At 45.7% G+C, this 142,913-nt stretch overlaps 23 non-coding genes across 23 annotated transcripts; all 23 read left to right on the top strand.

The window, feature by feature from the left end:
- Nucleotides 1-17,466: 17,466 nt before the first annotated feature.
- LOC140308316 (U5 spliceosomal RNA) lies at nucleotides 17,467-17,580 on the top strand. Its single transcript, XR_011916274.1, has one exon. It is a non-coding gene; the product is annotated as a U5 spliceosomal RNA (small nuclear RNA).
- Nucleotides 17,581-40,355: 22,775 nt separating this feature from the next.
- Nucleotides 40,356-40,469, top strand: LOC140308195 (U5 spliceosomal RNA). Its single transcript, XR_011916163.1, has one exon. It is a non-coding gene; the product is annotated as a U5 spliceosomal RNA (small nuclear RNA).
- A 285-nt stretch (nucleotides 40,470-40,754) lies between these two features.
- On the top strand, nucleotides 40,755-40,945 carry LOC140308153 (U2 spliceosomal RNA). Its single transcript, XR_011916126.1, has one exon. It is a non-coding gene; the product is annotated as a U2 spliceosomal RNA (small nuclear RNA).
- A 411-nt stretch (nucleotides 40,946-41,356) lies between these two features.
- On the top strand, nucleotides 41,357-41,470 carry LOC140308194 (U5 spliceosomal RNA). The gene has a single exon (XR_011916162.1). It is a non-coding gene; the product is annotated as a U5 spliceosomal RNA (small nuclear RNA).
- A 308-nt stretch (nucleotides 41,471-41,778) lies between these two features.
- On the top strand, nucleotides 41,779-41,969 carry LOC140307925 (U2 spliceosomal RNA). Its single transcript, XR_011915945.1, has one exon. It is a non-coding gene; the product is annotated as a U2 spliceosomal RNA (small nuclear RNA).
- A 411-nt stretch (nucleotides 41,970-42,380) lies between these two features.
- Nucleotides 42,381-42,494, top strand: LOC140308315 (U5 spliceosomal RNA). Its single transcript, XR_011916273.1, has one exon. It is a non-coding gene; the product is annotated as a U5 spliceosomal RNA (small nuclear RNA).
- A 25,624-nt stretch (nucleotides 42,495-68,118) lies between these two features.
- LOC140308370 (U5 spliceosomal RNA) lies at nucleotides 68,119-68,234 on the top strand. The gene has a single exon (XR_011916323.1). It is a non-coding gene; the product is annotated as a U5 spliceosomal RNA (small nuclear RNA).
- A 306-nt stretch (nucleotides 68,235-68,540) lies between these two features.
- LOC140307999 (U2 spliceosomal RNA) lies at nucleotides 68,541-68,731 on the top strand. The gene has a single exon (XR_011916014.1). It is a non-coding gene; the product is annotated as a U2 spliceosomal RNA (small nuclear RNA).
- Nucleotides 68,732-69,142: 411 nt separating this feature from the next.
- Nucleotides 69,143-69,256, top strand: LOC140308193 (U5 spliceosomal RNA). Its single transcript, XR_011916161.1, has one exon. It is a non-coding gene; the product is annotated as a U5 spliceosomal RNA (small nuclear RNA).
- A 308-nt stretch (nucleotides 69,257-69,564) lies between these two features.
- LOC140307924 (U2 spliceosomal RNA) lies at nucleotides 69,565-69,755 on the top strand. The gene has a single exon (XR_011915944.1). It is a non-coding gene; the product is annotated as a U2 spliceosomal RNA (small nuclear RNA).
- A 412-nt stretch (nucleotides 69,756-70,167) lies between these two features.
- On the top strand, nucleotides 70,168-70,283 carry LOC140307819 (U5 spliceosomal RNA). The gene has a single exon (XR_011915849.1). It is a non-coding gene; the product is annotated as a U5 spliceosomal RNA (small nuclear RNA).
- A 306-nt stretch (nucleotides 70,284-70,589) lies between these two features.
- Nucleotides 70,590-70,780, top strand: LOC140307922 (U2 spliceosomal RNA). The gene has a single exon (XR_011915943.1). It is a non-coding gene; the product is annotated as a U2 spliceosomal RNA (small nuclear RNA).
- A 411-nt stretch (nucleotides 70,781-71,191) lies between these two features.
- LOC140308192 (U5 spliceosomal RNA) lies at nucleotides 71,192-71,305 on the top strand. Its single transcript, XR_011916160.1, has one exon. It is a non-coding gene; the product is annotated as a U5 spliceosomal RNA (small nuclear RNA).
- Nucleotides 71,306-71,613: 308 nt separating this feature from the next.
- On the top strand, nucleotides 71,614-71,804 carry LOC140308006 (U2 spliceosomal RNA). Its single transcript, XR_011916020.1, has one exon. It is a non-coding gene; the product is annotated as a U2 spliceosomal RNA (small nuclear RNA).
- Nucleotides 71,805-72,215: 411 nt separating this feature from the next.
- On the top strand, nucleotides 72,216-72,329 carry LOC140308314 (U5 spliceosomal RNA). The gene has a single exon (XR_011916272.1). It is a non-coding gene; the product is annotated as a U5 spliceosomal RNA (small nuclear RNA).
- A 25,828-nt stretch (nucleotides 72,330-98,157) lies between these two features.
- On the top strand, nucleotides 98,158-98,271 carry LOC140308190 (U5 spliceosomal RNA). The gene has a single exon (XR_011916158.1). It is a non-coding gene; the product is annotated as a U5 spliceosomal RNA (small nuclear RNA).
- Nucleotides 98,272-98,556: 285 nt separating this feature from the next.
- On the top strand, nucleotides 98,557-98,747 carry LOC140307849 (U2 spliceosomal RNA). Its single transcript, XR_011915877.1, has one exon. It is a non-coding gene; the product is annotated as a U2 spliceosomal RNA (small nuclear RNA).
- Nucleotides 98,748-99,158: 411 nt separating this feature from the next.
- On the top strand, nucleotides 99,159-99,272 carry LOC140308312 (U5 spliceosomal RNA). The gene has a single exon (XR_011916270.1). It is a non-coding gene; the product is annotated as a U5 spliceosomal RNA (small nuclear RNA).
- Nucleotides 99,273-126,829: 27,557 nt separating this feature from the next.
- On the top strand, nucleotides 126,830-126,943 carry LOC140308187 (U5 spliceosomal RNA). Its single transcript, XR_011916157.1, has one exon. It is a non-coding gene; the product is annotated as a U5 spliceosomal RNA (small nuclear RNA).
- A 285-nt stretch (nucleotides 126,944-127,228) lies between these two features.
- LOC140307848 (U2 spliceosomal RNA) lies at nucleotides 127,229-127,419 on the top strand. Its single transcript, XR_011915876.1, has one exon. It is a non-coding gene; the product is annotated as a U2 spliceosomal RNA (small nuclear RNA).
- A 411-nt stretch (nucleotides 127,420-127,830) lies between these two features.
- On the top strand, nucleotides 127,831-127,944 carry LOC140308250 (U5 spliceosomal RNA). Its single transcript, XR_011916214.1, has one exon. It is a non-coding gene; the product is annotated as a U5 spliceosomal RNA (small nuclear RNA).
- Nucleotides 127,945-128,252: 308 nt separating this feature from the next.
- Nucleotides 128,253-128,443, top strand: LOC140307920 (U2 spliceosomal RNA). The gene has a single exon (XR_011915941.1). It is a non-coding gene; the product is annotated as a U2 spliceosomal RNA (small nuclear RNA).
- A 411-nt stretch (nucleotides 128,444-128,854) lies between these two features.
- Nucleotides 128,855-128,968, top strand: LOC140308311 (U5 spliceosomal RNA). The gene has a single exon (XR_011916269.1). It is a non-coding gene; the product is annotated as a U5 spliceosomal RNA (small nuclear RNA).
- Nucleotides 128,969-142,913: the final 13,945 nt, after the last annotated feature.

Here is a 142,913-nt window from a genome sequence, read left to right as displayed (position 1 = left end):
CTCAGTTGTAAATTATAAGAGTGAAGTTTCTCTTTATAGATGTCATAATGAACCTGGAGATTTGTTTTTCTCCATCGGCGCTCAGCTTTCCGACACACTCTTTTCCCATTTTTCACCAGTGTGGAATTTCGCCATGGAGACTTCTTCCTTCCAGAGATAACCTTCACCTTAATGGGAGCAATAGTATCCATAACATTTAACATTTTAGTATTAAAGCTACTGACGAGCTCACTGACTGAACCCCCGGACAGGGCAGGTGCTAAGGAGAAAACCTGGTTAAAGATCTTACTACTGTTTTCAGTTTTGAGATCACTGCTGTTGAGACATTTGTGTGCACTGAAATCGTACTCTCAAAGAAAACACAGGAATGGTCAGACAGGCCCACATCAGACACAGTAATCTTTGAAATGCTTAGACCCTTGGAGATCACTAAGTCTAGAGTGTGCCCCCTATTGTGCGTAGGCTCTGTTATATGCTGAGTCAGCCCAAAGTTGTCCAGAGTGTTACTCAGGTCTTTAGTACCTCTGTCCTGAGGATTGTCCATATGGATGTTAAAATCACCAACAATAATTATACAGTCAAAATCAACACAGATCATAGACAGCAGTTCACTGAGGTCTTCAGAAAAATCTGAACAGTATTTAGGGGGCCTGTAAATATTCAGAAACAGGACACTGGGTGAGGCCTTCACCTGTATAGCCATATATTCAAAGGACTGAAAACTTCCAGGAGATAACTGCTTACATTGAAAGGATTCATTGAATAAGACTGCGACCCCTCCTCCTCTCCTGCTCACTCTGGCCTCGCTGATAAAACTGTAACCAGGAGGGGTTGACTCAATAAGAACAGCAGCACTGTTATTTTGTTCCAACCAAGTTTCATTTAAAAACATAAAATCCAGGGTGTGCTCAGTGATAAAATCATCAATTAAGAATGTTTTCCCAGCTAAAGACCTAACATTTAATAAAGCCAACTTAAGTGTTTTAGAGGTATTATTTGCCCCCTCGTGTTTGGGTGCAGTCTGTGGCACACAAGGTATGTTTACTTTATTTAAAGATCTTTTTGAGTGCAACTCTCTGTGTTTTGACTGGGTCACATTTCTCCTTCTGTCACCTAAAAGTACAGAAATTTTAAGATCTTCTAATAAACAGGGTCCCAGCTTGTCCTGGGAAAAGTCACGACTGTCAGAATTCACACAGCCTGGACCCCTCACACATCACACATCAGACTGCGGAGACAGTACATGGTGGCAGCGTGAAGGGACAGAAGGGGGTGGGGCTGGGCTCCGTCGCTTCGGCTGCTCTAGTAGGGGCGGGGCTCGGCGGGGAACCTTTGGCCGCTTTGGTGGGGGGTTTATGGGGGATAAAAAGGGATTGGGCTGGGGGGTAGATCTAAGCCCAGCATTGACCCGTTCCATCATCTCCTCAGTGAATTTCAGGTGAGGGGAGGAGGAGGGAGAAAGGGAGGGTGAGGAGCACAATGACCTGTCAGGGGTTTGGGGGGCTGGGGAAGGTCCTGGTCCTGGTCCCTGGTCCTGGTCATTAGTGCTGTTGAGAGGGTTTGGGGCAAATAAAGACCTCTCTTCTTGCCTCTGATGTCTCTCCTTTCCAAAGTTCCTCTTGGGTGGGGGCAGATGGAGTTCCTCCTCAAGGTTTCTGCTGGGACTTGTTTGTTCCTCTCTATGAGATAACTCCTTGTTTATCTCAGCCTTGGCCCCGAGCACAGATGGATGACGTAGGAAATAAAATATGTTGGAGGTGAACAGTTTCACCCCTGACTTGTTAAAATTAAATCCATTTGCCATGTATGATCAAAAGAGGGAGCGGAGGTGTTTGGCTGCAAGGTCTGAATGTCCAGCCATAATTTCTAAAAACCGGGTAAGAAAAGGCTCGAAAGCCCGACTTTACACCATCAAAAGCAGGAGCGGAGGTGTTCAGCTGCAAGAAGGTGTGAATGTTCGACTAAAGTTTGTAAAAATCTGGTAAGACAAGGTGCGAATGCCCAACAATGTATGATCAAAAGCGGGAGCGGAGGTGTTCAGCTGCAAGAAGGTCTGAATGTCCATCAATAATTGCTAGAAAACATGAAAGTAAAAATTTCGAAAATCAAACCGCACATGATCATAAGTGGGAGAGGAGGTGTTCCGCTGCAAGAAGATGTGAATATCCACCCATAATTCCTGAAAAAAGGGGAAAAAAATGGTGCGAATGCCCAACCATACATCATCAAAAGCAGCTGTAGATGTGTTCGGCTACAAGAAGGTGTGAACGTCCAACCAAAGTTTGTAAAAAGCAGTTAAGAAAAGGTTCGAATATCCAACCAAACATAATCAAAAGCGGGAGCAGAACTGTTCGACTGCAAGTAGGTGTGGATGTCAGATCCATCCATCCATCCATCATCTGCCGCTTATCCGGGGGTCGGGTCGCGGGGGCAGCAGCTTGAGCAGAGAAACCCAGACGTCTCTGTCCCCGGCCACTTCCTCCAGCTCTTCCGGGGGGACCCCGAGGCGTTCCCAGGCCAGCCGAGAGACATAGTCTCTCCAGCGTGTCCTGGGTCTTCCCCGGGGTCTCCTCCCAGTGGGACGTGCCCGGAACACCTCCCCAGGGAGGCGCCCAGGGGGCATCCTAACCAGATGCCCGAGCCACCTCATCTGACTCCTCTCAATGCGGAGGAGCAGCGGTTCTACTCCGAGCCCCTCCCGGATGACTGAGCTTCTCACCCTATCTCTAAGGGAGAGCCCAGACACCCTGCGGAGGAAACCCATTTCGGCCGCTTGTATTCGCGATCTTGTTCTTTCGGTCACTACCCACAACTCGTGACCATAGGTGAGGATGGGAACGTAGATTGACCAGTAAGTAGAGAGCTTCGCCTTCTGGCTCAGCTCCCTCTTCACAACGACGGGTCGGTGCAGAGCCCGCAACACTGCAGACGCCGCACCGATCCGCCCGTCAATCTCCCGCTCCATTCGTCCCTCACTCGTGAACAAGACCCCGAGATACTTGAACTCCTCCACTTGGGGAAGGATCTCATTCCCGACCCGGAGAGAGCATTCCACCCTTTTCCGGCTGAGAACCAGAGTCTCGGATTTGGAGGTGCTGATTCTCATCCCAGCCGCTTCACACTCGGCTGCGAATCGCTCCAGTGAGAGCTGAAGGTCACGGCCTGACGACGCTAACAGAACCACATCATCTGCAAAAAGCAGAGACCCGATTCTGAGGTCGCCAAATCGGACACCCTCAACGCCCTGGCTGCGCCTAGAAATTCTGTCCATAAAAGTTAGGAACAGAATCGGTGACAAAGGGCAGCCCTGACGGAGTCCAACTCTCACCGGAAACGTATCCGACTTACTGCCGGCAATGCGGACCAAACTCTGGCACCGGTCATACAGAGACCGAACGGACCCTATCAAGGGGTCCGGCACTCCATATTCCCGGAGCACCCCCCACAGGACTCCACGAGGGACACGGTCGAACGCTTTCTCCAAGTCCACAAAACACATGTAGACTGGTTGGGCGAACTCCCATGCACCCTCCAGGATCCTGCCGAGGGTATAGAGCTGGTCCACTGTTCCACGGCCAGGACGAAAGCCACACTGCATCTCCTGAATCCGAGGCTCGATTATCCGACGGATCCTCCTCTCCAATACCCCCGAATAGACCTTACCAGGGAGGCTGAGGAGTGTGATACCCCTATAGTTGGAACACACCCTCCGGTCCCCCTTTTTAAAGAGGGGGACCACCACCCCAATCTGCCAGTCCAGAGGCACTGTCCCCGATGTCCACGCGATGCTGCAGAGGCGTGTCAGCCAAGACAGCCCTACAACATCCAGAGCCTTGAGAAACTCAGGACGGACCTCATCCACCCCCGGGCCCTTGCCACCGAGGAGCTTTTTGACCACCTCGGCAACCTCAGCCCCAGAAATGGGAGGCCCCGTCTCCGAGCTCTCCGACTCTGCCTCTTCCGAGCACGTGTTGGTAGGATTGAGGAGTTCCTCGAAGTACTCCCCCCATCGACTCACAACATCCCTAGTTGAGGTCAGCAAAGCCCCGTCCCCACTGTAAACAGTGTTGACTGTGAGCCGCTTCCCCCCCCTGAGACGCCGGATGGTGGACCAGAATCTCTTCGAGGCCGTCCGGAAATCGTTCTCCATGGTCTCACCGAACTCCTCCCAGGCCCGAGTTTTTTTCTCAGCAACCGCCGAAGCCGCAGCCCGTCTGGCCTGTCGGTACCTATCAGCTGCTTCCAGGGTCCCACTGGCCAAAAAGGCCCGATAGGACTCCTTCTTCAGCTTGACGGCTTCCCTCACCACTGGTGTCCACCAGCAGGTTCGAGGGTTGCCGCCACGACAGGCACCGACCACCTTACGGCCACAACTCCGATCAGCTGCCTCGGCAATGGAGTCACGGAACATGGCCCATTCGGACTCAATGTCCCCCACCTCCCCCGGGATATGGTTGAAGCTCTGCCGGAGGTGGGAGTTAAAGCTCCTTCTGACGGGGGATTCTGACAAACGCTCCCAGCAGACCCTCACAATACGTTTGGGCCTGCCAGGTCTGATCGGCATCCTCCCCCACCAGCGGAGCCAACTCACCACCAGGTGGTGATCAGTTGACAGCTCCGCCCCTCTCTTCACCCGAGTGTCCAGGACATACGGCCGCAAGTCCGATGATACAACCACAAAGTCGATCATCGAACTGCGGCCAAGGGTGTCCTGGTGCCAAGTGCACATATGGACACCCTTATGTCTGAACATGGTGTTCGTTATGGACAGTCCATGACCAGCACAGAAGTCCAACAACATAACACCACTCTGGTTCAGATCGGGGGGGCCGTTCCTCCCAATCACACCCCTCCAGGTCTCACTGTCATTGCCCACGTGAGCATTGAAGTCCCCCAGCAGAACGAGGGAGTCTCCGGTAGGAGCATTCTCCAGTGCCTCCCCCAGAGACTCCAAAAAGGGTGGGTACTCTGAACTGCTGTTTGGCGCATAGGCACAAACAACAGTCAGGACTCGTCCCCCCACCCGAAGGCGGAGGGAGGCTACCCTCTCGTTCACTGGGGTAAACCCCAATGTACTGGCACACAGCCGGGGGGCAATAAGTATGCCCACACCTGCTCTGCGCCTCTCACCACGGGCAACTCCAGAGTGGAAGAGAGTCCAACCCCTCTCAAGAGGACTGGTTCCAGAGCCCAAGCCGTGCGTCGAGGTGAGTCCGACTATATCTAGCCGGAACCGCTCAGCCTCGCGCACCAGCTCCGGCTCCTTCCCCAACAGAGAGGTGACATTCCACGTCCCAAGAGCTAGCTTCAGTAGCCGAGGATCAGACCGCCAAGGCCTCTGCCTTCGGCCGCTACCCAGCTCACATCGCACCCGACCCCCTTGGCCCCTCCCACGGGTGGTGAGCCCGTCGGAAGGGGGACCCACGTCATCATTTCGGGCTATGCCCGACCGAGCCCCATGGGCACAGACCCGGCCACCAGGTGCCCGCTGCCGGGCCCCACCCCCGGGCCTGGCTCCGGGGGGAGGCCCCGGTGTCCCATATCCGGGCAAGGGATCATGAGGTCCAAATTTTTTGTTCATCATAAGGGGTCTTTTGAGCTGTTCTTTGTCTGGTCCCTCATCTAGGATCTGCTTGCCTTGGGTGACCCTACCAGGGGCTTAAAGCCCCGAGCAACATAGCTCCCGGACTCATTGGGGCACGCAAACTCCCCCACCACGATAAGGTGACAGCTCAGGAGGGAGGGATGTCAGATCATAATTTGCAAAAAGCTGATGAGAAAGGGTGAGAATGCCCAACTATACACCATCAAATGCGGGAGCGGAGTTGTTCGTCTGTGAGTAGGTGTGAATCTCCGACCATAATTGCTGAAAAATGTGTTAGAAAAGGTAAGAATGCCGGTCCATACATCATCAAAAGCGAGAGAAGTGGTGTTCTGCTGAAAGTAGGTGTGAATGTCCAGCCATAATTACTCACAAACGGGTAAGAAAAGGTAGTATTGCCAGACCATACATGATCAAAACAGGGAGCGGAGGTGGTTCAGCTGCAAGAAGGTGTGAATGTCCGACTAAAGTTCAAATATATTAACAAAAGCGAGAGGAGAAGTCTTCGGATGAGAGTGTTTGAGAATTTCCAACCATAATCTATAAAATGCGGTGAAAAAAAGGTATTATAGAACACTAAAAGGTGGAGCGGAAGTGTTCGGCTGCAAGAAGGTGTGAATGTCCGACTATATTTGGTGAAAAGCATGTGAAGCAAGGTCTGAATGCCCAACCTTACATCATCAAAAGCGAGATCAGAGGTGTTTGGCTGCAAGAAGGCCATAGTTTGCCAAAAGCGGGTAAGGTGCGAATGACCGACTAAATATCAACAAAAGTGGGGGCGGAGGTCTTCGGATGCAAGTGGGTGTGAATATTCCACCATACAAGTATGGTGGAGAGGAAGCTATAAATTGCTGACCATTGTTTGCAAAAAGCGGGTGAGAAAAGGTGCGAATGTCCAACCATACATGATCAAAACAGGGAGCGGACGTGTTTGGCTGCGACAAGGTTTTAATGTCCACCCATAATTAATGAATAGCGGGCAACAAGTAGGTTCCAATGCCCAACCAAACATCATCAAAAGCAGGAGTGGATGTGTTCGGCTACAAGAAGGTTTGAATGTCCGAGCATAGTTTGTAAAAAGCGGGTAAGAAAAGCTTCGAATGCCCGAACATACACCATCAAAAGACAGACCGGACGTGTTCCGCTGTAAGTAGGTGTGAATGCCCAACCATAGTTGGTAAAAAGAAGGTAAGAAAAGGTTCAAATATCCGACTGTACACAATCAATAGCGGGAGCGGATGTGTTCGGCTACAAGAAGGTGTGAAAGTCTCACCATGGTTTGTAAAAAGCGGGTAAGAAAAGGTGCGAATGCCCGACAATGTATGATCAAAAGAGGGAGCGGAGGTTTTCGGCTACAAGAAGGTCTGAATGTCCGACCAAAGTTTGTAAAAAGCGGGTAAGAAAGGTTTGAATGCCCGACTATACACCATCAAAAGCGGGAGCGGAGGTGTTGCACTGTAAGACGGTGTGAATGTCTGACCATAGTTTGTAAAAAGCAGTAGGTGTGAATGTCAGATCATAATTTGCAAAAAGCTGATGAGAAAGGGTGAGAATGCCCTACTATACACCATCAAATGCGAGAGCGGAGGTGTTTGTCTGTGAGTAGGTGTGAATGTCCCACCCTAGTTGCTGAAAAATGTGTTAGAAAAGGTAAGAATGCCAGCCCATACATCATCAAAAGCGGGAGAGGTGGTGTTCGGCTGCAAGAAGGTGTGAATATCCAGCCATAATTACTCACAAACGGGTAAGAAAAGGTAAGAATACCAAACCATAAATTATCAAAAGCGGCAGCAGAGATGTTCGGCTGGTATTTATAAATGTCTAGATAGATTTGAACAAAAAAACAACGTAGTATTTTGCAGTAAAAGAAAGAAAGGTTCAGAAATCCGAGAAAAAGCTTTTCATGAGTTCTGCATGATTTTGGATTTTGCTTATAAAATGCATTCCTTCAATCAAACTATGGTAAAACGGCTTTTACCTTCATATTTATCAATGTCTAGATCGACTTCAACAAAGAACAACATTAGATTTTGCAGTAGAAGAAAGAGAGACACTGAAGGATCAGGAATCCGAGAATAAGCTTATTTTCATACGTTCTGCATGATTTGGGATTTTGCTATAAAATGAATTCCTTCACTCAAACTATGTTAAAACTGCTTTTACCTTCATATTTATCAATGTCTAGATCGACTTCAACAAAGAACAACATTGTATATTGCAGTAGAAGAAAGAGCAACACTGAAGGAACAGGAATCCGAGAATAAGCTTACTTTCATACGTTCTGCATGATTTGGGATTTTATGTATAAAATGAATTCCTTCACTCAAACCAAGTGAAAACTACTTTGTCCTTCATATTTATCAATGTCTAGATCGACTTCAACAAAGAACAACATTGTATATTGCAGTAGAAGAAAGAGAGACACTGAAGGAACAGGAATCCGAGAATAAGCTTCTTTTCATACGTTCTGCATGATTTGGGATTTTGCTATAAAATGAATTCCTTCACTCAAACTATGTTAAAACTGCTTTTAACTTCATATTTATCAATGTCTAGATCGACTTCAACAAAGAACAACATTGTATATTGCAGTAGAAGAAAGAGCAACACTGAAGGAACAGGAATCCGAGAATAAGCTTATTTTCATACGTTCTGCATGATTTCGGATTTTCCTATAAAATGAATTGCTTTGCTCAAACCAAGTTAAAATTGCTTTGTCTTCATATTTATCAATGTCAAAGCAGTTTTAACATAGTTTGAGTGAAGGAATTCATTTTAAAACAAAATCTCAAAACATGCACAACACATGAAAAGCTTATTCTCGGATTCCTGATCCTTCAGTGTTGCTATTTGTTATATTGCAAAGTACAACGTGTTTTCTTTGTTTTGTTTAAATCTATCTCGACATTGATAAATATGGAAGGACAAAGCAGGTTTAACTTGGTTTGAGCAAAGCAATTCATTTTGTAGCAAAATCCGAAATCGTGAAGAACTCATGAAAGCAAGCTTATACTCGGATTCCTGAAACTTTTAGATCTTAGATTTGCTCTTTCTTTTACTGCAAAGTACGTTGGGGTTTTTTTTTGTTTAAATCTTTCTAGACAAGGTAAATATGAAGGACAAATCAGTTTTAACATAGTTTGAGTGAAGGAATGCATTTTATAAGCAAAATCCCAAATCATGCAAAACTAACGAAAAGCTTTTTCTCGCTTTTCACTGCTTTTTACAAACTGGTCGGACGTTCACACCTTCTTGCAGCCGAACAATTCCGCTTCCACTTTTGATGGTGTATATTCGGGCATTCAAACCTTTTCTTACCCGCTTTTTACAAACCATGGTCGGACTTTCACACCTTCTTGCAGCCGAACACCACCTCTCCCGCTTTTGATGATGTATGGTCCAGCATTCTTACCTTTTCTAACACATTTTTCAGCAATTATGGTCGGACATTCACACCTACTCACAGCCAAACACTTCCGCTCCCGCATTTGATGGTGTTTAGTCAGGCATTCTCACCCTTTCTCATCAACTTTTTGCATATGATCTGATATTCACACCTACTTGCAGTCGAACACCTCTGCTTCCGCTTTTGATGGTACATATTTGGGCATTCGAACCTTTTGTTACCCGCTTTTTACATACCATGGGTGGACTTTCACACCTTCTTGTAGCCGAACAACTCTGCTCCCGCTATTGATTGTGTACAGTCGGGTATTTTAACCTTTTCTTACCCGCTTTTTACCAACTATGGTCGGACATTCACACCTTCTTACAGCGGAACACGTCCGCTCCCTCTTTTGATGGTGTATGTTCGGGCATTCGAACCTTTTCTTACCTGCTTTTTACAAACCATGGTCGGACTTTCACACCTTCTTGTAGCCGAACACCTCCGCTCCCTCTTTTGATCATACATTGTTGGGCATTCGCACCTTGTCTTACCCGCTTTTTACAAACTATAGTCAGACATTCACACGTTGCAGCTGAACCACCTCCGCTCCCTGTTTTGATCATGTATGGTCTGGCAATACTAGCTTTTCTTACCCGTTTGTGAGTAATTATGGCTGGACATTTACACCTACTTGCAGTCGAACAGCTCTGCTCCCGCTTTTGATTTTGTTTGGTTGGATATTCGACGCTTTTCTTAACTGCTTTTTACAAACTTTGGTCGGACGTTCAAACCTTCTTGCAACCGAACACCTCCGCTTCCGCTTTTGATGGTATATATTCGGGAATTTGAACCTTTTCTTACCCGCTTTTTACAAACCATGGTCGGACTTTCACACCTTCTTGTAGCCGAACAACTCCACTCACGCTATTGATTGTGTACAGTCGGGTAGTTTAACCTTTTCTTACCCGCTTTTTACCAACTATGGTTGGACATTCACACCGTCTTACAGCGGAACACCTCCGCTTCCGCTTTTGATGGTGTATAGTCGGGCATTCGAACCTTTTCTTACCCGCTTTTTACAAACTATGGTCGGACATTCAATCCTTCTTGTAGCCGAAAAGCTCCGCTCCCTCTTTTGATCATACATTGTCGGGCATTTGCAACTTTTCTTACCCGCTTTTTACAAACCATGGTCGGACTGTCACACCTTCTTGTAGCTGAACACATCCGCTCCCACTATTGATTGTGTACAGTCAGGTTTTTTAACGTTTTCTTACCCGCTTCTTACCAACTCTGGTCGGACATTCACACCTTCTTAAAGCGGAACACGTCCGCTCCCTCTTTTGATGGTGTATGTTTGGGCATTCGAACCTTTTCTTACCCGCTTTTTACAAACTATGCTCGGACATTCAAACCTTCTTGTAGCCGAACACATCCACTCCTGCTTTTGATGATGTGTGGTTGGGCATTCGAACCTACTTCTTGCCCGCTTTTCATTAATTATGGGTGGACATTCACACCTTGTCGCAGCCAAACACCTCCGCTCCCTGTTTTGATCATGTATGGTTGGACATTCGCACCTTTTCTCAACCGCTTTTTGCAAACTATGGTCAGCAATTCACAGCTTCCTCTCCACCATACTTGTATGGTGGAAGATTCACACCCACTTGCATCCGAAGACCTCCGCCCCCACTTTTGTTGATATTTAGTCGGTCATTCGCACCTTACCCGCTTTTGGCAAACTATGGCCTTCTTGCAGCCAAACACCTCTGATCTCGCTTTTGATGATGTAAGGTTGGGCATTCAGACCTTGCTTCCCCTGCTTTTCACCAAATATAGTCGGACATTCACACCTTCTTGCAGCCGAACACTTCCGCTCCACCTTTTAGTGTTCTATAACACCTTTTTTTCACCGCATTTTATAGATTATGGTTGGAAATTCTCAACCATTGTCATCCGAAGACCTCTCCTCCCGCTTTTGTTAATATATTTGAACTTTAGTCGGACATTCACACCTTCTTGCAGCTGAACCACCTCCGCTCCCTGTTTTGATCATGTATGGTCTGGCAATACTACCTTTTCTTACCCGTTTGTGAGTAATTATGGCTGGACATTCACACCTACTTTCAGCAGAACACCACCTCTCTCGCTTTTGATGATGTATGGACCGGCATTCTTACCTTTTCTAACACATTTTTCAGCAATTATGGTCGGACATTCCCACCTACTCAGAGCCGAACACCTCCGCTCCCGCATTTGATGGTGTATAGTCGGGCATTCTCACTCTTTCTCATCAGCTTTTTGCAAATTATGATCTGATATTCACAGCTGCTTTTGATAATGTATGGTTGGGCATTCGCACCTTTTTTTACCCATTTTTCAGGAATTATGGGTGGACATTCACACCGTCTTTCAGCTGAAAACATCCTCTCCCGCTTATGATCATGTGCGGTTTGATATTCGAAAATTTTCTTTCATGTTTTAAAGAAATTATTGATGGACATTCAGACCTTCTTGCAGCTGAACCCCTCTGCTCGCGCTTTTGATGGTGTATAGTAGGGCTTTCGAGCCTTTTCTTCCCGGTTTTTACAAATTATGGTTGGACATTCAGACCTTCTTGCAACCTAACACCTCCGCTCCCTCTTTTGATCATACATTGTCTGGCATTCGCACCTTGTCTTACGCGCTTTTTACAAACTTTAGTCGGACATTCAGACCTTCTTGCAGCTGAACCACCTCCGCTCCCTGTTTTGATCATGTATGGTCTGGCAATACTACCTTTTCTTACCCGTTTGTGAGTAATTTTGCCTGGACATTCACACCTACTCAAAGCCGAACAACTCCGCTACCGCATTTGATGGTGTATAGTCGGGCATTCTCACCCTTTCTCATCAGCTTTTTGCAAATTATGATCTGACATTCACACCTACTTGCAGTCGAACAGCTCTGCTCCCGCTTTTGATTATGTTTGGTTGGATATTCGAACCTTTTCTTAACTGCTTTTTACAAACTTTGTTCGGAGGTACACGTCTTCTTGAAGCCGAACACCTCCACTTCCGCTTTTGATGGTGTATACTCGGGCTTTCGAGCCTTTTCTTACCTGGTTTTTAGAAATTATGGTTGGACATTCAGACCTCGCAGCCGAACACCTCCGCTCCCTCTTTTGATCATACATTGTCGGTTATTCGCACCTTGTCTTACCCGCTTTTTACAAACTATAGTCAGACATTCACACGTTGCAGCTGAACCACCTCTGCTCCCTGTTTTGATTATGTATGGTCTGGCAATACTACCTTTTCTTACCCGGTTGTGAGTAATTATGGCTGGACATTCACACCTACTTGCAGTCGAACAGCTCTGCTCCCGCTTTTGATTTTGTTTGGTTGGATATTCGAACCTTTTCTTAACTGCTTTTTACAAACTTTGGTCGGACGTTCACACCTTCTTGCAGCCGAACAACTCCACTCCCGCTATTTATTGTGTACAGTCGGGTAGTTTAACCTTTTCTTACCCGCTTTTTACCAACTATGGTCGGACATTCACACCGTCTTACAGCGGAACACCTCCGCTTCCGCTTTTGATGGTGTATAGTCGGGCATGCGAACCTTTTCTTACCCGCTTTTTACAAACTATGGTCGGACATTCAAACCTTCTTGTAGCCGAAAGCCTCCGCTGCCTCTTTTGATCATACATTGTCGGGCATTCGCACCCTTTCTTACCCGCTTTTTATAAAACCATGGTCGGACTGTCACAACTTCTTGTAGCCGAACACATCTGCTCCCGCTATCGATTGTGTACAGTTGGGTTTTTTAACCTTTTCTTACCCGCTTTTTACCAGCTCTGGTCGGACATTCACACCTTCTTACAGCGGAACACGTCCGCTCCCTCTTTTGATGGTGTATTTTCGGGCATTCAAACCTTTTCTTACCCGCTTTTTACAAACTATGCTCGGACATTCAGACCTTCTTGCAGCTGAATCACCTCCGCTCCCTGTTTTGATTATGTATGGTCTGGCAATACTACCTTTTCTTACCCGTTTGTGAGTAATTATGGCTGGACATTCACACCTACTTTCAGCAGAACACCACCTCTCTCGCTTTTGATGATGTATGGACCGGCATTCTTACCTTTTCTAACACATTTTTCAGCAATTATGGTCGGACATTCCCACCTACTCAGAGCCGAACACCTCCGTTCCCGCATTTGATGGTGTATAGTCGGGCATTCTCACTCTTTCTCATCAGCTTTTTGCAAATTATGATCTGATATTCACAGCTGCTTTTGATAATGTATGGTTGGGCATTCGCACCTTTTTTTACCCATTTTTCAGGAATTATGGGTGGACATTCACACCGTCTTGCAGCTGAAAACATCCTCTCCCGCTTATGATCATGTGCGGTTTGATATTCGAAAATTTTCTTTCATGTTTTAAAGAAATTATTGATGGACATTCAGACCTTCTTGCAGCTGAACCCCTCTGCTCGCGCTTTTGATGGTGTATAGTAGGGCTTTCGAGCCTTTTCTTCCCGGTTTTTACAAATTATGGTTGGACATTCAGACCTTCTTGCAACCTAACACCTCCGCTGCCTCTTTTGATCATACATTGTCTGGCATTCGCACCTTGTCTTACGCGCTTTTTACAAACTTTAGTCGGACATTCAGACCTTCTTGCAGCTGAACCACCTCCGCTCCCTGTTTTGATCATGTATGGTCTGGCAATACTACCTTTTCTTACCCGTTTGTGAGTAATTTTGGCTGGACATTCACACCTACTCAAAGCCGAACAACTCCGCTACCGCATTTGATGGTGTATAGTCGGGCATTCTCACCCTTTCTCATCAGCTTTTTGCAAATTATGATCTGACATTCACACCTACTTGCAGTCGAACAGCTCTGCTCCCGCTTTTGATTATGTTTGGTTGGATATTCGAACCTTTTCTTAACTGCTTTTTACAAACTTTGTTCGGAGGTACACGTCTTCTTGAAGCCGAACACCTCCGCTTCCGCTTTTGATGGTGTATAGTCGGGCTTTCGAGCCTTTTCTTACCTGGTTTTTAGAAATTATGGTTGGACATTCAGACCTTGCAGCCGAACACCTCCGCTCCCTCTTTTGATCATACATTGTCGGTTATTCGCACCTTGTCTTACCCGCTTTTTGCAAACTATAGTCAGACATTCACACGTTGCAGCTGAACCACCTCTGCTCCCTGTTTTGATTATGTATGGTCTGGCAATACTACCTTTTCTTACCCGGTTGTGAGTAATTATGGCTGGACATTCACACCTACTTGCAGTCGAACAGCTCTGCTCCCGCTTTTGATTTTGTTTGGTTGGATATTCGAACCTTTTCTTAACTGCTTTTTACAAACTTTGGTCGGACGTTCACACCTTCTTGCAGCCGAACACCTCCGCTTCCGCTTTTGATAGTATATATTCGGGCATTCGAACCTTTTGTTACCCGCTTTTTACAAACCATGGGTGGACTTTCACACCTTCTTGTACCCGAACAACCCTGCTCCCGCTATTGGTGGTGTACAGTCGGGTATTTTAACCTTTTCTTACCCGCTTTTTACAAACTATGGTCGGACATTCACACCTTCTTACAGCGGAACACGTCTGTTCCACCTTTTAGTGTTCTATCACACCTTTTTTTCACCGCATTTTATGGATTATGGTTGGAAATTCTCAACCACTCTCATCCGAAGACCTCTCCTCCCGCTTTTGTGAATATATTTGAACTTTAGTCGGACATTCACACCTTCTTGCAGCTGAACCACCTCCGCTCCCTGTTTTGATCATGTATGATCTGGCAATACTACATTTTCTTACCTGTTTGTGAGTAATTATGGCTGGACATTCACACCTACTTTCAGCAGAACACCACCTCTCTCGCTTTTGATGATGTATGGACCGGCATTCTTACCTTTTCTAACACATTTTTCAGCAATTATGGTCGGAGATTCACACCTACTAACAGACGAACAACTCCGCTCCCGCATTTGATGGTGTATAGTTGTTGTTTTGCAAATTATGATCTGACATTCACACTTACTTGCAGTCGAACAGTTCTGCTCCCGCTTTTGATTATGTTTGGTTGGATATTCGAAACTTTTCTTAACTGCTTTTTACAAACTTTGGTTGGACGTTCAAACCCTCTTGTAGCCGAACACATCCACAGCTGCTTTTGATGATGTATGGTTGGGTATTCGCACCTTTTTTTTACCCATTTTTCAGTAATTATGGGTGGACATTCACACCTTCTTGCAGCTGAACACCTCCTCTCCCACTTATGATCATGTGCGGTTTGATTTTCAAAATTTTTACTTTAATTTTTTCTAGCAATTATTGATGGACATTCAGACCTTCTTGCAGCTGAACAACTCCGCTCCCTCTTTTGATCATAAATTGTCGGGCATTCGAACCTTTTCTTACCCGCTTTTTACAAAACTTGGTCGGACTTTCACACCTTTTAGTAGCCGAACAACTCCGCTCCCGCTATTGATTGTGTACAGTCGGGTATTTTAACCTTTTCTTACCCGCTTTTTACCAACTATGGTCGGACATTCATAACTTCTTACAACGGAACACCTCCGCTCCTTATTTTGATGATGTATGGTTGGGCATTCAAACCTACTTGTTGCCCGCTTTTCATTAATTATGGGTGGACATTCACACCTTGTCGCAGCCAAACACCTCCGCTCCCTGTTTTGATGGTGTATAATGGTGGACATTCGCACCTTTTCTCACCCGCTTTTTACTATGGTCGGCCATTCACAGCTTCCTCTCCACCATACTTGTATGGTGGGATATTCACACCCACTTGCATCCGAAGACCTCCGCCCCCACTTTTGTTGATATTTAGTCGGTCATTCGCACCTTACCTGCTTTTGGCAAACTATGGCCTTCTTGCAGCCAAACACCTGATCTCGCTTTTGATGATGTAAGGTTGGGCATTCAGACCTTGCTTCACCTACTTTTCACCAAATATAGTCGGACATTCACACCTTCTTGCAGCCGAACACTTCCGCTCCACTTTTGAGTGTTCTATGTAGCATTCACACCTTTTTCTTCACCGCATTTTATAGATTATGGTTGGAAATTCTCACCCACTCTCATCCGAAGACCTCTCCTCCCGCTTTTGTTAATGTATAGTCGGGCATGAGAACCTTTTCTTACCCGCTTTTTACAAATTATGGTTGGACATTCACACCTACTTGCAGCCGAATACTGATACTGATCCTCCCGTAATAAAATGGTCGGATCTTATCAAACACACTTTGTTTCTTGTGACAATCAAGTCAGCGAAACAGCGTATACACGTCAAGACACTGAATCAAGTTTGCCACAAGAACTCATAAGTTTGGCAGTATTGCTCTGCCGTCAGCAATCATACACCCATTTTATTTTCGTGAGACATGTGCAGGCACCTGTTCATCTACTGTTCTATCACTATGAATTAGTTTATCTATTATCAATAAGGATACTTCTACAACTACTATCAAAGTATGTCCGGACTTCTTATGTTGTCAGTTGCTATATATGAATAAGTGGGTAGCTACTGACAAGCATTAAGCATGTCACACAGCCCAAACATATAACATTTCAGGACACACCACACAGTTAACAACCACAGTGAAGCGTGTCAAAGCCCAAACATGTAACATTCAACGGGACACTTACACAACACATTCAAATCAAACAGTCAGACAACATACAAGAACATATACCCCAGCCGGCATTGCTCCCTGCCTATTTTCCTACAGCTCACTATGTGTGCGCACACCTTTATTCACAAACTCTTCAACTTATACTCTTTTACCGAAGCTGCTACAGCTCGATTGGCCGAATACCCTTAGATCCTATTTCGGTGAATTTGACATCTGCCTTACATGTAACAGATTAGCGATTTAGTTTGAGTGAAGGAATTCATTTTATAGCAAAATCCCAAATCGTGAAGAACTCATGAAAGTAAGCTTATTCTCGGATTCATGAAACTTTAGATTTGCTCTGTCTTTTACTGCAAAGTACAACGTTGTTTTTTTTGTTTAAATCTTTCTAGACATGGTAAATATGAAGGACAAAGCAGTTTTAACATAGTTTGAGTGAAGGAATTCATTTTATAGATAAAATCCCAAGAGTCTGCTGAGAAACAAGAATGAATGCGAAGTAGACTTTAACACGGCTCTAGGAGCGAGCCGAGTGTGGGCTAACCGGGAGAATTGCTTGAAAGAAACGCGACACCGAATGAGCGGTCAGAACAAAGCCTCAATACGGTTTTCCCGTGGTGTTTTTGTTGCTGCCTTGTCTTTTGCACAGAGTAAAAGACAAGGCAGCCATCGAATAGGGCCCGATTGTTCCTACTTGGTCAGCCGAGGAGCAAGGGGGGGAGCAAGCGTCTCAACCAAGCAAAGCTCACCATGGGGAAGGTGGCTATGCCAACTAGCCTGATGCCCTGCTCCCGCAGTGACAGATAATCGTACTCTGGTTTCTCTTCATAATGTACAAGTCTTTCGCCTTTTACTAAAGACTTCCGTGGAGAGCAGCACTAATGAGTTGTTGCTATTTTTGGCAGGCTTTACCTTTGCGGGTGAAGCCCTTTCTGTCTGTGCAAAAGAAATCTTGTTACTGTGCAGAGTGACTTCTCTGAGTAGAGTTGCCTTACTTGTTGCGACTGTGCCGATGTTTGAAGCTGGAGTGCAAAGTTGTTGCTTGAATGGTGCTCGCTGGAGCGTGCGGGAGTGCAAAGTTATACCATTTAAAAGGGCTGAAGAGTGCTCAGTGCAGCGGGTGGGCGGAGATGCAAAGTGACACTCTGGCCACCTCGAAAACCGAGGTTACATCCAGTACCAGGGGCAGCCCAAGCTCTGCCGCAAGTGTGGTGAGCATGGGCACCTGGTTGAGGCTTGTACCAAGGTGATATGTGGGAAGTGCAGAGAAATTGGGGACACTTTTGGAGAGTGTCCAAATGGCAGGAAATGTAATCTCTGTGGAGAATTAAATCACCTCTTCTGAGGTGGCAGTTGGTGAACAAAGTGAAGAGGTTGACCCAATAAATTCAAACTTCCCGCTAAAAGCTTGGATTGGAAGTGAGGAGCAAAAAGGAGAGGGGCCTGTAGAGGCCTCACCACTCAGTGCTGAAGTCTGTGAGAATTCACAGGCAGAGGGTGGAGCTAAGCTAAATGAGGAGGAAGAGCAGACAGGTGAGTCTAGTGAAGGTACTCACCTCCCCGAAGGTCAACAGCCGAGGAGGACGGCATCTGAGTTGTCCTCTGATTCCCTTTAGCTCTGCAATCAACCCCCAGGGACTCAAAGTTAAATGCAACATTGCATCAGAGGCCAACACGAGAGTCCGAAAAGGAGAGCTAGTTTCCCAAGAAATAACCTGAGTGTGTAATTTGTTTTGATAACTTAGAAAAACGAAAATGACATACCTACTTTCCTTTATCCTTTTAATGGTTCTCACCTTCTCAACACTAAATGTGAGAAGTGTGAAATCAAAGACAAGAGCCCAGAGTATTATATCCTTCTTAGACTCCATAAAATCAGATGTGTTTTTAATACAAGAATGTGGACTACCTTTTTTGAAAAACCATAGACAATGGGAGGAAATGTGGCCCAATTTATCGATATGGAGTGGCTCAAATCAAATTAAAAATGATGGTGTGGCCATTCTAATTAAAAATCCGCATGTTCTGGTGCGAGACGGACGGGCACTTTTAGCACACTTGAATTTTATGGGGCAAGACTTTAACCTCTTAAATATTTATGGTTTCAATGGAAAAAATGACAGGTATGACCTTTTAGAAGATTACTCACAAACGGGTAAGAAATGGTAGTATTGCCAGACTATACATGATCAAAACAGGGAGCGGAGGTGGTTCAGCTGCAAGGTGTGAATTTCTGACTAAAGTTTGTAAAAAGCGCGTAAGACAAGGTGCGAATGCCCAACAATGTATGATCAAAAGAGGGAGCGGAGGTTTTCGGCTGCAAGGTCTGAATGTCCAACCATAATTTGTAAAAACCGGGGAAGAAAAGGCTCGAAAGCCCGACTATACACCATCAAAAGCGGGAGCGGAGGTGTTCAGCTGCAAGAAGGTGTGAATGTCCGACCATAGTTGGTAAAAAGCGGGTAAGAAAAGGTTAAAATGCCCGACTGTACACCATCAAAAGCGGAAGCGGAGGTGTTCGGCTTCAAGAAGACGTGAACCTCCGAACAAAGTTTGTAAAAAGCAGTTAAGAAAAGGTTCGAATATCCAACCAAACATAATCAAAAGCGGGAGCAGAGCTTTTCGACTGCAAGTAGGTGTGGATGTCAGATCATGATTTGCAAAAAGCTGATGAGAAAGGGTGAGAATGCCCGACTATACACCATCAAATGCGGTAGCGGAGTTGTTCGTCTGTGAGTAGGTGTGAATCTCCGAACATAATTGCTGAAAAATGTGTTAGAAAAGGTAAGAATGCCGGTCCATACATCATCAAAAGCGAGAGAGGTGGTGTTCTGCTGAAAGTAGGTGTGAATGTCCAGCCATAATTACTCACAAACGGGTAAGAAAAGGTAGTATTGCCAGACCATACATGATCAAAACAGTAAGCGGAGGTGGTTCAGCTGCAAGAAGGTGTGGATGTCAGATCATAATTTGCAAAAAGCTGATGAGAAAGGGTGAGAATGCCCGACTATACACCATCAAATGCGGGAGCGGAGTTGTTCGTCTGTGAGTAGGTGTGAATCTCCGAACATAATTGCTGAAAAATGTGTTAGAAAAGGTAAGAATGCCGGTCCATACATCATCAAAAGCGAGAGAGGTGGTGTTCTGCTGAAAGTAGGTGTGAATGTCCAGCCATAATTACTCACAAACGGGTAAGAAAAGGTAGTATTGCCAGACCATACATGATCAAAACAGTAAGCGGAGGTGGTTCAGCTGCAAGAAGGTGTGGATGTCTGACTATAGTTTGTAAAAAGCGGGTAAGACAAGGTGCGAATGCCCGACAATGTAAGGCAAGGCAAGACAAGGCAAGTATATTTGTATAGCACAATTCAACAACAAGGTGATTCAAAGTGCTTCACAGAGACATTAAAACAGAAGAAATAAAAAGCATGATTTAAAATTTAAACAAAAGAAGGAAATAAGAACAATAGATAAAATCAGAAAAAATTATATATATGAAAGATAAAATCAATAGTTAAAACATGATTCCGTTTTGAAACTCAAGCTTATTCAAATGCAGCTGAAAATAGATGTGTCTTCAACCTGGACTGTTTCAGCTGATCTGAGGCTTTCTGGGACTTTGTTCCAGACATGTGGAGCATAGAAGCTGAATGCAGCTTCTCCATGTCTGGTTTTGACTCTGGGAACTGATAAAATACCGGATCCAGATGACCTGAGGGGTCTGGAAGGTTCATAGTGGGTCAGGAGGTCACTGATGTATTTTGGTCCTTGACCATTCAGAGCTTTATAGACCAGCATCAGAACTTTAAAGTCTATCCTCTGATGGACAGGCAGCCAGTGTAAAGACTTGAGAGCTGGACTGTGATGTGCTCCACTTTTTTGGTCTTAGTGAGGACTCGAGCAGCTGAGTTCTGGATGAGCTGCAGTTGTCTAACTGACTTTTTAGGCAGACCTGTAAAGATGCTATTACAATAATCAAGCCTACTAAAGATGAATGCATGGACTAGTTTTTCCAGGTCCTGCTGAGACATCAGATCTTTTAGCCTTGATATATTCTTAAGGTGATAGTAGGCTGACTTTGTTAATGCCTTAATGTGTTTGTCCAAATTTAGGTCTGAGTCCATCACTACACCCAGATTTCTGGCCTGGTTGGTCGTTTTTAGATTTATAGATTGAAGCTCTGTGGTGACTTTCAATCGTTTATCTTTGGCTCCAAAGACAATTACCTCAGTTTTGTTTATGTTTAGCTGGAGGAAGTTGTGGCACATCCAGTCATTAATCTCCTCAATGCATTTTCCAAGGGCCTGTACAGGCCCTCTGTCTCCTGGTGACATTGTTATATACATCTGTGTGTCATCTGCATAGCTATGGTAGTTTATTTGGTTGTTTTTTATAATCTGTGCCAGTGGGAGCATGTAGATGTTAAACAGAAGAGGTCCCAGGATGGAACCTTGGGGAACTTGTGATTCTTGTCTGCTCAGATGTAAAGTTACCTATTGACACAAAGTACTTCCTGTTCTCTAAGTATGTTTTGAACCAGTTTAGTACAGTTCCGGAAAGACCAGCCCAGTTCTCCAGTTGTTTGAGTAATATATTGTGGTCAACTGTATCAAAGGCAGCACTGAGATCCAGTAAAACTAAGACTGACATTTTTCCACTGTCTGTATTCAGACATATGTCATTAAACACTTTGGTCAGAGCAGTCTCAGTGCTGTGGTGCTGTCTAAAGCCTGACTGGAAGGTATCATAGCAGTTATTTTGTGTTAAAAAGTAATTAAGCTGTTGAAAAACCGCTTTTTCAATGATCTTACTTAAAAATGGGAGATTTGAGATGGGCCTGTAGTTGTTCATTTGCGTCTTATCAAGATTGTCCTTTTTCAGCAGAGGTTTAATTACAGCTGTTTTTAGTGGCTCTGGAAACACACCTGACGTTAAGGACAGGTTCACAATCAGTAACAGGTCTGACTCCAAAGTCTTTGAGACCCCTTTGAAAAAACCTGTTGGTAGGATGTCTAAACAGCAAGAGGAGGACTTCAGGTGACGTAAGATGTCCTCCAGGTCTTTACTGTTAATGGGTTGAAATAGTGTCATGGTGTTTAAACCGGTTTTCGGTGGACACAGTACATATGCTGAACCTGCTGCTGATGTACCAACTGCTTGTCTAATATTTTGGACTTTGTCTATGAAGAATTTGGCAAAGTCATTGCAGGCCATGGTGGAATGGAGTTCATTTGCCACTGACACAGGAGGGTTTGTTAGCCTGTCAACTGTAGCAAATAAGGCCCGAGCATTATGACTGTTTTTGGTGATGATGTCAGGGAAGTAGGATTTCCTTGCATTCCTCAGTTGTAAATTATAAGAGTGAAGTTTCTCTTTATAGATGTCATAATGAACCTGGAGATTTGTTTTTCTCCATCGGCGCTCAGCTTTCCGACACACTCTTTTCCCATTTTTCACCAGTGTGGAATTTCGCCATGGAGACTTCTTCCTTCCAGAGATAACCTTCACCTTAATGGGAGCAATAGTATCCATAACATTTAACATTTTAGTATTAAAGCTACTGACGAGCTCACTGACTGAACCCCCGGACAGGGCAGGTGCTAAGGAGAAAACCTGGTTAAAGATCTTACTACTGTTTTCAGTTTTGAGATCACTGCTGTTGAGACATTTGTGTGCACTGAAATCGTACTCTCAAAGAAAACACAGGAATGGTCAGACAGGCCCACATCAGACACAGTAATCTTTGAAATGCTTAGACCCTTGGAGATCACTAAGTCTAGAGTGTGCCCCCTATTGTGCGTAGGCTCTGTTATATGCTGAGTCAGCCCAAAGTTGTCCAGAGTGTTACTCAGGTCTTTAGTCCCTCTGTCCTGAGGATTGTCCATATGGATGTTAAAATCACCAACAATAATTATACAGTCAAAATCAACACAGATCATAGACAGCAGTTCACTGAGGTCTTCAGAAAAATCTGAACAGTATTTAGGGGGCCTGTAAATATTCAGAAACAGGACACTGGGTGAGGCCTTCACCTGTATAGCCATATATTCAAAGGACTGAAAACTTCCAGGAGATAACTGCTTACATTGAAAGGATTCATTGAATAAGACTGCGACCCCTCCTCCTCTCCTGCTCACTCTGGCCTCGCTGATAAAACTGTAACCAGGAGGGGTTGACTCAATAAGAACAGCAGCACTGTTATTTTGTTCCAACCAAGTTTCAGTTAAAAACATAAAATCCAGGGTGTGCTCAGTGATAAAATCATCAATTAAGAATGTTTTCCCAGCTAAAGACCTAACATTTAATAAAGCCAACTTAAGTGTTTTAGAGGTATTATTTGCCCCCTCGTGTTTGGGTGCAGTCTGTGGCACACAAGGTATGTTTACTTTATTTAAAGATCTTTTTGAGTGCAACTCTCTGTGTTTTGACTGGGTCACATTTCTCCTTCTGTCACCTAAAAGTACAGAAATTTTAAGATCTTCTAATAAACAGGGTCCCAGCTTGTCCTGGGAAAAGTCACGACTGTCAGAATTCACACAGCCTGGACCCCTCACACATCACACATCAGACTGCGGAGACAGTACATGGTGGCAGCGTGAAGGGACAGAAGGGGGTGGGGCTGGGCTCCGTCGCTTCGGCTGCTCTAGTAGGGGCGGGGCTCGGCGGGGAACCTTTGGCCGCTTTGGTGGGGGGTTTATGGGGGATAAAAAGGGATTGGGCTGGGGGGTAGATCTAAGCCCAGCATTGACCCGTTCCATCATCTCCTCAGTGAATTTCAGGTGAGGGGAGGAGGAGGGAGAAAGGGAGGGTGAGGAGCACAATGACCTGTCAGGGGTTTGGGGGGCTGGGGAAGGTCCTGGTCCTGGTCCCTGGTCCTGGTCATTAGTGCTGTTGAGAGGGTTTGGGGCAAATAAAGACCTCTCTTCTTGCCTCTGATGTCTCTCCTTTCCAAAGTTCCTCTTGGGTGGGGGCAGATGGAGTTCCTCCTCAAGGTTTCTGCTGGGATTTGTTTGTTCCTCTCTATGAGATAACTCCTTGTTTATCTCAGCCTTGGCCCCGAGCACAGATGGATGACGTAGGAAATAAAATATGTTGGAGGTGAACAGTTTCACCCCTGACTTGTTAAAATTAAATCCATTTGCCATGTATGATCAAAAGAGGGAGCGGAGGTGTTTGGCTGCAAGGTCTGAATGTCCAGCCATAATTTCTAAAAACCGGGTAAGAAAAGGCTCGAAAGCCCGACTTTACACCATCAAAAGCGGGAGCGGAGGTGTTCAGCTGCAAGAAGGTGTGAATGTTCGACTAAAGTTTGTAAAAATCTGGTAAGACAAGGTGCGAATGCCCAACAATGTATGATCAAAAGCGGGAGCGGAGGTGTTCAGCTGCAAGAAGGTCTGAATGTCCATCAATAATTGCTAGAAAACATGAAAGTAAAAATTTCGAAAATCAAACCGCACATGATCATAAGTGGGAGAGGAGGTGTTCCGCTGCAAGAAGATGTGAATATCCACCCATAATTCCTGAAAAAAGGGGAAAAAAATGGTGCGAATGCCCAACCATACATCATCAAAAGCAGCTGTAGATGTGTTCGGCTACAAGAAGGTGTGAACGTCCAACCAAAGTTTGTAAAAAGCAGTTAAGAAAAGGTTCGAATATCCAACCAAACATAATCAAAAGCGGGAGCAGAACTGTTCGACTGCAAGTAGGTGTGGATGTCAGATCCATCCATCCATCCATCATCTGCCGCTTATCCGGGGGTCGGGTCGCGGGGGCAGCAGCTTGAGCAGAGAAACCCAGACGTCTCTGTCCCCGGCCACTTCCTCCAGCTCTTCCGGGGGGACCCCGAGGCGTTCCCAGGCCAGCCGAGAGACATAGTCTCTCCAGCGTGTCCTGGGTCTTCCCCGGGGTCTCCTCCCAGTGGGACGTGCCCGGAACACCTCCCCAGGGAGGCGCCCAGGGGGCATCCTAACCAGATGCCCGAGCCACCTCATCTGACTCCTCTCAATGCGGAGGAGCAGCGGTTCTACTCCGAGCCCCTCCCGGATGACTGAGCTTCTCACCCTATCTCTAAGGGAGAGCCCAGACACCCTGCGGAGGAAACCCATTTCGGCCGCTTGTATTCGCGATCTTGTTCTTTCGGTCACTACCCACAACTCGTGACCATAGGTGAGGATGGGAACGTAGATTGACCAGTAAGTAGAGAGCTTCGCCTTCTGGCTCAGCTCCCTCTTCACAACGACGGGTCGGTGCAGAGCCCGCAACACTGCAGACGCCGCACCGATCCGCCCGTCAATCTCCCGCTCCATTCGTCCCTCACTCGTGAACAAGACCCCGAGATACTTGAACTCCTCCACTTGGGGAAGGATCTCATTCCCGACCCGGAGAGAGCATTCCACCCTTTTCCGGCTGAGAACCATAGTCTCGGATTTGGAGGTGCTGATTCTCATCCCAGCCGCTTCACACTCGGCTGCGAATCGCTCCAGTGAGAGCTGAAGGTCACGGCCTGACGACGCTAACAGAACCACATCATCTGCAAAAAGCAGAGACCCGATTCTGAGGTCGCCAAATCGGACACCCTCAACGCCCTGGCTGCGCCTAGAAATTCTATCCATAAAAGTTAGGAACAGAATCGGTGACAAAGGGCAGCCCTGACGGAGTCCAACTCTCACCGGAAACGTATCCGACTTACTGCCGGCAATGCGGACCAAACTCTGGCACCGGTCATACAGAGACCGAACGGACCCTATCAAGGGGTCCGGCACTCCATATTCCCGGAGCACCCCCCACAGGACTCCACGAGGGACACGGTCGAACGCTTTCTCCAAGTCCACAAAACACATGTAGACTGGTTGGGCGAACTCCCATGCACCCTCCAGGATCCTGCCGAGGGTATAGAGCTGGTCCACTGTTCCACGGCCAGGACGAAAGCCACACTGCATCTCCTGAATCCGAGGCTCGATTATCCGACGGATCCTCCTCTCCAATACCCCCGAATAGACCTTACCAGGGAGGCTGAGGAGTGTGATACCCCTATAGTTGGAACACACCCTCCGGTCCCCCTTTTTAAAGAGGGGGACCACCACCCCAATCTGCCAGTCCAGAGGCACTGTCCCCGATGTCCACGCGATGCTGCAGAGGCGTGTCAGCCAAGACAGCCCTACAACATCCAGAGCCTTGAGAAACTCAGGACGGACCTCATCCACCCCCGGGGCCTTGCCACCGAGGAGCTTTTTGACCACCTCGGCAACCTCAGCCCCAGAAATGGGAGGCCCCGTCTCCGAGCTCTCCGACTCTGCCTCTTCCGAGCACGTGTTGGTAGGATTGAGGAGTTCCTCGAAGTACTCCCCCCACCGACTCACAACATCCCTAGTTGAGGTCAGCAAAGCCCCGTCCCCACTGTAAACAGTGTTGACTGTGAGCCGCTTCCCCCCCCTGAGACGCCGGATGGTGGACCAGAATCTCTTCGAGGCCGTCCGGAAATCGTTCTCCATGGTCTCACCGAACTCCTCCCAGGCCCGAGTTTTTTTCTCAGCAACCGCCGAAGCCGCAGCCCGTCTGGCCTGTCGGTACCTATCAGCTGCTTCCAGGGTCCCACTGGCCAAAAAGGCCCGATAGGACTCCTTCTTCAGCTTGACGGCTTCCCTCACCACTGGTGTCCACCAGCAGGTTCGAGGGTTGCCGCCACGACAGGCACCGACCACCTTACGGCCACAACTCCGATCAGCTGCCTCGGCAATGGAGTCACGGAACATGGCCCATTCGGACTCAATGTCCCCCACCTCCCCCGGGATATGGTTGAAGCTCTGCCGGAGGTGGGAGTTAAAGCTCCTTCTGACGGGGGATTCTGACAAACGCTCCCAGCAGACCCTCACAATACGTTTGGGCCTGCCAGGTCTGATCGGCATCCTCCCCCACCAGCGGAGCCAACTCACCACCAGGTGGTGATCAGTTGACAGCTCCGCCCCTCTCTTCACCCGAGTGTCCAGGACATACGGCCGCAAGTCCGATGATACAACCACAAAGTCGATCATCGAACTGCGGCCAAGGGTGTCCTGGTGCCAAGTGCACATATGGACACCCTTATGTCTGAACATGGTGTTCGTTATGGACAGTCCATGACCAGCACAGAAGTCCAACAACATAACACCACTCTGGTTCAGATCGGGGGGGCCGTTCCTCCCAATCACACCCCTCCAGGTCTCACTGTCATTGCCCACGTGAGCATTGAAGTCCCCCAGCAGAACGAGGGAGTCTCCGGTAGGAGCATTCTCCAGTGCCTCCCCCAGAGACTCCAAAAAGGGTGGGTACTCTGAACTGCTGTTTGGCGCATAGGCACAAACAACAGTCAGGACTCGTCCCCCCACCCGAAGGCGGAGGGAGGCTACCCTCTCGTTCACTGGGGTAAACCCCAATGTACTGGCACACAGCCGGGGGGCAATAAGTATGCCCACACCTGCTCTGCGCCTCTCACCACGGGCAACTCCAGAGTGGAAGAGAGTCCAACCCCTCTCAAGAGGACTGGTTCCAGAGCCCAAGCCGTGCGTCGAGGTGAGTCCGACTATATCTAGCCGGAACCGCTCAGCCTCGCGCACCAGCTCCGGCTCCTTCCCCAACAGAGAGGTGACATTCCACGTCCCAAGAGCTAGCTTCAGTAGCCGAGGATCAGACCGCCAAGGCCTCTGCCTTCGGCCGCTACCCAGCTCACATCGCACCCGACCCCCTTGGCCCCTCCCACGGGTGGTGAGCCCGTCGGAAGGGGGACCCACGTCATCATTTCGGGCTATGCCCGACCGAGCCCCATGGGCACAGACCCGGCCACCAGGCGCCCGCTGCCGGGCCCCACCCCCGGGCCTGGCTCCGGGGGGAGGCCCCGGTGTCCCATATCCGGGCAAGGGATCACGAGGTCCAAATTTTTTGTTCATCATAAGGGGTCTTTTGAGCTGTTCTTTGTCTGGTCCCTCATCTAGGATCTGCTTGCCTTGGGTGACCCTACCAGGGGCTTAAAGCCCCGAGCAACATAGCTCCCGGACTCATTGGGGCACGCAAACTCCCCCACCACGATAAGGTGACAGCTCAGGAGGGAGGGATGTCAGATCATAATTTGCAAAAAGCTGATGAGAAAGGGTGAGAATGCCCAACTATACACCATCAAATGCGGGAGCGGAGTTGTTCGTCTGTGAGTAGGTGTGAATCTCCGACCATAATTGCTGAAAAATGTGTTAGAAAAGGTAAGAATGCCGGTCCATACATCATCAAAAGCGAGAGAAGTGGTGTTCTGCTGAAAGTAGGTGTGAATGTCCAGCCATAATTACTCACAAACGGGTAAGAAAAGGTAGTATTGCCAGACCATACATGATCAAAACAGGGAGCGGAGGTGGTTCAGCTGCAAGAAGGTGTGAATGTCCGACTAAAGTTCAAATATATTAACAAAAGCGAGAGGAGAAGTCTTCGGATGAGAGTGTTTGAGAATTTCCAACCATAATCTATAAAATGCGGTGAAAAAAAGGTGTTATAGAACACTAAAAGGTGGAGCGGAAGTGTTCGGCTGCAAGAAGGTGTGAATGTCCGACTATATTTGGTGAAAAGCATGTGAAGCAAGGTCTGAATGCCCAACCTTACATCATCAAAAGCGAGATCAGAGGTGTTTGGCTGCAAGAAGGCCATAGTTTGCCAAAAGCGGGTAAGGTGCGAATGACCGACTAAATATCAACAAAAGTGGGGGCGGAGGTCTTCGGATGCAAGTGGGTGTGAATATTCCACCATACAAGTATGGTGGAGAGGAAGCTATGAATTGCTGACCATTGTTTGCAAAAAGCGGGTGAGAAAAGGTGCGAATGTCCAACCATACATGATCAAAACAGGGAGCGGACGTGTTTGGCTGCGACAAGGTTTTAATGTCCACCCATAATTAATGAATAGCGGGCAACAAGTAGGTTCCAATGCCCAACCATACATCATCAAAAGCAGGAGTGGATGTGTTCGGCTACAAGAAGGTTTGAATGTCCGAGCATAGTTTGTAAAAAGCGGGTAAGAAAAGCTTCGAATGCCCGAACATACACCATCAAAAGACAGACCGGACGTGTTCCGCTGTAAGTAGGTGTGAATGCCCAACCATAGTTGGTAAAAAGAAGGTAAGAAAAGGTTCAAATATCCGACTGTACACAATCAATAGCGGGAGCGGATGTGTTCGGCTACAAGAAGGTGTGAAAGTCTCACCATGGTTTGTAAAAAGCGGGTAAGAAAAAGGTGCGAATGTATGATCAAAAGAGGGAGCGGAGGTTTTCGGCTACAAGAAGGTCTGAATGTCCGACTAAAGTTCAAATATATTAACAAAAGCGAGAGGAGAAGTCTTCGGATGAGAGTGTTTGAGAATTTCCAACCATAATCTATAAAATGCGGTGAAAAAAAGGTGTTATAGAACACTAAAAGGTGGAGCGGAAGTGTTCGGCTGCAAGAAGGTGTGAATGTCCGACTATATTTGGTGAAAAGCATGTGAAGCAAGGTCTGAATGCCCAACCTTACATCATCAAAAGCGAGATCAGAGGTGTTTGGCTGCAAGAAGGCCATAGTTTGCCAAAAGCGGGTAAGGTGCGAATGACCGACTAAATATCAACAAAAGTGGGGGCGGAGGTCTTCGGATGCAAGTGGGTGTGAATATTCCACCATACAAGTATGGTGGAGAGGAAGCTATGAATTGCTGACCATTGTTTGCAAAAAGCGGGTGAGAAAAGGTGCGAATGTCCAACCATACATGATCAAAACAGGGAGCGGACGTGTTTGGCTGCGACAAGGTTTTAATGTCCACCCATAATTAATGAATAGCGGGCAACAAGTAGGTTCCAATGCCCAACCATACATCATCAAAAGCAGGAGTGGATGTGTTCGGCTACAAGAAGGTTTGAATGTCCGAGCATAGTTTGTAAAAAGCGGGTAAGAAAAGCTTCGAATGCCCGAACATACACCATCAAAAGACAGACCGGACGTGTTCCGCTGTAAGTAGGTGTGAATGCCCAACCATAGTTGGTAAAAAGAAGGTAAGAAAAGGTTCAAATATCCGACTGTACACAATCAATAGCGGGAGCGGATGTGTTCGGCTACAAGAAGGTGTGAAAGTCTCACCATGGTTTGTAAAAAGCGGGTAAGAAAAGGTGCGAATGTATGATCAAAAGAGGGAGCGGAGGTTTTCGGCTACAAGAAGGTCTGAATGTCCGACCAAAGTTTGTAAAAAGCGGGTAAGAAAGGTTTGAATGCCCGACTATACACCATCAAAAGCGGGATTGGAGGTGTTGCACTGTAAGACGGTGTGAATGTCTGACCATAGTTTGTAAAAAGCAGTAGGTGTGAATGTCAGATCATAATTTGCAAAAAGCTGATGAGAAAGGGTGAGAATGCCCTACTATACACCATCAAATGCGAGAGCGGAGGTGTTTGTCTGTGAGTAGGTGTGAATGTCCCACCCTAGTTGCTGAAAAATGTGTTAGAAAAGGTAAGAATGCCAGCCCATACATCATCAAAAGCGGGAGAGGTGGTGTTCGGCTGCAAGAAGGTGTGAATATCCAGCCATAATTACTCACAAACGGGTAAGAAAAGGTAAGAATACCAAACCATAAATTATCAAAAGCGGCAGCAGAGATGTTCGGCTGGTATTTATAAATGTCTAGATAGATTTGAACAAAAAACAACGTAGTATTTTGCAGTAAAAGAAAGAAAGGTTCAGAAATCCGAGAAAAAGCTTTTCATGAGTTCTGCATGATTTGGGATTTTGCTTATAAAATGCATTCCTTCAATCAAACTATGGTAAAACGGCTTTTACCTTCATATTTATCAATGTCTAGATCGACTTCAACAAAGAACAACATTAGATTTTGCAGTAGAAGAAAGAGAGACACTGAAGGATCAGGAATCCGAGAATAAGCTTATTTTCATACGTTCTGCATGATTTGGGATTTTGCTATAAAATGAATTCCTTCACTCAAACTATGTTAAAACTGCTTTTACCTTCATATTTATCAATGTCTAGATCGACTTCAACAAAGAACAACATTGTATATTGCAGTAGAAGAAAGAGCAACACTGAAGGAACAGGAATCCGAGAATAAGCTTACTTTCATACGTTCTGCATGATTTGGGATTTTATGTATAAAATGAATTCCTTCACTCAAACCAAGTGAAAACTTCTTTGTCCTTCATATTTATCAATGTCTAGATTGACTTCAACAAAGAACAACATTGTATATTGCAGTAGAAGAAAGAGAGACACTGAAGGAACAGGAATCCGAGAATAAGCTTCTTTTCATACGTTCTGCATGATTTGGGATTTTGCTATAAAATGAATTCCTTCACTCAAACTATGTTAAAACTGCTTTTAACTTCATATTTATCAATGTCTAGATCGACTTCAACAAAGAACAACATTGCATATTGCAGTAGAAGAAAGAGCAACACTGAAGGAACAGGAATCCGAGAATAAGCTTATTTTCATACGTTCTGCATGATTTCGGATTTTCCTATAAAATGAATTGCTTTGCTCAAACCAAGTTAAAATTGCTTTGTCTTCATATTTATCAATGTCAAAGCAGTTTTAACATAGTTTGAGTGAAGGAATTCATTTTAAAACAAAATCTCAAAACATGCACAACACATGAAAAGCTTATTCTCGGATTCCTGATCCTTCAGTGTTGCTATTTGTTATATTGCAAAGTACAACGTGTTTTCTTTGTTTTGTTTAAATCTATCTCGACATTGATAAATATGGAAGGACAAAGCAGGTTTAACTTGGTTTGAGCAAAGCAATTAATTTTGTAGCAAAATCCGAAATCGTGAAGAACTCATGAAAGCAAGCTTATACTCGGATTCCTGAAACTTTTAGATCTTAGATTTGCTCTTTCTTTTACTGCAAAGTACGTTGGGGTTTTTTTTGTTTAAATCTTTCTAGACAAGGTAAATATGAAGGACAAATCAGTTTTAACATAGTTTGAGTGAAGGAATGCATTTTATAAGCAAAATCCCAAATCATGCAAAACTAACGAAAAGCTTTTTCTCGCTTTTCACTGCTTTTTACAAACTGGTCGGACGTTCACACCTTCTTGCAGCCGAACAATTCCGCTTCCACTTTTGATGGTGTATATTCGGGCATTCAAACCTTTTCTTACCCGCTTTTTACAAACCATGGTCGGACTTTCACACCTTCTTGCAGCCGAACACCACCTCTCCCGCTTTTGATGATGTATGGTCCAGCATTCTTACCTTTTCTAACACATTTTTCAGCAATTATGGTCGGACATTCACACCTACTCACAGCCAAACACTTCCGCTCCCGCATTTGATGGTGTTTAGTCAGGCATTCTCACCCTTTCTCATCAACTTTTTGCATATGATCTGATATTCACACCTACTTGCAGTCGAACACCTCTGCTTCTGCTTTTGATGGTACATATTTGGGCATTCGAACCTTTTGTTACCCGCTTTTTACATACCATGGGTGGACTTTCACACCTTCTTGTAGCCGAACAACTCTGCTCCCGCTATTGATTGTGTACAGTCGGGTATTTTAACCTTTTCTTACCCGCTTTTTACCAACTATGGTCGGACATTCACACCTTCTTACAGCGGAACACGTCCGCTCCCTCTTTTGATGGTGTATGTTCGGGCATTCGAACCTTTTCTTACCTGCTTTTTACAAACCATGGTCGGACTTTCACACCTTCTTGTAGCCGAACACCTCCGCTCCCTCTTTTGATCATACATTGTTGGGCATTCGCACCTTGTCTTACCCGCTTTTTACAAACTATAGTCAGACATTCACACGTTGCAGCTGAACCACCTCCGCTCCCTGTTTTGATCATGTATGGTCTGGCAATACTAGCTTTTCTTACCCGTTTGTGAGTAATTATGGCTGGACATTCACACCTACTTGCAGTCGAACAGCTCTGCTCCCGCTTTTGATTTTGTTTGGTTGGATATTCGACGCTTTTCTTAACTGCTTTTTACAAACTTTGGTCGGACGTTCAAACCTTCTTGCAACCGAACACCTCCGCTTCCGCTTTTGATGGTATATATTCGGGAATTCGAACCTTTTCTTACCCGCTTTTTACAAACCATGGTCGGACTTTCACACCTTCTTGTAGCCGAACAACTCCACTCACGCTATTGATTGTGTACAGTCAGGTAGTTTAACCTTTTCTTAACCGCTTTTTACCAACTATGGTTGGACATTCACACCGTCTTACAGCGAAACACCTCCGCTTCCGCTTTTGATGGTGTATAGTCGGGCATTCGAACCTTTTCTTACCCGCTTTTTACAAACTATGGTCGGACATTCAATCCTTCTTGTAGCCGAAAAGCTCCGCTCCCTCTTTTGATCATACATTGTCGGGCATTTGCAACTTTTCTTACCCGCTTTTTACAAACCATGGTCGGACTGTCACACCTTCTTGTAGCTGAACACATCCGCTCCCACTATTGATTGTGTACAGTCAGGTTTTTTAACGTTTTCTTACCCGCTTCTTACCAACTCTGGTCGGACATTCACACCTTCTTAAAGCGGAACACGTCCGCTCCCTCTTTTGATGGTGTATGTTTGGGCATTCGAACCTTTTCTTACCCGCTTTTTACAAACTATGCTCGGACATTCAAACCTTCTTGTAGCCGAACACATCCACTCCTGCTTTTGATGATGTGTGGTTGGGCATTCGAACCTACTTCTTGCCCGCTTTTCATTAATTATGGGTGGACATTCACACCTTGTCGCAGCCAAACACCTCCGCTCCCTGTTTTGATCATGTATGGTTGGACATTCGCACCTTTTCTCAACCGCTTTTTGCAAACTATGGTCAGCAATTCACAGCTTCCTCTCCACCATACTTGTATGGTGGAAGATTCACACCCACTTGCATCCGAAGACCTCCGCCCCCACTTTTGTTGATATTTAGTCGGTCATTCGCACCTTACCCGCTTTTGGCAAACTATGGCCTTCTTGCAGCCAAACACCACTGATCTCGTTTTTGATGATGTAAGGTTGGACAATCAGACCTTGCTTCACCTGCTTTTCACCAAATATAGTCGGACATTCACACCTTCTTGCAGCCGAACACTTCCGCTCCACCTTTTAGTGTTCTATCACACCTTTTTTTCACCGCATTTTATAGATTATGGTTGGAAATTCTCAACCATTGTCATCCGAAGACCTCTCCTCCCGCTTTTGTTAATATATTTGAACTTTAGTCTGACATTCACACCTTCTTGCAGCTGAACCACCTCCGCTCCCTGTTTTGATCATGTATGGTCTGGCAATACTACCTTTTCTTACCCGTTTGTGAGTAATTATGGCTGGACATTCACACCTACTTTCAGCAGAACACCACCTCTCTCGCTTTTGATGATGTATGGACCGGCATTCTTACCTTTTCTAACACATTTTTCAGCAATTATGGTCGGACATTCCCACCTACTCAGAGCTGAACACCTCCGCTCCCGCATTTGATGGTGTATAGTCGGGCATTCTCACTCTTTCTCATCAGCTTTTTGCAAATTATGATCTGATATTCACAGCTGCTTTTGATAATGTATGGTTGGGCATTCGCACCTTTTTTTACCCATTTTTCAGGAATTATGGGTGGACATTCACACCGTCTTGCAGCTGAAAACATCCTCTCCCGCTTATGATCATGTGCGGTTTGATATTCGAAAATTTTCTTTCATGTTTTAAAGAAATTATTGATGGACATTCAGACCTTCTTGCAGCTGAACCCTTCTGCTCGCGCTTTTGATGGTGTATAGTAGGGCTTTCGAGCCTTTTCTTCCCGGTTTTTACAAATTATGGTTGGACATTCAGACCTTCTTGCAACCTAACACCTCCGCTCCCTCTTTTGATCATACATTGTCTGGCATTCGCACCTTGTCTTACGCGCTTTTTACAAACTTTAGTCGGACATTCAGACCTTCTTGCAGCTGAACCACCTCCGCTCCCTGTTTTGATCATGTATGGTCTGGCAATACTACCTTTTCTTACCCGTTTGTGAGTAATTTTGGCTGGACATTCACACCTACTCAAAGCCGAACAACTCCGCTACCGCATTTGATGGTGTATAGTCGGGCATTCTCACCCTTTCTCATCAGCTTTTTGCAAATTATGATCTGACATTCACACCTACTTGCAGTCGAACAGCTCTGCTCCCGCTTTTGATTATGTTTGGTTGGATATTCGAACCTTTTCTTCACTGCTTTTTACAAACTTTGTTCGGAGGTACACGTCTTCTTGAAGCCGAACACCTCCGCTTCCGCTTTTGATGGTGTATAGTCGGGCTTTCGAGCCTTTTCTTACCTGGTTTTTAGAAATTATGGTTGGACATTCAGACCTCGCAGCCGAACACCTCCGCTCCCTCTTTTGATCATACATTGTCGGTTATTCGCACCTTGTCTTACCCGCTTTTTACAAACTATAGTCAGACATTCACACGTTGCAGCTGAACCACCTCTGCTCCCTGTTTTGATTATGTATGTTCTGGCAATACTACCTTTTCTTACCCGGTTGTGAGTAATTATGGCTGGACATTCACACCTACTTGCAGTCGAACAGCTCTGCTCCCGCTTTTGATTTTGTTTGGTTGGATATTCGAACCTTTTCTTAACTGCTTTTTACAAACTTTGGTCGGACGTTCACACCTTCTTGCAGCCGAACAACTCCACTCCCGCTATTTATTGTGTACAGTCGGGTAGTTTAACCTTTTCTTACCCGCTTTTTACCAACTATGGTCGGACATTCACACCGTCTTACAGTGGAACACCTCCGCTTCCGCTTTTGATGGTGTATAGTCGGGCATGCGAACCTTTTCTTACCCGCTTTTTACAAACTATGGTCGGACATTCAAACCTTCTTGTAGCCGAAAGCCTCCGCTGCCTCTTTTGATCATACATTGTCGGGCATTCGCACCCTTTCTTACCCGCTTTTTATAAAACCATGGTCGGACTGTCACAACTTCTTGTAGCCGAACACATCTGCTCCCGCTATCGATTGTGTACAGTTGGGTTTTTTAACCTTTTCTTACCCGCTTTTTACCAGCTCTGGTCGGACATTCACACCTTCTTACAGCGGAACACGTCCGCTCCCTCTTTTGATGGTGTATTTTCGGGCATTCAAACCTTTTCTTACCCGCTTTTTACAAACTATGCTCGGACATTCACACCTTCTTGCAGCTGAATCACCTCCGCTCCCTGTTTTGATCATGTATGGTCTGGCAATACTACCTTTTCTTACCCGTTTGTGAGTAATTATGGCTGGACATTCACACCTACTTTCAGCAGAACACCACCTCTCTCGCTTTTGATGATGTATGGACCGGCATTCTTACCTTTTCTAACACATTTTTCAGCAATTATGGTCGGACATTCCCATCTACTCAGAGCCGAACACCTCCGTTCCCGCATTTGATGGTGTATAGTCGGGCATTCTCACTCTTTCTCATCAGCTTTTTGCAAATTATGATCTGATATTCACAGCTGCTTTTGATAATGTATGGTTGGGCATTCGCACCTTTTTTTACCCATTTTTCAGGAATTATGGGTGGACATTCACACCGTCTTGCAGCTGAAAACATCCTCTCCCGCTTATGATCATGTGCGGTTTGATATTCGAAAATTTTCTTTCATGTTTTAAAGAAATTATTGATGGACATTCAGACCTTCTTGCAGCTGAACCCCTCTGCTCGCGCTTTTGATGGTGTATAGTAGGGCTTTCGAGCCTTTTCTTCCCGGTTTTTACAAATTATGGTTGGACATTCAGACCTTCTTGCAACCTAACACCTCCGCTCCCTCTTTTGATCATACATTGTCTGGCATTCGCACCTTGTCTTACGCGCTTTTTACAAACTTTAGTCGGACATTCAGACCTTCTTGCAGCTGAACCACCTCCGCTCCCTGTTTTGATCATGTATGGTCTGGCAATACTACCTTTTCTTACCCGTTTGTGAGTAATTTTGGCTGGACATTCACACCTACTCAAAGCCGAACAACTCCGCTACCGCATTTGATGGTGTATAGTCGGGCATTCTCACCCTTTCTCATCAGCTTTTTGCAAATTATGATCTGACATTCACACCTACTTGCAGTCGAACAGCTCTGCTCCCGCTTTTGATTATGTTTGGTTGGATATTCGAACCTTTTCTTAACTGCTTTTTACAAACTTTGTTCGGAGGTACACGTCTTCTTGAAGCCGAACACCTCCGCTTCCGCTTTTGATGGTGTATAGTCGGGCTTTCGAGCCTTTTCTTACCTGGTTTTTAGAAATTATGGTTGGACATTCAGACCTTGCAGCCGAACACCTCCGCTCCCTCTTTTGATCATACATTGTCGGTTATTCGCACCTTGTCTTACCCGCTTCTTGCAAACTATAGTCAGACATTCACACGTTGCAGCTGAACCACCTCTGCTCCCTGTTTTGATTATGTATGGTCTGGCAATACTACCTTTTCTTACCCGGTTGTGAGTAATTATGGCTGGACATTCACACCTACTTGCAGTCGAACAGCTCTGCTCCCGCTTTTGATTTTGTTTGGTTGGATATTCGAACCTTTTCTTAACTGCTTTTTACAAACTTTGGTCGGACGTTCACACCTTCTTGCAGCCAAACACCTCCGCTTCCGCTTTTGATAGTATATATTCGGGCATTCGAACCTTTTGTTACCCGCTTTTTACAAACCATGGGTGGACTTTCACACCTTCTTGTACCCGAACAACCCTGCTCCCGCTATTGGTGGTGTACAGTCGGGTATTTTAACCTTTTCTTACCCGCTTTTTACAAACTATGGTCGGACATTCACACCTTCTTACAGCGGAACACGTCTGCTCCACCTTTTAGTGTTCTATCACACCTTTTTTTCACCGCATTTTATGGATTATGGTTGGAAATTCTCAACCACTCTCATCCGAAGACCTCTCCTCCCGCTTTTGTGAATATATTTGAACTTTAGTCGGACATTCACACCTTCTTGCAGCTGAACCACCTCCGCTCCCTGTTTTGATCATGTATGATCTGGCAATACTACATTTTCTTACCTGTTTGTGAGTAATTATGGCTGGACATTCACACCTACTTTCAGCAGAACACCACCTCTCTCGCTTTTGATGATGTATGGACCGGCATTCTTACCTTTTCTAACACATTTTTCAGCAATTATGGTCGGAGATTCACACCTACTAACAGACGAACAACTCCGCTCCCGCATTTGATGGTGTATAGTTGTTGTTTTGCAAATTATGATCTGACATTCACACTTACTTGCAGTCGAACAGTTCTGCTCCCGCTTTTGATTATGTTTGGTTGGATATTCGAAACTTTTCTTAACTGCTTTTTACAAACTTTGGTTGGACGTTCAAACCCTCTTGTAGCCTAACACATCCACAGCTGCTTTTGATGATGTATGGTTGGGCATTCGCACCTTTTTTTTACCCATTTTTCAGGAATTATGGGTGGACATTCACACCTTCTTGCAGCTGAACACCTCCTCTCCCACTTATGATCATGTGCGGTTTGATTTTCAAAATTTTTACTTTAATTTTTTCTAGCAATTATTGATGGACATTCAGACCTTCTTGCAGCTGAACAACTCCGCTCCCTCTTTTGATCATAAATTGTCGGGCATTCGAACCTTTTCTTACCCGCTTTTTACAAAACTTGGTCGGACTTTCACACCTTTTAGTAGCCGAACAACTCCGCTCCCGCTATTGATTGTGTACAGTCGGGTATTTTAACCTTTTCTTACCCGCTTTTTACCAACTATGGTCGGACATTCATAACTTCTTACAACGGAACACCTCCGCTCCTTATTTTGATGATGTATGGTTGGGCATTCAAACCTACTTGTTGCCCGCTTTTCATTAATTATGGGTGGACATTCACACCTTGTCGCAGCCAAACACCTCCGCTCCCTGTTTTGATGGTGTATAATGGTGGACATTCGCACCTTTTCTCACCCGCTTTTTACTATGGTCGGCCATTCACAGCTTCCTCTCCACCATACTTGTATGGTGGGATATTCACACCCACTTGCATCCGAAGACCTCCGCCCCCACTTTTGTTGATATTTAGTCGGTCATTCGCACCTTACCCGCTTTTGGCAAACTATGGCCTTCTTGCAGCCAAACACCTGATCTCGCTTTTGATGATGTAAGGTTGGGCATTCAGACCTTGCTTCACCTACTTTTCACCAAATATAGTCGGACATTCACACCTTCTTGCAGCCGAACACTTCCGCTCCACTTTTGAGTGTTCTATGTAGCATTCACACCTTTTTCTTCACCGCATTTTATAGATTATGGTTGGAAATTCTCACCCACTCTCATCCGAAGACCTCTCCTCCCGCTTTTGTTAATGTATAGTCGGGCATGAGAACCTTTTCTTACCCGCTTTTTACAAATTATGGTTGGACATTCACACCTACTTGCAGCCGAATACTGATACTGATCCTCCCGTAATAAAATGGTCGGATCTTATCAAACACACTTTGTTTCTTGTGACAATCAAGTCAGCGAAACAGCGTATACACGTCAAGACACTGAATCAAGTTTGCCACAAGAACTCATAAGTTTGGCAGTATTGCTCTGCCGTCAGCAATCATACACCCATTTTATTTTCGTGAGACATGTGCAGGCACCTGTTCATCTACTGTTCTATCACTATGAATTAGTTTATCTATTATCAATAAGGATACTTCTACAACTACTATCAAAGTATGTCCGGACTTCTTATGTTGTCAGTTGCTATATATGAATAAGTGGGTAGCTACTGACAAGCATTAAGCATGTCACACAGCCCAAACATATAACATTTCAGGACACACCACACAGTTAACAACCACAGTGAAGCGTGTCAAAGCCCAAACATGTAACATTCAACGGGACACTTACACAACACATTCAAATCAAACAGTCAGACAACATACAAGAACATATACCCCAGCCGGCATTGCTCCCTGCCTATTTTCCTACAGCTCACTATGTGTGCGCACACCTTTATTCACAAACTCTTCAACTTATACTCTTTTACCGAAGCTGCTACAGCTCGATTGGCCGAATACCCTTAGATCCTATTTCGGTGAATTTGACATCTGCCTTACATGTAACAGATTAGCGATTTAGTTTGAGTGAAGGAATTCATTTTATAGCAAAATCCCAAATCGTGAAGAACTCATGAAAGTAAGCTTATTCTCGGATTCATGAAACTTTAGATTTGCTCTGTCTTTTACTGCAAAGTACAACGTTGTTTTTTTTGTTTAAATCTTTCTAGACATGGTAAATATGAAGGACAAAGCAGTTTTAACATAGTTTGAGTGAAGGAATTCATTTTATAGATAAAATCCCAAGAGTCTGCTGAGAAACAAGAATGAATGCGAAGTAGACTTTAACACGGCTCTAGGAGCGAGCCGAGTGTGGGCTAACCGGGAGAATTGCTTGAAAGAAACGCGACACCGAATGAGCGGTCAGAACAAAGCCTCAATACGGTTTTCCCGTGGTGTTTTTGTTGCTGCCTTGTCTTTTGCACAGAGTAAAAGACAAGGCAGCCATCGAATAGGGCCCGATTGTTCCTACTTGGTCAGCCGAGGAGCAAGGGGGGGAGCAAGCGTCTCAACCAAGCAAAGCTCACCATGGGGAAGGTGGCTATGCCAACTAGCCTGATGCCCTGCTCCCGCAGTGATGGATAATCGTACTCTGGTTTCTCTTCATAACGTACAAGTCTTTCGCCTTTTACTAAAGACTTCCGTGGAAAGCAGCACTAATGAGTTGTTTCTATTTTTGGCAGGCTTTACCTTTGCGGGTGAAGCCCTTTCCGTCTGTGCAAAAGAAATCTTGTTACTGTGCAGAGTGACTTCTCTGAGTAGAGTCGCCTTACTTGTTGCAACTGTGCCGATGTTGCTTGGATGGTGCTTGCTGGAGCGTGCGGGAGTGCAAAGTTATACCATTTAAAAGGGCTGAAGAGTGCTCAGTGCAGCGGGTGGGCGGAGGTGCAAAGTGACACTCTGGCCACCTATGGCCATAAAAAGAACACCGCTACAAGTGCGCATTGTGCCAGGAAGGGCCCTTGGACGTGAACCAGTGGACAGATATCACTTCTCGGCCTTTTGGCTAAGATCAAGTGTAGTAACTGTTCTTATCAGTTTAATATCTGATATGGCCTTTGTACGAGGACTACATATTAAATTGATTTTTAGCAATAGGAGTTGAAAAAGGAGCTTGCTCCGTTCACTCCAAGCATCGACCCGGTACTGCAGTGCCGCTGGGAACGGTGCGCTCTTCTCTGCTCTTGTGAAAAAGCAAACAGTGGTGCAGGATGGAAGTTTCAGGGAGCCCAAGATGAAACTTTCTTTTAGTCTGCTGAGAAAAGAGAGTGAATGCGAAGTAGACTTTAACACAGCTCTGGGGGCAAGCCGAGTGCGGGCTAACCGGGAGAATTACTTGAAAGAAACGCGACACTGAATGAGCGGTCAGAACAAAGCCTCAATACAGTGTTCCCGTGGTGTTTGTGGCTGCCTTGTCTTTTGCACAGAGTAAAAGACAAGGCAGCCATCGAATAGGGCCCGATTTTTCCTACTTGGTCAGCCGAGGATCATGGAGGGGGAGCAAGCGTCTCAACCAAGCAAAGCTCACCATGGGGAAGGTGGCTATGCCAACTAGCCTGATGCCCTGCTCCCGCAGTGACGGATAATCGTACTCTGGTTTCTCTTCATAACGTACAAGTCTTTCGCCTTTTACTAAAGACTTCCGTGGAAAGCAGCACTAATGAGTTGTTTCTATTTTTGGCAGGCTTTACCTTTGCGGGTGAAGCCCTTTCCGTCTGTGCAAAAGAAATCTTGTTACTGTGCAGAGTGACTTCTCTGAGTAGAGTCGCCTTACTTGTTGCGACTGTGCCGATGTTTGAAGCTGGAGTGCAACGTTGTTGCTTGGATGGTGCTTGCTGGAGCGTGCGGGAGTGCAAAGTTATACCATTTAAAAGGGCTGAAGAGTGCTCAGTGCAGCGGGTGGGCGGAGGTGCAAAGTGACACTCTGGCCACCTATGGCCATAAAAAGAACACCGCTACAAGTGTGCATTGTGCCAGGAAGGGCCCTCGGACGTGAACCAGTGGACAGTTATCGCTTCTCGGCCTTTTGGCTAAGATCAAGTGTAGTACCTGTTCTTATCAGTTTAATATCTGATATGGCCTTTGTACGAGGACTACATATTAAATGGATTTTTAGCAATAGGAGTTGAAAAAGGAGCTTGCTCCGTTCACTCCAAGCATCGACCCGGTACTGCAGTGCCGCTGGGAACGGTGCGCTCTTCTCTGCTCTTGTGAAAAAGCAAACAGTGGTGCAGGATGGAAGTTTCAGGGAGCCCAAGATGAAACTTTCTTTTAGTCTGCTGAGAAAAGAGAGTGAATGCGAAGTAGACTTTAACACAGCTCTGGGGGCGAGCCGAGTGCGGGCTAACCGGGAGAATTGCTTGAAAGAAACGCGACACTGAATGAGCGGTCAGAACAAAGCCTCAATACGGTGTTCCCGTGGTGTTTGTGGCTGCCTTGTCTTTTGCACAGAGTAAAAGACAAGGCAGCCATCGAATAGGGCCCGATTTTTCCTACTTGGTCAGCCGAGGAGCAAGGAGGGGGAGCAAGCGTCTCAACCAAGCAAAGCTCACCATGGGGAAGGTGGCTATGCCAACTAGCCTGATGCCCTGCTCCCGCAGTGACAGATAATCGTACTCTGGTTTCTCTTCATAATGTACAAGTCTTTCGCCTTTTACTAAAGACTTCCGTGGAGAGCAGCACTAATGAGTTGTTGCTATTTTTGGCAGGCTTTACCTTTGCGGGTGAAGCCCTTTCTGTCTGTGCAAAAGAAATCTTGTTACTGTGCAGAGTGACTTCTCTGAGTAGAGTTGCCTTACTTGTTGCGACTGTGCCGATGTTTGAAGCTGGAGTGCAAAGTTGTTGCTTGAATGGTGCTCGCTGGAGCGTGCGGGAGTGCAAAGTTATACCATTTAAAAGGGCTGAAGAGTGCTCAGTGCAGCGGGTGGGCGGAGATGCAAAGTGACACTCTGGCCACCTCGAAAACCGAGGTTACATCCAGTACCAGGGGCAGCCCAAGCTCTGCCGCAAGTGTGGTGAGCATGGGCACCTGGTTGAGGCTTGTACCAAGGTGATATGTGGGAAGTGCAGAGAAATTGGGGACACTTTTGGAGAGTGTCCAAATGGCAGGAAATGTAATCTCTGTGGAGAATTAAATCACCTCTTCTGAGATTGCCCTAAATCTTTTGCCAACAAATTAAAGACGGTAAAGCCACAGTCAAGCCAACAAAGAGAAGGACCAGAGGTGGCAGTTGGTGAACAAAGTGAAGAGGTTGACCCAATAAATTCAAACTTCCCGCTAAAAGCTTGGATTGGAAGTGAGGAGCAAAAAGGAGAGGGGCCTGTAGAGGCCTCACCACTCAGTGCTGAAGTCTGTGAGAATTCACAGGCAGAGGGTGGAGCTAAGCTAAATGAGGAGGAAGAGCAGACAGGTGAGTCTAGTGAAGGTACTCACCTCCCCGAAGGTCAACAGCCGAGGAGGACGGCATCTGAGTTGTCCTCTGATTCCCTTTAGCTCTGCAATCAACCCCCAGGGACTCAAAGTTAAATGCAACATTGCATCAGAGGCCAACACGAGAGTCCGAAAAGGAGAGCTAGTTTCCCAAGAAATAACCTGAGTGTGTAATTTGTTTTGATAACTTAGAAAAACGAAAATGACATACCTACTTTCCTTTATCCTTTTAATGGTTCTCACCTTCTCAACACTAAATGTGAGAAGTGTGAAATCAAAGACAAGAGCCCAGAGTATTATATCCTTCTTAGACTCCATAAAATCAGATGTGTTTTTAATACAAGAATGTGGACTACCTTTTTTGAAAAACCATAGACAATGGGAGTAAATGTGGCCCAATTTATCGATATGGAGTGGCTCAAATCAAATTAAAAATGATGGTGTGGCCATTCTAATTAAAAATCCGCATGTTCTGGTGCGAGACGGACGGGCACTTTTAGCACACTTGAATTTTATGGGGCAAGACTTTAACCTCTTAAATATTTATGGTTTCAATGGAAAAAATGACAGGTATGACCTTTTAGAAGATTACTCACAAACGGGTAAGAAATGGTAGTATTGCCAGACAATACATGATCAAAACAGGGAGCGGAGGTGGTTCAGCTGCAAGGTGTGAATTTCTGACTAAAGTTTGTAAAAAGCGCGTAAGACAAGGTGCGAATGCCCAACAATGTATGATCAAAAGAGGGAGCGGAGGTTTTCGGCTGCAAGGTCTGAATGTCCAACCATAATTTGTAAAAACCGGGGAAGAAAAGGCTCGAAAGCCCGACTATACACCATCAAAAGCGGGAGCGGAGGTGTTCAGCTGCAAGAAGGTGTGAATGTCCGACCATAGTTGGTAAAAAGCGGGTAAGAAAAGGTTAAAATGCCCGACTGTACACCATCAAAAGCGGAAGCGGAGGTGTTCGGCTTCAAGAAGACGTGAACCTCCGAACAAAGTTTGTAAAAAGCAGTTAAGAAAAGGTTTGAATATCCAACCAAACATAATCAAAAGCGGGAGCAGAGCTTTTCGACTGCAAGTAGGTGTGAATGTCAGATCATGATTTGCAAAAAGCTGATGAGAAAGGGTGAGAATGCCCGACTATACACCATCAAATGCGGTAGCGGAGTTGTTTGTCTGTGAGTAGGTGTGAATCTGCGACCATAATTGCTGAAAAATGTGTTAGAAAAGGTAAGAATGCCGGTCCATACATCATCAAAAGCGAGAGAGGTGGTGTTCTGCTGAAAGTAGGTGTGAATGTCCAGCCATAATTACTCACAAACGGGTAAGAAAAGGTAGTATTGCCAGACCATACATGATCAAAACAGGGAGCGGAGGTGGTTCAGCTGCAACGTGTGAATGTCTGACTATAGTTTGTAAAAAGCGGGTAAGACAAGGTGCGAATGCCCGACAATGTATAATCAAAAGAGGGAGCGGAGGTGTTCGGCTGCAAGGTCTGAATGTCCAACCATAATTTCTAAAAACCGGGTAAGAAAAGGCTCAAAAGCCCGACTTTACACCATCAAAAGCGGGAGCGGAGGTGTTCAGCTGCAACGTGTGAATGTCTGACTATAGTTTGTAAAAAGCGGGTAAGACAAGGTGCGAATGCCCGACAATGTATAATCAAAAGAGGGAGCGGAGGTGTTCGGCTGCAAGGTCTGAATGTCCAACCATAATTTCTAAAAACCGGGTAAGAAAAGGCTCAAAAGCCCGACTTTACACCATCAAAAGCGGGAGCGGAGGTGTTCAGCTGCAAGAAGGTGTGAATGTTCGACTAAAGTTTGTAAAAATCTGGTAAGACAAGGTATGAATGTCCGACAATGTATGATCAAAAGCGGGAGCGGAGATGTTCAGCTGCAAGAAGGTCTGAATGTCCATCAATAATTGCTAGAAAAAATTAAAGTAAAAATTTCGAAAATCAAACCGCACATGATCATAAGTGGGAGAGGAGGTGTTCAGCTGCAAGAAGGTGTGAATGTCCACCCATAATTCCTTAAAAATGGGTAAAAAAAAAGGTGCGAATACCCAACCATACATCATCAAAAGCAGGTGTTAATGTCAGATCATAATTTGCAAAAAGCTGATGAGAAAGGGTGAGAATGCCCGACTATACACCATCAAATGCGGGAGCGGAGTTGTTTGTCTGTGAGTAGGTGTGAATCTCCGACCATAATTGCTGAAAAATGTGTTAGAAAAGGTAAGAATGCCGGTCCATACATCATCAAAAGCGAGAGAGGTGGTGTTCTGCTGAAAGTAGGTGTGAATGTCCAGCCATAATTACTCACAAACGGGTAAAAAAAAGTAGTATTGCCAGACCATACATCATCAAAACAGGGAGCGGAGGTGGTTCAGCTGCAAGAAGGTGTGAATGTCTGACTAAAGTTCAAATATATTAACAAAAGCGGGAGGAGAGGTCTTCGGATAGATTGGTTGAGAATTTCCAACCATAATCTATAAAATGCGGTGAAAAAAAGGTGTGATAGAACACTAAAAGGTGGAGCGGAAGTGTTCGGCTGCAAGAAGGTGTGAATGTCCGACTATATTTGGTGAAAAGCAGGTGAAGCAAGGTCTGAATGCCCAACCTTACATCATCAAAAGTGAGATCAGAGGTGTTTGGCTGCAAGAAGGCCATAGTTTGCCAAAAGCGGGTAAGGTGCGAATGACCGACTAAATATCAACAAAAGTGGGGGCGGAGGTCTTCGGATGCAAGTGGGTGTGAATATCCCACCATACAAGTATGGTGGAGAGGAAGCTGTGAATTGCTGACCATAGTTTGCAAAAAGCGGGTGAGAAAAGGTGCGAATGTCCAACCATACACCATCAAAACAGGGAGCGGAGGTGTTTGGCTGCGACAAGGTGTGAATGTCCACCCATAATTAATGAAAAGCGGGCAAGAAGTAGGTTCGAATGCCCAACCACTCATCATCAAAAGCAGGAGTGGATGTGTTCGGCTATAAAAAGGTTTGAATGTCCGAGCATAATTTGTAAAAAGCGGGTAAGAAAAGGTTCGAATGCCCGAACATACACCATCAAAAGAGGGAGCGGAGGTGTTCCGCTGTAAGAAGGTGTGAATGTCCGACCAGAGTTGGTAAAAAGCGAGTAAGAAAAGGTTAAAAAACCCGACTGTACACAATCAATAGCGGGAGCAGATGTGTTCGGCTACAAGAAGGTGTGACAGTCCGACCATGGTTTGTAAAAAGCGGGTAAGAAAAGGTGCAAATGCCCGACAATTTATGATCAAAAGAGGGAGCAGAGCTTTTCGGCTACAAGAAGGTTTGAATGTCCGACCATAGTTTGTAAAAAGCGGGTAAGAAAAGGTTCGAATGCCCGACTATACACCATCAAAAGCGGAAGCGGAGGTGTTCCGCTGTAGACGGTGTGAATGTCCGACCATAGTTGTTAAAAAGCGGGTAAGAAAAGGTTAAACTACACGACTGTACACAATCAATAGCGGGAGTGGAGTTGTTCGGCTACAAGAAGGTGTGAAAGTCCGACCATGGTTTGTAAAAAACGGGTAAGAAAAGGTTCGAATTCCCGAATATATACCATCAAAAGCGGAAGCGGAGGTGTTCGGTTGCAAGAAGGTGTGAACGTCCGACCAAAGTTTGTAAAAAGCAGTTAAGAAAAGGTTCGAATATCCAACCAAACAAAATCAAAAGCAGGAGCAGAGCTGTTCGACTGCAAGTAGGTGTGAATGTCCAGCCATAATTACTCACAAACGGGTAAGAAAAGGTAGTATTGCCACTCCATACATGATCAAAACAGGGAGCGGAGGTGGTTCAGCTGCAACGTGTGAATGTCTGACTATAGTTTGTAAAAAGCGGGTAAGACAAGGTGCGAATGCCCGACAATGTATGATCAAAAGTGGGAGCGGAGGTGTTCGGCTGCAAGGTCTGAATATCCAACCATAATTTCTAAAAACCGGGTAAGAAGAGGCTCGAAAGCCCGACTTTACACCATCAAAAGCGGGAGCGGAGGTGTTCAGCTGCAAGAAGGTGTGAATGTTCGACTAAAGTTTGTAAAAATCTGGTAAGACAAGGTATGAATGTCCGACAATGTATGATCAAAAGCGGGAGCGGAGGTGTTCATCTGCAAGCAGGTCTGAATGTCCATCAATAATTGCTAGAAAACATGAAAGTAAAAATTTCTAAAATCAAACCACACATGATCATAAGTGGGAGAGGAGGCGTTCAGCTGCAAGAAGGTGTGAATATCCACCCATAATTCCTGAAAAATGGGTAAAAAAAAGGTGTGAATGCCCAACCATACATCATCAAAAGCAGCTGTGGATGTGTTCGGCTACAAGAAGGTGTGAACGTCCAACCAAAGTTTGTAAAAAGCAGTTAAGAAAAGGTTCGAATATCCAACCAAACATAATCAAAAGCGGGAGCAGAACTCTTCGACTGCAAGTAGGTGTGGATGTCAGATCATAATTTGCAAAAAGCTGATGAGAAAGGGTGAGAATGCCCGACTATACACCATCAAATGCGGGAGCGGAGTTGTTTGTCTGTGAGTAGGTGTGAATCTGCGACCATAATTGCTGAAAAATGTGTTAGAAAAGGTAAGAATGCCGGTCCATACATCATCAAAAGCGAGAGAGGTGGTGTTCTGCTGAAAGTAGGTGTGAATGTCCAGCCATAATTACTCACAAACGGGTAAGAAAAGGTAGTATTGCCAGACCATACATGATCAAAACAGGAAGCGGAGGTGGTTCAGCTGCAACGTGTGAATGTCTGACTATAGTTTGTAAAAAGCGGGTAAGACAAGGTGCGAATGCCCGACAATGTATAATCAAAAGAGGGAGCGGAGGTGTTCAGCTGCAAGAAGGTGTGAATGTTCGACTAAAGTTTGTAAAAATCTGGTAAGACAAGGTGCGAATGCCCGACAATGTATGATCAAAAGCGGGAGCGGAGGTGTTCAGCTGCAAGAAGGTCTGAATGTCCATCAATAATTGCTAGAAAAAAATAAAGTAAAAATTTCGAAAATCAAACCGCACATGATCATAAGTGGGAGAGGAGGTGTTCAGCTGCAAGAAGGTGTGAACGTCCACCCATAATTGCTGAAAAATGGGTAAAAAAAAGGTGCGAATACCCAACCATACATCATCAAAAGCAGGTGTTAATGTCAGATCATAATTTGCAAAAAGCTGATGAGAAAGGGTGAGAATGCCCGACTATACACCATCAAATGCGGGAGCGGAGTTGTTTGTCTGTGAGTAGGTGTGAATCTCCGACCATAATTGCTGAAAAATGTGTTAGAAAAGGTAAGAATGCCGGTCCATACATCATCAAAAGCGAGAGAGGTGGTGTTCTGCTGAAAGTAGGTGTGAATGTCCAGCCATAATTACTCACAAACGGGTAAGAAAAAGTAGTATTGCCAGACCATACATGATCAAAACAGGGAGCGGAGGTGGTTCAGCTGCAAGAAGGTGTGAATGTCCGACTAAAGTTCAAATATATTAACAAAAGCGGGAGGAGAGGTCTTCGGATGAGAGTGGTTTAGAATTTCCAACCATAATCTATAAAATGCGGTGAAAAAAAGGTGTGATAGAACACTAAAAGGTGGAGCGGAAGTGTTCGGCTGCAAGAAGGTGTGAATGTCCGACTATATTTGGTGAAAAGCAGGGGAAGCAAGGTCTGAATGCCCAACCTTACATCATCAAAAGCGAGATCAGAGGTGTTTGGCTGCAAGAAGGCCATAGTTTGCCAAAAGCGGGTAAGGTGCGAATGACCGACTAAATATCAACAAAAGTGGGGGCGGAGGTCTTCGGATGCAAGTGGGTGTGAATATCCCACCATACAAGTATGGTGGAGAGGAAGCTGTGAATTGCTGACCATAGTTTGCAAAAAGCGGGTGAGAAAAGGTGCGAATGTCCAACCATACACCATCAAAACAGGGAGCGGAGGTGTTTGACTGCGACAAGGTGTGAATGTCCACCCATAATTAATGAAAAGCGGGCAAGAAGTGGGTTCGAATGCCCAACCACACATCATCAAAAGCAGGAGTGGATGTGTTCGGCTATAAGAAGGTTTGAATGTCCGAGCATAGTTTGTAAAAAGCGGGTAAGATAATGTTCGAATTCCCGAATATATACCATCAAAAGCGGAAGCGGAGGTGTTCGGTTGCAAGAAGGTGTGAACGTCCGACCAAAGTTTGTAAAAAGCAGTTAAGAAAAGGTTCGAATATCCAACCAAACAAAATCAAAAGCAGGAGCAGAGCTGTTCGACTGCAAGTAGGTGTGAATGTCCAGCCATAATTACTCACAAATGGGTAAGAAAAGGTAGTATTGCCACTCCATACATGATCAAAACAGGGAGCGGAGGTGGTTCAGCTGCAACGTGTGAATGTCTGACTATAGTTTGTAAAAAGCGGGTAAGACAAGGTGCGAATGCCCGACAATGTATGATCAAAAGAGGGAGCGGAGGTGTTCGGCTGCAAGGTCTGAATATCCAACCATAATTTCTAAAAACCGGGTAAGAAAAGGCTCGAAAGCCCGACTTTACACCATCAAAAGCGGGAGCGGAGGTGTTCAGCTGCAAGAAGGTGTGAATGTTCGACTAAAGTTTGTAAAAATCTGGTAAGACAAGTTATGAATGCCCGACAATGTATGATCAAAAGCGGGAGCGGAGGTGTTCAGCTGCAAAGAAGGTCTGAATGTCCATCAATAATTGCTAGAAAACATGAAAGTAAAAATTTCTAATATCAAACCGCACATGATCATAAGTGGGAGAGGAGGTGTTCAGCTGCAAGAAGGTGTGAATATCCACCCATAATTCCTGAAAAATGGGTAAAAAAAAGGTGCGAATGCCCAACCATACATCATCAAAAGCAGCTGTGGATGTGTTCGGCTACAAGAAGGTGTGAACGTCCAACCAAAGTTTGTAAAAAGCAGTTAAGAAAAGGTTCGAATATCCAACCAAACATAATCAAAAGCGGGAGCAGAACTGTTCGACTGCAAGTAGGTGTGGATGTCAGATCATAATTTGCAAAAAGCTGATGAGAAAGGGTGAGAATGCCCGACTATACACCATCAAATGCGGGAGCGGAGTTGTTCGTCTGTGAGTAGGTGTGAATCTCCGAACATAATTGCTGAAAAATGTGTTAGAAAAGGTAAGAATGCCGGTCCATACATCATCAAAAGCGAGAGAGGTGGTGTTCTGCTGAAAGTAGGTGTGAATGTCCAGCCATAATTACTCACAAACGGGTAAGAAAAGGTAGTATTGCCAGACCATACATGATCAAAACAGTAAGCGGAGGTGGTTCAGCTGCAAGAAGGTGTGGATGTCTGACTATAGTTTGTAAAAAGCGGGTAAGACAAGGTGCGAATGCCCGACAATGTAAGGCAAGGCAAGACAAGGCAAGTATATTTGTATAGCACAATTCAACAACAAGGTGATTCAAAGTGCTTCACAGAGACATTAAAACAGAAGAAATAAAAAGCATGATTTAAAATTTAAACAAAAGAAGGAAATAAGAACAATAGATAAAATCAGAAAAAATTATATATATGAAAGATAAAATCAATAGTTAAAACATGATTCCGTTTTGAAACTCAAGCTTATTCAAATGCAGCTTAAAATAGATGTGTCTTCAACCTGGACTTAAATACACTGAGTGTTTCAGCTGATCTGAGGCTTTCTGGGACTTTGTTCCAGACATGTGGAGCATAGAAGCTGAATGCAGCTTCTCCATGTCTGGTTTTGACTCTGGGAACTGATAAAATACCGGATCCAGATGACCTGAGGGGTCTGGAAGGTTCATAGTGGGTCAGGAGGTCACTGATGTATTTTGGTCCTTGACCATTCAGAGCTTTATAGACCAGCATCAGAACTTTAAAGTCTATCCTCTGATGGACAGGCAGCCAGTGTAAAGACTTGAGAGCTGGACTGTGATGTGCTCCACTTTTTTGGTCTTAGTGAGGACTCGAGCAGCTGAGTTCTGGATGAGCTGCAGTTGTCTAACTGACTTTTTAGGCAGACCTGTAAAGATGCTATTACAATAATCAAGCCTACTAAAGATGAATGCATGGACTAGTTTTTCCAGGTCCTGCTGAGACATCAGATCTTTTAGCCTTGATATATTCTTAAGGTGATAGTAGGCTGACTTTGTTAATGCCTTAATGTGTTTGTCCAAATTTAGGTCTGAGTCCATCACTACACCCAGATTTCTGGCCTGGTTGGTCGTTTTTAGATTTATAGATTGAAGCTCTGTGGTGACTTTCAATCGTTTATCTTTGGCTCCAAAGACAATTACCTCAGTTTTGTTTTTGTTTAGCTGGAGGAAGTTGTGGCACATCCAGTCATTAATCTCCTCAATGCATTTTCCAAGGGCCTGTACAGGCCCTCTGTCTCCTGGTGACATTGTTATATACATCTGTGTGTCATCTGCATAGCTATGGTAGTTTATTTGGTTGTTTTTTATAATCTGTACCAGTGGGAGCATGTAGATGTTAAAAAGAAGAGGTCCCAGGATGGAACCTTGGGGAACTTGTGATTCTTGTCTGCTCAGATGTAAAGTTACCTATTGACACAAAGTACTTCCTGTTCTCTAAGTATGTTTTGAACCAGTTTAGTACAGTTCCGGAAAGACCAGCCCAGTTCTCCAGTTGTTTGAGTAATATATTGTGGTCAACTGTATCAAAGGCAGCACTGAGATCCAGTAAAACTAAGACTGACATTTTTCCACTGTCTGTATTCAGACATATGTCATTAAACACTTTGGTCAGAGCAGTCTCAGTGCTGTGGTGCTGTCTAAAGCCTGACTGGAAGGTATCATAGCAGTTATTTTGTGTTAAAAAGTAATTAAGCTGTTGAAAAACCGCTTTTTCAATGATCTTACTTAAAAATGGGAGATTTGAGATGGGCCTGTAGTTGTTCATTTGCGTCTTATCAAGATTGTCCTTTTTCAGCAGAGGTTTAATTACAGCTGTTTTTAGTGGCTCTGGAAACACACCTGACGTTAAGGACAGGTTCACAATCAGTAACAGGTCTGACTCCAAAGTCTTTGAGACCCCTTTGAAAAAACCTGTTGGTAGGATGTCTAAACAGCAAGAGGAGGACTTCAGGTGACGTAAGATGTCCTCCAGGTCTTTACTGTTAATGGGTTGAAATAGTGTCATGGTGTTTAAACCGGTTTTCGGTGGACACAGTACATATGCTGAACCTGCTGCTGATGTACCAACTGCTTGTCTAATATTTTGGACTTTGTCTATGAAGAATTTGGCAAAGTCATTGCAGGCCATGGTGGAATGGAGTTCATTTGCCACTGACACAGGAGGGTTTGTTAGCCTGTCAACTGTAGCAAATAAGGCCCGAGCATTATGACTGTTTTTGGTGATGATGTCAGGGAAGTAGGATTTCCTTGCATTCCTCAGTTGTAAATTATAAGAGTGAAGTTTCTCTTTATAGATGTCATAATGAACCTGGAGATTTGTTTTTCTCCATCGGCGCTCAGCTTTCCGACACACTCTTTTCCCATTTTTCACCAGTGTGGAATTTCGCCATGGAGACTTCTTCCTTCCAGAGATAACCTTCACCTTAATGGGAGCAATAGTATCCATAACATTTAACATTTTAGTATTAAAGCTACTGACGAGCTCACTGACTGAACCCCCGGACAGGGCAGGTGCTAAGGAGAAAACCTGGTTAAAGATCTTACTACTGTTTTCAGTTTTGAGATCACTGCTGTTGAGACATTTGTGTGCACTGAAATCGTACTCTCAAAGAAAACACAGGAATGGTCAGACAGGCCCACATCAGACACAGTAATCTTTGAAATACTTAGACCCTTGGAGATCACTAAGTCTAGAGTGTGCCCCCTATTGTGCGTAGGCTCTGTTATATGCTGAGTCAGCCCAAAGTTGTCCAGAGTGTTACTCAGGTCTTTAGTCCCTCTGTCCTGAGGATTGTCCATATGGATGTTAAAATCACCAACAATAATTATACAGTCAAAATCAACACAGATCATAGACAGCAGTTCACTGAGGTCTTCAGAAAAATCTGAACAGTATTTAGGGGGCCTGTAAATATTCAGAAACAGGACACTGGGTGAGGCCTTCACCTGTATAGCCATATATTCAAAGGACTGAAAACTTCCAGGAGATAACTGCTTACATTGAAAGGATTCATTGAATAAGACTGCGACCCCTCCTCCTCTCCTGCTCACTCTGGCCTCGCTGATAAAACTGTAACCAGGAGGGGTTGACTCAATAAGAACAGCAGCACTGTTATTTTGTTCCAACCAAGTTTCAGTTAAAAACATAAAATCCAGGGTGTGCTCAGTGATAAAATCATCAATTAAGAATGTTTTCCCAGCTAAAGACCTAACATTTAATAAAGCCAACTTAAGTGTTTTAGAGGTATTATTTGCCCCCTCGTGTTTGGGTGCAGTCTGTGGCACACAAGGTATGTTTACTTTATTTAAAGATCTTTTTGAGTGCAACTCTCTGTGTTTTGACTGGGTCACATTTCTCCTTCTGTCACCTAAAAGTACAGAAATTTTAAGATCTTCTAATAAACAGGGTCCCAGCTTGTCCTGGGAAAAGTCACGACTGTCAGAATTCACACAGCCTGGACCCCTCACACATCACACATCAGACTGCGGAGACAGTACATGGTGGCAGCGTGAAGGGACAGAAGGGGGTGGGGCTGGGCTCCGTCGCTTCGGCTGCTCTAGTAGGGGCGGGGCTCGGCGGGGAACCTTTGGCCGCTTTGGTGGGGGGTTTATGGGGGATAAAAAGGGATTGGGCTGGGGGGTAGATCTAAGCCCAGCATTGACCCGTTCCATCATCTCCTCAGTGAATTTCAGGTGAGGGGAGGAGGAGGGAGAAAGGGAGGGTGAGGAGCACAATGACCTGTCAGGGGTTTGGGGGGCTGGGGAAGGTCCTGGTCCTGGTCCCTGGTCCTGGTCATTAGTGCTGTTGAGAGGGTTTGGGGCAAATAAAGACCTCTCTTCTTGCCTCTGATGTCTCTCCTTTCCAAAGTTCCTCTTGGGTGGGGGCAGATGGAGTTCCTTCTCAAGGTTTCTGCTGGGATTTGTTTGTTCCTCTCTATGAGATAACTCCTTGTTTATCTCAGCCTTGGCCCCGAGCACAGATGGATGACGTAGGAAATAAAATATGTTGGAGGTGAACAGTTTCAACCCTGACTTGTTAAAATTAAATCCATTTGCCATGTATGATCAAAAGAGGGAGCGGAGGTGTTTGGCTGCAAGGTCTGAATGTCCAGCCATAATTTCTAAAAACCGGGTAAGAAAAGGCTCGAAAGCCCGACTTTACACCATCAAAAGCGGGAGCGGAGGTGTTCAGCTGCAAGAAGGTGTGAATGTTCGACTAAAGTTTGTAAAAATCTGGTAAGACAAGGTGCGAATGCCCAACAATGTATGATCAAAAGCGGGAGCGGAGGTGTTCAGCTGCAAGAAGGTCTGAATGTCCATCAATAATTGCTAGAAAACATGAAAGTAAAAATTTCGAAAATCAAACCGCACATGATCATAAGTGGGAGAGGAGGTGTTCCGCTGCAAGAAGATGTGAATATCCACCCATAATTCCTGAAAAAAGGGGAAAAAAATGGTGCGAATGCCCAACCATACATCATCAAAAGCAGCTGTAGATGTGTTCGGCTACAAGAAGGTGTGAACGTCCAACCAAAGTTTGTAAAAAGCAGTTAAGAAAAGGTTCGAATATCCAACCAAACATAATCAAAAGCGGGAGCAGAACTGTTCGACTGCAAGTAGGTGTGGATGTCAGATCCATCCATCCATCCATCATCTGCCGCTTATCCGGGGGTCGGGTCGCGGGGGCAGCAGCTTGAGCAGAGAAACCCAGACGTCTCTGTCCCCGGCCACTTCCTCCAGCTCTTCCGGGGGGACCCCGAGGCGTTCCCAGGCCAGCCGAGAGACATAGTCTCTCCAGCGTGTCCTGGGTCTTCCCCGGGGTCTCCTCCCAGTGGGACGTGCCCGGAACACCTCCCCAGGGAGGCGCCCAGGGGGCATCCTAACCAGATGCCCGAGCCACCTCATCTGACTCCTCTCAATGCGGAGGAGCAGCGGTTCTACTCCGAGCCCCTCCCGGATGACTGAGCTTTTCACCCTATCTCTAAGGGAGAGCCCAGACACCCTGCGGAGGAAACCCATTTCGCCCGCTTGTATTCGCGATCTTGTTCTTTCGGTCACTACCCACAACTCGTGACCATAGGTGAGGATGGGAACGTAGATTGACCAGTAAGTAGAGAGCTTCGCCTTCTGGCTCAGCTCCCTCTTCACAACGACGGGTCGGTGCAGAGCCCGCAACACTGCAGACGCCGCACCGATCCGCCCGTCAATCTCCCGCTCCATTCGTCCCTCACTCGTGAACAAGACCCCGAGATACTTGAACTCCTCCACTTGGGGAAGGATCTCATTCCCGACCCGGAGAGAGCATTCCACCCTTTTCCGGCTGAGAACCATAGTCTCGGATTTGGAGGTGCTGATTCTCATCCCAGCCGCTTCACACTCGGCTGCGAATCGCTCCAGTGAGAGCTGAAGGTCACGGCCTGACGACGCTAACAGAACCACATCATCTGCAAAAAGCAGAGACCCGATTCTGAGGTCGCCAAATCGGACACCCTCAACTCCCTGGCTGCGCCTAGAAATTCTGTCCATAAAAGTTAGGAACAGAATCGGTGACAAAGGGCAGCCCTGACGGAGTCCAACTCTCACGTATCCGACGTATCCGACTTACTGCCGGCAATGCGGACCAAACTCTGGCACCGGTCATACAGAGACCGAACGGACCCTATCAAGGGGTCCGGCACTCCATATTCCCGGAGCACCCCCCACAGGACTCCACGAGGGACACGGTCGAACGCTTTCTCCAAGTCCACAAAACACATGTAGACTGGTTGGGCGAACTCCCATGCACCCTCCAGGATCCTGCCGAGGGTATAGAGCTGGTCCACTGTTCCACGGCCAGGACGAAAGCCACACTGCATCTCCTGAATCCGAGGCTCGATTATCCGACGGATCCTCCTCTCCAATACCCCCGAATAGACCTTACCAGGGAGGCTGAGGAGTGTGATACCCCTATAGTTGGAACACACCCTCCGGTCCCCCTTTTTAAAGAGGGGGACCACCACCCCAATCTGCCAGTCCAGAGGCACTGTCCCCGATGTCCACGCGATGCTGCAGAGGCGTGTCAGCCAAGACAGCCCTACAACATCCAGAGCCTTGAGAAACTCAGGACGGACCTCATCCACCCCCGGGGCCTTGCCACCGAGGAGCTTTTTGACCACCTCGGCAACCTCAGCCCCAGAAATGGGAGGCCCCGTCTCCGAGCTCTCCGACTCTGCCTCTTCCGAGCACGTGTTGGTAGGATTGAGGAGTTCCTCGAAGTACTCCCCCCACCGACTCACAACATCCCTAGTTGAGGTCAGCAAAGCCCCGTCCCCACTGTAAACAGTGTTGACTGTGAGCCGCTTCCCCCCCCTGAGACGCCGGATGGTGGACCAGAATCTCTTCGAGGCCGTCCGGAAATCGTTCTCCATGGTCTCACCGAACTCCTCCCAGGCCCGAGTTTTTTTCTCAGCAACCGCCGAAGCCGCAGCCCGTCTGGCCTGTCGGTACCTATCAGCTGCTTCCAGGGTCCCACTGGCCAAAAAGGCCCGATAGGACTCCTTCTTCAGCTTGACGGCTTCCCTCACCACTGGTGTCCACCAGCAGGTTCGAGGGTTGCCGCCACGACAGGCACCGACCACCTTACGGCCACAACTCCGATCAGCTGCCTCGGCAATGGAGTCACGGAACATGGCCCATTCGGACTCAATGTCCCCCACCTCCCCCGGGATATGGTTGAAGCTCTGCCGGAGGTGGGAGTTAAAGCTCCTTCTGATGGGGGATTCTGACAAACGCTCCCAGCAGACCCTCACAATACGTTTGGGCCTGCCAGGTCTGATCGGCATCCTCCCCCACCAGCGGAGCCAACTCACCACCAGGTGGTGATCAGTTGACAGCTCCGCCCCTCTCTTCACCCGAGTGTCCAGGACATACGGCCGCAAGTCCGATGATACAACCACAAAGTCGATCATCGAACTGCGGCCAAGGATGTCCTGGTGCCAAGTGCACATATGGACACCCTTATGTCTGAACATGGTGTTCGTTATGGACAGTCCATGACCAGCACAGAAGTCCAACAACATAACACCACTCTGGTTCAGATCGGGGGGGCCGTTCCTCCCAATCACACCCCTCCAGGTCTCACTGTCATTGCCCACGTGAGCATTGAAGTCCCCCAGCAGAACGAGGGAGTCTCCGGTAGGAGCATTCTCCAGTGCCTCCCCCAGAGACTCCAAAAAGGGTGGGTACTCTGAACTGCTGTTTGGCGCATAGGCACAAACAACAGTCAGGACTCGTCCCCCCACCCGAAGGCGGAGGGAGGCTACCCTCTCGTTCACTGGGGTAAACCCCAATGTACTGGCACACAGCCGGGGGGCAATAAGTATGCCCACACCTGCTCTGCGCCTCTCACCACGGGCAACTCCAGAGTGGAAGAGAGTCCAACCCCTCTCAAGAGGACTGGTTCCAGAGCCCAAGCCGTGCGTCGAGGTGAGTCCGACTATATCTAGCCGGAACCGCTCAGCCTCGCGCACCAGCTCCGGCTCCTTCCCCAACAGAGAGGTGACATTCCACGTCCCAAGAGCTAGCTTCAGTAGCCGAGGATCAGACCGCCAAGGCCTCTGCCTTCGGCCGCTACCCAGCTCACATCGCACCCGACCCCCTTGGCCCCTCCCACGGGTGGTGAGCCCGTCGGAAGGGGGACCCACGTCATCATTTCGGGCTATGCCCGACCGAGCCCCATGGGCACAGACCCGGCCACCAGGCGCCCGCTGCGAGGCCCCACCCCCGGGCCTGGCTCCGGGGGGAGGCCCCGGTGTCCCATATCCGGGCAAGGGATCACGAGGTCCAAATTTTTTGTTCATCATAAGGGGTCTTTTGAGCTGTTCTTTGTCTGGTCCCTCATCTAGGATCTGCTTGCCTTGGGTGACCCTACCAGGGGCTTAAAGCCCCGAGCAACATAGCTCCCGGACTCATTGGGGCACGCAAACTCCCCCACCACGATAAGGTGACAGCTCAGGAGGGAGGGATGTCAGATCATAATTTGCAAAAAGCTGATGAGAAAGGGTGAGAATGCCCAACTATACACCATCAAGTGCGGGAGCGGAGTTGTTCGTCTGTGAGTAGGTGTGAATCTCCGACCATAATTGCTGAAAAATGTGTTAGAAAAGGTAAGAATGCCGGTCCATACATCATCAAAAGCGAGAGAAGTGGTGTTCTGCTGAAAGTAGGTGTGAATGTCCAGCCATAATTACTCACAAACGGGTAAGAAAAGGTAGTATTGCCAGACCATACATGATCAAAACAGGGAGCGGAGGTGGTTCAGCTGCAAGAAGGTGTGAATGTCTGACTAAAGTTCAAATATATTAACAAAAGCGAGAGGAGAAGTCTTCGGATGAGAGTGTTTGAGAATTTCCAACCATAATCTATAAAATGCGGTGAAAAAAAGGTGTTATAGAACACTAAAAGGTGGAGCGGAAGTGTTCGGCTGCAAGAAGGTGTGAATGTCCGACTATATTTGGTGAAAAGCATGTGAAGCAAGGTCTGAATGCCCAACCTTACATCATCAAAAGCGAGATCAGAGGTGTTTGGCTGCAAGAAGGCCATAGTTTGCCAAAAGCGGGTAAGGTGCGAATGACCGACTAAATATCAACAAAAGTGGGGGCGGAGGTCTTCGGATGCAAGTGGGTGTGAATATTCCACCATACAAGTATGGTGGAGAGGAAGCTATGAATTGCTGACCATTGTTTGCAAAAAGCGGGTGAGAAAAGGTGCGAATGTCCAACCATACATGATCAAAACAGGGAGCGGACGTGTTTGGCTGCGACAAGGTTTTAATGTCCACCCATAATTAATGAATAGCGGGCAACAAGTAGGTTCCAATGCCCAACCATACATCATCAAAAGCAGGAGTGGATGTGTTCGGCTACAAGAAGGTTTGAATGTCCGAGCATAGTTTGTAAAAAGCGGGTAAGAAAAGCTTCGAATGCCCGAACATACACCATCAAAAGACAGACCGGACGTGTTCCGCTGTAAGTAGGTGTGAATGCCCAACCATAGTTGGTAAAAAGAAGGTAAGAAAAGGTTCAAATATCCGACTGTACACAATCAATAGCGGGAGCGGATGTGTTCGGCTACAAGAAGGTGTGAAAGTCTCACCATGGTTTGTAAAAAGCGGGTAAGAAAAGGTGCGAATGCCCGACAATGTATGATCAAAAGAGGGAGCGGAGGTTTTCGGCTACAAGAAGGTCTGAATGTCCGACCAAAGTTTGTAAAAAGCGGGTAAGAAAGGTTTGAATGCCCGACTATACACCATCAAAAGCGGGAGCGGAGGTGTTGCACTGTAAGACGGTGTGAATGTCTGACCATAGTTTGTAAAAAGCAGTAGGTGTGAATGTCAGATCATAATTTGCAAAAAGCTGATGAGAAAGGGTGAGAATGCCCTACTATACACCATCAAATGCGAGAGCGGAGGTGTTTGTCTGTGAGTAGGTGTGAATGTCCCACCCTAGTTGCTGAAAAATGTGTTAGAAAAGGTAAGAATGCCAGCCCATACATCATCAAAAGCGGGAGTAGTGGTGTTCGGCTGCAAGAAGGTGTGAATATCCAGCCATAATTACTCACAAACGGGTAAGAAAAGGTAAGAATACCAAACCATAAATTATCAAAAGCGGCAGCAGAGATGTTCGGCTGGTATTTATAAATGTCTAGATAGATTTGAACAAAAAACAACGTAGTATTTTGCAGTAAAAGAAAGAAAGGTTCAGAAATCCGAGAAAAAGCTTTTCATGAGTTCTGCATGATTTGGGATTTTGCTTATAAAATGCATTCCTTCAATCAAACTATGGTAAAACGGCTTTTACCTTCATATTTATCAATGTCTAGATCGACTTCAACAAAGAACAACATTAGATTTTGCAGTAGAAGAAAGAGAGACACTGAAGGATCAGGAATCCGAGAATAAGCTTATTTTCATACGTTCTGCATGATTTGGGATTTTGCTATAAAATGAATTCCTTCACTCAAACTATGTTAAAACTGCTTTTACCTTCATATTTATCAATGTCTAGATCGACTTCAACAAAGAACAAAATTGTATATTGCAGTAGAAGAAAGAGCAACACTGAAGGAACAGGAATCCGAGAATAAGCTTACTTTCATACGTTCTGCATGATTTGGGATTTTATGTATAAAATGAATTCCTTCACTCAAACCAAGTGAAAACTTCTTTGTCCTTCATATTTATCAAGGTCTAGATCGACTTCAACAAAGAACAACATTGTATATTGCAGTAGAAGAAAGAGAGACACTGAAGGAACAGGAATCCGAGAATAAGCTTCTTTTCATACGTTCTGCATGATTTGGGATTTTGCTATAAAATGAATTCCTTCACTCAAACTATGTTAAAACTGCTTTTAACTTCATATTTATCAATGTCTAGATCGACTTCAACAAAGAACAACATTGTATATTGCAGTAGAAGAAAGAGCAACACTGAAGGAACAGGAATCCAAGAATAAGCTTATTTTCATACGTTCTGCATGATTTCGGATTTTCCTATAAAATGAATTGCTTTGCTCAAACCAAGTTAAAATTGCTTTGTCTTCATATTTATCAATGTCAAAGCAGTTTTAACATAGTTTGAGTGAAGGAATTCATTTTAAAACAAAATCTCAAAACATGCACAACACATGAAAAGCTTATTCTCGGATTCCTGATCCTTCAGTGTTGCTATTTGTTATATTGCAAAGTACAACGTGTTTTCTTTGTTTTGTTTAAATCTATCTCGACATTGATAAATATGGAAGGACAAAGCAGGTTTAACTTGGTTTGAGCAAAGCAATTCATTTTGTAGCAAAATCCGAAATCGTGAAGAACTCATGAAAGCAAGCTTATACTCGGATTCCTGAAACTTTTAGATCTTAGATTTGCTCTTTCTTTTACTGCAAAGTACGTTGGGGTTTTTTTTTGTTTAAATCTTTCTAGACAAGGTAAATATGAAGGACAAATCAGTTTTAACATAGTTTGAGTGAAGGAATGCATTTTATAAGCAAAATCCCAAATCATGCAAAACTAACGAAAAGCTTTTTCTCGCTTTTCACTGCTTTTTACAAACTGGTCGGACGTTCACACCTTCTTGCAGCCGAACAATTCCGCTTCCACTTTTGATGGTGTATATTCGGGCATTCAAACCTTTTCTTACCCGCTTTTTACAAACCATGGTCGGACTTTCACACCTTCTTGCAGCCGAACACCACCTCTCCCGCTTTTGATGATGTATGGTCCAGCATTCTTACCTTTTCTAACACATTTTTCAGCAATTATGGTCGGACATTCACACCTACTCACAGCCAAACACTTCCGCTCCCGCATTTGATGGTGTTTAGTCAGGCATTCTCACCCTTTCTCATCAACTTTTTGCATATGATCTGATATTCACACCTACTTGCAGTCGAACACCTCTGCTTCCGCTTTTGATGGTACATATTTGGGCATTCGAACCTTTTGTTACCCGCTTTTTACATACCATGGGTGGACTTTCACACCTTCTTGTAGCCGAACAACTCTGCTCCCGCTATTGATTGTGTACAGTCGCGCTTTTTACCAACTATGGTCGGACATTCACACCTTCTTACAGCGGAACACGTCCGCTCCCTCTTTTGATGGTGTATGTTCGGGCATTCGAACCTTTTCTTACCTGCTTTTTACAAACCATGGTCGGACTTTCACACCTTCTTGTAGCCGAACACCTCCGCTCCCTCTTTTGATCATACATTGTTGGGCATTCGCACCTTGTCTTACCCGCTTTTTACAAACTATAGTCAGACATTCACACGTTGCAGCTGAACCACCTCCGCTCCCTGTTTTGATCATGTATGGTCTGGCAATACTAGCTTTTCTTACCCGTTTGTGAGTAATTATAGCTGGACATTCACACCTACTTGCAGTCGAACAGCTCTGCTCCCGCTTTTGATTTTGTTTGGTTGGATATTCGACGCTTTTCTTAACTGCTTTTTACAAACTTTGGTCGGACGTTCAAACCTTCTTGCAACCGAACACCTCCGCTTCCGCTTTTGATGGTATATATTCGGGAATTCGAACCTTTTCTTACCCGCTTTTTACAAACCATGGTCGGACTTTCACACCTTCTTGTAGCCGAACAACTCCACTCACGCTATTGATTGTGTACAGTCGGGTAGTTTAACCTTTTCTTACCCGCTTTTTACCAACTATGGTTGGACATTCACACCGTCTTACAGCGGAACACCTCCGCTTCCGCTTTTGATGGTGTATAGTCGGGCATTCGAACCTTTTCTTACCCGCTTTTTACAAACTATGGTCGGACATTCAATCCTTCTTGTAGCCGAAAAGCTCCGCTCCCTCTTTTGATCATACATTGTCGGGCATTTGCAACTTTTCTTACCCGCTTTTTACAAACCATGGTCGGACTGTCACACCTTCTTGTAGCTGAACACATCCGCTCCCACTATTGATTGTGTACAGTCAGGTTTTTTAACGTTTTCTTACCCGCTTCTTACCAACTCTGGTCGGACATTCACACCTTCTTAAAGCGGAACACGTCCGCTCCCTCTTTTGATGGTGTATGTTTGGGCATTCGAACCTTTTCTTACCCGCTTTTTACAAACTATGCTCGGACATTCAAACCTTCTTGTAGCCGAACACATCCACTCCTGCTTTTGATGATGTGTGGTTGGGCATTCGAACCTACTTCTTGCCCGCTTTTCATTAATTATGGGTGGACATTCACACCTTGTCGCAGCCAAACACCTCCGCTCCCTGTTTTGATCATGTATGGTTGGACATTCGCACCTTTTCTCAACCGCTTTTTGCAAACTATGGTCAGCAATTCACAGCTTCCTCTCCACCATACTTGTATGGTGGAAGATTCACACCCACTTGCATCCGAAGACCTCCGCCCCCACTTTTGTTGATATTTAGTCGGTCATTCGCACCTTACCCGCTTTTGGCAAACTATGGCCTTCTTGCAGCCAAACACCTCTGATCTCGCTTTTGATGATGTAAGGTTGGGCATTCAGACCTTGCTTCCCCTGCTTTTCACCAAATATAGTCGGACATTCACACCTTCTTGCAGCCGAACACTTCCGCTCCACCTTTAAGTGTTCTATAACACCTTTTTTTCACCGCATTTTATAGATTATGGTTGGAAATTCTCAACCATTGTCATCCGAAGACCTCTCCTCCCGCTTTTGTTAATATATTTGAACTTTAGTCGGACATTCACACCTTCTTGCAGCTGAACCACCTCCGCTCCCTGTTTTGATCATGTATGGTCTGGCAATACTACCTTTTCTTACCCGTTTGTGAGTAATTATGGCTGGACATTCACACCTACTTTCAGCAGAACACCACCTCTCTCGCTTTTGATGATGTATGGACCGGCATTCTTACCTTTTCTAACACATTTTTCAGCAATTATGGTCGGACATTCCCACCTACTCAGAGCCGAACACCTCCGCTCCCGCATTTGATGGTGTATAGTCGGGCATTCTCACTCTTTCTCATCAGCTTTTTGCAAATTATGATCTGATATTCACAGCTGCTTTTGATAATGTATGGTTGGGCATTCGCACCTTTTTTTACCCATTTTTCAGGAATTATGGGTGGACATTCACACCGTCTTTCAGCTGAAAACATCCTCTCCCGCTTATGATCATGTGCGGTTTGATATTCGAAAATTTTCTTTCATGTTTTAAAGAAATTATTGATGGACATTCAGACCTTCTTGCAGCTGAACCCCTCTGCTCGCGCTTTTGATGGTGTATAGTAGGGCTTTCGAGCCTTTTCTTCCCGTTTTTTACAAATTATGGTTGGACATTCAGACCTTCTTGCAACCTAACACCTCCGCTCCCTGTTTTGATCATACATTGTCTGGCATTCGCACCTTGTCTTACGCGCTTTTTACAAACTTTAGTCGGACATTCAGACCTTCTTGCAGCTGAACCACCTCCGCTCCCTGTTTTGATCATGTATGGTCTGGCAATACTACCTTTTCTTACCCGTTTGTGAGTAATTTTGGCTGGACATTCACACCTACTCAAAGCCGAACAACTCCGCTACCGCATTTGATGGTGTATAGTCGGGCATTCTCACCCTTTCTCATCAGCTTTTTGCAAATTATGATCTGACATTCACACCTACTTGCAGTCGAACAGCTCTGCTCCCGCTTTTGATTATGTTTAGTTGGATATTCGAACCTTTTCTTAACTGCTTTTTACAAACTTTGTTCGGAGGTACACGTCTTCTTGAAGCCGAACACCTCCGCTTCCGCTTTTGATGGTGTATAGTCGGGCTTTCGAGCCTTTTCTTACCTGGTTTTTAGAAATTATGGTTGGACATTCAGACCTTGCAGCCGAACACCTCCGCTCCCTCTTTTGATCATACATTGTCGGTTATTCGCACCTTGTCTTACCCGCTTTTTGCAAACTATAGTCAGACATTCACACGTTGCAGCTGAACCACCTCTGCTCCCTGTTTTGATTATGTATGGTCTGGCAATACTACCTTTTCTTACCCGGTTGTGAGTAATTATGGCTGGACATTCACACCTACTTGCAGTCGAACAGCTCTGCTCCCGCTTTTGATTATGTTTGGTTGGATATTCGAACCTTTTCTTAACTGCTTTTTACAAACTTTGGTCGGACGTTCACACCTTCTTGCAGCCGAACACCTCCGCTTCCGCTTTTGATAGTATATATTCGGGCATTCGAACCTTTTGTTACCCGCTTTTTACAAACCATGGGTGGACTTTCACACCTTCTTGTACCCGAACAACCCTGCTCCCGCTATTGGTGGTGTACAGTCGGGTATTTTAACCTTTTCTTACCCGCTTTTTACAAACTATGGTCGGACATTCACACCTTCTTACAGCGGAACACGTCTGCTCCACCTTTTAGTGTTCTATCACACCTTTTTTTCACCGCATTTTATGGATTATGGTTGGAAATTCTCAACCACTCTCATCCGAAGACCTCTCCTCCCGCTTTTGTGAATATATTTGAACTTTAGTCGGACATTCACACCTTCTTGCAGCTGAACCACCTCCGCTCCCTGTTTTGATCATGTATGATCTGGCAATACTACATTTTCTTACCTGTTTGTGAGTAATTATGGCTGGACATTCACACCTACTTTCAGCAGAACACCACCTCTCTCGCTTTTGATGATGTATGGACCGGCATTCTTACCTTTTCTAACACATTTTTCAGCAATTATGGTCGGAGATTCACACCTACTAACAGACGAACAACTCCGCTCCCGCATTTGATGGTGTATAGTTGTTGTTTTGCAAATTATGATCTGACATTCACACTTACTTGCAGTCGAACAGTTCTGCTCCCGCTTTTGATTATGTTTGGTTGGATATTCGAAACTTTTCTTAACTGCTTTTTACAAACTTTGGTTGGACGTTCAAACCCTCTTGTAGCCGAACACATCCACAGCTGCTTTTGATGATGTATGGTTGGGTATTCGCACCTTTTTTTTACCCATTTTTCAGTAATTATGGGTGGACATTCACACCTTCTTGCAGCTGAACACCTCCTCTCCCACTTATGATCATGTGCGGTTTGATTTTCAAAATTTTTACTTTAATTTTTTCTAGCAATTATTGATGGACATTCAGACCTTCTTGCAGCTGAACAAGTCCGCTCCCTCTTTTGATCATAAATTGTCGGGCATTCGAACCTTTTCTTACCCGCTTTTTACAAAACTTGGTCGGACTTTCACACTTTTTAGTAGCCGAACAACTCCGCTCCCGCTATTGATTGTGTACAGTCGGGTATTTTAACCTTTTCTTACCCGCTTTTTACCAACTATGGTCGGACATTCATAACTTCTTACAACGGAACACCTCCGCTCCTTATTTTGATGATGTATGGTTGGGCATTCAAACCTACTTGTTGCCCGCTTTTCATTAATTATGGGTGGACATTCACACCTTGTCGCAGCCAAACACCTCCGCTCCCTGTTTTGATGGTGTATAATGGTGGACATTCGCACCTTTTCTCACCCGCTTTTTACTATGGTCGGCCATTCACAGCTTCCTCTCCACCATACTTGTATGGTGGGATATTCACACCCACTTGCATCCGAAGACCTCCGCCCCCACTTTTGTTGATATTTAGTCGGTCATTCGCACCTTACCCGCTTTTGGCAAACTATGGCCTTCTTGCAGCCAAACACCTGATCTCGCTTTTGATGATGTAAGGTTGGGCATTCAGACCTTGCTTCACCTACTTTTCACCAAATATAGTCGGACATTCACACCTTCTTGCAGCCGAACACTTCCGCTCCACTTTTAAGTGTTCTATGTAGCATTCACACCTTTTTCTTCACCGCATTTTATAGATTATGGTTGGAAATTCTCACCCACTCTCATCCGAAGACCTCTCCTCCCGCTTTTGTTAATGTATAGTCGGGCATGAGAACCTTTTCTTACCCGCTTTTTACAAATTATGGTTGGACATTCACACCTACTTGCAGCCGAATACTGATACTGATCCTCCCGTAATAAAATGGTCGGATCTTATCAAACACACTTTGTTTCTTGTGACAATCAAGTCAGCGAAACAGCGTATACACGTCAAGACACTGAATCAAGTTTGCCACAAGAACTCATAAGTTTGGCAGTATTGCTCTGCCGTCAGCAATCATACACCCATTTTATTTTCGTGAGACATGTGCAGGCACCTGTTCATCTACTGTTCTATCACTATGAATTAGTTTATCTATTATCAATAAGGATACTTCTACAACTACTATCAAAGTATGTCCGGACTTCTTATGTTGTCAGTTGCTATATATGAATAAGTGGGTAGCTACTGACAAGCATTAAGCATGTCACACAGCCCAAACATATAACATTTCAGGACACACCACACAGTTAACAACCACAGTGAAGCGTGTCAAAGCCCAAACATGTAACATTCAACGGGACACTTACACAACACATTCAAATCAAACAGTCAGACAACATACAAGAACATATACCCCAGCCGGCATTGCTCCCTGCCTATTTTCCTACAGCTCACTATGTGTGCGCACACCTTTATTCACAAACTCTTCAACTTATACTCTTTTACCGAAGCTGCTACAGCTCGATTGGCCGAATACCCTTAGATCCTATTTCGGTGAATTTGACATCTGCCTTACATGTAACAGATTAGCGGTTTAGCAGTTTTAATTTAGTTTGAGTGAAGGAATTCATTTTATAGCAAAATCCCAAATCGTGAAGAACTCATGAAAGTAAGCTTATTCTCGGATTCATGAAACTTTAGATTTGCTCTGTCTTTTACTGCAAAGTACAACGTTGTTTTTTTTGTTTAAATCTTTCTAGACATGGTAAATATGAAGGACAAAGCAGTTTTAACATAGTTTGAGTGAAGGAATTCATTTTATAGATAAAATCCCAAGAGTCTGCTGAGAAACAAGAATGAATGCGAAGTAGACTTTAACACGGCTCTAGGAGCGAGCCGAGTGTGGGCTAACCGGGAGAATTGCTTGAAAGAAACGCGACACCGAATGAGCGGTCAGAACAAAGCCTCAATATGGTTTTCCCGTGGTGTTTTTGTTGCTGCCTTGTCTTTTGCACAGAGTAAAAGACAAGGCAGCCATCGAATAGGGCCCGATTGTTCCTACTTGGTCAGCCGAGGAGCAAGGGGGGGAGCAAGCGTCTCAACCAAGCAAAGCTCACCATGGGGAAGGTGGCTATGCCAACTAGCCTGATGCCCTGCTCCCGCAGTGACGGATAATCGTACTCTGGTTTCTCTTCATAACGTACAAGTCTTTCGCCTTTTACTAAAGACTTCCGTGGAAAGCAGCACTAATGAGTTGTTTCTATTTTTGGCAGGCATTACCTTTGCGGGTGAAGCCCTTTCCGTCTGTGCAAAAGAAATCTTGTTACTGTGCAGAGTGACTTCTCTGAGTAGAGTCGCCTTACTTGTTGCAACTGTGCCGATGTTTGAAGCTGGAGTGCAACGTTGTTGCTTGGATGGTGCTTGCTGGAGCATGCGGGAGTGCAAAGTTATACCATTTAAAAGGGCTGAAGAGTGCTCAGTGCAGCGGGTGGGCGGAGGTGCAAAGTGACACTCTGGCCACCTATGGCCATAAAAAGAACACCGCTACAAGTGCGCATTGTGCCAGGAAGGGCCCTCGGACGTGAACCAGTGGACAGTTATCGCTTCTCGGCCTTTTGGCTAAGATCAAGTGTAGTACCTGTTCTTATCAGTTTAATATCTGATATGGCCTTTGTACGAGGACTACATATTAAATGGATTTTTAGCAATAGGAGTTGAAAAAGGAGCTTTCTCCGTTCACTCCAAGCATCGACCCGGTACTGCAGTGCCGCTGGGAACGGTGCGCTCTTCTCTGCTCTTGTGAAAAAGCAAACAGTGGTGCAGGATGGAAGTTTCAGGGAGCCCAAGATGAAACTTTCTTTTAGTCTGCTGAGAAAAGAGAGTGAATGCGAAGTAGACTTTAACACACCTCTGGGGGCGAGCCGAGTGCGGGCTAACCGGGAGAATTACTTGAAAGAAACGCGACACTGAATGAGCGGTCAGAACAAAGCCTCAATACGGTGTTCCCGTGGTGTTTGTGGCTGCCTTGTCTTTTGCACAGAGTAAAAGACAAGGCAGCCATCGAATAGGGCCCGATTTTTCCTACTTGGTCAGCCGAGGAGCAAGGAGGGGGAGCAAGCGTCTCAACCAAGCAAAGCTCACCATGGGGAAGGTGGCTATGCCAACTAGCCTGATGCCCTGCTCCCGCAGTGACGGATAATCGTACTCTGGTTTCTCTTCATAACGTACAAGTCTTTCGCCTTTTACTAAAGACTTCCGTGGAAAGCAGCACTAATGAGTTGTTTCTATTTTTGGCAGGCTTTACCTTTGCGGGTGAAGCCCTTTCCGTCTGTGCAAAAGAAATCTTGTTACTGTGCAGAGTGACTTCTCTGAGTAGAGTCGCCTTACTTGTTGCGACTGTGCCGATGTTTGAAGCTGGAGTGCAACGTTGTTGCTTGAATGGTGCTTGCTGGAGCGTGCGGGAGTGCAAAGTTATACCATTTAAAAGGGCTGAAGAGTGCTCAGTGCAGCGGGTGGGCGGAGGTGCAAAGTGACACTCTGGCCACCTCTGGCCATAAAAAGAACACCGCTACAAGTGCGCATTGTGCCAGGAAGGGCCCTCGGACGTGAACCAGTGGACAGTTATCGCTTCTCGGCCTTTTGGCTAAGATCAAGTGTAGTACCTGTTCTTATCAGTTTAATATCTGATATGGCCTTTGTACGAGGACTACATATTAAATGGATTTTTAGCAATAGGAGTTGAAAAAGGAGCTTGCTCCGTTCACTCCAAGCATCGACCCGGTACTGCAGTGCCGCTGGGAACGGTGCGCTCTTCTCTGCTCTTGTGAAAAAGCAAACAGTGGTGCAGGATGGAAGTTTCAGGGAGCCCAAGATGAAACTTTCTTTTAGTCTGCTGAGAAAAGAGAGTGAATGCGAAGTAGACTTTAACACAGCTCTGGGGGTGAGCCGAGTGCGGGCTAACCGGGAGAATTGCTTGAAAGAAACGCGACACTGAATGAGCGGTCAGAACAAAGCCTCAATACGGTTTTCCCGTGGTGTTTTTGTTGCTGCCTTGTCTTTTGCACAGAGTAAAAGACAAGGCAGCCATCGAATAGGGCCCGATTGTTCCTACTTGGTCAGCCGAGGAGCAAGGGGGGGAGCAAGCGTCTCAACCAAGCAAAGCTCACCATGGGGAAGGTGGCTATGCCAACTAGCCTGATGCCCTGCTCCCGCAGTGACGGATAATCGTACTCTGGTTTCTCTTCATATCGTACAAGTCTTTCGCCTTTTACTAAAGACTTCCGTTGAAAGCAGCACTAATGAGTTGTTTCTATTTTTGGCAGGCATTACCTTTGCGGGTGAAGCCCTTTCCGTCTGTGCAAAAGAAATCTTGTTACTGTGCAGAGTGACTTCTCTGAGTAGAGTCGCCTTACTTGTTGCAACTGTGCCGATGTTTGAAGCTGGAGTGCAACGTTGTTGCTTGGATGGTGCTTGCTGGAGCGTGCGGGAGTGCAAAGTTATACCATTTAAAAGGGCTGAAGAGTGCTCAGTGCAGCGGGTGGGCGGAGGTGCAAAGTGACACTCTGGCCACCTATGGCCATAAAAAGAACACCGCTACAAGTGCGCATTGTGCCAGGAAGGGCCCTCGGACGTGAACCAGTGGACAGTTATCGCTTCTCGGCCTTTTGGCTAAGATCAAGTGTAGTACCTGTTCTTATCAGTTTAATATCTGATATGGCCTTTGTACGAGGACTACATATTAAATGGATTTTTAGCAATAGGAGTTGAAAAAGGAGCTTGCTCCGTTCACTCCAAGCATCGACCCGGTACTGCAGTGCCGCTGGGAACGGTGCGCTCTTCTCTGCTCTTGTGAAAAAGCAAACAGTGGTGCAGGATGGAAGTTTCAGGGAGCCCAAGATGAAACTTTCTTTTAGTCTGCTGAGAAAAGAGAGTGAATGCGAAGTAGACTTTAACACAGCTCTGGGGGCGAGCCGAGTGCGGGCTAACCGGGAGAATTACTTGAAAGAAACGCGACACTGAATGAGCGGTCAGAACAAAGCCTCAATACGGTGTTCCCGTGGTGTTTGTGGCTGCCTTGTCTTTTGCACAGAGTAAAAGACAAGGCAGCCATCGAATAGGGCCCGATTTTTCCTACTTGGTCAGCCGAGGAGCAAGGAGGGGGAGCAAGCGTCTCAACCAAGCAAAGCTCACCATGGGGAAGGTGGCTATGCCAACTAGCCTGATGCCCTGCTCCCGCAGTGACGGATAATCGTACTCTGGTTTCTCTTCATAACGTACAAGTCTTTCGCCTTTTACTAAAGACTTCCGTGGAAAGCAGCACTAATGAGTTGTTTCTATTTTTGGCAGGCTTTACCTTTGCGGGTGAAGCCCTTTCCGTCTGTGCAAAAGAAATCTTGTTACTGTGCAGAGTGACTTCTCTGAGTAGAGTCGCCTTACTTGTTGCGACTGTGCCGATGTTTGAAGCTGGAGTGCAACGTTGTTGCTTGGATGGTGCTTGCTGGAGCGTGCGGGAGTGCAAAGTTATACCATTTAAAAGGGCTGAAGAGTGCTCAGTGCAGCGGGTGGGCGGAGGTGCAAAGTGACACTCTGGCCACCTCTGGCCATAAAAAGAACACCGCTACAAGTGCGCATTGTGCCAGGAAGGGCCCTCGGACGTGAACCAGTGGACAGTTATCGCTTCTCGGCCTTTTGGCTAAGATCAAGTGTAGTACCTGTTCTTATCAGTTTAATATCTGATATGGCCTTTGTACGAGGACTACATATTAAATGGATTTTTAGCAATAGGAGTTGAAAAAGGAGCTTGCTCCGTTCACTCCAAGCATCGACCCAGTACTGCAGTGCCGCTGGGAACGGTGCGCTCTTCTCTGCTCTTGTGAAAAAGCAAACAGTGGTGCAGGATGGAAGTTTCAGGGAGCCCAAGATGAAACTTTCTTTTAGTCTGCTGAGAAAAGAGAGTGAATGCGAAGTAGACTTTAACACAGCTCTGGGGGCGAGCCGAGTGCGGGCTAACCGGGAGAATTGCTTGAAAGAAACGCGACACTGAATGAGCGGTCAGAACAAAGCCTCAATACGGTGTTCCCGTGGTGTTTGTGGCTGCCTTGTCTTTTGCACAGAGTAAAAGACAAGGCAGCCATCGAATAGGGCCCGATTTTTCCTACTTGGTCAGCCGAGGAGCAAGGAGGGGGAGCAAGCGTCTCAACCAAGCAAAGCTCACCATGGGGAAGGTGGCTATGCCAACTAGCCTGATGCCCTGCTCCCGCAGTGACAGATAATCGTACTCTGGTTTCTCTTCATAATGTACAAGTCTTTCGCCTTTTACTAAAGACTTCCGTGGAGAGCAGCACTAATGAGTTGTTGCTATTTTTGGCAGGCTTTACCTTTGCGGGTGAAGCCCTTTCTGTCTGTGCAAAAGAAATCTTGTTACTGTGCAGAGTGACTTCTCTGAGTAGAGTTGCCTTACTTGTTGCGACTGTGCCGATGTTTGAAGCTGGAGTGCAAAGTTGTTGCTTGAATGGTGCTCGCTGGAGCGTGCGGGAGTGCAAAGTTATACCATTTAAAAGGGCTGAAGAGTGCTCAGTGCAGCGGGTGGGCGGAGATGCAAAGTGACACTCTGGCCACCTCGAAAACCGAGGTTACATCCAGTACCAGGGGCAGCCCAAGCTCTGCCGCAAGTGTGGTGAGCATGGGCACCTGGTTGAGGCTTGTACCAAGGTGATATGTGGGAAGTGCAGAGAAATTGGGGACACTTTTGGAGAGTGTCCAAATGGCAGGAAATGTAATCTCTGTGGAGAATTAAATCACCTCTTCTGAGATTGCCCTAAATCTTTTGCCAACAAATTAAAGACGGTAAAGCCACAGTCAAGCCAACAAAGAGAAGGACCAGAGGTGGCAGTTGGTGAACAAAGTGAAGAGGTTGACCCAATAAATTCAAACTTCCCGCTAAAAGCTTGGATTGGAAGTGAGGAGCAAAAAGGAGAGGGGCCTGTAGAGGCCTCACCACTCAGTGCTGAAGTCTGTGAGAATTCACAGGCAGAGGGTGGAGCTACGCTAAATGAGGAGGAAGAGCAGACAGGTGAGTCTAGTGAAGGTACTCACCTCCCCGAAGGTCAACAGCCGAGGAGGACCTTTTAGAAGATTACTCACAAACGGGTAAGAAATGGTAGTATTGCCAGACAATACATGATCAAAACAGGGAGCGGAGGTGGTTCAGCTGCAAGGTGTGAATTTCTGACTAAAGTTTGTAAAAAGCGCGTAAGACTAGGTGCGAATGCCCAACAATGTATGATCAAAAGAGGGAGCGGAGGTTTTCGGCTGCAAGGTCTGAATGTCCAACCATAATTTCTAAAAACCGGGGAAGAAAAGGCTCGAAAGCCCGACTATACACCATCAAAAGCGGGAGCGGAGGTGTTCAGCTGCAAGAAGGTCTGAATGTCCACCAATAATTACTGAAAAATGGTTAAGAAAAGGTGCGAATGCCCAACCATACATCATCAAAAGCAGGAGTGGATGTGTTCGGCTACAAGAAGGTTTGAATGTCCGACCATAGTTTTTAAAAGGCGGGTAAGAAAAGGTTCGAATGCCCGAACATACACCATCAAAAGAGGGAGCGGAGGTGTTCCGCTGTAAGAAGGTGTGAATGTCCGACCATAGTTGGTAAAAAGCGGGTAAGAAAAGGTTAAAATGCCCGACTGTACACCATCAAAAGCGGAAGCGGAGGTGTTCGGCTTCAAGAAGACGTGAACCTCCGAACAAAGTTTGTAAAAAGCAGTTAAGAAAAGGTTCGAATATCCAACCAAACATAATCAAAAGCGGGAGCAGAGCTTTTCGACTGCAAGTAGGTGTGAATGTCAGATCATAATTTGCAAAAAGCTGATGAGAAAGGGTGAGAATGCCCGACTATACACCATCAAATGCGGTAGCGGATATGTTCGGTTGTGAGTAGGTGTGAATGTCCAGCCAAAATTACTCACAAACGGGTAAGAAAAGGTAGTATTGCCAGACCATACATGATCAAAACAGGGAGCGGAGGTGGTTCAGCTGCAAGAAGGTCTGAATGTCCGACTAAAGTTTGTAAAAAGCGGGTAAGACAAGGTGCGAATGCCCGACTATACACCATCAAAAGCGCGAGCAGAGGGGTTCAGCTGCAAGAAGGTCTGAATGTCCATCAATAATTTCTTTAAAACATGAAAGAAAATTTTCGAATATCAAACCGCACATGATCATAAGCGGGAGAGGAGGTGTTCAGCTGCAAGACGGTGTGAATGTCCACCCATAATTCCTGAAAAATGGGTAAAAAAAGGTGCCAATGCCCAACCATACATTATCAAAAGCAGGTCTGAATGTCAGATCATAATTTGCAAAAAGCTGATGAGAAAGGGTGACAATGCCCGACTCTACACCATCAAATGCGGGAGCGGAGGTGTTCGGCTCTGAGTAGGTGTGAATGTCCGACCATAAGTGCTGAAAAATGTATTAGAAAAGGTAAGAATGCCGGACCATACATCATCAAAAGCGAAAAGGTAAGAATGCCCGACAATGTATGATCAAAAGAGGGAGCGGAGGTGTTCGGCTGCAAGGTCTGAATGTCCAACCATAATTTCTAAAAACCGGGTAAGAAAAGGCTCGAAAGCCCGACTATACACCATCAAAAGCGGGAGCGGAGGTGTTCAGCTGCAAGAAGGTGTGAATGTTCGACTAAAGTTTGTAAAAAGCTGGTAAGACAAGGTGCGAATGCCCGACAATGTATGATCAAAAGCGGGAGCGGAGGTGTTCAGCTGCAAGAAGGTCTGAATGTCCATCAATAATTGCTAGAAAAAATTAAAGTAAAAATTTCGAAAATCATTCCGCACATGATCATAAGTGGGAGAGGAGGTGTTCAGCTGCAAGAAGGTGTGAATGTCCACCCATAATTCCTGAAAAATGGATAAAAAAAAGATGCGAATGCCCAACCATACATCATCAAAAGCAGCTCTGGATGTGTTCGGCTACAAGAAGGTGTGAACGTCCAACCAAAGTTTGTAAAAAGCAGTTAAGAAAAGGTTCGAATATCCAACCAAACATAATCAAAAGCGGGAGCAGAACTCTTCGACTGCAAGTAGGTGTGGATGTCAGATCATAATTTGCAAAAAGCTGATGAGAAAGGGTGAGAATGCCCGACTATACACCATCAAATGCGGGAGCGGAGTTGTTTGTCTGTGAGTAGGTGTGAATCTGCGACCATAATTGCTGAAAAATGTGTTAGAAAAGGTAAGAATGCCGGTCCATACATCATCAAAAGCGAGAGAGGTGGTGTTCTGCTGAAATTGGTGTGAATGTCCAGCCATAATTACTCACAAACGGGTAAGAAAAGGTAGTATTGCCAGACCATACATGATCAAAACAGGGAGCGGAGGTGGTTCAGCTGCAACGTGTGAATGTCTGACTATAGTTTGTAAAAAGCGGGTAAGACAAGGTGCGAATGCCCGACAATGTATAATCAAAAGAGGGAGCGGAGGTGTTCGGCTGCAAGGTCTGAATGTCCAACCATAATTTCTAAAAAACGGGTAAGAAAAGGCTCGAAAGCCCGACTTTACACCATCAATAGCGGGAGCGGAGGTGTTCAGCTGCAAGAAGGTGTGAATGTTCGACTAAAGTTTGTAAAAATCTGGTAAGACAAGGTGCGAATGCCCGACAATGTATGATCAAAAGCGGGAGCGGAGGTGTTCAGCTGCAAGAAGGTCTGAATGTCCATCAATAATTGCTAGAAAAAATTAAAGTAAAAATTTCGAAAATCAAACCGCACATGATCATAAGTGGGAGAGGAGGTGTTCAGCTGCAAGAAGGTGTGAATGTCCACCCATAATTCCTGAAAAATGGGTAAAAAAAAGGTGCGAATACCCAACCATACATCATCAAAAGCAGGTGTTAATGTCAGATCATAATTTGCAAAAAGCTGATGAGAAAGGGTGAGAATGCCCGACTATACACCATCAAATGCGGGAGCGGAGTTGTTTGTCTGTGAGTAGGTGTGAATCTCCGACCATAATTGCTGAAAAATGTGTTAGAAAAGGTAAGAATGCCGGTCCATACATCATCAAAAGCGAGAGAGGTGGTGTTCTGCTGAAAGTAGGTGTGAATGTCCAGCCATAATTACTCACAAACGGGTAAGAAAAAGTAGTATTGCCAGACCATACATGATCAAAACAGGGAGCGGAGGTGGTTCAGCTGCAAGAAGGTGTGAATGTCTGACTAAAGTTCAAATATATTAACAAAAGCGGGAGGAGAGGTCTTCGGATAGAGTGGTTGAGAATTTCCAACCATAATCTATAAAATGCGGTGAAAAAAAGGTGTGATAGAACACTAAAAGGTGGAGCGGAAGTGTTCGGCTGCAAGAAGGTGTGAATGTCCGACTATATTTGGTGAAAAGCAGGTGAAGCAAGGTCTGAATGCCCAACCTTACATCATCAAAAGCGAGATCAGAGGTGTTTGGCTGCAAGAAGGCCATAGTTTGCCAAAAGCGGGTAAGGTGCGAATGACCGACTAAATATCAACAAAAGTGGGGGCGGAGGTCTTCGGATGCAAGTGGGTGTGAATATCCCACCATACAAGTATGGTGGAGAGGAAGCTGTGAATTGCTGACCATAGTTTGCAAAAAGCGGGTGAGAAAAGGTGCGAATGTCCAACCATACACCATCAAAACAGGGAGCGGAGGTGTTTGGCTGCGACAAGGTGTGAATGTCCACCCATAATTAATGAAAAGCGGGCAAGAAGTAGGTTCGAATGCCCAACCACTCATCATCAAAAGCAGGAGTGGATGTGTTCGGCTATAAGAAGGTTTGAATGTCCGAGCATAATTTGTAAAAAGCGGGTAAGAAAAGGTTCGAATGCCTGAACATACACCATCAAAAGAGGGAGCGGAGGTGTTCCGCTGTAAGAAGGTGTGAATGTCCGACCAGAGTTGGTAAAAAGCGGGTAAGAAAAGGTTAAAAAACCCGACTGTACACAATCAATAGCGGGAGCAGATGTGTTTGGCTACAAGAAGGTGTGACAGTCCGACCATGGTTTGTAAAAAGCGGGTAAGAAAAGGTGCAAATGCCCGACAATGTATGATCAAAAGAGGGAGCGGAGCTTTTCGGCTACAAGAAGGTTTGAATGTCCGACCATAGTTTGTAAAAAGCGGGTAAGAAAAGGTTCGAATGCCCGACTATACACCATCAAAAGCGGAAGCGGAGGTGTTCCGCTGTAGACGGTGTGAATGTCCGACCATAGTTGTTAAAAAGCGGGTAAGAAAAGGTTAAACTACCCTACTGTACACAATCAATAGCGGGAGTGGAGTTGTTTGGCTACAAGAAGGTGTGAAAGTCCGACCATGGTTTGTAAAAAACGGGTAAGAAAAGGTTCGAATTCCCGAATATATACCATCAAAAGCGGAAGCGGAGGTGTTCGGTTGCAAGAAGGTGTGAACGTCCGACCAAAGTTTGTAAAAAGCAGTTAAGAAAAGGTTCGAATATCCAACCAAACAAAATCAAAAGCAGGAGCAGAGCTGTTCGACTGCAAGTAGGTGTGAATGTCCAGCCATAATTACTCACAAACGGGTAAGAAAAGGTAGTATTGCCACTCCATACATAATCAAAACAGGGAGCGGAGGTGGTTCTGCTGCAACGTGTGAATGTCTGACTATAGTTTGTAAAAAGCGGGTAAGACAAGGTGCGAATGCCCGACAATGTATGATCAAAAGAGGGAGCGGAGGTGTTCGGCTGCAAGGTCTGAATATCCAACCATAATTTCTAAAAACCGGGTAAGAAAAGGCTCGAAAGCCCGACTTTACACCATCAAAAGCGGGAGCGGAGGTGTTCAGCTGCAAGAAGGTGTGAATGTTCGACTAAAGTTTGTAAAAATCTGGTAAGACAAGGTATGAATGTCCGACAATGTATGATCAAAAGCGGGAGCGGAGGTGTTCAGCTGCAAGCAGGTCTGAATGTCCATCAATAATTGCTAGAAAACATGAAAGTAAAAATTTCTAAAATCAAACCACACATGATCATAAGTGGGAGAGGAGGTGTTCAGCTGCAAGAAGGTGTGAATGTCCACCCATAATTGCTGAAAAATGGGTAAAAAAAAAGGTGCGAATACCCAACCATACATCATCAAAAGCAGGTGTTAATGTCAGATCATAATTTGCAAAAAGCTGATGAGAAAGGGTGAGAATGCCCGACTATACACCATCAAATGCGGGAGCGGAGTTATTTGTCTGTGAGTAGGTGTGAATCTCCGACCATAATTGCTGAAAAATGTGTTAGAAAAGGTAAGAATGCCGGTCCATACATCATCAAAAGCGAGAGAGGTGGTGTTCTGCTGAAAGTAGGTGTGAATGTCCAGCCATAATTACTCACAAACGGGTAAGAAAAAGTAGTATTGCCAGACCATACATGATCAAAACAGGGAGCGGAGGTGGTTCAGCTGCAAGAAGGTGTGAATGTCCGACTAAAGTTCAAATATATTAACAAAAGCGGGAGGAGAGGTCTTCGGATGAGAGTGGTTGAGAATTTCCAACCATAATCTATAAAATGCGGTGAAAAAAAGGTGTGATAGAACACTAAAAGGTGGAGCGGAAGTGTTCGGCTGCAAGAAGGTGTGAATGTCCGACTATATTTGGTGAAAAGCAGGTGAAGCAAGGTCTGAATGCCCAACCTTACATCATCAAAAGCGAGATCAGAGGTGTTTGGCTGCAAGAAGGCCATAGTTTGCCAAAAGCGGGTAAGGTGCGAATGACCGACTAAATATCAACAAAAGTGGGGGCGGAGGTCTTCGGATGCAAGTGGGTGTGAATATCCCACCATACAAGTATGGTGGAGAGGAAGCTGTGAATTGCTGACCATAGTTTGCAAAAAGCGGGTGAGAAAAGGTGCGAATGTCCAACCATACACCATCAAAACAGGGAGCGGAGGTGTTTGGCTGCGACAAGGTGTGAATGTCCACCCATAATTAATGAAAAGCGGGCAAGAAGTGGGTTCGAATGCCCAACCACACATCATCAAAAGCAGGAGTGGATGTGTTCGGCTATAAGAAGGTTTGAATGTCCGAGCATAGTTTGTAAAAAGCGGGTAAGAAAAGGTTCGAATGCCCGAACATACACCATCAAAAGAGGGAGCGGAGGTGTTCCGCTGTAAGAAGGTGTGAATGTCCGACCAGAGTTGGTAAAAAGCGGGTAAGAAAAGGTTAAAAAACCCGACTGTACACAATCAATAGCGGGAGCAGATGTGTTCGGCTACAAGAAGGTGTGACAGTCCGACCATGGTTTGTAAAAAGCGGGTAAGAAAAGGTGCAAATGCCCGACAATGTATGATCAAAAGAGGGAGCGGAGCTTTTCGGCTACAAGAAGGTTTGAATGTCCGACCATAGTTTGAAAAAAGCGGGTAAGAAAAGGTTCGAATGCCCGACTATACACCATCAAAAGCGGAAGCGGAGGTGTTCCGCTGTAGACGGTGTGAATGTCCGACCATAGTTGGTAAAAAGCGGGTAAGAAAAGGTTAAACTACACGACTGTACACAATCAATAGCGGGAGTGGAGTTGTTCGGCTACAAGAAGGTGTGAAAGTCCGACCATGGTTTGTAAAAAACGGGTAAGATAATGTTCGAATTCCCGAATATATACCATCAAAAGCGGAAGCGGAGGTGTTTGGTTGCAAGAAGGTGTGAACGTCCGACCAAAGTTTGTAAAAAGCAGTTAAGAAAAGGTTCGAATATCCAACCAAACAAAATCAAAAGCAGGAGCAGAGCTGTTCGACTGCAAGTAGGTGTGAATGTCCAGCCATAATTACTCACAAATGGGTAAGAAAAGGTAGTATTGCCACTCCATACATGATCAAAACAGGGAGCGGAGGTGGTTCAGCTGCAACGTGTGAATGTCTGACTATAGTTTGTAAAAAGCGGGTAAGACAAGGTGCGAATGCCCGACAATGTATGATCAAAAGAGGGAGCGGAGGTGTTCGGCTGCAAGGTCTGAATATCCAACCATAATTTCTAAAAACCGGGTAAGAAAAGGCTCGAAAGCCCGACTTTACACCATCAAAAGCGGGAGCGGAGGTGTTCAGCTGCAAGAAGGTGTGAATGTTCGACTAAAGTTTGTAAAAATCTGGTAAGACAAGGTATGAATGCCCGACAATGTATGATCAAAAGCGGGAGCGGAGGTGTTCAGCTGCAAAGAAGGTCTGAATGTCCATCAATAATTGCTAGAAAACATGAAAGTAAAAATTTCTAAAATCAAACCGCACATGATCATAAGTGGGAGAGGAGGTGTTCAGCTGCAAGAAGGTGTGAATATCCACCCATAATTCCTGAAAAATGGGTAAAAAAAAGGTGCGAATGCCCAACCATACATCATCAAAAGCAGCTGTGGATGTGTTCGGCTACAAGAAGGTGTGAACGTCCAACCAAAGTTTGTAAAAAGCAGTTAAGAAAAGGTTCGAATATCCAACCAAACATAATCAAAAGCGGGAGCAGAACTGTTCGACTGCAAGTAGGTGTGGATGTCAGATCATAATTTGCAAAAAGCTGATGAGAAAGGGTGAGAATGCCCGACTATACACCATCAAATGCGGGAGCGGAGTTGTTCGTCTGTGAGTAGGTGTGAATCTCCGAACATAATTGCTGAAAAATGTGTTAGAAAAGGTAAGAATGCCGGTCCATACATCATCAAAAGCGAGAGAGGTGGTGTTCTGCTGAAAGTAGGTGTGAATGTCCAGCCATAATTACTCACAAACGGGTAAGAAAAGGTAGTATTGCCAGACCATACATGATCAAAACAGTAAGCGGAGGTGGTTCAGCTGCAAGAAGGTGTGGATGTCTGACTATAGTTTGTAAAAAGCGGGTAAGACAAGGTGCGAATGCCCGACAATGTAAGGCAAGGCAAGACAAGGCAAGTATATTTGTATAGCACAATTCAACAACAAGGTGATTCAAAGTGCTTCACAGAGACATTAAAACAGAAGAAATAAAAAGCATGATTTAAAATTTAAACAAAAGAAGGAAATAAGAACAATAGATAAAATCAGAAAAAATTATATATATGAAAGATAAAATCAATAGTTAAAACATGATTCCGTTTTGAAACTCAAGCTTATTCAAATGCAGCTGAAAATAGATGTGTCTTCAACCTGGACTTAAATACACTGAGTGTTTCAGCTGATCTGAGGCTTTCTGGGACTTTGTTCCAGACATGTGGAGCATAGAAGCTGAATGCAGCTTCTCCATGTCTGGTTTTGACTCTGGGAACTGATAAAATACCGGATCCAGATGACCTGAGGGGTCTGGAAGGTTCATAGTGGGTCAGGAGGTCACTGATGTATTTTGGTCCTTGACCATTCAGAGCTTTATAGACCAGCATCAGAACTTTAAAGTCTATCCTCTGATGGACAGGCAGCCAGTGTAAAGACTTGAGAGCTGGACTGTGATGTGCTCCACTTTTTTGGTCTTAGTGAGGACTCGAGCAGCTGAGTTCTGGATGAGCTGCAGTTGTCTAACTGACTTTTTAGGCAGACCTGTAAAGATGCTATTACAATAATCAAGCCTACTAAAGATGAATGCATGGACTAGTTTTTCCAGGTCCTGCTGAGACATCAGATCTTTTAGCCTTGATATATTCTTAAGGTGATAGTAGGCTGACTTTGTTAATGCCTTAATGTGTTTGTCCAAATTTAGGTCTGAGTCCATCACTACACCCAGATTTCTGGCCTGGTTGGTCGTTTTTAGATTTATAGATTGAAGCTCTGTGGTGACTTTCAATCGTTTATCTTTGGCTCCAAAGACAATTACCTCAGTTTTGTTTTTGTTTAGCTGGAGGAAGTTGTGGCACATCCAGTCATTAATCTCCTCAATGCATTTTCCAAGGGCCTGTACAGGCCCTCTGTCTCCTGGTGACATTGTTATATACATCTGTGTGTCATCTGCATAGCTATGGTAGTTTATTTGGTTGTTTTTTATAATCTGTGCCAGTGGGAGCATGTAGATGTTAAACAGAAGAGGTCCCAGGATGGAACCTTGGGGAACTTGTGATTCTTGTCTGCTCAGATGTAAAGTTACCTATTGACACAAAGTACTTCCTGTTCTCTAAGTATGTTTTGAACCAGTTTAGTACAGTTCCGGAAAGACCAGCCCAGTTCTCCAGTTGTTTGAGTAATATATTGTGGTCAACTGTATCAAAGGCAGCACTGAGATCCAGTAAAACTAAGACTGACATTTTTCCACTGTCTGTATTCAGACATATGTCATTAAACACTTTGGTCAGAGCAGTCTCAGTGCTGTGGTGCTGTCTAAAGCCTGACTGGAAGGTATCATAGCAGTTATTTTGTGTTAAAAAGTAATTAAGCTGTTGAAAAACCGCTTTTTCAATGATCTTACTTAAAAATGGGAGATTTGAGATGGGCCTGTAGTTGTTCATTTGCGTCTTATCAAGATTGTCCTTTTTCAGCAGAGGTTTAATTACAGCTGTTTTTAGTGGCTCTGGAAACACACCTGACGTTAAGGACAGGTTCACAATCAGTAACAGGTCTGACTCCAAAGTCTTTGAGACCCCTTTGAAAAAACCTGTTGGTAGGATGTCTAAACAGCAAGAGGAGGACTTCAGGTGACGTAAGATGTCCTCCAGGTCTTTACTGTTAATGGGTTGAAATAGTGTCATGGTGTTTAAACCGGTTTTCGGTGGACACAGTACATATGCTGAACCTGCTGCTGATGTACCAACTGCTTGTCTAATATTTTGGACTTTGTCTATGAAGAATTTGGCAAAGTCATTGCAGGCCATGGTGGAATGGAGTTCATTTGCCACTGACACAGGAGGGTTTGTTAGCCTGTCAACTGTAGCAAATAAGGCCCGAGCATTATGACTGTTTTTGGTGATGATGTCAGGGAAGTAGGATTTCCTTGCATTCCTCAGTTGTAAATTATAAGAGTGAAGTTTCTCTTTATAGATGTCATAATGAACCTGGAGATTTGTTTTTCTCCATCGGCGCTCAGCTTTCCGACACACTCTTTTCCCATTTTTCACCAGTGTGGAATTTCGCCATGGAGACTTCTTCCTTCCAGAGATAACCTTCACCTTAATGGGAGCAATAGTATCCATAACATTTAACATTTTAGTATTAAAGCTACTGACGAGCTCACTGACTGAACCCCCGGACAGGGCAGGTGCTAAGGAGAAAACCTGGTTAAAGATCTTACTACTGTTTTCAGTTTTGAGATCACTGCTGTTGAGACATTTGTGTGCACTGAAATCGTACTCTCAAAGAAAACACAGGAATGGTCAGACAGGCCCACATCAGACACAGTAATCTTTGAAATGCTTAGACCCTTGGAGATCACTAAGTCTAGAGTGTGCCCCCTATTGTGCGTAGGCTCTGTTATATGCTGAGTCAGCCCAAAGTTGTCCAGAGTGTTACTCAGGTCTTTAGTCCCTCTGTCCTGAGGATTGTCCATATGGATGTTAAAATCACCAACAATAATTATACAGTCAAAATCAACACAGATCATAGACAGCAGTTCACTGAGGTCTTCAGAAAAATCTGAACAGTATTTAGGGGGCCTGTAAATATTCAGAAACAGGACACTGGGTGAGGCCTTCACCTGTATAGCCATATATTCAAAGGACTGAAAACTTCCAGGAGATAACTGCTTACATTGAAAGGATTCATTGAATAAGACTGCGACCCCTCCTCCTCTCCTGCTCACTCTGGCCTCGCTGATAAAACTGTAACCAGGAGGGGTTGACTCAATAAGAACAGCAGCACTGTTATTTTGTTCCAACCAAGTTTCATTTAAAAACATAAAATCCAGGGTGTGCTCAGTGATAAAATCATCAATTAAGAATGTTTTCCCAGCTAAAGACCTAACATTTAATAAAGCCAACTTAAGTGTTTTAGAGGTATTATTTGCCCCCTCGTGTTTGGGTGCAGTCTGTGGCACACAAGGTATGTTTACTTTATTTAAAGATCTTTTTGAGTGCAACTCTCTGTGTTTTGACTGGGTCACATTTCTCCTTCTGTCACCTAAAAGTACAGAAATTTTAAGATCTTCTAATAAACAGGGTCCCAGCTTGTCCTGGGAAAAGTCACGACTGTCAGAATTCACACAGCCTGGACCCCTCACACATCACACATCAGACTGCGGAGACAGTACATGGTGGCAGCGTGAAGGGACAGAAGGGGGTGGGGCTGGGCTCCGTCGCTTCGGCTGCTCTAGTAGGGGCGGGGCTCGGCGGGGAACCTTTGGCCGCTTTGGTGGGGGGTTTATGGGGGATAAAAAGGGATTGGGCTGGGGGGTAGATCTAAGCCCAGCATTGACCCGTTCCATCATCTCCTCAGTGAATTTCAGGTGAGGGGAGGAGGAGGGAGAAAGGGAGGGTGAGGAGCACAATGACCTGTCAGGGGTTTGGGGGGCTGGGGAAGGTCCTGGTCCTGGTCCCTGGTCCTGGTCATTAGTGCTGTTGAGAGGGTTTGGGGCAAATAAAGACCTCTCTTCTTGCCTCTGATGTCTCTCCTTTCCAAAGTTCCTCTTGGGTGGGGGCAGATGGAGTTCCTCCTCAAGGTTTCTGCTGGGATTTGTTTGTTCCTCTCTATGAGATAACTCCTTGTTTATCTCAGCCTTGGCCCCGAGCACAGATGGATGACGTAGGAAATAAAATATGTTGGAGGTGAACAGTTTCACCCCTGACATGTTAAAATTAAATCCATTTGCCATGTATGATCAAAAGAGGGAGCGGAGGTGTTTGGCTGCAAGGTCTGAATGTCCAGCCATAATTTCTAAAAACCGGGTAAGAAAAGGCTCGAAAGCCCGACTTACACCATCAAAAGCGGGAGCGGAGGTGTTCAGCTGCAAGAAGGTGTGAATTTTCGACTAAAGTTTGTAAAAATCTGGTAAGACAAGGTGCGAATGCCCAACAATGTATGATCAAAAGCGGGAGCGGAGGTGTTCAGCTGCAAGAAGGTCTGAATGTCCATCAATAATTGCTAGAAAACATGAAAGTAAAAATTTCGAAAATCAAACCGCACATGATCATAAGTGGGAGAGGAGGTGTTCCGCTGCAAGAAGATGTGAATATCCACCCATAATTCCTGAAAAAAGGGGAAAAAAATGGTGCGAATGCCCAACCATACATCATCAAAAGCAGCTGTAGATGTGTTCGGCTACAAGAAGGTGTGAACGTCCAACCAAAGTTTGTAAAAAGCAGTTAAGAAAAGGTTCGAATATCCAACCAAACATAATCAAAAGCGGGAGCAGAACTGTTCGACTGCAAGTAGGTGTGGATGTCAGATCCATCCATCCATCCATCATCTGCCGCTTATCCGGGGGTCGGGTCGCGGGGGCAGCAGCTTGAGCAGAGAAACCCAGACGTCTCTGTCCCCGGCCACTTCCTCCAGCTCTTCCGGGGGGACCCCGAGGCGTTCCCAGGCCAGCCGAGAGACATAGTCTCTCCAGCGTGTCCTGGGTCTTCCCCGGGGTCTCCTCCCAGTGGGACGTGCCCGGAACACCTCCCCAGGGAGGCGCCCAGGGGGCATCCTAACCAGATGCCCGAGCCACCTCATCTGACTCCTCTCAATGCGGAGGAGCAGCGGTTCTACTCCGAGCCCCTCCCGGATGACTGAGCTTCTCACCCTATCTCTAAGGGAGAGCCCAGACACCCTGCGGAGGAAACCCATTTCAGCCGCTTGTATTCGCGATCTTGTTCTTTCGGTCACTACCCACAACTCGTGACCATAGGTGAGGATGGGAACGTAGATTGACCAGTAAGTAGAGAGCTTCGCCTTCTGGCTCAGCTCCCTCTTCACAACGACGGGTCGGTGCAGAGCCCACAACACTGCAGACGCCGCACCGATCCGCCCGTCAATCTCCCGCTCCATTCGTCCCTCACTCGTGAACAAGACCCCGAGATACTTGAACTCCTCCACTTGGGGAAGGATCTCATTCCCGACCCGGAGAGAGCATTCCACCCTTTTCCGGCTGAGAACCATAGTCTCGGATTTGGAGGTGCTGATTCTCATCCCAGCCGCTTCACACTCGGCTGCGAATCGCTCCAGTGAGAGCTGAAGGTCACGGCCTGACGACGCTAACAGAACCACATCATCTGCAAAAAGCAGAGACCCGATTCTGAGGTCGCCAAATCGGACACCCTCAACGCCCTGGCTGCGCCTAGAAATTCTGTCCATAAAAGTTAGGAACAGAATCGGTGACAAAGGGCAGCCCTGACGGAGTCCAACTCTCACCGGAAACGTATCCGACTTACTGCCGGCAATGCGGACCAAACTCTGGCACCGGTCATACAGAGACCGAACGGACCCTATCAAGGGGTCCGGCACTCCATATTCCCGGAGCACCCCCCACAGGACTCCACGAGGGACACGGTCGAACGCTTTCTCCAAGTCCACAAAACACATGTAGACTGGTTGGGCGAACTCCCATGCACCCTCCAGGATCCTGCCGAGGGTATAGAGCTGGTCCACTGTTCCACGGCCAGGACGAAAGCCACACTGCATCTCCTGAATCCGAGGCTCGATTATCCGACGGATCCTCCTCTCCAATACCCCCGAATAGACCTTACCAGGGAGGCTGAGGAGTGTGATACCCCTATAGTTGGAACACACCCTCCGGTCCCCCTTTTTAAAGAGGGGGACCACCACCCCAATCTGCCAGTCCAGAGGCACTGTCCCCGATGTCCACGCGATGCTGCAGAGGCGTGTCAGCCAAGACAGCCCTACAACATCCAGAGCCTTGAGAAACTCAGGACGGACCTCATCCACCCCCGGGGCCTTGCCACCGAGGAGCTTTTTGACCACCTCGGCAACCTCAGCCCCAGAAATGGGAGGCCCCGTCTCCGAGCTCTCCGACTCTGCCTCTTCCGAGCACGTGTTGGTAGGATTGAGGAGTTCCTCGAAGTACTCCCCCCACCGACTCACAACATCCCTAGTTGAGGTCAGCAAAGCCCCGTCCCCACTGTAAACAGTGTTGACTGTGAGCCGCTTCCCCCCCCTGAGACGCCGGATGGTGGACCAGAATCTCTTCGAGGCCGTCCGGAAATCGTTCTCCATGGTCTCACCGAACTCCTCCCAGGCCCGAGTTTTTTTCTCAGCAACCGCCGAAGCCGCAGCCCGTCTGGCCTGTCGGTACCTATCAGCTGCTTCCAGGGTCCCACTGGCCAAAAAGGCCCGATAGGACTCCTTCTTCAGCTTGACGGCTTCCCTCACCACTGGTGTCCACCAGCAGGTTCGAGTGTTGCCGCCACGACAGGCACCGACCACCTTACGGCCACAACTCTGATCAGCTGCCTCGGCAATGGAGTCACGGAACATGGCCCATTCGGACTCAATGTCCCCCACCTCCCCCGGGATATGGTTGAAGCTCTGCCGGAGGTGGGAGTTAAAGCTCCTTCTGACGGGGGATTCTGACAAACGCTCCCAGCAGACCCTCACAATACGTTTGGGCCTGCCAGGTCTGATCGGCATCCTCCCCCACCAGCGGAGCCAACTCACCACCAGGTGGTGATCAGTTGACAGCTCCGCCCCTCTCTTCACCCGAGTGTCCAGGACATACGGCCGCAAGTCCGATGATACAACCACAAAGTCGATCATCGAACTGCGGCCAAGGGTGTCCTGGTGCCAAGTGCACATATGGACACCCTTATGTCTGAACATGGTGTTCGTTATGGACAGTCCATGACCAGCACAGAAGTCCAACAACATAACACCACTCTGGTTCAGATCGGGGGGGCCATTCCTCCCAATCACACCCCTCCAGGTCTCACTGTCATTGCCCACGTGAGCATTGAAGTCCCCCAGCAGAAAGAGGGAGTCTCCGGTAGGAGCATTCTCCAGTGCCTCCCCCAGAGACTCCAAAAAGGGTGGGTACTCTGAACTGCTGTTTGGCGCATAGGCACAAACAACAGTCAGGACTCGTCCCCCCACCCGAAGGCGGAGGGAGGCTACCCTCTCGTTCACTGGGGTAAACCCCAATGTACTGGCACACAGCCGGGGGGCAATAAGTATGCCCACACCTGCTCTGCGCCTCTCACCACGGGCAACTCCAGAGTGGAAGAGAGTCCAACCCCTCTCAAGAGGACTGGTTCCAGAGCCCAAGCCGTGCGTCGAGGTGAGTCCGACTATATCTAGCCGGAACCGCTCAGCCTCGCGCACCAGCTCCGGCTCCTTCCCCAACAGAGAGGTGACATTCCACGTCCCAAGAGCTAGCTTCAGTAGCCGAGGATCAGACCGCCAAGGCCTCTGCCTTCGGCCGCTACCCAGCTCACATCGCACCCGACCCCCTTGGCCCCTCCCACGGGTGGTGAGCCCGTCGGAAGGGGGACCCACGTCATCATTTCGGGCTATGCCCGACCGAGCCCCATGGGCACAGACCCGGCCACCAGGCGCCCGCTGCCGGGCCCCACCCCCGGGCCTGGCTCCGGGGGGAGGCCCCGGTGTCCCATATCCGGGCAAGGGATCACGAGGTCCAAATTTTTTGTTCATCATAAGGGGTCTTTTGAGCTGTTCTTTGTCTGGTCCCTCATCTAGGATCTGCTTGCCTTGGGTGACCCTACCAGGGGCTTAAAGCCCCGAGCAACATAGCTCCCGGACTCATTGGGGCACGCAAACTCCCCCACCACGATAAGGTGACAGCTCAGGAGGGAGGGATGTCAGATCATAATTTGCAAAAAGCTGATGAGAAAGGGTGAGAATGCCCAACTATACACCATCAAATGCGGGAGCGGAGTTGTTCGTCTGTGAGTAGGTGTGAATCTCCGACCATAATTGCTGAAAAATGTGTTAGAAAAGGTAAGAATGCCGGTCCATACATCATCAAAAGCGAGAGAAGTGGTGTTCTGCTGAAAGTAGGTGTGAATGTCCAGCCATAATTACTCACAAACGGGTAAGAAAAGGTAGTATTGCCAGACCATACATGATCAAAACAGGGAGCGGAGGTGGTTCAGCTGCAAGAAGGTGTGAATGTCCGACTAAAGTTCAAATATATTAACAAAAGCGAGAGGAGAAGTCTTCGGATGAGAGTGTTTGAGAATTTCCAACCATAATCTATAAAATGCGGTGAAAAAAAGGTGTTATAGAACACTAAAAGGTGGAGCGGAAGTGTTCGGCTGCAAGAAGGTGTGAATGTCCGACTATATTTGGTGAAAAGCATGTGAAGCAAGGTCTGAATGCCCAACCTTACATCATCAAAAGCGAGATCAGAGGTGTTTGGCTGCAAGATGGCCATAGTTTGCCAAAAGCGGGTAAGGTGCGAATGACCGACTAAATATCAACAAAAGTGGGGGCGGAGGTCTTCGGATGAAAGTGGGTGTGAATATTCCACCATACAAGTATGGTGGAGAGGAAGCTATGAATTGCTGACCATTGTTTGCAAAAAGCGGGTGAGAAAAGGTGCAAATGTCCAACCATACATGATCAAAACAGGGAGCGGACGTGTTTGGCTGCGACAAGGTTTTAATGTCCACCCATAATTAATGAATAGCGGGCAACAAGTAGGTTCCAATGCCCAACCATACATCATCAAAAGCAGGAGTGGATGTGTTCGGCTACAAGAAGGTTTGAATGTCCGAGCATAGTTTGTAAAAAGCGGGTAAGAAAAGCTTCGAATGCCCGAACATACACCATCAAAAGACAGACCGGACGTGTTCCGCTGTAAGTAGGTGTGAATGCCCAACCATAGTTGGTAAAAAGAAGGTAAGAAAAGGTTCAAATATCCGACTGTACACAATCAATAGCGGGAGCGGATGTGTTCGGCTACAAGAAGGTGTGAAAGTCTCACCATGGTTTGTAAAAAGCGGGTAAGAAAAGGTGCGAATGCCCGACAATGTATGATCAAACGAGGGAGCGGAGGTTTTCGGCTACAAGAAGGTCTGAATGTCCGACCAAAGTTTGTAAAAAGCGGGTAAGAAAGGTTTGAATGCCCGACTATACACCATCAAAAGCGGGAGCGGAGGTGTTGCACTGTAAGACGGTGTGAATGTCTGACCATAGTTTGTAAAAAGCAGTAGGTGTGAATGTCAGATCATAATTTGCAAAAAGCTGATGAGAAAGGGTGAGAATGCCCTACTATACACCATCAAATGCGAGAGCGGAGGTGTTTGTCTGTGAGTAGGTGTGAATGTCCCACCCTAGTTGCTGAAAAATGTGTTAGAAAAGGTAAGAATGCCAGCCCATACATCATCAAAAGCGGGAGAGGTGGTGTTCGGCTGCAAGAAGGTGTGAATATCCAGCCATAATTACTCACAAACGGGTAAGAAAAGGTAAGAATACCAAACCATAAATTATCAAAAGCGGCAGCAGAGATGTTCGGCTGGTATTTATAAATGTCTAGATAGATTTGAACAAAAAACAACGTAGTATTTTGCAGTAAAAGAAAGAAAGGTTCAGAAATCCGAGAAAAAGCTTTTCATGAGTTCTGCATGATTTGGGATTTTGCTTATAAAATGCATTCCTTCAATCAAACTATGGTAAAACGGCTTTTACCTTCATATTTATCAATGTCTAGATCGACTTCAACAAAGAACAACATTAGATTTTGCAGTAGAAGAAAGAGAGACACTGAAGGATCAGGAATCCGAGAATAAGCTTATTTTCATACGTTCTGCATGATTTGGGATTTTGCTATAAAATGAATTCCTTCACTCAAACTATGTTAAAACTGCTTTTACCTTCATATTTATCAATGTCTAGATCGACTTCAACAAAGAACAACATTGTATATTGCAGTAGAAGAAAGAGCAACACTGAAGGAACAGGAATCCGAGAATAAGCTTACTTTCATACGTTCTGCATGATTTGGGATTTTATGTATAAAATGAATTCCTTCACTCAAACCAAGTGAAAACTTCTTTGTCCTTCATATTTATCAATGTCTAGATCGACTTCAACAAAGAACAACATTGTATATTGCAGTAGAAGAAAGAGAGACACTGAAGGAACAGGAATCCGAGAATAAGCTTCTTTTCATACGTTCTGCATGATTTGGGATTTTGCTATAAAATGAATTCCTTCACTCAAACTATGTTAAAACTGCTTTTAACTTCATATTTATCAATGTCTAGATCGACTTCAACAAAGAACAACATTGTATATTGCAGTAGAAGAAAGAGCAACACTGAAGGAACAGGAATCCGAGAATAAGCTTATTTTCATACGTTCTGCATGATTTCGGATTTTCCTATAAAATGAATTGCTTTGCTCAAACCAAGTTAAAATTGCTTTGTCTTCATATTTATCAATGTCAAAGCAGTTTTAACATAGTTTGAGTGAAGGAATTCATTTTAAAACAAAATCTCAAAACATGCACAACACATGAAAAGCTTATTCTCGGATTCCTGATCCTTCAGTGTTGCTATTTGTTATATTGCAAAGTACAACGTGTTTTCTTTGTTTTGTTTAAATCTATCTCGACATTGATAAATATGGAAGGACAAAGCAGGTTTAACTTGGTTTGAGCAAAGCAATTCATTTTGTAGCAAAATCCGAAATCGTGAAGAACTCATGAAAGCAAGCTTATACTCGGATTCCTGAAACTTTTAGATCTTAGATTTGCTCTTTCTTTTACTGCAAAGTACGTTGGGGTTTTTTTTTTGTTTAAATCTTTCTAGACAAGGTAAATATGAAGGACAAATCAGTTTTAACATAGTTTGAGTGAAGGAATGCATTTTATAAGCAAAATCCCAAATCATGCAAAACTAACGAAAAGCTTTTTCTCGCTTTTCACTGCTTTTTACAAACTGGTCGGACGTTCACACCTTCTTGCAGCCGAACAATTCCGCTTCCACTTTTGATGGTGTATATTCGGGCATTCAAACCTTTTCTTACCCGCTTTTTACAAACCATGGTCGGACTTTCACACCTTCTTGCAGCCGAACACCACCTCTCCCGCTTTTGATGATGTATGGTCCAGCATTCTTACCTTTTCTAACACATTTTTCAGCAATTATGGTCGGACATTCACACCTACTCACAGCCAAACACTTCCGCTCCCGCATTTGATGGTGTTTAGTCAGGCATTCTCACCCTTTCTCATCAACTTTTTGCATATGATCTGATATTCACACCTACTTGCAGTCGAACACCTCTGCTTCCGCTTTTGATGGTACATATTTGGGCATTCGAACCTTTTGTTACCCGCTTTTTACATACCATGGGTGGACTTTCACACCTTCTTGTAGCCGAACAACTCTGCTCCCGCTATTGATTGTGTACAGTCGGGTATTTTAACCTTTTCTTACCCGCTTTTTACCAACTATGGTCGGACATTCACACCTTCTTACAGCGGAACACGTCCGCTCCCTCTTTTGATGGTGTATGTTCGGGCATTCGAACCTTTTCTTACCTGCTTTTTACAAACCATGGTCGGACTTTCACACCTTCTTGTAGCCGAACACCTCCGCTCCCTCTTTTGATCATACATTGTTGGGCATTTGCACCTTGTCTTACCCGCTTTTTACAAACTATAGTCAGACATTCACACGTTGCAGCTGAACCACCTCCGCTCCCTGTTTTGATCATGTATTGTCTGGCAATACTAGCTTTTCTTACCCGTTTGTGAGTAATTATGGCTGGACATTCACACCTACTTGCAGTCGAACAGCTCTGCTCCCGCTTTTGATTTTGTTTGGTTGGATATTCGACGCTTTTCTTAACTGCTTTTTACAAACTTTGGTCGGACGTTCAAACCTTCTTGCAACCGAACACCTCCGCTTCCGCTTTTGATGGTATATATTCGGGAATTCGAACCTTTTCTTACCCGCTTTTTACAAACCATGGTCGGACTTTCACACCTTCTTGTAGCCGAACAACTCCACTCACGCTATTGATTGTGTACAGTCGGGTAGTTTAACCTTTTCTTACCCGCTTTTTACCAACTATGGTTGGACATTCACACCGTCTTACAGCGGAACACCTCCGCTTCCGCTTTTGATGGTGTATAGTCGGGCATTCGAACCTTTTCTTACCCGCTTTTTACAAACTATGGTCGGACATTCAATCCTTCTTGTAGCCGAAAAGCTCCGCTCCCTCTTTTGATCATACATTGTCGGGCATTTGCAACTTTTCTTACCCGCTTTTTACAAACCATGGTCGGACTGTCACACCTTCTTGTAGCTGAACACATCCGCTCCCACTATTGATTGTGTACAGTCAGGTTTTTTAACGTTTTCTTACCCGCTTCTTACTAACTCTGGTCGGACATTCACACCTTCTTAAAGCGGAACACGTCCGCTCCCTCTTTTGATGGTGTATGTTTGGGCATTCGAACCTTTTCTCAACCGCTTTTTGCAAACTATGGTCAGCAATTCACAGCTTCCTCTCCACCATACTTGTATGGTGGAAGATTCACACCCACTTGCATCCGAAGACCTCCGCCCCCACTTTTGTTGATATTTAGTCGGTCATTCGCACCTTACCCGCTTTTGGCAAACTATGGCCTTCTTGCAGCCAAACACCTCTGATCTCGCTTTTGATGATGTAAGGTTGGGCATTCAGACCTTGCTTCCCCTGCTTTTCACCAAATATAGTCGGACATTCACACCTTCTTGCAGCCGAACACTTCCGCTCCACCTTTTAGTGTTCTATAACACCTTTTTTTCACCGCATTTTATAGATTATGGTTGGAAATTCTCAACCATTGTCATCCGAAGACCTCTCCTCCCGCTTTTGTTAATATATTTGAACTTTAGTCGGACATTCACACCTTCTTGCAGCTGAACCACCTCCGCTCCCTGTTTTGATCATGTATGGTCTGGCAATACTACCTTTTCTTACCCGTTTGTGAGTAATTATGGCTGGACATTCACACCTACTTTCAGCAGAACACCACCTCTCTCGCTTTTGATGATGTATGGACCGGCATTCTTACCTTTTCTAACACATTTTTCAGCAATTATGGTCGGACATTCCCACCTACTCAGAGCCGAACACCTCAGTTCCCGCATTTGATGGTGTATAGTCGGGCATTCTCACTCTTTCTCATCAGCTTTTTGCAAATTATGATCTGATATTCACAGCTGCTTTTGATAATGTATGGTTGGGCATTCGCACCTTTTTTTACCCATTTTTCAGGAATTATGGGTGGACATTCACACCGTCTTGCAGCTGAAAACATCCTCTCCCGCTTATGATCATGTGCGGTTTGATATTCGAAAATTTTCTTTCATGTTTTAAAGAAATTATTGATGGACATTCAGACCTTCTTGCAGCTGAACCCCTCTGCTCGCGCTTTTGATGGTGTATAGTAGGGCTTTCGAGCCTTTTCTTCCCGGTTTTTACAAATTATGGTTGGACATTCAGACCTTCTTGCAACCTAACACCTCCGCTCCCTCTTTTGATCATACATTGTCTGGCATTCGCACCTTGTCTTACGCGCTTTTTACAAACTTTAGTCGGACATTCAGACCTTCTTGCAGCTGAACCACCTCCGCTCCCTGTTTTGATCATGTATGGTCTGGCAATACTACCTTTTCTTACCCGTTTGTGAGTAATTTTGGCTGGACATTCACACCTACTCAAAGCCGAACAACTCCGCTACCGCATTTGATGGTGTATAGTCGGGCATTCTCACCCTTTCTCATCAGCTTTTTGCAAATTATGATCTGACATTCACACCTACTTGCAGTCGAACAGCTCTGCTCCCGCTTTTGATTATGTTTGGTTGGATATTCGAACCTTTTCTTAACTGCTTTTTACAAACTTTGTTCGGAGGTACACGTCTTCTTGAAGCCGAACACCTCCGCTTCCGCTTTTGATGGTGTATAGTCGGGCTTTCGAGCCTTTTCTTACCTGGTTTTTAGAAATTATGGTTGGACATTCAGACCTTGCAGCCGAACACCTCCGCTCCCTCTTTTGATCATACATTGTCGGTTATTCGCACCTTGTCTTACCCGCTTTTTGCAAACTATAGTCAGACATTCACACGTTGCAGCTGAACCACCTCTGCTCCCTGTTTTGATTATGTATGGTCTGGCAATACTACCTTTTCTTACCCGGTTGTGAGTAATTATGGCTGGACATTCACACCTACTTGCAGTCGAACAGCTCTGCTCCCGCTTTTGATTTTGTTTGGTTGGATATTCGAACCTTTTCTTAACTGCTTTTTACAAACTTTGGTCGGACGTTCACACCTTCTTGCAGCCGAACACCTCCGCTTCCGCTTTTGATAGTATATATTCGGGCATTCGAACCTTTTGTTACCCGCTTTTTACAAACCATGGGTGGACTTTCACACCTTCTTGTACCCGAACAACCCTGCTCCCGCTATTGGTGGTGTACAGTCGGGTATTTTAACCTTTTCTTACCCGCTTTTTACAAACTATGGTCGGACATTCACACCTTCTTACAGCGGAACACGTCTGCTCCACCTTTTAGTGTTCTATCACACCTTTTTTTCACCGCATTTTATGGATTATGGTTGGAAATTCTCAACCACTCTCATCCGAAGACCTCTCCTCCCGCTTTTGTGAATATATTTGAACTTTAGTCGGACATTCACACCTTCTTGCAGCTGAACCACCTCCGCTCCCTGTTTTGATCATGTATGATCTGGCAATACTACATTTTCTTACCTGTTTGTGAGTAATTATGGCTGGACATTCACACCTACTTTCAGCAGAACACCACCTCTCTCGCTTTTGATGATGTATGGACCGGCATTCTTACCTTTTCTAACACATTTTTCAGCAATTATGGTCGGAGATTCACACCTACTAACAGACGAACAACTCCGCTCCCGCATTTGATGGTGTATAGTTGTTGTTTTGCAAATTATGATCTGACATTCACACTTACTTGCAGTCGAACAGTTCTGCTCCCGCTTTTGATTATGTTTGGTTGGATATTCGAAACTTTTCTTAACTGCTTTTTACAAACTTTGGTTGGACGTTCAAACCCTCTTGTAGCCGAACACATCCACAGCTGCTTTTGATGATGTATGGTTGGGTATTCGCACCTTTTTTTTACCCATTTTTCAGTAATTATGGGTGGACATTCACACCTTCTTGCAGCTGAACACCTCCTCTCCCACTTATGATCATGTGCGGTTTGATTTTCAAAATTTTTACTTTAATTTTTTCTAGCAATTATTGATGGACATTCAGACCTTCTTGCAGCTGAACAACTCCGCTCCCTCTTTTGATCATAAATTGTCGGGCATTCGAACCTTTTCTTACCCGCTTTTTACAAAACTTGGTCGGACTTTCACACCTTTTAGTAGCCGAACAACTCCGCTCCCGCTATTGATTGTGTACAGTCGGGTATTTTAACCTTTTCTTACCCGCTTTTTACCAACTATGGTCGGACATTCATAACTTCTTACAACGGAACACCTCCGCTCCTTATTTTGATGATGTATGGTTGGGCATTCAAACCTACTTGTTGCCCGCTTTTCATTAATTATGGGTGGACATTCACACCTTGTCGCAGCCAAACACCTCCGCTCCCTGTTTTGATGGTGTATAATGGTGGACATTCGCACCTTTTCTCACCCGCTTTTTACTATGGTCGGCCATTCACAGCTTCCTCTCCACCATACTTGTATGGTGGGATATTCACACCCACTTGCATCCGAAGACCTCCGCCCCCACTTTTGTTGATATTTAGTCGGTCATTCGCACCTTACCCGCTTTTGGCAAACTATGGCCTTCTTGCAGCCAAACACCTGATCTCGCTTTTGATGATGTAAGGTTGGGCATTCAGACCTTGCTTCACCTACTTTTCACCAAATATAGTTGGACATTCACACCTTCTTGCAGCCGAACACTTCCGCTCCACTTTTGAGTGTTCTATGTAGCATTCACACCTTTTTCTTCACCGCATTTTATAGATTATGGTTGGAAATTCTCACCCACTCTCATCCGAAGACCTCTCCTCCCGCTTTTGTTAATGTATAGTCGGGCATGAGAACCTTTTCTTACCCGCTTTTTACAAATTATGGTTGGACATTCACACCTACTTGCAGCCGAATACTGATACTGATCCTCCCGTAATAAAATGGTCGGATCTTATCAAACACACTTTGTTTCTTGTGACAATCAAGTCAGCGAAACAGCGTATACACGTCAAGACACTGAATCAAGTTTGCCACAAGAACTCATAAGTTTGGCAGTATTGCTCTGCCGTCAGCAATCATACACCCATTTTATTTTCGTGAGACATGTGCAGGCACCTGTTCATCTACTGTTCTATCACTATGAATTAGTTTATCTATTATCAATAAGGATACTTCTACAACTACTATCAAAGTATGTCCGGACTTCTTATGTTGTCAGTTGCTATATATGAATAAGTGGGTAGCTACTGACAAGCATTAAGCATGTCACACAGCCCAAACATATAACATTTCAGGACACACCACACAGTTAACAACCACAGTGAAGCGTGTCAAAGCCCAAACATGTAACATTCAACGGGACACTTACACAACACATTCAAATCAAACAGTCAGACAACATACAAGAACATATACCCCAGCCGGCATTGCTCCCTGCCTATTTTCCTACAGCTCACTATGGGTGCGCACACCTTTATTCACAAACTCTTCAACTTATACTCTTTTACCGAAGCTGCTACAGCTCGATTGGCCGAATACCCTTAGATCCTATTTCGGTGAATTTGACATCTGCCTTACATGTAACAGATTAGCGATTTAGTTTGAGTGAAGGAATTCATTTTATAGCAAAATCCCAAATCGTGAAGAACTCATGAAAGTAAGCTTATTCTCGGATTCATGAAACTTTAGATTTGCTCTGTCTTTTACTGCAAAGTACAACGTTGTTTTTTTTGTTTAAATCTTTCTAGACATGGTAAATATGAAGGACAAAGCAGTTTTAACATAGTTTGAGTGAAGGAATTCATTTTATAGATAAAATCCCAAGAGTCTGCTGAGAAACAAGAATGAATGCGAAGTAGACTTTAACACGGCTCTAGGAGCGAGCCGAGTGTGGGCTAACCGGGAGAATTGCTTGAAAGAAACGCGACACCGAATGAGCGGTCAGAACAAAGCCTCAATACGGTTTTCCCGTGGTGTTTTTGTTGCTGCCTTGTCTTTTGCACAGAGTAAAAGACAAGGCAGCCATCGAATAGGGCCCGATTGTTCCTACTTGGTCAGCCGAGGAGCAAGGGGGGGAGCAAGCGTCTCAACCAAGCAAAGCTCACCATGGGGAAGGTGGCTATGCCAACTAGCCTGATGCCCTGCTCCCGCAGTGATGGATAATCGTACTCTGGTTTCTCTTCATAACGTACAAGTCTTTCGCCTTTTACTAAAGACTTCCGTGGAAAGCAGCACTAATGAGTTGTTTCTATTTTTGGCAGGCTTTACCTTTGCGGGTGAAGCCCTTTCCGTCTGTGCAAAAGAAATCTTGTTACTGTGCAGAGTGACTTCTCTGAGTAGAGTCGCCTTACTTGTTGCAACTGTGCCGATGTTGCTTGGATGGTGCTTGCTGGAGCGTGCGGGAGTGCAAAGTTATACCATTTAAAAGGGCTGAAGAGTGCTCAGTGCAGCGGGTGGGCGGAGGTGCAAAGTGACACTCTGGCCACCTATGGCCATAAAAAGAACACCGTTACAAGTGCGCATTGTGCCAGGAAGGGCCCTTGGACGTGAACCAGTGGACAGATATCACTTCTCGGCCTTTTGGCTAAGATCAAGTGTAGTACCTGTTCTTATCAGTTTAATATCTGATATGGCCTTTGTACGAGGACTACATATTAAATTGATTTTTAGCAATAGGAGTTGAAAAAGGAGCTTGCTCCGTTCACTCCAAGCATCGACCCGGTACTGCAGTGCCGCTGGGAACGGTGCGCTCTTCTCTGCTCTTGTGAAAAAGCAAACAGTGGTGCAGGATGGAAGTTTCAGGGAGCCCAAGATGAAACTTTCTTTTAGTCTGCTGAGAAAAGAGAGTGAATGCGAAGTAGACTTTAACACAGCTCTGGGGGCGAGCCGAGTGCGGGCTAACCGGGAGAATTGCTTGAAAGAAACGCGACACTGAATGAGCGGTCAGAACAAAGCCTCAATACGGTGTTCCCGTGGTGTTTGTGGCTGCCTTGTCTTTTGCACAGAGTAAAAGACAAGGCAGCCATCGAATAGGGCCCGATTTTTCCTACTTGGTCAGCCGAGGAGCAAGGAGGGGGAGCAAGCGTCTCAACCAAGCAAAGCTCACCATGGGGAAGGTGGCTATGCCAACTAGCCTGATGCCCTGCTCCCGCAGTGACAGATAATCGTACTCTGGTTTCTCTTCATAATGTACAAGTCTTTCGCCTTTTACTAAAGACTTCCGTGGAGAGCAGCACTAATGAGTTGTTGCTATTTTTGGCAGGCTTTACCTTTGCGGGTGAAGCCCTTTCTGTCTGTGCAAAAGAAATCTTGTTACTGTGCAGAGTGACTTCTCTGAGTAGAGTTGCCTTACTTGTTGCGACTGTGCCGATGTTTGAAGCTGGAGTGCAAAGTTGTTGCTTGAATGGTGCTCGCTGGAGCGTGCGGGAGTGCAAAGTTATACCATTTAAAAGGGCTGAAGAGTGCTCAGTGCAGCGGGTGGGCGGAGATGCAAAGTGACACTCTGGCCACCTCGAAAACCGAGGTTACATCCAGTACCAGGGGCAGCCCAAGCTCTGCCGCAAGTGTGGTGAGCATGGGCACCTGGTTGAGGCTTGTACCAAGGTGATATGTGGGAAGTGCAGAGAAATTGGGGACACTTTTGGAGAGTGTCCAAATGGCAGGAAATGTAATCTCTGTGGAGAATTAAATCACCTCTTCTGAGGTGGCAGTTGGTGAACAAAGTGAAGAGGTTGACCCAATAAATTCAAACTTCCCGCTAAAAGCTTGGATTGGAAGTGAGGAGCAAAAAGGAGAGGGGCCTGTAGAGGCCTCACCACTCAGTGCTGAAGTCTGTGAGAATTCACAGGCAGAGGGTGGAGCTAAGCTAAATGAGGAGGAAGAGCAGACAGGTGAGTCTAGTGAAGGTACTCACCTCCCCGAAGGTCAACAGCCGAGGAGGACGGCATCTGAGTTGTCCTCTGATTCCCTTTAGCTCTGCAATCAACCCCCAGGGACTCAAAGTTAAATGCAACATTGCATCAGAGGCCAACACGAGAGTCCGAAAAGGAGAGCTAGTTTCCCAAGAAATAACCTGAGTGTGTAATTTGTTTTGATAACTTAGAAAAACGAAAATGACATACCTACTTTCCTTTATCCTTTTAATGGTTCTCACCTTCTCAACACTAAATGTGAGAAGTGTGAAATCAAAGACAAGAGCCCAGAGTATTATATCCTTCTTAGACTCCATAAAATCAGATGTGTTTTTAATACAAGAATGTGGACTACCTTTTTTGAAAAACCATAGACAATGGGAGGAAATGTGGCCCAATTTATCGATATGGAGTGGCTCAAATCAAATTAAAAATGATGGTGTGGCCATTCTAATTAAAAATCCGCATGTTCTGGTGCGAGACGGACGGGCACTTTTAGCACACTTGAATTTTATGGGGCAAGACTTTAACCTCTTAAATATTTATGGTTTCAATGGAAAAAATGACAGGTATGACCTTTTAGAAGATTACTCACAAACGGGTAAGAAATGGTAGTATTGCCAGACTATACATGATCAAAACAGGGAGCGGAGGTGGTTCAGCTGCAAGGTGTGAATTTCTGACTAAAGTTTGTAAAAAGCGCGTAAGACAAGGTGCGAATGCCCAACAATGTATGATCAAAAGAGGGAGCGGAGGTTTTCAGCTGCAAGGTCTGAATGTCCAACCATAATTTGTAAAAACCGGGGAAGAAAAGGCTCGAAAGCCCGACTATACACCATCAAAAGCGGGAGCGGAGGTGTTCAGCTGCAAGAAGGTGTGAATGTCCGACCATAGTTGGTAAAAAGCGGGTAAGAAATGGTTAAAATGCCCGACTGTACACCATCAAAAGCGGAAGCGGAGGTGTTCGGCTTCAAGAAGACGTGAACCTCCGAACAAAGTTTGTAAAAAGCAGTTAAGAAAAGGTTCGAATATCCAACCAAACATAATCAAAAGCGGGAGCAGAGCTTTTCGACTGCAAGTAGGTGTGAATGTCAGATCATGATTTGCAAAAAGCTGATGAGAAAGGGTGAGAATGCCCGACTATACACCATCAAATGCGGGAGCGGAGTTGTTTGTCTGTGAGTAGGTGTGAATCTGCGACCATAATTGCTGAAAAATGTGTTAGAAAAGGTAAGAATGCCGGTCCATACATCATCAAAAGCGAGAGAGGTGGTGTTCTGCTGAAAGTAGGTGTGAATGTCCAGCCATAATTACTCACAAACGGGTAAGAAAAGGTAGTATTGCCAGACCATACATGATCAAAACAGGGAGCGGAGGTGGTTCAGCTGCAACGTGTGAATGTCTGACTATAGTTTGTAAAAAGCGGGTAAGACAAGGTGCGAATGCCCGACAATGTATAATCAAAAGAGGGAGCGGAGGTGTTCGGCTGCAAGGTCTGAATGTCCAACCATAATTTCTAAAAACCGGGTAAGAAAAGGCTCAAAAGCCCGACTTTACACCATCAAAAGCGGGAGCGGAGGTGTTCAGCTGCAAGAAGGTGTGAATGTTCGACTAAAGTTTGTAAAAATCTGGTAAGACAAGGTATGAATGTCCGACAATGTATGATCAAAAGCGGGAGCGGAGATGTTCAGCTGCAAGAAGGTCTGAATGTCCATCAATAATTGCTAGAAAAAATTAAAGTAAAAATTTCGAAAATCAAACCGCACATGATCATAAGTGGGAGAGGAGGTGTTCAGCTGCAAGAAGGTGTGAATGTCCACCCATAATTCCTTAAAAATGGGTAAAAAAAAAGGTGCGAATACCCAACCATACATCATCAAAAGCAGGTGTTAATGTCAGATCATAATTTGCAAAAAGCTGATGAGAAAGGGTGAGAATGCCCGACTATACACCATCAAATGCGGGAGCGGAGTTGTTTGTCTGTGAGTAGGTGTGAATCTCCGACCATAATTGCTGAAAAATGTGTTAGAAAAGGTAAGAATGCCGGTCCATACATCATCAAAAGCGAGAGAGGTGGTGTTCTGCTGAAAGTAGGTGTGAATGTCCAGCCATAATTACTCACAAACGGGTAAGAAAAAGTAGTATTGCCAGACCATACATGATCAAAACAGGGAGCGGAGGTGGTTCAGCTGCAAGAAGGTGTGAATGTCCGACTAAAGTTCAAATATATTAACAAAAGCGGGAGGAGAGGTCTTCGGATGAGAGTGGTTGAGAATTTCCAACCATAATCTATAAAATGCGGTGAAAAAAAGGTGTGATAGAACACTAAAAGGTGGAGCGGAAGTGTTCGGCTGCAAGAAGGTGTGAATGTCCGACTATATTTGGTGAAAAGCAGGGGAAGCAAGGTCTGAATGCCCAACCTTACATCATCAAAAGCGAGATCAGAGGTGTTTGGCTGCAAGAAGGCCATAGTTTGCCAAAAGCGGGTAAGGTGCGAATGACCGACTAAATATCAACAAAGGTGGGGGCGGAGGTCTTCGGATGCAAGTGGGTGTGAATATCCCACCATACAAGTATGGTGGAGAGGAAGCTGTGAATTGCTGACCATAGTTTGCAAAAAGCGGGTGAGAAAAGGTGCGAATGTCCAACCATACACCATCAAAACAGGGAGCGGAGGTGTTTGGCTGCGACAAGGTGTGAATGTCCACCCATAATTAATGAAAAGCGGGCAAGAAGTGGGTTCGAATGCCCAACCACACATCATCAAAAGCAGGAGTGGATGTGTTCGGCTATAAGAAGGTTTGAATGTCCGAGCATAGTTTGTAAAAAGCGGGTAAGAAAAGGTTCGAATGCCCGAACATACACCATCAAAAGAGGGAGCGGAGGTGTTCCGCTGTAAGAAGGTGTGAATGTCCGACCAGAGTTGGTAAAAAGCGGGTAAGAAAAGGTTAAAAAAACCCGACTGTACACAATCAATAGCGGGAGCAGATGTGTTCGGCTACAAGAAGGTGTGACAGTCCGACCATGGTTTGTAAAAAGCGGGTAAGAAAAGGTGCAAATGCCCGACAATGTATGATCAAAAGAGGGAGCGGAGCTTTTCGGCTACAAGAAGGTTTGAATGTCCGACCATAGTTTGTAAAAAGCGGGTAAGAAAAGGTTCGAATGCCCGACTATACACCATCAAAAGCGGAAGCGGAGGTGTTCCGCTGTAGACGGTGTGAATGTCCGACCATAGTTGGTAAAAAGCGGGTAAGAAAAGGTTAAACTACACGACTGTACACAATCAATAGCGGGAGTGGAGTTGTTCGGCTACAAGAAGGTGTGAAAGTCCGACCATGGTTTGTAAAAAACGGGTAAGATAATGTTCGAATTCCCGAATATATACCATCAAAAGCGGAAGCGGAGGTGTTCGGTTGCAAGAAGGTGTGAACGTCCGACCAAAGTTTGTAAAAAGCAGTTAAGAAAAGGTTCGAATATCCAACCAAACAAAATCAAAAGCAGGAGCAGAGCTGTTCGACTGCAAGTAGGTGTGAATGTCCAGCCATAATTACTCACAAACGGGTAAGAAAAGGTAGTATTGCCACTCCATACATGATCAAAACAGGGAGCGGAGGTGGTTCAGCTGCAACGTGTGAATGTCTGACTATAGTTTGTAAAAAGCGGGTAAGACAAGGTGCGAATGCCCGACAATGTATGATCAAAAGTGGGAGCGGAGGTGTTCGGCTGCAAGGTCTGAATATCCAACCATAATTTCTAAAAACCGGGTAAGAAAAGGCTCGAAAGCCCGACTTTACACCATCAAAAGCGGGAGCGGAGGTGTTCAGCTGCAAGAAGGTGTGAATGTTCGACTAAAGTTTGTAAAAATCTGGTAAGACAAGGTATGAATGTCCGACAATGTATGATCAAAAGCGGGAGCGGAGGTGTTCATCTGCAAGCAGGTCTGAATGTCCATCAATAATTGCTAGAAAACATGAAAGTAAAAATTTCTAAAATCAAACCACACATGATCATAAGTGGGAGAGGAGGTGTTCAGCTGCAAGAAGGTGTGAATATCCACCCATAATTCCTGAAAAATGGGTAAAAAAAAGGTGCGAATGCCCAACCATACATCATCAAAAGCAGCTGTGGATGTGTTCGGCTACAAGAAGGTGTGAACGTCCAACCAAAGTTTGTAAAAAGCAGTTAAGAAAAGGTTCGAATATCCAACCAAACATAATCAAAAGCGGGAGCAGAACTCTTCGACTGCAAGTAGGTGTGGATGTCAGATCATGATTTGCAAAAAGCTGATGAGAAAGGGTGAGAATGCCCGACTATACACCATCAAATGCGGGAGCGGAGTTGTTTGTCTGTGAGTAGGTGTGAATCTGCGACCATAATTGCTGAAAAATGTGTTAGAAAAGGTAAGAATGCCGGTCCATACATCATCAAAAGCGAGAGAGGTGGTGTTCTGCTGAAAGTAGGTGTGAATGTCCAGCCATAATTACTCACAATCGGGTAAGAAAAGGTAGTATTGCCAGACCATACATGATCAAAACAGGGAGCGGAGGTGGTTCAGCTGCAACGTGTGAATGTCTGACTATAGTTTGTAAAAAGCGGGTAAGACAAGGTGCGAATGCCCGACAATGTATAATCAAAAGAGGGAGCGGAGGTGTTCAGCTGCAAGAAGGTGTGAATGTTCGACTAAAGTTTGTAAAAATCTGGTAAGACAAGGTGCGAATGCCCGACAATGTATGATCAAAAGCGGGAGCGGAGGTGTTCAGCTGCAAGAAGGTCTGAATGTCCATCAATAATTGCTAGAAAAAAATAAAGTAAAAATTTCGAAAATCAAACCGCACATGATCATAAGTGGGAGAGGAGGTGTTCAGCTGCAAGAAGGTGTGAATGTCCACCCATAATTGCTGAAAAATGGGTAAAAAAAAGGTGCGAATACCCAACCATACATCATCAAAAGCAGGTGTTAATGTCAGATCATAATTTGCAAAAAGCTGATGAGAAAGGGTGAGAATGCCCGACTATACACCATCAAATGCGGGAGCGGAGTTGTTTGTCTGTGAGTAGGTGTGAATCTCCGACCATAATTGCTGAAAAATGTGTTAGAAAAGGTAAGAATGCCGGTCCATACATCATCAAAAGCGAGAGAAGTGGTGTTCTGCTGAAAGTAGGTGTGAATGTCCAGCCATAATTACTCACAAACGGGTAAGAAAAGGTAGTATTGCCAGACCATACATGATCAAAACAGGGAGCGGAGGTGGTTCAGCTGCAAGAAGGTGTGAATGTCCGACTAAAGTTCAAATATATTAACAAAAGCGGGAGGAGAGGTCTTCGGATGAGAGTGGTTGAGAATTTCCAACCATAATCTATAAAATGCGGTGAAAAAAAGGTGTGATAGAACACTAAAAGGTGGAGCGGAAGTGTTCGGCTGCAAGAAGGTGTGAATGTCCGACTATATTTGGTGAAAAGCAGGGGAAGCAAGGTCTGAATGCCCAACCTTACATCATCAAAAGCGAGATCAGAGGTGTTTGGCTGCAAGAAGGCCATAGTTTGCCAAAAGCGGGTAAGGTGCGAATGACCGACTAAATATCAACAAAAGTGGGGGCGGAGGTCTTCGGATGCAAGTGGGTGTGAATATCCCACCATACAAGTATGGTGGAGAGGAAGCTGTGAATTGCTGACCATAGTTTGCAAAAAGCGGGTGAGAAAAGGTGCGAATGTCCAACCATACACCATCAAAACAGGGAGCGGAGGTGTTTGGCTGCGACAAGGTGTGAATGTCCACCCATAATTAATGAAAAGCGGGCAAGAGGTGGGTTCGAATGCCCAACCACACATCATCAAAAGCAGGAGTGGATGTGTTCGGCTATAAGAAGGTTTGAATGTCCGAGCATAGTTTGTAAAAAGCGGGTAAGAAAAGGTTCGAATGCCCGAACATACACCATCAAAAGAGGGAGCGGAGGTGTTCCGCTGTAAGAAGGTGTGAATGTCCGACCAGAGTTGGTAAAAAGCGGGTAAGAAAAGGTTAAAAAAACCCGACTGTACACAATCAATAGCGGGAGCAGATGTGTTCGGCTACAAGAAGGTGTGACAGTCCGACCATGGTTTGTAAAAAGCGGGTAAGAAAAGGTGCAAATGCCCGACAATGTATGATCAAAAGAGGGAGCGGAGCTTTTCGGCTACAAGAAGGTTTGAATGTCCAACCATAGTTTGTAAAAAGCGGGTAAGAAAAGGTTCGAATGCCCGACTATACACCATCAAAAGCGGAAGCGGAGGTGTTCCGCTGTAGACGGTGTGAATGTCCGACCATAGTTGGTAAAAAGCGGGTAAGAAAAGGTTAAACTACACGACTGTACACAATCAATAGCGGGAGTGGAGTTGTTCGGCTACAAGAAGGTGTGAAAGTCCGACCATGGTTTGTAAAAAACGGGTAAGATAATGTTCGAATTCCCGAATATATACCATCAAAAGCGGAAGCGGAGGTGTTCGGTTGCAAGAAGGTGTGAACGTCCGACCAAAGTTTGTAAAAAGCAGTTAAGAAAAGGTTCGAATATCCAACCAAACAAAATCAAAAGCAGGAGCAGAGCTGTTCGACTGCAAGTAGGTGTGAATGTCCAGCCATAATTACTCACAAATGGGTAAGAAAAGGTAGTATTGCCACTCCATACATGATCAAAACAGGGAGCGGAGGTGGTTCAGCTGCAACGTGTGAATGTCTGACTATAGTTTGTAAAAAGCGGGTAAGACAAGGTGCGAATGCCCGACAATGTATGATCAAAAGAGGGAGCGGAGGTGTTCGGCTGCAAGGTCTGAATATCCAACCATAATTTCTAAAAACCGGGTAAGAAAAGGCTCGAAAGCCCGACTTTACACCATCAAAAGCGGGAGCGGAGGTGTTCAGCTGCAAGAAGGTGTGAATGTTCGACTAAAGTTTGTAAAAATCTGGTAAGACAAGTTATGAATGCCCGACAATGTATGATCAAAAGCGGGAGCGGAGGTGTTCAGCTGCAAAGAAGGTCTGAATGTCCATCAATAATTGCTAGAAAACATGAAAGTAAAAATTTCTAATATCAAACCGCGCATGATCATAAGTGGGAGAGGAGGTGTTCAGCTGCAAGAAGGTGTGAATGTCCATCAATAATTGCTAGAAAACATGAAAGTAAAAATTTCTAAAATCAAACCGCACATGATCATAAGTGGGAGAGGAGGTGTTCAGCTGCAAGAAGGTGTGAATATCCACCCATAATTCCTGAAAAATGGGTAAAAAAAAGGTGCGAATGCCCAACCATACATCATCAAAAGCAGCTGTGGATGTGTTCGGCTACAAGAAGGTGTGAACGTCCAACCAAAGTTTGTAAAAAGCAGTTAAGAAAAGGTTCGAATATCCAACCAAACATAATCAAAAGCTTGAGCAGAACTGTTCGACTGCAAGTAGGTGTGGATGTCAGATCATAATTTGCAAAAAGCTGATGAGAAAGGGTGAGAATGCCCGACTATACACCATCAAATGCGGGAGCGGAGTTGTTCGTCTGTGAGTAGGTGTGAATCTCCGAACATAATTGCTGAAAAATGTGTTAGAAAAGGTAAGAATGCCGGTCCATACATCATCAAAAGCGAGAGAGGTGGTGTTCTGCTGAAAGTAGGTGTGAATGTCCAGCCATAATTACTCACAAACGGGTAAGAAAAGGTAGTATTGCCAGACCATACATGATCAAAACAGTAAGCGGAGGTGGTTCAGCTGCAAGAAGGTGTGGATGTCTGACTATAGTTTGTAAAAAGCGGGTAAGACAAGGTGCGAATGCCCGACAATGTAAGGCAAGGCAAGACAAGGCAAGTATATTTGTATAGCACAATTCAACAACAAGGTGATTCAAAGTGCTTCACAGAGACATTAAAACAGAAGAAATAAAAAGCATGATTTAAAATTTAAACAAAAGAAGGAAATAAGAACAATAGATAAAATCAGAAAAAATTATATATATGAAAGATAAAATCAATAGTTAAAACATGATTCCGTTTTGAAACTCAAGCTTATTCAAATGCAGCTGAAAATAGATGTGTCTTCAACCTGGACTTAAATACACTGAGTGTTTCAGCTGATCTGAGGCTTTCTGGGACTTTGTTCCAGACATGTGGAGCATAGAAGCTGAATGCAGCTTCTCCATGTCTGGTTTTGACTCTGGGAACTGATAAAATACCGGATCCAGATGACCTGAGGGGTCTGGAAGGTTCATAGTGGGTCAGGAGGTCACTGATGTATTTTGGTCCTTGACCATTCAGAGCTTTATAGACCAGCATCAGAACTTTAAAGTCTATCCTCTGATGGACAGGCAGCCAGTGTAAAGACTTGAGAGCTGGACTGTGATGTGCTCCACTTTTTTGGTCTTAGTGAGGACTCGAGCAGCTGAGTTCTGGATGAGCTGCAGTTGTCTAACTGACTTTTTAGGCAGACCTGTAAAGATGCTATTACAATAATCAAGCCTACTAAAGATGAATGCATGGACTAGTTTTTCCAGGTCCTGCTGAGACATCAGATCTTTTAGCCTTGATATATTCTTAAGGTGATAGTAGGCTGACTTTGTTAATGCCTTAATGTGTTTGTCCAAATTTAGGTCTGAGTCCATCACTACACCCAGATTTCTGGCCTGGTTGGTCGTTTTTAGATTTATAGATTGAAGCTCTGTGGTGACTTTCAATCGTTTATCTTTGGCTCCAAAGACAATTACCTCAGTTTTGTTTTTGTTTAGCTGGAGGAAGTTGTGGCACATCCAGTCATTAATCTCCTCAATGCATTTTCCAAGGGCCTGTACAGGCCCTCTGTCTCCTGGTGACATTGTTATATACATCTGTGTGTCATCTGCATAGCTATGGTAGTTTATTTGGTTGTTTTTTATAATCTGTGCCAGTGGGAGCATGTAGATGTTAAACAGAAGAGGTCCCAGGATGGAACCTTGGGGAACTTGTGATTCTTGTCTGCTCAGATGTAAAGTTACCTATTGACACAAAGTACTTCCTGTTCTCTAAGTATGTTTTGAACCAGTTTAGTACAGTTCCGGAAAGACCAGCCCAGTTCTCCAGTTGTTTGAGTAATATATTGTGGTCAACTGTATCAAAGGCAGCACTGAGATCCAGTAAAACTAAGACTGACATTTTTCCACTGTCTGTATTCAGACATATGTCATTAAACACTTTGGTCAGAGCAGTCTCAGTGCTGTGGTGCTGTCTAAAGCCTGACTGGAAGGTATCATAGCAGTTATTTTGTGTTAAAAAGTAATTAAGCTGTTGAAAAACCGCTTTTTCAATGATCTTACTTAAAAATGGGAGATTTGAGATGGGCCTGTAGTTGTTCATTTGCGTCTTATCAAGATTGTCCTTTTTCAGCAGAGGTTTAATTACAGCTGTTTTTAGTGGCTCTGGAAACACACCTGACGTTAAGGACAGGTTCACAATCAGTAACAGGTCTGACTCCAAAGTCTTTGAGACCCCTTTGAAAAAACCTGTTGGTAGGATGTCTAAACAGCAAGAGGAGGACTTCAGGTGACGTAAGATGTCCTCCAGGTCTTTACTGTTAATGGGTTGAAATAGTGTCATGGTGTTTAAACCGGTTTTCGGTGGACACAGTACATATGCTGAACCTGCTGCTGATGTACCAGCTGCTTGTCTAATATTTTGGACTTTGTCTATGAAGAATTTGGCAAAGTCATTGCAGGCCATGGTGGAATGGAGTTCATTTGCCACTGACACAGGAGGGTTTGTTAGCCTGTCAACTGTAGCAAATAAGGCCCGAGCATTATGACTGTTTTTGGTGATGATGTCAGGGAAGTAGGATTTCCTTGCATTCCTCAGTTGTAAATTATAAGAGTGAAGTTTCTCTTTATAGATGTCATAATGAACCTGGAGATTTGTTTTTCTCCATCGGCGCTCAGCTTTCCGACACACTCTTTTCCCATTTTTCACCAGTGTGGAATTTCGCCATGGAGACTTCTTCCTTCCAGAGATAACCTTCACCTTAATGGGAGCAATAGTATCCATAACATTTAACATTTTAGTATTAAAGCTACTGACGAGCTCACTGACTGAACCCCCGGACAGGGCAGGTGCTAAGGAGAAAACCTGGTTAAAGATCTTACTACTGTTTTCAGTTTTGAGATCACTGCTGTTGAGACATTTGTGTGCACTGAAATCGTACTCTCAAAGAAAACACAGGAATGGTCAGACAGGCCCACATCAGACACAGTAATCTTTGAAATGCTTAGACCCTTGGAGATCACTAAGTCTAGAGTGTGCCCCCTATTGTGCGTAGGCTCTGTTATATGCTGAGTCAGCCCAAAGTTGTCCAGAGTGTTACTCAGGTCTTTAGTCCCTCTGTCCTGAGGATTGTCCATATGGATGTTAAAATCACCAACAATAATTATACAGTCAAAATCAACACAGATCATAGACAGCAGTTCACTGAGGTCTTCAGAAAAATCTGAACAGTATTTAGGGGGCCTGTAAATATTCAGAAACAGGACACTGGGTGAGGCCTTCACCTGTATAGCCATATATTCAAAGGACTGAAAACTTCCAGGAGATAACTGCTTACATTGAAAGGATTCATTGAATAAGACTGCGACCCCTCCTCCTCTCCTGCTCACTCTGGCCTCGCTGATAAAACTGTAACCAGGAGGGGTTGACTCAATAAGAACAGCAGCACTGTTATTTTGTTCCAACCAAGTTTCATTTAAAAACATAAAATCCAGGGTGTGCTCAGTGATAAAATCATCAATTAAGAATGTTTTCCCAGCTAAAGACCTAACATTTAATAAAGCCAACTTAAGTGTTTTAGAGGTATTATTTGCCCCCTCGTGTTTGGGTGCAGTCTGTGGCACACAAGGTATGTTTACTTTATTTAAAGATCTTTTTGAGTGCAACTCTCTGTGTTTTGACTGGGTCACATTTCTCCTTCTGTCACCTAAAAGTACAGAAATTTTAAGATCTTCTAATAAACAGGGTCCCAGCTTGTCCTGGGAAAAGTCACGACTGTCAGAATTCACACAGCCTGGACCCCTCACACATCACACATCAGACTGCGGAGACAGTACATGGTGGCAGCGTGAAGGGACAGAAGGGGGTGGGGCTGGGCTCCGTCGCTTCGGCTGCTCTAGTAGGGGCGGGGCTCGGCGGGGAACCTTTGGCCGCTTTGGTGGGGGGTTTATGGGGGATAAAAAGGGATTGGGCTGGGGGGTAGATCTAAGCCCAGCATTGACCCGTTCCATCATCTCCTCAGTGAATTTCAGGTGAGGGGAGGAGGAGGGAGAAAGGGAGGGTGAGGAGCACAATGACCTGTCAGGGGTTTGGGGGGCTGGGGAAGGTCCTGGTCCTGGTCCCTGGTCCTGGTCATTAGTGCTGTTGAGAGGGTTTGGGGCAAATAAAGACCTCTCTTCTTGCCTCTGATGTCTCTCCTTTCCAAAGTTCCTCTTGGGTGGGGGCAGATGGAGTTCCTCCTCAAGGTTTCTGCTGGGATTTGTTTGTTCCTCTCTATGAGATAACTCCTTGTTTATCTCAGCCTTGGCCCCGAGCACAGATGGATGACGTAGGAAATAAAATATGTTGGAGGTGAACAGTTTCACCCCTGACATGTTAAAATTAAATCCATTTGCCATGTATGATCAAAAGAGGGAGCGGAGGTGTTTGGCTGCAAGGTCTGAATGTCCAGCCATAATTTCTAAAAACCGGGTAAGAAAAGGCTCGAAAGCCCGACTTACACCATCAAAAGCGGGAGCGGAGGTGTTCAGCTGCAAGAAGGTGTGAATTTTCGACTAAAGTTTGTAAAAATCTGGTAAGACAAGGTGCGAATGCCCAACAATGTATGATCAAAAGCGGGAGCGGAGGTGTTCAGCTGCAAGAAGGTCTGAATGTCCATCAATAATTGCTAGAAAACATGAAAGTAAAAATTTCGAAAATCAAACCGCACATGATCATAAGTGGGAGAGGAGGTGTTCCGCTGCAAGAAGATGTGAATATCCACCCATAATTCCTGAAAAAAGGGGAAAAAAATGGTGCGAATGCCCAACCATACATCATCAAAAGCAGCTGTAGATGTGTTCGGCTACAAGAAGGTGTGAACGTCCAACCAAAGTTTGTAAAAAGCAGTTAAGAAAAGGTTCGAATATCCAACCAAACATAATCAAAAGCGGGAGCAGAACTGTTCGACTGCAAGTAGGTGTGGATGTCAGATCCATCCATCCATCCATCATCTGCCGCTTATCCGGGGGTCGGGTCGCGGGGGCAGCAGCTTGAGCAGAGAAACCCAGACGTCTCTGTCCCCGGCCACTTCCTCCAGCTCTTCCGGGGGGACCCCGAGGCGTTCCCAGGCCAGCCGAGAGACATAGTCTCTCCAGCGTGTCCTGGGTCTTCCCCGGGGTCTCCTCCCAGTGGGACGTGCCCGGAACACCTCCCCAGGGAGGCGCCCAGGGGGCATCCTAACCAGATGCCCGAGCCACCTCATCTGACTCCTCTCAATGCGGAGGAGCAGCGGTTCTACTCCGAGCCCCTCCCGGATGACTGAGCTTCTCACCCTATCTCTAAGGGAGAGCCCAGACACCCTGCGGAGGACACCCATTTCAGCCGCTTGTATTCGCGATCTTGTTCTTTCGGTCACTACCCACAACTCGTGACCATAGGTGAGGATGGGAACGTAGATTGACCAGTAAGTAGAGAGCTTCGCCTTCTGGCTCAGCTCCCTCTTCACAACGACGGGTCGGTGCAGAGCCCACAACACTGCAGACGCCGCACCGATCCGCCCGTCAATCTCCCGCTCCATTCGTCCCTCACTCGTGAACAAGACCCCGAGATACTTGAACTCCTCCACTTGGGGAAGGATCTCATTCCCGACCCGGAGAGAGCATTCCACCCTTTTCCGGCTGAGAACCATAGTCTCGGATTTGGAGGTGCTGATTCTCATCCCAGCCGCTTCACACTCGGCTGCGAATCGCTCCAGTGAGAGCTGAAGGTCACGGCCTGACGACGCTAACAGAACCACATCATCTGCAAAAAGCAGAGACCCGATTCTGAGGTCGCCAAATCGGACACCCTCAACGCCCTGGCTGCGCCTAGAAATTCTGTCCATAAAAGTTAGGAACAGAATCGGTGACAAAGGGCAGCCCTGACGGAGTCCAACTCTCACCGGAAACGTATCCGACTTACTGCCGGCAATGCGGACCAAACTCTGGCACCGGTCATACAGAGACCGAACGGACCCTATCAAGGGGTCCGGCACTCCATATTCCCGGAGCACCCCCCACAGGACTCCACGAGGGACACGGTCGAACGCTTTCTCCAAGTCCACAAAACACATGTAGACTGGTTGGGCGAACTCCCATGCACCCTCCAGGATCCTGCCGAGGGTATAGAGCTGGTCCACTGTTCCACGGCCAGGACGAAAGCCACACTGCATCTCCTGAATCCGAGGCTCGATTATCCGACGGATCCTCCTCTCCAATACCCCCGAATAGACCTTACCAGGGAGGCTGAGGAGTGTGATACCCCTATAGTTGGAACACACCCTCCGGTCCCCCTTTTTAAAGAGGGGGACCACCACCCCAATCTGCCAGTCCAGAGGCACTGTCCCCGATGTCCACGCGATGCTGCAGAGGCGTGTCAGCCAAGACAGCCCTACAACATCCAGAGCCTTGAGAAACTCAGGACGGACCTCATCCACCCCCGGGGCCTTGCCACCGAGGAGCTTTTTGACCACCTCGGCAACCTCAGCCCCAGAAATGGGAGGCCCCGTCTCCGAGCTCTCCGACTCTGCCTCTTCCGAGCACGTGTTGGTAGGATTGAGGAGTTCCTCGAAGTACTCCCCCCACCGACTCACAACATCCCTAGTTGAGGTCAGCAAAGCCCCGTCCCCACTGTAAACAGTGTTGACTGTGAGCCGCTTCCCCCCCCTGAGACGCCGGATGGTGGACCAGAATCTCTTCGAGGCCGTCCGGAAATCGTTCTCCATGGTCTCACCGAACTCCTCCCAGGCCCGAGTTTTTTTCTCAGCAACCGCCGAAGCCGCAGCCCGTCTGGCCTGTCGGTACCTATCAGCTGCTTCCAGGGTCCCACTGGCCAAAAAGGCCCGATAGGACTCCTTCTTCAGCTTGACGGCTTCCCTCACCACTGGTGTCCACCAGCAGGTTCGAGTGTTGCCGCCACGACAGGCACCGACCACCTTACGGCCACAACTCTGATCAGCTGCCTCGGCAATGGAGTCACGGAACATGGCCCATTCGGACTCAATGTCCCCCACCTCCCCCGGGATATGGTTGAAGCTCTGCCGGAGGTGGGAGTTAAAGCTCCTTCTGACGGGGGATTCTGACAAACGCTCCCAGCAGACCCTCACAATACGTTTGGGCCTGCCAGGTCTGATCGGCATCCTCCCCCACCAGCGGAGCCAACTCACCACCAGGTGGTGATCAGTTGACAGCTCCGCCCCTCTCTTCACCCGAGTGTCCAGGACATACGGCCGCAAGTCCGATGATACAACCACAAAGTCGATCATCGAACTGCGGCCAAGGGTGTCCTGGTGCCAAGTGCACATATGGACACCCTTATGTCTGAACATGGTGTTCGTTATGGACAGTCCATGACCAGCACAGAAGTCCAACAACATAACACCACTCTGGTTCAGATCGGGGGGGCCATTCCTCCCAATCACACCCCTCCAGGTCTCACTGTCATTGCCCACGTGAGCATTGAAGTCCCCCAGCAGAAAGAGGGAGTCTCCGGTAGGAGCATTCTCCAGTGCCTCCCCCAGAGACTCCAAAAAGGGTGGGTACTCTGAACTGCTGTTTGGCGCATAGGCACAAACAACAGTCAGGACTCGTCCCCCCACCCGAAGGCGGAGGGAGGCTACCCTCTCGTTCACTGGGGTAAACCCCAATGTACTGGCACACAGCCGGGGGGCAATAAGTATGCCCACACCTGCTCTGCGCCTCTCACCACGGGCAACTCCAGAGTGGAAGAGAGTCCAACCCCTCTCAAGAGGACTGGTTCCAGAGCCCAAGCCGTGCGTCGAGGTGAGTCCGACTATATCTAGCCGGAACCGCTCAGCCTCGCGCACCAGCTCCGGCTCCTTCCCCAACAGAGAGGTGACATTCCACGTCCCAAGAGCTAGCTTCAGTAGCCGAGGATCAGACCGCCAAGGCCTCTGCCTTCGGCCGCTACCCAGCTCACATCGCACCCGACCCCCTTGGCCCCTCCCACGGGTGGTGAGCCCGTCGGAAGGGGGACCCACGTCATCATTTCGGGCTATGCCCGACCGAGCCCCATGGGCACAGACCCGGCCACCAGGCGCCCGCTGCCGGGCCCCACCCCCGGGCCTGGCTCCGGGGGGAGGCCCCGGTGTCCCATATCCGGGCAAGGGATCACGAGGTCCAAATTTTTTGTTCATCATAAGGGGTCTTTTGAGCTGTTCTTTGTCTGGTCCCTCATCTAGGATCTGCTTGCCTTGGGTGACCCTACCAGGGGCTTAAAGCCCCGAGCAACATAGCTCCCGGACTCATTGGGGCACGCAAACTCCCCCACCACGATAAGGTGACAGCTCAGGAGGGAGGGATGTCAGATCATAATTTGCAAAAAGCTGATGAGAAAGGGTGAGAATGCCCAACTATACACCATCAAATGCGGGAGCGGAGTTGTTCGTCTGTGAGTAGGTGTGAATCTCCGACCATAATTGCTGAAAAATGTGTTAGAAAAGGTAAGAATGCCGGTCCATACATCATCAAAAGCGAGAGAAGTGGTGTTCTGCTGAAAGTAGGTGTGAATGTCCAGCCATAATTACTCACAAACGGGTAAGAAAAGGTAGTATTGCCAGACCATACATGATCAAAACAGGGAGCGGAGGTGGTTCAGCTGCAAGAAGGTGTGAATGTCCGACTAAAGTTCAAATATATTAACAAAAGCGAGAGGAGAAGTCTTCGGATGAGAGTGTTTGAGAATTTCCAACCATAATCTATAAAATGCGGTGAAAAAAAGGTGTTATAGAACACTAAAAGGTGGAGCGGAAGTGTTCGGCTGCAAGAAGGTGTGAATGTCCGACTATATTTGGTGAAAAGCATGTGAAGCAAGGTCTGAATGCCCAACCTTACATCATCAAAAGCGAGATCAGAGGTGTTTGGCTGCAAGATGGCCATAGTTTGCCAAAAGCGGGTAAGGTGCGAATGACCGACTAAATATCAACAAAAGTGGGGGCGGAGGTCTTCGGATGAAAGTGGGTGTGAAAATTCCACTATACAAGTATGGTGGAGAGGAAGCTATGAATTGCTGACCATTGTTTGCAAAAAGCGGGTGAGAAAAGGTGCGAATGTCCAACCATACATGATCAAAACAGGGAGCGGACGTGTTTGGCTGCGACAAGGTTTTAATGTCCACCCATAATTAATGAATAGCGGGCAACAAGTAGGTTCCAATGCCCAACCATACATCATCAAAAGCAGGAGTGGATGTGTTCGGCTACAAGAAGGTTTGAATGTCCGAGCATAGTTTGTAAAAAGCGGGTAAGAAAAGCTTCGAATGCCCGAACATACACCATCAAAAGACAGACCGGACGTGTTCCGCTGTAAGTAGGTGTGAATGCCCAACCATAGTTGGTAAAAAGAAGGTAAGAAAAGGTTCAAATATCCGACTGTACACAATCAATAGCGGGAGCGGATGTGTTCGGCTACAAGAAGGTGTGAAAGTCTCACCATGGTTTGTAAAAAGCGGGTAAGAAAAGGTGCGAATGCCCGACAATGTATGATCAAAAGAGGGAGCGGAGGTTTTCGGCTACAAGAAGGTCTGAATGTCCGACCAAAGTTTGTAAAAAGCGGGTAAGAAAGGTTTGAATGCCCGACTATACACCATCAAAAGCGGGAGCGGAGGTGTTGCACTGTAAGACGGTGTGAATGTCTGACCATAGTTTGTAAAAAGCAGTAGGTGTGAATGTCAGATCATAATTTGCAAAAAGCTGATGAGAAAGGGTGAGAATGCCCTACTATACACCATCAAATGCGAGAGCGGAGGTGTTTGTCTGTGAGTAGGTGTGAATGTCCCACCCTAGTTGCTGAAAAATGTGTTAGAAAAGGTAAGAATGCCAGCCCATACATCATCAAAAGCGGGAGAGGTGGTGTTCGGCTGCAAGAAGGTGTGAATATCCAGCCATAATTACTCACAAACGGGTAAGAAAAGGTAAGAATACCAAACCATAAATTATCAAAAGCGGCAGCAGAGATGTTCGGCTGGTATTTATAAATGTCTAGATAGATTTGAACAAAAAACAACGTAGTATTTTGCAGTAAAAGAAAGAAAGGTTCAGAAATCCGAGAAAAAGCTTTTCATGAGTTCTGCATGATTTGGGATTTTGCTTATAAAATGCATTCCTTCAATCAAACTATGGTAAAACGGCTTTTACCTTCATATTTATCAATGTCTAGATCGACTTCAACAAAGAACAACATTAGATTTTGCAGTAGAAGAAAGAGAGACACTGAAGGATCAGGAATCCGAGAATAAGCTTATTTTCATACGTTCTGCATGATTTGGGATTTTGCTATAAAATGAATTCCTTCACTCAAACTATGTTAAAACTGCTTTTACCTTCATATTTATCAATGTCTAGATCGACTTCAACAAAGAACAACATTGTATATTGCAGTAGAAGAAAGAGCAACGCTGAAGGAACAGGAATCCGAGAATAAGCTTATTTTCATACGTTCTGCATGATTTCGGATTTTCCTATAAAATGAATTGCTTTGCTCAAACCAAGTTAAAATTGCTTTGTCTTCATATTTATCAATGTCAAAGCAGTTTTAACATAGTTTGAGTGAAGGAATTCATTTTAAAACAAAATCTCAAAACATGCACAACACATGAAAAGCTTATTCTCGGATTCCTGATCCTTCAGTGTTGCTATTTGTTATATTGCAAAGTACAACGTGTTTTCTTTGTTTTGTTTAAATCTATCTCGACATTGATAAATATGGAAGGACAAAGCAGGTTTAACTTGGTTTGAGCAAAGCAATTCATTTTGTAGCAAAATCCGAAATCGTGAAGAACTCATGAAAGCAAGCTTATACTCGGATTCCTGAAACTTTTAGATCTTAGATTTGCTCTTTCTTTTACTGCAAAGTACGTTGGGGTTTTTTTTTTGTTTAAATCTTTCTAGACAAGGTAAATATGAAGGACAAATCAGTTTTAACATAGTTTGAGTGAAGGAATGCATTTTATAAGCAAAATCCCAAATCATGCAAAACTAACGAAAAGCTTTTTCTCGCTTTTCACTGCTTTTTACAAACTGGTCGGACGTTCACACCTTCTTGCAGCCGAACAATTCCGCTTCCACTTTTGATGGTGTATATTCGGGCATTCAAACCTTTTCTTACCCGCTTTTTACAAACCATGGTCGGACTTTCACACCTTCTTGCAGCCGAACACCACCTCTCCCGCTTTTGATGATGTATGGTCCAGCATTCTTGCCTTTTCTAACACATTTTTCAGCAATTATGGTCGGACATTCACACCTACTCACAGCCAAACACTTCCGCTCCCGCATTTGATGGTGTTTAGTCAGGCATTCTCACCCTTTCTCATCAACTTTTTGCATATGATCTGATATTCACACCTACTTGCAGTCGAACACCTCTGCTTCCGCTTTTGATGGTACATATTTGGGCATTCGAACCTTTTGTTACCCGCTTTTTACATACCATGGGTGGACTTTCACACCTTCTTGTAGCCGAACAACTCTGCTCCCGCTATTGATTGTGTACAGTCGGGTATTTTAACCTTTTCTTACCCGCTTTTTACCAACTATGGTCGGACATTCACACCTTCTTACAGCGGAACACGTCCGCTCCCTCTTTTGATGATGTATGTTCGGGCATTCGAACCTTTTCTTACCTGCTTTTTACAAACCATGGTCGGACTTTCACACCTTCTTGTAGCCGAACACCTCCGCTCCCTCTTTTGATCATACATTGTTGGGCATTTGCACCTTGTCTTACCCGCTTTTTACAAACTATAGTCAGACATTCACACGTTGCAGCTGAACCACCTCCGCTCCCTGTTTTGATCATGTATGGTCTGGCAATACTAGCTTTTCTTACCCGTTTGTGAGTAATTATGGCTGGACATTCACACCTACTTGCAGTCGAACAGCTCTGCTCCCGCTTTTGATTTTGTTTGGTTGGATATTCGACGCTTTTCTTAACTGCTTTTTACAAACTTTGGTCGGACGTTCAAACCTTCTTGCAACCGAACACCTCCGCTTCCGCTTTTGATGGTATATATTCGGGAATTCGAACCTTTTCTTACCCGCTTTTTACAAACCATGGTCGGACTTTCACACCTTCTTGTAGCCGAACAACTCCACTCACGCTATTGATTGTGTACAGTCGGGTAGTTTAACCTTTTCTTACCCGCTTTTTACCAATTATGGTTGGACATTCACACCGTCTTACAGCGGAACACCTCCGCTTCCGCTTTTGATGGTGTATAGTCGGGCATTCGAACCTTTTCTTACCCGCTTTTTACAAACTATGGTCGGACATTCAATCCTTCTTGTAGCCGAAAAGCTCCGCTCCCTCTTTTGATCATACATTGTCGGGCATTTGCAACTTTTCTTACCCGCTTTTTACAAACCATGGTCGGACTGTCACACCTTCTTGTAGCTGAACACATCCGCTCCCACTATTGATTGTGTACAGTCAGGTTTTTTAACGTTTTCTTACCCGCTTCTTACCAACTCTGGTCGGACATTCACACCTTCTTAAAGCGGAACACGTCCGCTCCCTCTTTTGATGGTGTATGTTTGGGCATTCGAACCTTTTCTTACCCGCTTTTTACAAACTATGCTCGGACATTCAAACCTTCTTGTAGCCGAACACATCCACTCCTGCTTTTGATGATGTGTGGTTGGGCATTCGAACCTACTTCTTGCCCGCTTTTCATTAATTATGGGTGGACATTCACACCTTGTCGCAGCCAAACACCTCCGCTCCCTGTTTTGATCATGTATGGTTGGACATTCGCACCTTTTCTCAACCGCTTTTTGCAAACTATGGTCAGCAATTCACAGCTTCCTCTCCACCATACTTGTATGGTGGAAGATTCACACCCACTTGCATCCGAAGACCTCCGCCCCCACTTTTGTTGATATTTAGTCGGTCATTCGCACCTTACCCGCTTTTGGCAAACTATGGCCTTCTTGCAGCCAAACACCTCTGATCTCGCTTTTGATGATGTAAGGTTGGGCATTCAGACCTTGCTTCCCCTGCTTTTCACCAAATATAGTCGGACATTCACACCTTCTTGCAGCCGAACACTTCCGCTCCACCTTTTAGTGTTCTATAACACCTTTTTTTCACCGCATTTTATAGATTATGGTTGGAAATTCTCAACCATTGTCATCCGAAGACCTCTCCTCCCGCTTTTGTTAATATATTTGAACTTTAGTCGGACATTCACACCTTCTTGCAGCTGAACCACCTCCGCTCCCTGTTTTGATCATGTATGGTCTGGCAATACTACCTTTTCTTACCCGTTTGTGAGTAATTATGGCTGGACATTCACACCTACTTTCAGCAGAACACCACCTCTCTCGCTTTTGATGATGTATGGACCGGCATTCTTACCTTTTCTAACACATTTTTCAGCAATTATGGTCGGACATTCCCACCTACTCAGAGCCGAACACCTCCGCTCGCGCATTTGATGGTGTATAGTCGGGCATTCTCACTCTTTCTCATCAGCTTTTTGCAAATTATGATCTGATATTCACAGCTGCTTTTGATAATGTATGGTTGGGCATTCGCACCTTTTTTTACCCATTTTTCAGGAATTATGGGTGGACATTCACACCGTCTTTCAGCTGAAAACATCCTCTCCCGCTTATGATCATGTGCGGTTTGATATTCGAAAATTTTCTTTCATGTTTTAAAGAAATTATTGATGGACATTCAGACCTTCTTGCAGCTGAACCCCTCTGCTCGCGCTTTTGATGGTGTATAGTAGGGCTTTCGAGCCTTTTCTTCCCGGTTTTTACAAATTATGGTTGGACATTCAGACCTTCTTGCAACCTAACACCTCCGCTCCCTCTTTTGATCATACATTGTCTGGCATTCGCACCTTGTCTTACGCGCTTTTTACAAACTTTAGTCGGACATTCAGACCTTCTTGCAGCTGAACCACCTCCGCTCCCTGTTTTGATCATGTATGGTCTGGCAATACTACCTTTTCTTACCCGTTTGTGAGTAATTTTGGCTGGACATTCACACCTACTCAAAGCCGAACAACTCCGCTACCGCATTTGATGGTGTATAGTCGGGCATTCTCACCCTTTCTCATCAGCTTTTTGCAAATTATGATCTGACATTCACACCTACTTGCAGTCGAACAACTCTGCTCCCGCTTTTGATTATGTTTGGTTGGATATTCGAACCTTTTCTTCACTGCTTTTTACAAACTTTGTTCGGAGGTACACGTCTTCTTGAAGCCGAACACCTCCGCTTCCGCTTTTGATGGTGTATAGTCGGGCTTTCGAGCCTTTTCTTACCTGGTTTTTAGAAATTATGGTTGGACATTCAGACCTCGCAGCCGAACACCTCCGCTCCCTCTTTTGATCATACATTGTCGGTTATTCGCACCTTGTCTTACCCGCTTTTTACAAACTATAGTCAGACATTCACACGTTGCAGCTGAACCACCTCTGCTCCCTGTTTTGATTATGTATGGTCTGGCAATACTACCTTTTCTTACCCGGTTGTGAGTAATTATGGCTGGACATTCACACCTACTTGCAGTCGAACAGCTCTGCTCCCGCTTTTGATTTTGTTTGGTTGGATATTCGAACCTTTTCTTAACTGCTTTTTACAAACTTTGGTCGGACGTTCACACCTTCTTGCAGCCGAACAACTCCACTCCCGCTATTTATTGTGTACAGTCGGGTAGTTTAACCTTTTCTTACCCGCTTTTTACCAACTATGGTCGGACATTCACACCGTCTTACAGCGGAACACCTCCGCTTCCGCTTTTGATGGTGTATAGTCGGGCATGCGAACCTTTTCTTACCCGCTTTTTACAAACTATGGTCGGACATTCAAACCTTCTTGTAGCCGAAAGCCTCCGCTGCCTCTTTTGATCATACATTGTCGGGCATTCGCACCCTTTCTTACCCGCTTTTTATAAAACCATGGTCGGACTGTCACAACTTCTTGTAGCCGAACACATCTGCTCCCGCTATCGATTGTGTACAGTTGGGTTTTTTAACCTTTTCTTACCCGCTTTTTACCAGCTCTGGTCGGACATTCACACCTTCTTACAGCGGAACACGTCCGCTCCCTCTTTTGATGGTGTATTTTCGGGCATTCAAACCTTTTCTTACCCGCTTTTTACAAACTATGCTCGGACATTCAGACCTTCTTGCAGCTGAATCACCTCCGCTCCCTGTTTTGATTATGTATGGTCTGGCAATACTACCTTTTCTTACCCGTTTGTGAGTAATTATGGCTGGACATTCACACCTACTTTCAGCAGAACACCACCTCTCTCGCTTTTGATGATGTATGGACCGGCATTCTTACCTTTTCTAACACATTTTTCAGCAATTATGGTCGGACATTCCCACCTACTCAGAGCCGAACACCTCAGTTCCCGCATTTGATGGTGTATAGTCGGGCATTCTCACTCTTTCTCATCAGCTTTTTGCAAATTATGATCTGATATTCACAGCTGCTTTTGATAATGTATGGTTGGGCATTCGCACCTTTTTTTACCCATTTTTCAGGAATTATGGGTGGACATTCACACCGTCTTGCAGCTGAAAACATCCTCTCCCGCTTATGATCATGTGCGGTTTGATATTCGAAAATTTTCTTTCATGTTTTAAAGAAATTATTGATGGACATTCAGACCTTCTTGCAGCTGAACCCCTCTGCTCGCGCTTTTGATGGTGTATAGTAGGGCTTTCGAGCCTTTTCTTCCCGGTTTTTACAAATTATGGTTGGACATTCAGACCTTCTTGCAACCTAACCACTCCGCTCCCTCTTTTGATCATACATTGTCTGGCATTCGCACCTTGTCTTACGCGCTTTTTACAAACTTTAGTCGGACATTCAGACCTTCTTGCAGCTGAACCACCTCCGCTCCCTGTTTTGATCATGTATGGTCTGGCAATACTACCTTTTCTTACCCGTTTGTGAGTAATTTTGGCTGGACATTCACACCTACTCAAAGCCGAACAACTCCGCTACCGCATTTGATGGTGTATAGTCGGGCATTCTCACCCTTTCTCATCAGCTTTTTGCAAATTATGATCTGACATTCACACCTACTTGCAGTCGAACAGCTCTGCTCCCGCTTTTGATTATGTTTGGTTGGATATTCGAACCTTTTCTTAACTGCTTTTTACAAACTTTGTTCGGAGGTACACGTCTTCTTGAAGCCGAACACCTCCGCTTCCGCTTTTGATGGTGTATAGTCGGGCTTTCGAGCCTTTTCTTACCTGGTTTTTAGAAATTATGGTTGGACATTCAGACCTTGCAGCCGAACACCTCCGCTCCCTCTTTTGATCATACATTGTCGGTTATTCGCACCTTGTCTTACCCGCTTTTTACAAACTATAGTCAGACATTCACACGTTGCAGCTGAACCACCTCTGCTCCCTGTTTTGATTATGTATGGTCTGGCAATACTACCTTTTCTTACCCGGTTGTGAGTAATTATGGCTGGACATTCACACCTACTTGCAGTCGAACAGCTCTGCTCCCGCTTTTGATTTTGTTTGGTTGGATATTCGAACCTTTTCTTAACTGCTTTTTACAAACTTTGGTCGGACGTTCACACCTTCTTGCAGCCGAACACCTCCGCTTCCGCTTTTGATAGTATATATTCGGGCATTCGAACCTTTTGTTACCCGCTTTTTACAAACCATGGGTGGACTTTCACACCTTCTTGTACCCGAACAACCCTGCTCCCGCTATTGGTGGTGTACAGTCGGGTATTTTAACCTTTTCTTACCCGCTTTTTACAAACTATGGTCGGACATTCACACCTTCTTACAGCGGAACACGTCTGCTCCACCTTTTAGTGTTCTATCACACCTTTTTTTCACCGCATTTTATGGATTATGGTTGGAAATTCTCAACCACTCTCATCCGAAGACCTCTCCTCCCGCTTTTGTGAATATATTTGAACTTTAGTCGGACATTCACACCTTCTTGCAGCTGAACCACCTCCGCTCCCTGTTTTGATCATGTATGATCTGGCAATACTACATTTTCTTACCTGTTTGTGAGTAATTATGGCTGGACATTCACACCTACTTTCAGCAGAACACCACCTCTCTCGCTTTTGATGATGTATGGACCGGCATTCTTACCTTTTCTAACACATTTTTCAGCAATTATGGTCGGAGATTCACACCTACTAACAGACGAACAACTCCGCTCCCGCATTTGATGGTGTATAGTTGTTGTTTTGCAAATTATGATCTGACATTCACACTTACTTGCAGTCGAACAGTTCTGCTCCCGCTTTTGATTATGTTTGGTTGGATATTCGAAACTTTTCTTAACTGCTTTTTACAAACTTTGGTTGGACGTTCAAACCCTCTTGTAGCCGAACACATCCACAGCTGCTTTTGATGATGTATGGTTGGGTATTCACACCTTTTTTTTACCCATTTTTCAGTAATTATGGGTGGACATTCACACCTTCTTGCAGCTGAACACCTCCTCTCCCACTTATGATCATGTGCGGTTTGATTTTCAAAATTTTTACTTTAATTTTTTCTAGCAATTATTGATGGACATTCAGACCTTCTTGCAGCTGAACAACTCCGCTCCCTCTTTTGATCATAAATTGTCGGGCATTCGAACCTTTTCTTACCCGCTTTTTACAAAACTTGGTCGGACTTTCACACCTTTTAGTAGCCGAACAACTCCGCTCCCGCTATTGATTGTGTACAGTCGGGTATTTTAACCTTTTCTTACCCGCTTTTTACCAACTATGGTCGGACATTCATAACTTCTTACAACGGAACACCTCCGCTCCTTATTTTGATGATGTATGGTTGGGCATTCAAACCTACTTGTTGCCCGCTTTTCATTAATTATGGGTGGACATTCACACCTTGTCGCAGCCAAACACCTCCGCTCCCTGTTTTGATGGTGTATAATGGTGGACATTCGCACCTTTTCTCACCCGCTTTTTACTATGGTCGGCCATTCACAGCTTCCTCTCCACCATACTTGTATGGTGGGATATTCACACCCACTTGCATCCGAAGACCTCCGCCCCCACTTTTGTTGATATTTAGTCGGTCATTCGCACCTTACCCGCTTTTGGCAAACTATGGCCTTCTTGCAGCCAAACACCTGATCTCGCTTTTGATGATGTAAGGTTGGGCATTCAGACCTTGCTTCACCTACTTTTCACCAAATATAGTTGGACATTCACACCTTCTTGCAGCCGAACACTTCCGCTCCACTTTTGAGTGTTCTATGTAGCATTCACACCTTTTTCTTCACCGCATTTTATAGATTATGGTTGGAAATTCTCACCCACTCTCATCCGAAGACCTCTCCTCCCGCTTTTGTTAATGTATAGTCGGGCATGAGAACCTTTTCTTACCCGCTTTTTACAAATTATGGTTGGACATTCACACCTACTTGCAGCCGAATACTGATACTGATCCTCCCGTAATAAAATGGTCGGATCTTATCAAACACACTTTGTTTCTTGTGACAATCAAGTCAGCGAAACAGCGTATACACGTCAAGACACTGAATCAAGTTTGCCACAAGAACTCATAAGTTTGGCAGTATTGCTCTGCCGTCAGCAATCATACACCCATTTTATTTTCGTGAGACATGTGCAGGCACCTGTTCATCTACTGTTCTATCACTATGAATTAGTTTATCTATTATCAATAAGGATACTTCTACAACTACTATCAAAGTATGTCCGGACTTCTTATGTTGTCAGTTGCTATATATGAATAAGTGGGTAGCTACTGACAAGCATTAAGCATGTCACACAGCCCAAACATATAACATTTCAGGACACACCACACAGTTAACAACCACAGTGAAGCGTGTCAAAGCCCAAACATGTAACATTCAACGGGACACTTACACAACACATTCAAATCAAACAGTCAGACAACATACAAGAACATATACCCCAGCCGGCATTGCTCCCTGCCTATTTTCCTACAGCTCACTATGTGTGCGCACACCTTTATTCACAAACTCTTCAACTTATACTCTTTTACCGAAGCTGCTACAGCTCGATTGGCCGAATACCCTTAGATCCTATTTCGGTGAATTTGACATCTGCCTTACATGTAACAGATTAGCGATTTAGTTTGAGTGAAGGAATTCATTTTATAGCAAAATCCCAAATCGTGAAGAACTCATGAAAGTAAGCTTATTCTCGGATTCATGAAACTTTAGATTTGCTCTGTCTTTTACTGCAAAGTACAACGTTGTTTTTTTTGTTTAAATCTTTCTAGACATGGTAAATATGAAGGACAAAGCAGTTTTAACATAGTTTGAGTGAAGGAATTCATTTTATAGATAAAATCCCAAGAGTCTGCTGAGAAACAAGAATGAATGCGAAGTAGACTTTAACACGGCTCTAGGAGCGAGCCGAGTGTGGGCTAACCGGGAGAATTGCTTGAAAGAAACGCGACACCGAATGAGCGGTCAGAACAAAGCCTCAATACGGTTTTCCCGTGGTGTTTTTGTTGCTGCCTTGTCTTTTGCACAGAGTAAAAGACAAGGCAGCCATCGAATAGGGCCCGATTGTTCCTACTTGGTCAGCCGAGGAGCAAGGGGGGGAGCAAGCGTCTCAACCAAGCAAAGCTCACCATGGGGAAGGTGGCTATGCCAACTAGCCTGATGCCCTGCTCCCGCAGTGATGGATAATCGTACTCTGGTTTCTCTTCATAACGTACAAGTCTTTCGCCTTTTACTAAAGACTTCCGTGGAAAGCAGCACTAATGAGTTGTTTCTATTTTTGGCAGGCTTTACCTTTGCGGGTGAAGCCCTTTCCGTCTGTGCAAAAGAAATCTTGTTACTGTGCAGAGTGACTTCTCTGAGTAGAGTCGCCTTACTTGTTGCAACTGTGCCGATGTTGCTTGGATGGTGCTTGCTGGAGCGTGCGGGAGTGCAAAGTTATACCATTTAAAAGGGCTGAAGAGTGCTCAGTGCAGCGGGTGGGCGGAGGTGCAAAGTGACACTCTGGCCACCTATGGCCATAAAAAGAACACCGCTACAAGTGCGCATTGTGCCAGGAAGGGCCCTTGGACGTGAACCAGTGGACAGATATCACTTCTCGGCCTTTTGGCTAAGATCAAGTGTAGTACCTGTTCTTATCAGTTTAATATCTGATATGGCCTTTGTACGAGGACTACATATTAAATTGATTTTTAGCAATAGGAGTTGAAAAAGGAGCTTGCTCCGTTCACTCCAAGCATCGACCCGGTACTGCAGTGCCGCTGGGAACGGTGCGCTCTTCTCTGCTCTTGTGAAAAAGCAAACAGTGGTGCAGGATGGAAGTTTCAGGGAGCCCAAGATGAAACTTTCTTTTAGTCTGCTGAGAAAAGAGAGTGAATGCGAAGTAGACTTTAACACAGCTCTGGGGGCAAGCCGAGTGCGGGCTAACCGGGAGAATTACTTGAAAGAAACGCGACACTGAATGAGCGGTCAGAACAAAGCCTCAATACAGTGTTCCCGTGGTGTTTGTGGCTGCCTTGTCTTTTGCACAGAGTAAAAGACAAGGCAGCCATCGAATAGGGCCCGATTTTTCCTACTTGGTCAGCCGAGGATCATGGAGGGGGAGCAAGCGTCTCAACCAAGCAAAGCTCACCATGGGGAAGGTGGCTATGCCAACTAGCCTGATGCCCTGCTCCCGCAGTGACGGATAATCGTACTCTGGTTTCTCTTCATAACGTACAAGTCTTTCGCCTTTTACTAAAGACTTCCGTGGAAAGCAGCACTAATGAGTTGTTCCTATTTTTGGCAGGCTTTACCTTTGCGGGTGAAGCCCTTTCCGTCTGTGCAAAAGAAATCTTGTTACTGTGCAGAGTGACTTCTCTGAGTAGAGTCGCCTTACTTGTTGCGACTGTGCCGATGTTTGAAGCTGGAGTGCAACGTTGTTGCTTGGATGGTGCTTGCTGGAGCGTGCGGGAGTGCAAAGTTATACCATTTAAAAGGGCTGAAGAGTGCTCAGTGCAGCGGGTGGGCGGAGGTGCAAAGTGACACTCTGGCCACCTATGGCCATAAAAAGAACACCGCTACAAGTGTGCATTGTGCCAGGAAGGGCCCTCGGACGTGAACCAGTGGACAGTTATCGCTTCTCGGCCTTTTGGCTAAGATCAAGTGTAGTACCTGTTCTTATCAGTTTAATATCTGATATGGCCTTTGTAAGAGGACTACATATTAAATGGATTTTTAGCAATAGGAGTTGAAAAAGGAGCTTGCTCCGTTCACTCCAAGCATCGACCCGGTACTGCAGTGCCGCTGGGAACGGTGCGCTCTTCTCTGCTCTTGTGAAAAAGCAAACAGTGGTGCAGGATGGAAGTTTCAGGGAGCCCAAGATGAAACTTTCTTTTAGTCTGCTGAGAAAAGAGAGTGAATGCGAAGTAGACTTTAACACAGCTCTGGGGGCGAGCCGAGTGCGGGCTAACCGGGAGAATTGCTTGAAAGAAACGCGACACTGAATGAGCGGTCAGAACAAAGCCTCAATACGGTGTTCCCGTGGTGTTTGTGGCTGCCTTGTCTTTTGCACAGAGTAAAAGACAAGGCAGCCATCGAATAGGGCCCGATTTTTCCTACTTGGTCAGCCGAGGAGCAAGGAGGGGGAGCAAGCGTCTCAACCAAGCAAAGCTCACCATGGGGAAGGTGGCTATGCCAACTAGCCTGATGCCCTGCTCCCGCAGTGACAGATAATCGTACTCTGGTTTCTCTTCATAATGTACAAGTCTTTCGCCTTTTACTAAAGACTTCCGTGGAGAGCAGCACTAATGAGTTGTTGCTATTTTTGGCAGGCTTTACCTTTGCGGGTGAAGCCCTTTCTGTCTGTGCAAAAGAAATCTTGTTACTGTGCAGAGTGACTTCTCTGAGTAGAGTTGCCTTACTTGTTGCGACTGTGCCGATGTTTGAAGCTGGAGTGCAAAGTTGTTGCTTGAATGGTGCTCGCTGGAGCGTGCGGGAGTGCAAAGTTATACCATTTAAAAGGGCTGAAGAGTGCTCAGTGCAGCGGGTGGGCGGAGATGCAAAGTGACACTCTGGCCACCTCGAAAACCGAGGTTACATCCAGTACCAGGGGCAGCCCAAGCTCTGCCGCAAGTGTGGTGAGCATGGGCACCTGGTTGAGGCTTGTACCAAGGTGATATGTGGGAAGTGCAGAGAAATTGGGGACACTTTTGGAGAGTGTCCAAATGGCAGGAAATGTAATCTCTGTGGAGAATTAAATCACCTCTTCTGAGGTGGCAGTTGGTGAACAAAGTGAAGAGGTTGACCCAATAAATTCAAACTTCCCGCTAAAAGCTTGGATTGGAAGTGAGGAGCAAAAAGGAGAGGGGCCTGTAGAGGCCTCACCACTCAGTGCTGAAGTCTGTGAGAATTCACAGGCAGAGGGTGGAGCTAAGCTAAATGAGGAGGAAGAGCAGACAGGTGAGTCTAGTGAAGGTACTCACCTCCCCGAAGGTCAACAGCCGAGGAGGACGGCATCTGAGTTGTCCTCTGATTCCCTTTAGCTCTGCAATCAACCCCCAGGGACTCAAAGTTAAATGCAACATTGCATCAGAGGCCAACACGAGAGTCCGAAAAGGAGAGCTAGTTTCCCAAGAAATAACCTGAGTGTGTAATTTGTTTTGATAACTTAGAAAAACGAAAATGACATACCTACTTTCCTTTATCCTTTTAATGGTTCTCACCTTCTCAACACTAAATGTGAGAAGTGTGAAATCAAAGACAAGAGCCCAGAGTATTATATCCTTCTTAGACTCCATAAAATCAGATGTGTTTTTAATACAAGAATGTGGACTACCTTTTTTGAAAAACCATAGACAATGGGAGGAAATGTGGCCCAATTTATCGATATGGAGTGGCTCAAATCAAATTAAAAATGATGGTGTGGCCATTCTAATTAAAAATCCGCATGTTCTGGTGCGAGACGGACGGGCACTTTTAGCACACTTGAATTTTATGGGGCAAGACTTTAACCTCTTAAATATTTATGGTTTCAATGGAAAAAATTACAGGTATGACCTTTTAGAAGATTACTCACAAACGGGTAAGAAATGGTAGTATTGCCAGACTATACATGATCAAAACAGGGAGCGGAGGTGGTTCAGCTGCAAGGTGTGAATTTCTGACTAAAGTTTGTAAAAAGCGCGTAAGACAAGGTGCGAATGCCCAACAATGTATGATCAAAAGAGGGAGCGGAGGTTTTCGGCTGCAAGGTCTGAATGTCCAACCATAATTTGTAAAAACCGGGGAAGAAAAGGCTCGAAAGCCCGACTATACACCATCAAAAGCGGGAGCGGAGGTGTTCAGCTGCAAGAAGGTGTGAATGTCCGACCATAGTTGGTAAAAAGCGGGTAAGAAATGGTTAAAATGCCCGACTGTACACCATCAAAAGCGGAAGCGGAGGTGTTCGGCTTCAAGAAGACGTGAACCTCCGAACAAAGTTTGTAAAAAGCAGTTAAGAAAAGGTTCGAATATCCAACCAAACATAATCAAAAGCGGGAGCAGAGCTTTTCGACTGCAAGTAGGTGTGAATGTCAGATCATGATTTGCAAAAAGCTGATGAGAAAGGGTGAGAATGCCCGACTATACACCATCAAATGCGGGAGCGGAGTTGTTTGTCTGTGAGTAGGTGTGAATCTGCGACCATAATTGCTGAAAAATGTGTTAGAAAAGGTAAGAATGCCGGTCCATACATCATCAAAAGCGAGAGAGGTGGTGTTCTGCTGAAAGTAGGTGTGAATGTCCAGCCATAATTACTCACAAACGGGTAAGAAAAGGTAGTATTGCCAGACCATACATGATCAAAACAGGGAGCGGAGGTGGTTCAGCTGCAACGTGTGAATGTCTGACTATAGTTTGTAAAAAGCGGGTAAGACAAGGTGCGAATGCCCGACAATGTATAATCAAAAGAGGGAGCGGAGGTGTTCGGCTGCAAGGTCTGAATGTCCAACCATAATTTCTAAAAACCGGGTAAGAAAAGGCTCAAAAGCCCGACTTTACACCATCAAAAGTGGGAACGGAGGTGTTCAGCTGCAAGAAGGTGTGAATGTTCGACTAAAGTTTGTAAAAATCTGGTAAGACAAGGTATGAATGTCCGACAATGTATGATCAAAAGCGGGAGCGGAGATGTTCAGCTGCAAGAAGGTCTGAATGTCCATCAATAATTGCTAGAAAAAATTAAAGTAAAAATTTCGAAAATCAAACCGCACATGATCATAAGTGGGAGAGGAGGTGTTCAGCTGCAAGAAGGTGTGAATGTCCACCCATAATTCCTTAAAAATGGGTAAAAAAAAGGTGCGAATACCCAACCATACATCATCAAAAGCAGGTGTTAATGTCAGATCATAATTTGCAAAAAGCTGATGAGAAAGGGTGAGAATGCCCGACTATACACCATCAAATGCGGGAGCGGAGTTGTTTGTCTGTGAGTAGGTGTGAATCTCCGACCATAATTGCTGAAAAATGTGTTAGAAAAGGTAAGAATGCCGGTCCATACATCATCAAAAGCGAGAGAGGTGGTGTTCTGCTGAAAGTAGGTGTGAATGTCCAGCCATAATTACTCACAAACGGGTAAGAAAAAGTAGTATTGCCAGACCATACATGATCAAAACAGGGAGCGGAGGTGGTTCAGCTGCAAGAAGGTGTGAATGTCCGACTAAAGTTCAAATATATTAACAAAAGCGGGAGGAGAGGTCTTCGGATGAGAGTGGTTGAGAATTTCCAACCATAATCTATAAAATGCGGTGAAAAAAAGGTGTGATAGAACACTAAAAGGTGGAGCGGAAGTGTTCGGCTGCAAGAAGGTGTGAATGTCCGACTATATTTGGTGAAAAGCAGGGGAAGCAAGGTCTGAATGCCCAACCTTACATCATCAAAAGCGAGATCAGAGGTGTTTGGCTGCAAGAAGGCCATAGTTTGCCAAAAGCGGGTAAGGTGCGAATGACCGACTAAATATCAACAAAGGTGGGGGCGGAGGTCTTCGGATGCAAGTGGGTGTGAATATCCCACCATACAAGTATGGTGGAGAGGAAGCTGTGAATTGCTGACCATAGTTTGCAAAAAGCGGGTGAGAAAAGGTGCGAATGTCCAACCATACACCATCAAAACAGGGAGCGGAGGTGTTTGGCTGCGACAAGGTGTGAATGTCCACCCATAATTAATGAAAAGCGGGCAAGAAGTGGGTTCGAATGCCCAACCACACATCATCAAAAGCAGGAGTGGATGTGTTCGGCTATAAGAAGGTTTGAATGTCCGAGCATAGTTTGTAAAAAGCGGGTAAGAAAAGGTTCGAATGCCCGAACATACACCATCAAAAGAGGGAGCGGAGGTGTTCCGCTGTAAGAAGGTGTGAATGTCCGACCAGAGTTGGTAAAAAGCGGGTAAGAAAAGGTTAAAAAAACCCGACTGTACACAATCAATAGCGGGAGCAGATGTGTTCGGCTACAAGAAGGTGTGACAGTCCGACCATGGTTTGTAAAAAGCGGGTAAGAAAAGGTGCAAATGCCCGACAATGTATGATCAAAAGAGGGAGCGGAGCTTTTCGGCTACAAGAAGGTTTGAATGTCCGACCATAGTTTGTAAAAAGCGGGTAAGAAAAGGTTCGAATGCCCGACTATACACCATCAAAAGCGGAAGCGGAGGTGTTCCGCTGTAGACGGTGTGAATGTCCGACCATAGTTGGTAAAAAGCGGGTAAGAAAAGGTTAAACTACACGACTGTACACAATCAATAGCGGGAGTGGAGTTGTTCGGCTACAAGAAGGTGTGAAAGTCCGACCATGGTTTGTAAAAAACGGGTAAGATAATGTTCGAATTCCCGAATATATACCATCAAAAGCGGAAGCGGAGGTGTTCGGTTGCAAGAAGGTGTGAACGTCCGACCAAAGTTTGTAAAAAGCAGTTAAGAAAAGGTTCGAATATCCAACCAAACAAAATCAAAAGCAGGAGCAGAGCTGTTCGACTGCAAGTAGGTGTGAATGTCCAGCCATAATTACTCACAAATGGGTAAGAAAAGGTAGTATTGCCACTCCATACATGATCAAAACAGGGAGCGGAGGTGGTTCAGCTGCAACGTGTGAATGTCTGACTATAGTTTGTAAAAAGCGGGTAAGACAAGGTGCGAATGCCCGACAATGTATGATCAAAAGAGGGAGCGGAGGTGTTCGGCTGCAAGGTCTGAATATCCAACCATAATTTCTAAAAACCGGGTAAGAAAAGGCTCGAAAGCCCGACTTTACACCATCAAAAGCGGGAGCGGAGGTGTTCAGCTGCAAGAAGGTGTGAATGTTCGACTAAAGTTTGTAAAAATCTGGTAAGACAAGTTATGAATGCCCGACAATGTATGATCAAAAGCGGGAGCGGAGGTGTTCAGCTGCAAAGAAGGTCTGAATGTCCATCAATAATTGCTAGAAAACATGAAAGTAAAAATTTCTAATATCAAACCGCGCATGATCATAAGTGGGAGAGGAGGTGTTCAGCTGCAAGAAGGTGTGAATGTCCATCAATAATTGCTAGAAAACATGAAAGTAAAAATTTCTAAAATCAAACCGCACATGATCATAAGTGGGAGAGGAGGTGTTCAGCTGCAAGAAGGTGTGAATATCCACCCATAATTCCTGAAAAATGGGTAAAAAAAAGGTGCGAATGCCCAACCATACATCATCAAAAGCAGCTGTGGATGTGTTCGGCTACAAGAAGGTGTGAACGTCCAACCAAAGTTTGTAAAAAGCAGTTAAGAAAAGGTTCGAATATCCAACCAAACATAATCAAAAGCGGGAGCAGAACTGTTCGACTGCAAGTAGGTGTGGATGTCAGATCATAATTTGCAAAAAGCTGATGAGAAAGGGTGAGAATGCCCGACTATACACCATCAAATGCGGGAGCGGAGTTGTTCGTCTGTGAGTAGGTGTGAATCTCCGAACATAATTGCTGAAAAATGTGTTAGAAAAGGTAAGAATGCCGGTCCATACATCATCAAAAGCGAGAGAGGTGGTGTTCTGCTGAAAGTAGGTGTGAATGTCCAGCCATAATTACTCACAAACGGGTAAGAAAAGGTAGTATTGCCAGACCATACATGATCAAAACAGTAAGCGGAGGTGGTTCAGCTGCAAGAAGGTGTGGATGTCTGACTATAGTTTGTAAAAAGCGGGTAAGACAAGGTGCGAATGCCCGACAATGTAAGGCAAGGCAAGACAAGGCAAGTATATTTGTATAGCACAATTCAACAACAAGGTGATTCAAAGTGCTTCACAGAGACATTAAAACAGAAGAAATAAAAAGCATGATTTAAAATTTAAACAAAAGAAGGAAATAAGAACAATAGATAAAATCAGAAAAAATTATATATATGAAAGATAAAATCAATAGTTAAAACATGATTCCGTTTTGAAACTCAAGCTTATTCAAATGCAGCTGAAAATAGATGTGTCTTCAACCTGGACTTAAATACACTGAGTGTTTCAGCTGATCTGAGGCTTTCTGGGACTTTGTTCCAGACATGTGGAGCATAGAAGCTGAATGCAGCTTCTCCATGTCTGGTTTTGACTCTGGGAACTGATAAAATACCGGATCCAGATGACCTGAGGGGTCTGGAAGGTTCATAGTGGGTCAGGAGGTCACTGATGTATTTTGGTCCTTGACCATTCAGAGCTTTATAGACCAGCATCAGAACTTTAAAGTCTATCCTCTGATGGACAGGCAGCCAGTGTAAAGACTTGAGAGCTGGACTGTGATGTGCTCCACTTTTTTGGTCTTAGTGAGGACTCGAGCAGCTGAGTTCTGGATGAGCTGCAGTTGTCTAACTGACTTTTTAGGCAGACCTGTAAAGATGCTATTACAATAATCAAGCCTACTAAAGATGAATGCATGGACTAGTTTTTCCAGGTCCTGCTGAGACATCAGATCTTTTAGCCTTGATATATTCTTAAGGTGATAGTAGGCTGACTTTGTTAATGCCTTAATGTGTTTGTCCAAATTTAGGTCTGAGTCCATCACTACACCCAGATTTCTGGCCTGGTTGGTCGTTTTTAGATTTATAGATTGAAGCTCTGTGGTGACTTTCAATCGTTTATCTTTGGCTCCAAAGACAATTACCTCAGTTTTGTTTATGTTTAGCTGGAGGAAGTTGTGGCACATCCAGTCATTAATCTCCTCAATGCATTTTCCAAGGGCCTGTACAGGCCCTCTGTCTCCTGGTGACATTGTTATATACATCTGTGTGTCATCTGCATAGCTATGGTAGTTTATTTGGTTGTTTTTTATAATCTGTGCCAGTGGGAGCATGTAGATGTTAAACAGAAGAGGTCCCAGGATGGAACCTTGGGGAACTTGTGATTCTTGTCTGCTCAGATGTAAAGTTACCTATTGACACAAAGTACTTCCTGTTCTCTAAGTATGTTTTGAACCAGTTTAGTACAGTTCCGGAAAGACCAGCCCAGTTCTCCAGTTGTTTGAGTAATATATTGTGGTCAACTGTATCAAAGGCAGCACTGAGATCCAGTAAAACTAAGACTGACATTTTTCCACTGTCTGTATTCAGACATATGTCATTAAACACTTTGGTCAGAGCAGTCTCAGTGCTGTGGTGCTGTCTAAAGCCTGACTGGAAGGTATCATAGCAGTTATTTTGTGTTAAAAAGTAATTAAGCTGTTGAAAAACCGCTTTTTCAATGATCTTACTTAAAAATGGGAGATTTGAGATGGGCCTGTAGTTGTTCATTTGCGTCTTATCAAGATTGTCCTTTTTCAGCAGAGGTTTAATTACAGCTGTTTTTAGTGGCTCTGGAAACACACCTGACGTTAAGGACAGGTTCACAATCAGTAACAGGTCTGACTCCAAAGTCTTTGAGACCCCTTTGAAAAAACCTGTTGGTAGGATGTCTAAACAGCAAGAGGAGGACTTCAGGTGACGTAAGATGTCCTCCAGGTCTTTACTGTTAATGGGTTGAAATAGTGTCATGGTGTTTAAACCGGTTTTCGGTGGACACAGTACATATGCTGAACCTGCTGCTGATGTACCAACTGCTTGTCTAATATTTTGGACTTTGTCTATGAAGAATTTGGCAAAGTCATTGCAGGCCATGGTGGAATGGAGTTCATTTGCCACTGACACAGGAGGGTTTGTTAGCCTGTCAACTGTAGCAAATAAGGCCCGAGCATTATGACTGTTTTTGGTGATGATGTCAGGGAAGTAGGATTTCCTTGCATTCCTCAGTTGTAAATTATAAGAGTGAAGTTTCTCTTTATAGATGTCATAATGAACCTGGAGATTTGTTTTTCTCCATCGGCGCTCAGCTTTCCGACACACTCTTTTCCCATTTTTCACCAGTGTGGAATTTCGCCATGGAGACTTCTTCCTTCCAGAGATAACCTTCACCTTAATGGGAGCAATAGTATCCATAACATTTAACATTTTAGTATTAAAGCTACTGACGAGCTCACTGACTGAACCCCCGGACAGGGCAGGTGCTAAGGAGAAAACCTGGTTAAAGATCTTACTACTGTTTTCAGTTTTGAGATCACTGCTGTTGAGACATTTGTGTGCACTGAAATCGTACTCTCAAAGAAAACACAGGAATGGTCAGACAGGCCCACATCAGACACAGTAATCTTTGAAATGCTTAGACCCTTGGAGATCACTAAGTCTAGAGTGTGCCCCCTATTGTGCGTAGGCTCTGTTATATGCTGAGTCAGCCAAAAGTTGTCCAGAGTGTTACTCAGGTCTTTAGTCCCTCTGTCCTGAGGATTGTCCATATGGATGTTAAAATCACCAACAATAATTATACAGTCAAAATCAACACAGATCATAGACAGCAGTTCACTGAGGTCTTCAGAAAAATCTGAACAGTATTTAGGGGGCCTGTAAATATTCAGAAACAGGACACTGGGTGAGGCCTTCACCTGTATAGCCATATATTCAAAGGACTGAAAACTTCCAGGAGATAACTGCTTACATTGAAAGGATTCATTGAATAAGACTGCGACCCCTCCTCCTCTCCTGCTCACTCTGGCCTCGCTGATAAAACTGTAACCAGGAGGGGTTGACTCAATAAGAACAGCAGCACTGTTATTTTGTTCCAACCAAGTTTCAGTTAAAAACATAAAATCCAGGGTGTGCTCAGTGATAAAATCATCAATTAAGAATGTTTTCCCAGCTAAAGACCTAACATTTAATAAAGCCAACTTAAGTGTTTTAGAGGTATTATTTGCCCCCTCGTGTTTGGGTGCAGTCTGTGGCACACAAGGTATGTTTACTTTATTTAAAGATCTTTTTGAGTGCAACTCTCTGTGTTTTGACTGGGTCACATTTCTCCTTCTGTCACCTAAAAGTACAGAAATTTTAAGATCTTCTAATAAACAGGGTCCCAGCTTGTCCTGGGAAAAGTCACGACTGTCAGAATTCACACAGCCTGGACCCCTCACACATCACACATCAGACTGCGGAGACAGTACATGGTGGCAGCGTGAAGGGACAGAAGGGGGTGGGGCTGGGCTCCGTCGCTTCGGCTGCTCTAGTAGGGGCGGGGCTCGGCGGGGAACCTTTGGCCGCTTTGGTGGGGGGTTTATGGGGGATAAAAAGGGATTGGGCTGGGGGGTAGATCTAAGCCCAGCATTGACCCGTTCCATCATCTCCTCAGTGAATTTCAGGTGAGGGGAGGAGGAGGGAGAAAGGGAGGGTGAGGAGCACAATGACCTGTCAGGGGTTTGGGGGGCTGGGGAAGGTCCTGGTCCTGGTCCCTGGTCCTGGTCATTAGTGCTGTTGAGAGGGTTTGGGGCAAATAAAGACCTCTCTTCTTGCCTCTGATGTCTCTCCTTTCCAAAGTTCCTCTTGGGTGGGGGCAGATGGAGTTCCTCCTCAAGGTTTCTGCTGGGATTTGTTTGTTCCTCTCTATGAGATAACTCCTTGTTTATCTCAGCCTTGGCCCCGAGCACAGATGGATGACGTAGGAAATAAAATATGTTGGAGGTGAACAGTTTCACCCCTGACTTGTTAAAATTAAATCCATTTGCCATGTATGATCAAAAGAGGGAGCGGAGGTGTTTGGCTGCAAGGTCTGAATGTCCAGCCATAATTTCTAAAAACCGGGTAAGAAAAGGCTCGAAAGCCCGACTTTACACCATCAAAAGCGGGAGCGGAGGTGTTCAGCTGCAAGAAGGTGTGAATGTTCGACTAAAGTTTGTAAAAATCTGGTAAGACAAGGTGCGAATGCCCAACAATGTATGATCAAAAGCGGGAGCGGAGGTGTTCAGCTGCAAGAAGGTCTGAATGTCCATCAATAATTGCTAGAAAACATGAAAGTAAAAATTTCGAAAATCAAACCGCACATGATCATAAGTGGGAGAGGAGGTGTTCCGCTGCAAGAAGATGTGAATATCCACCCATAATTCCTGAAAAAAGGGGAAAAAAATGGTGCGAATGCCCAACCATACATCATCAAAAGCAGCTGTAGATGTGTTCGGCTACAAGAAGGTGTGAACGTCCAACCAAAGTTTGTAAAAAGCAGTTAAGAAAAGGTTCGAATATCCAACCAAACATAATCAAAAGTGGGAGCAGAACTGTTCGACTGCAAGTATGTGTGGATGTCAGATCCATCCATCCATCCATCATCTGCCGCTTATCCGGGGGTCGGGTCGCGGGGGCAGCAGCTTGAGCAGAGAAACCCAGACGTCTCTGTCCCCGGCCACTTCCTCCAGCTCTTCCGGGGGGACCCCGAGGCGTTCCCAGGCCAGCCGAGAGACATAGTCTCTCCAGCGTGTCCTGGGTCTTCCCCGGGGTCTCCTCCCAGTGGGACGTGCCCGGAACACCTCCCCAGGGAGGCGCCCAGGGGGCATCCTAACCAGATGCCCGAGCCACCTCATCTGACTCCTCTCAATGCGGAGGAGCAGCGGTTCTACTCCGAGCCCCTCCCGGATGACTGAGCTTCTCACCCTATCTCTAAGGGAGAGCCCAGACACCCTGCGGAGGAAACCCATTTCGGCCGCTTGTATTCGCGATCTTGTTCTTTCGGTCACTACCCACAACTCGTGACCATAGGTGAGGATGGGAACGTAGATTGACCAGTAAGTAGAGAGCTTCGCCTTCTGGCTCAGCTCCCTCTTCACAACGACGGGTCGGTGCAGAGCCCACAACACTGCAGACGCCGCACCGATCCGCCCGTCAATCTCCCGCTCCATTCGTCCCTCACTCGTGAACAAGACCCCGAGATACTTGAACTCCTCCACTTGGGGAAGGATCTCATTCCCGACCCGGAGAGAGCATTCCACCCTTTTCCGGCTGAGAACCATAGTCTCGGATTTGGAGGTGCTGATTCTCATCCCAGCCGCTTCACACTCGGCTGCGAATCGCTCCAGTGAGAGCTGAAGGTCACGGCCTGACGACGCTAACAGAACCACATCATCTGCAAAAAGCAGAGACCCGATTCTGAGGTCGCCAAATCGGACACCCTCAACGCCCTGGCTGCGCCTAGAAATTCTGTCCATAAAAGTTAGGAACAGAATCGGTGACAAAGGGCAGCCCTGACGGAGTCCAACTCTCACCGGAAACGTATCCGACTTACTGCCGGCAATGCGGACCAAACTCTGGCACCGGCCATACAGAGACCGAACGGACCCTATCAAGGGGTCCGGCACTCCATATTCCCGGAGCACCCCCCACAGGACTCCACGAGGGACACGGTCGAACGCTTTCTCCAAGTCCACAAAACACATGTAGACTGGTTGGGCGAACTCCCATGCACCCTCCAGGATCCTGCCGAGGGTATAGAGCTGGTCCACTGTTCCACGGCCAGGACGAAAGCCACACTGCATCTCCTGAATCAGAGGCTCGATTATCCGACGGATCCTCCTCTCCAATACCCCCGAATAGACCTTACCAGGGAGGCTGAGGAGTGTGAAACCCCTATAGTTGGAACACACCCTCCGGTCCCCCTTTTTAAAGAGGGGGACCACCACCCCAATCTGCCAGTCCAGAGGCACTGTCCCCGATGTCCACGCGATGCTGCAGAGGCGTGTCAGCCAAGACAGCCCTACAACATCCAGAGCCTTGAGAAACTCAGGACGGACCTCATCCACCCCCGGGGCCTTGCCACCGAGGAGCTTTTTGACCACCTCGGCAACCTCAGCCCCAGAAATGGGAGGCCCCGTCTCCGAGCTCTCCGACTCTGCCTCTTCCGAGCACGTGTTGGTAGGATTGAGGAGTTCCTCGAAGTACTCCCCCCACCGACTCACAACATCCCTAGTTGAGGTCAGCAAAGCCCCGTCCCCACTGTAAACAGTGTTGACTGTGAGCCGCTTCCCCCCCCTGAGACGCCGGATGGTGGACCAGAATCTCTTCGAGGCCATCCGGAAATCGTTCTCCATGGTCTCACCGAACTCCTCCCAGGCCCGAGTTTTTTTCTCAGCAACCGCCGAAGCCGCAGCCCGTCTGGCCTGTCGGTACCTATCAGCTGCTTCCAGGGTCCCACTGGCCAAAAAGGCCCGATAGGACTCCTTCTTCAGCTTGACGGCTTCCCTCACCACTGGTGTCCACCAGCAGGTTCGAGGGTTGCCGCCACGACAGGCACCGACCACCTTACGGCCACAACTCCGATCAGCTACCTCGGCAATGGAGTCACGGAACATGGCCCATTCGGACTCAATGTCCCCCACCTCCCCCGGGATATGGTTGAAGCTCTGCCGGAGGTGGGAGTTAAAGCTCCTTCTGACGGGGGATTCTGACAAACGCTCCCAGCAGACCCTCACAATACGTTTGGGCCTGCCAGGTCTGATCGGCATCCTCCCCCACCAGCGGAGCCAACTCACCACCAGGTGGTGATCAGTTGACAGCTCCGCCCCTCTCTTCACCCGAGTGTCCAGGACATACGGCCGCAAGTCCGATGATACAACCACAAAGTCGATCATCGAACTGCGGCCAAGGGTGTCCTGGTGCCAAGTGCACATATGGACACCCTTATGTCTGAACATGGTGTTCGTTATGGACAGTCCATGACCAGCACAGAAGTCCAACAACATAACACCACTCTGGTTCAGATCGGGGGGGCCGTTCCTCCCAATCACATCCCTCCAGGTCTCACTGTCATTGCCCACGTGAGCATTGAAGTCCCCCAGCAGAACGAGGGAGTCTCCGGTAGGAGCATTCTCCAGTGCCTCCCCCAGAGACTCCAAAAAGGGTGGGTACTCTGAACTGCTGTTTGGCGCATAGGCACAAACAACAGTCAGGACTCGTCCCCCCACCCGAAGGCGGAGGGAGGCTACCCTCTCGTTCACTGGGGTAAACCCCAATGTACTGGCACACAGCCGGGGGGCAATAAGTATGCCCACACCTGCTCTGCGCCTCTCACCACGGGCAACTCCAGAGTGGAAGAGAGTCCAACCCCTCTCAAGAGGACTGGTTCCAGAGCCCAAGCCGTGCGTCGAGGTGAGTCCGACTATATCTAGCCGGAACCGCTCAGCCTCGCGCACCAGCTCCGGCTCCTTCCCCAACAGAGAGGTGACATTCCACGTCCCAAGAGCTAGCTTCAGTAGCCGAGGATCAGACCGCCAAGGCCTCTGCCTTCGGCCGCTACCCAGCTCACATCGCACCCGACCCCCTTGGCCCCTCCCACGGGTGGTGAGCCCGTCGGAAGGGGGACCCACGTCATCATTTCGGGCTATGCCCGACCGAGCCCCATGGGCACAGACCCGGCCACCAGGCGCCCGCTGCCGGGCCCCACCCCCGGGCCTGGCTCCGGGGGGAGGCCCCGGTGTCCCATATCCGGGCAAGGGATCACGAGGTCCAAATTTTTTGTTCATCATAAGGGGTCTTTTGAGCTGTTCTTTGTCTGGTCCCTCATCTAGGATCTGCTTGCCTTGGGTGACCCTACCAGGGGCTTAAAGCCCCGAGCAACATAGCTCCCGGACTCATTGGGGCACGCAAACTCCCCCACCACGATAAGGTGACAGCTCAGGAGGGAGGGATGTCAGATCATAATTTGCAAAAAGCTGATGAGAAAGGGTGAGAATGCCCAACTATACACCATCAAATGCGGGAGCGGAGTTGTTCGTCTGTGAGTAGGTGTGAATCTCCGACCATAATTGCTGAAAAATGTGTTAGAAAAGGTAAGAATGCCGGTCCATACATCATCAAAAGCGAGAGAAGTGGTGTTCTGCTGAAAGTAGGTGTGAATGTCCAGCCATAATTACTCACAAACGGGTAAGAAAAGGTAGTATTGCCAGACCATACATGATCAAAACAGGGAGCGGAGGTGGTTCAGCTGCAAGAAGGTGTGAATGTCCGACTAAAGTTCAAATATATTAACAAAAGCGAGAGGAGAAGTCTTCGGATGAGAGTGTTTGAGAATTTCCAACCATAATCTATAAAATGCGGTGAAAAAAAGGTGTTATAGAACACTAAAAGGTGGAGCGGAAGTGTTCGGCTGCAAGAAGGTGTGAATGTCCGACTATATTTGGTGAAAAGCATGTGAAGCAAGGTCTGAATGCCCAACCTTACATCATCAAAAGCGAGATCAGAGGTGTTTGGCTGCAAGAAGGCCATAGTTTGCCAAAAGCGGGTAAGGTGCGAATGACCGACTAAATATCAACAAAAGTGGGGGCGGAGGTCTTCGGATGCAAGTGGGTGTGAATATTCCACCATACAAGTATGGTGGAGAGGAAGCTATGAATTGCTGACCATTGTTTGCAAAAAGCGGGTGAGAAAAGGTGCGAATGTCCAACCATACATGATCAAAACAGGGAGCGGACGTGTTTGGCTGCGACAAGGTTT

Source organism: Leuresthes tenuis, unplaced genomic scaffold (genome assembly GCF_036924035.1).
Source record: "Leuresthes tenuis unplaced genomic scaffold, fLeuTen1.0.hap1 SCAF_5, whole genome shotgun sequence".
Classification (NCBI taxonomy): Eukaryota; Metazoa; Chordata; class Actinopteri; order Atheriniformes; family Atherinopsidae; genus Leuresthes; species Leuresthes tenuis.
The sequence above is the reverse complement of the archived record's forward strand: the minus strand, read 5'-3'. Positions and strand labels throughout refer to the sequence as shown.